The sequence below is a fragment of the Notolepis coatsorum genome, assembly GCF_963971535.1.
Source record: "Notolepis coatsorum genome assembly, chromosome: 1".
NCBI classification, from domain to species: Eukaryota; Metazoa; Chordata; class Actinopteri; order Aulopiformes; family Paralepididae; genus Notolepis; species Notolepis coatsorum.
In genome coordinates this window covers 233,692,410-233,836,588 of record NC_140165.1, presented here as the reverse complement: position 1 = coordinate 233,836,588, position 144,179 = coordinate 233,692,410, and the positions used below count along the sequence as shown (strand labels likewise).

The 144,179-nt window shown below is 44.6% G+C and overlaps 2 protein-coding genes across 4 annotated transcripts; both read left to right on the top strand.

Moving 5' to 3' along the window:
* Positions 1–2,397: 2,397 nt before the first annotated feature.
* On the top strand, positions 2,398–16,195 carry eif3k (eukaryotic translation initiation factor 3, subunit K). The gene is made up of 8 exons (XM_084314238.1): positions 2,398–2,557; positions 3,227–3,325; positions 5,826–5,946; positions 7,249–7,326; positions 7,575–7,641; positions 7,901–7,996; positions 15,021–15,146; positions 16,044–16,195. Exons 1-8 carry the CDS (start codon positions 2,496–2,498, stop codon positions 16,070–16,072), a joined length of 678 nt encoding a protein of 225 aa, XP_084170364.1. The 5' UTR covers positions 2,398–2,495; the 3' UTR covers positions 16,073–16,195.
* Positions 16,196–27,769: 11,574 nt separating this feature from the next.
* LOC311233551 (calpain-9) lies at positions 27,770–136,398 on the top strand. 3 transcript variants are annotated; one of them, XM_084320517.1, is made up of 21 exons: positions 27,770–28,062; positions 35,845–35,920; positions 36,415–36,533; positions 37,724–37,857; positions 55,016–55,187; positions 56,104–56,175; positions 64,030–64,121; positions 64,270–64,344; positions 78,400–78,560; positions 81,944–82,101; positions 88,579–88,787; positions 102,461–102,506; positions 106,977–107,015; positions 108,261–108,335; positions 110,383–110,443; positions 114,116–114,180; positions 115,001–115,069; positions 116,463–116,541; positions 128,705–128,821; positions 130,736–130,794; positions 133,948–136,398. In XM_084320517.1, exons 1-21 carry the CDS (start codon positions 27,841–27,843, stop codon positions 133,972–133,974), a joined length of 2,127 nt encoding a protein of 708 aa, XP_084176643.1. In that variant the 5' UTR covers positions 27,770–27,840; the 3' UTR covers positions 133,975–136,398. The 3 variants fall into 3 exon arrangements, with proteins under 3 accessions (XP_084176643.1, XP_084176644.1, XP_084176645.1); XM_084320518.1 differs by lacking the exon at positions 106,977–107,015; XM_084320519.1 differs by lacking the exons at positions 110,383–110,443; positions 130,736–130,794; positions 133,948–136,398 and having other exon boundaries at positions 128,705–128,825.
* Positions 136,399–144,179: the final 7,781 nt, after the last annotated feature.

The following is a 144,179-nucleotide window of genomic DNA, read 5'->3' as shown; positions in this document are numbered from 1 at the left end:
TTTCTGTATATTTTATTTCATTTCATCCTATTTTATTTTACTCTACTCTTATCCTAGGCAACTTGATTTGATTTGTGTTATCATTCTAAATTGTGACCTGTCCTGTCTAAATGTTTAAATGTTGAGCGATTTGCAGTGTCTAATTTCCCACGGGATAATAAAAGTATTTCTATTCTATTCTATGATAGTTTTAAGACCTGCCTGGTTCCGGAAGCACTTTTGCCTATGTTTTTTTTTATTATGGTAGACAGTTTATATGGTTCCACTTATTCAATTGGTCTGAGATTTGACGTGAGTTGAGCATAATTAAATGAGATTTGCGTTTTTACATTTGAGAAAAAGTCATGGTACAAGACTGTGTACCTAATTTTAAAATGTTTACACAGAAACTACAGAATTATACACTCACGAGTCACGACAACCTGACTTTTTGTTTTTAAACGCCGTATTTTTCATGTTTTCAATGTTTTATTGATGCCTAAAATGAAAACAAAGATGGCTGTGAATGCCGAATGACCAATGAGAATGTCAAGGGATGCATGTCAGAGTAGTTGTGCTCTTGATTGGTCAACGATTGGCAAGGCATATCTTTGCTTATGGGTACTGTAGTAGTTACCATGGAAACCAGTAGAGACTATGATATAAAATGTTCTCAAAGATTAAGTTCAAACATTTACCATTATTGGTTGTAACAATATTATAATTAAATAATCTATACCTCCGTCAAAGATTATGAACCTACACAATACGGTTTGGCTGTAATAGTAGTTTTGATCTTCAATGGGTGGCTACAATGTGGGGAAATCACAGTGGAAACTCACTCCCCAGTTCAATATCAATGACAACAGGTTCACTATGGCATTTCCATTGTTGTAAACAGGGGCCAGAGAGCTGATTCTCTGAGGCTCTGAGCAGTGAACCTGTGTAGTATCGCCCTCTTGTGTTCAAAAGGTGTAAGATTGGCTTCCCTATTATGAGCAGAAAGAGAGTCATTGAAGAGGCTTTCCTGTCTGTGTTGAACTACAGAGATGTCATTTATAGTACATGCGGCGGCTTCTACTCTTATATTTACATGTAGTCATTTAGCTGACACTTTTATCCAAAGTGACTTACAAGTTCTGTACAACAGGTCAGCAGGAAGGGTACAACTAAGAGTAAGTAACATTGTTCATCAAACAGTGTTGAACTGTTTTAAGCCCCCCCCCCCCCCCGCCCCCCCGCACTGCCATGATGGAGGAATAAAGTGGTAGAATAATTCACAACTTATTCACAACTAGCAATACAGTATGACACACAGACCTTAGATGATGGCGATGATGATGATGAAGATGATGATGATGCGGATGCTGATTAGCCTAGGTAACCTACCCTACCAACTGGAGCCAGCTGAGTGCAGTGCCTTCGATAGGAGCAGGAGGAGGCCAACTGGCCAAGGGAGCAGGTTGTGGGTTTGGATGAGCTGATGAGTTTAGAGATGAGGGAGGGGGCAGCTGGGGTGAACAGGGAGTTGGGGGGGGGGGGGGGGGGGGTAGGGAGGTCAAGAGGGATGGAGAAGAGAGGTGCAGGAATAGAGGCTGCTGGGTCAGGCACAGGGGACAGTGATTTATCAATAGTGGTGATTATGTCTGCAAAAAATGGGAGGAATGACTTGCATTGTTCAGGTGGATAGGGTATCATTCTGCACAAGGGGCTTGAGGAGCTTGTTCACAGTGAAGAGGGCTTGGTGGTTACAGCTGAAGTCATTGATGATGGTGGGGAAATATGGCGGCGGTGAGGGCATCTTTTTAAGGAGAGGTGGAGTTTGTAGGTTTCTAGTCTATGGTCTGGCTTAACTAATGTTAGGCTTACCTACTCTTGTTTTGTTTTCGTCACAGTTGTTGCCATGATTGTGTATATTTATTTCCAACAGATGAGGGCGGTAGATAAATGTATTTGAATGGGAACCAACTCGTGATAGGAACCAATTGAACTGCGTGCAGTTTCTATGGGGAGAGCGGAAGTGATATTTTATCAATTATTTTACTCAAAAGAGTGGGTGTTTGAAGAGTCTGTTAATCATGTTTATTTCCACACTAAATATCGAATGCAGGTTAGTGCACGATTGATATGATGGTGGTTCATAACAGCCAAATATATCTCTAGCGCTCAAGGCTTTCGAAATAGTGAAATTGTTGGCCTCAATATTTTCAAAACAAATTATATGAAAATGTTATGAAATGAACAAGAATGTGATCAAATATGTAATAAAAACGGAGCTCAACGCATACATTTGATGGTTGAAATCCGTTTGTTTCCCCAATACCAAGATGGCGGCGGTCTCGTGACGTCAGAGAGTCTTCGAGAATGTTGAGATTCTGGGTCCGTCAACTTTTACCGTCCGCCTCTCCGTCCTTTCCGGTCCCATCCCTCCGCCCGGTCCCTCGCCTGCTTCCAGATCCACGTGTGGGTTTTGTTCGGATATTCACTTAAAAAAACGGATAAAACGGTTGGACCCAATGGCGTCAGCTTTCGAGCAGATGAGAGCGAACGTAGGGAAGCTCCTACGTGGAATTGATAGGTAACGAATTGATCGAAATGTCATTCATTCTGGCTCGCGCTAGCTAGTAGCCTAAACAGCCTGCTTACTAGCATCAACGGCTAGCCTTGCGATTAGCAAACTGTCATGTCGTGATATTCTCGTCAACTGACGTATTTATCACGAGTGAGAGAAGAACGAAACCCGACAAATTCAGTGTAAACGCTAACAGTTAACGTTATGTTACCAACTTTGACTGGTTATTCGCTAACGTTTCTAAATAAGTTAGCTTGTTTGTTGTGGTGATGGGGATCCAGATGTCTGCTGGAACAACTTTCTCGACAGTTGCCATTTGCGCTGTGCTGCTGCTGCTTATTTGATGCCGCTCATCTTCTGCCATTGATCTTCCCCACAGCTAACGTAGATAATATTGTAGTCGCACAAGAGTAGGTTAGCCTATTTATTCCAAAGGATAATATGCAGAAACATGGAACTCTAACGTATATGGGCCTAACGTTAGTGGTTGCAATGCAAACCCAGAGAGAGAGGGGGGTATTTGTGATGGATAGATCGAGATGCAGCCGGTTACTACTTGGCAGAAATACTTGTATGCACGCTTTGTTAACTCGAGGTAGTTTTGTAAGTTCAACTACAGTTTTATGCCCATTCACCCACCACACATTATAATGAATGGTCTGTCTCTTTCCCCAGGTACAACCCAGAAAACCTGGCCACACTGGAAAGCTACGTGGGGACACAAGCCAAAGAGAATGCCTATGACTTGGAGGCCAACCTAGCTGTCCTCAAATTGTGAGTCTGTTTAGGCTTGGTTACAAGTTCATATCTGGCTGCCTGGCTGTGTCTTGATGCTTCTATCAACATTGCATGTACTATATAACTGCTGCGTGCAATTATGAGCTTTTCTGCAGGTTTAGCCTCTGATTAAATAGTTAATGTTAATGTACCTGATTGTCGACACCATGCAACAACAACAAAAATGGAAATAAACACCAGCGACTGGCAAAACATTGGTAGCATTTTGGCTGTGGCTGATGCGTTTGCGTTCTTTTCCAGGCACTTTGACAAGTAACCACCAGTCATTATTTGGAAGTTATGTTATTATTTCTTAACGTTTGGGAACTATCTTACTATTTCTTTCACTATTTGGGCAATTTTACACAATTCCTGTGAGTCTATGGAACACATCTGTAAGGTTTATAAAAAATAAAAAATTCTATTATTTCTAAACAAGTCCTCTAGAGCAGCATTTTCTCCCCTTACAAAAACCAAGCTGTTTTTGGCTGGGCTCCGCCCATACTCGCAATGCGATTTGAGTGACAGACACCCACCTGCACGATAGCAAATAGCTCCGCCCATACTACTCTAGTCTATGGCCAAACTAACGTCAAAGTGAAACTAATACACAAACGATATGGCTCAACCATACATTTACGATCCGGAGAGTGACCCCGAATACGAGGAAGAAGAGATCGATATTCCACAGCGAGGGCTTCAAGTTGTGTGGGAGTGTATGTGTGCGCTATGATATTTTGCAACAGGTTGACGACGTGACTCAAGTGCAGACAGAGAGAGAGCAAAGAACGAGAGATAGATAGAGAAGAGAGATGCTCCGAGAGCGTGCATGCGTTTCCCCACACACACGCAGTCGGGAGTGTGTAAATGCTCCGTATGAGAGCCTCTCTCGTCCGTCTCTCCCCACCCGCCCGCTCTCTCTCCCACTCCCTCTCCACCAGCACCCGCGCCACGTCAACCCGTTTGAGGAAGTGTCAGTGACGGGGAAACCGCTTTCGCATTATTTCGACTCGCTCCGTTGTTGAGTGAATTGTTGATTGTGGGCGGTGGCTACAACCACAGAGGGAGCTGAGATATGCAGATCAGCGTCTTGCTTCGTTACAACGTAGGATAGCGAGTCAATTCTGAATGGCTTGGTTCAGTGGGGGAGGTTCTTGTCTGAGCTGAATTGAAGAAACGTGAGTAGCTAGAGATTTCACATCCAAGTCAGTGTTGGTACAACCCCACATTGCTAGAAACCAATGCAAACCACAGGAAAAGGCCATTTATAAGATAGTTCCCATTTAAATCATTAGTGCTTGTAGCTGGATGGTTAACATTTCTATTTTTGGCGAGGCCAGTTCCTTTACAAGTTGTAGATGACATCAAGTCAAGTGTCATAGCAGCATGGAGGAGGGGAGGTAGAGGCAGAAGAGGTAATAATTAGGGATGCACCGAATGGGAAATTCTTGGCCGAAACCGATACCGAAAATAGAAAACAGTTGGCCGAAAGGCCGAAAATGATTCATGGAATAGATTTTTTTTTACCAATGTTGTGGAACATTATGATTATGGAAAAATATATGATTATGGCTAAACTTAACTTAAATAATAAATAATCACTATTATGGGTCCATAAAACATTTATTCAGCACTTCTGAATGCATACAGTACATTAATTCCATCTTTTCTCTGGCTGCCGCAGCTAGACATCTGTGCTCTACTGAGCGCACCTTTCTAGTTCCCAGCTGAATGTGCTCGCTTGACTCGGCACAGTAGACGCGCGACAGACAGACGGCGTCAATGTGAGAAACACAATCCCCCCCCCCTCTCGCTCTGAATAATATGCATATTAGATCACTCAGTGATTAACCGCAACGGGCATATAGTAAATAAGGATATAAAAGCATGTTAAAGACACATTTATTGGACACGTTGCGCGCAGAGTTTACATAGAAACAGCGCGACTCCCGACAGCACGACATCATCACAACAACACACGAATAATATGCATATTAGATCACTCCTACCGCGACGGGCATATAGTAAATAAGGATATAAAAGCATGTTAAAGATGCATTTATTGGACGCGTTGCGCGCAGAGTTTACATAGAAACAGCGCGACTCCCGACAGCGCGACATCATCACAACAACACGCAAGGTTGTTAGGTTGTTTCTGTTTCGGTGATATATTTTCGGTGAAAAAACTCTTTCGGCCGAAAGGCCATTTTTTGCCATTTTCGGCCGAAAACTTTCGTGCCGAAATTTCGGTGCATCCCTAGTAATAATCGCAATAGTAATGATGATGAACATACTAGTGATAATAGTAGTGCATGCATGGATTCCATCATCAGTCAGTAGTATACAAGTATATAATCGTGCTAATAGTATACACGGTCCATAACGTAGTAGCATGCTGCACCAGAGAGTCCTAGCAGTTCTCAAGTTCTGTTCTTCAGCGATGTATTTTGCTAAATAAAGTGCATTGGTCTCATTCTGATCATAATCTGTCCTGCAGGTACCAGTTCAATCCAGCCTACTTCCAGACCCAGGTGACATCCCAGATCCTGTTGAAAGCCCTGACTAACCTGCCCCACACTGACTTCACTCTGTGCAAGTGCATGATTGACAAGTTACACGTATCCTTTTGGTGCCAGTATGACTAGGTTCTATTATGTACTGCCAGTGAAAGCACATGTAAGTACTTCTGCCTGACTCTTGAGACGGTCCCCACTGTTTAATGACAGTCTTGTTTAAATCAGGTTTGAGAATCTGACGTCAAATATAGTGATGCAAAATTGGCATCTTTCGGTGAAAAGGTTTTCTATCCAATATTGGTCATTTGTGTAGATCTGTTTTTTTTTTTTTATCTGTCTAGACCCATGTGTATTAGCCCATTGCAAAATATTCTACAAGTCAAATTGTGGCTACTTGGTTTTAAAATTCAAGATTAAGGAAACAAAACAAATTCTCAGATCAAGATGTTTATTTGACATAAGAAGTCATGGATTGTACAACACAAAATATTGAAAATGTTGCTCAAGTATTCTTATTTCAGAAGCAATAATTAATCCACGCATTTGAATCTATCCAGAAATGTCCCTCTGATCAGCCAGTGGATCTGAAATAATAGCACAGCTAAAGAGAGCACACCTGACAACCACTTCCAAACTGAACAAAAATATTTGACAACAGGTCTCATGACACGTCGGATACAGGAGGACGAGTGCTAACATGTAGGTAGTGTTTTATCATGTCACACACTCTCCTCCATGAGACACATAAAAAACCATGCAACACACTTTGCAAATACATTTTTATGCCTACAAATGATCTGTCATGTCAAGCCACACACACACAGACACGCACAGAGGAACAAAGGACAGCAATCACTTATTAGACAATGATACGTCCGTTTCTATATATTTATTTTTAAACATGGTGGCGCTGGTGCGTTGTCATAGTGGCGCTTGTTTATGGAAAGCCTTGGAATTTCCATCACCTCCTTCATGCTCACGAATTATGAAAAAAAGATGCCCCTTCCCATGCTGTGTACATGGTAGGTCGATGTCTCTTGGCGTGTCGTCCTATATAGCCTACCCATTCGTAGTTATGGTTTCAAAGTCTGGTCATTTGCCAGGCTACACATCTGGCTGATGCGTCCCGGGGCTATTCGTGACACAATGTTAAGCATGCGAACCGGGGACCCAATGAAAGCCTGCAAAAAGAGAAGGACAGGGATTTGCTGATATTCAAGTTTAAACCAGCAAGCCTGTGTGTGATTGGATGACTGACAAAATGATAGATGTCTTGGTCTGGGAGATTCAGATATAGATATAGAATAGGTATATAGAAAAGACATGGCTGACATGCTGTGTTAGGTGGTAGAAGTGGGGTCTATCTTGGGGTTGGGGTGAATTTCCTTGACTACAGTGGAACAGACTACAGAGGAACGCCCCATCAGACAGATCCTGTACCTGGGGGACCTGCTGGAGACCTGCCACTTCCAGAGCTTCTGGGTACGACACATACACAAAGACACTCCTAAAAACACACATGCATTTCTTAACCTTAACCTTCAAACTGTTAACACTTAAGAAACATCAGACACCTTTTTCTTGCGCTCAAACGCGAGGTGCACAGGAGTGTCGCTTTTCCGTTCAAAAAGGTGTCCTATATGATCACAGCCTTACAGGCTTACACTATATCCACTTGTGTCTTTCTCCTCTTTAATTGTGTCTCTCTTATTTGTCAAACTCCTCGACAGACGAGTCTTGAAGAGAACAGGGAGCTCATTGACGGCATAACTGGCTTCGAGGACTCTGTGCGCAAGTGTGAGTACAGCCTTCTCCTGATGAACCTAACTGGACACTATAATCTCATTTACATTTTGAGCTTTCTTTAGTAGGCGTTTCAATAATCATTTCTTGGGATTATTTTACAAAGATCCATCAACCCGTTTCAGATTTTGTCCCCAATTTTAACCCCATCACACACCTTGTTCCAATTAGGTACAAGCCAAGGCTAATTAATTGATATTATCCCCAGATTTTCTGAACATTGATTGTAATTTATATCCATCATTCTCTCTAGTCATCTGCCATGTGGTGGGCATCACCTACCAGAACATTGAACTTCGGTTACTGGCTGAGATGCTGGGGGTCTGTGATCCTCTCCTGGATCCTCAGGGTAAGAACCATTCCAGAGAAACCATGCTGCTCGCTGTGCTGCTACATTGCAATGGACCGATCTCAAACCCCCCTCCAATCACAGCTGTTGCTGCCCTGTCCGAGGGAAGCAACTGTTGTGATTGGAGGATCATGAAAAGAGGGCTGGGTTTGAGATGGGTCAATTTTAACATCAGGGAAACCAGTACAGGGTTTGTGCACAAACTAGAACAGCATGTGACCTCTCTGTGACCCCTCCTGCACTGAGATGTAGGCTACTTTCAACAGGCAGCTTGATCTGAATCTAAAGTTACGACCCAGTGGTTGACCAGTTTGTAAACATATTTGCTTTTATTGAAAGTTATAAAAGTTATATGGAAGAGGGGAAATCCTTAGGTGGAAAATAATGCAATGGTCATACAACATAATTGCAATTATCTGACTTAATTGCAATTATCTCACATAATTGCGATTGCCTCATATTTGTAATAAGTTATGTTTTCAGATAGTGAAGCAGGGATAACTTTTTCCTGATGTGTTTCAAAGAAGACATGAACATCATGATCATGTGACCTTTCCACATTCCTCTGCTGCGTCCTCACCGTCTCTCCCTGCATCCTCACCGTCTCTCTCCTCACCTTCTGTCTCCATGTGTCCTCACTGTCTCTCTCCTCACCGTCTGTCTCCCTGCGTCCTCACCTTCTGTCTCCATGTGTCCTCACTGTCTCTCTCCTCACCTTCTGTCTCCCTGCTTCCTCACCTTCTGTCTCCATGTGTCCTCACTGTCTCTCTCCTCACCATCTGTCTCCATGTGTCCTCACCTTCTGTCTCCATGTGTCCTCACCTTCTGTCTCCATGTGTCCTCACCTTCTGTCTCCATGTGTCCTCACTGTCTCTCTCCTCACCATCTGTCTCCCTGCGTCCTCACCTTCTGTCTCCATGCGTCCTCACCTTCTGTCTCCATGCGTCCTCACCTTCTGTCTCCATGTGTCCTCACCTTCTGTCTCCATGTGTCCTCACCTTCTGTCTCCATGTGTCCTCACTGTCTCTCTCCTCACCATCTGTCTCCCTGCGTCCTCACCTTCTGTCTCCATGTGTCCTCACCTTCTGTCTCCATGTCTCCTCACTGTCTCTCCCTGCATCCTCACCGTCTGTCTCCCTGCGTCCTCAGTCACCGTCTGTCTCCCTGCGTCCTCACCGTCTGTCTCCATGTCTCCTCACCAGCTGTCTCCTCACCGTCTGTCTCCCTGTCTCCTCACTGTCTGTCTCCCTGTGTCCTCACCGTCTGTCTCCCTGTGTCCTCACCGTCTGTCTCCCTGCGTCCTCACCGTCTGTCTCCCTGCGTCCTCACCGTCTGTCTCCCTGCGTCCTCACCGTCTGTCTCCCTGCGTCCTCACCGTCTGTCTCCCTGTCTCCTCACCGTCTGTCTCCCTGTCTCCTCACCAGCTGTCTCCTCACCGTCTGTCTCCCTGTCTCCTCACAGTCTGTCTCCCTGCGTCCTCACCGTCTGTCTCCCTGCGTCCTCACCGTCTGTCTCCCTGCATCCTCACCGTCTGTCTCCCTGCGTCCTCACCGTCTGTCTCCCTGCGTCCTCACCGTCTGTCTCCCTGCGTCCTCACCGTCTGTCTCCCTGTGTCCTCACCGTCTGTCTCCCTGTCTCCTCACCGTCTGTCTCCGTGTCCTCACCGTCTGTGTCCTCACCGTCTGTCTCCCTGTCTCCTCACCGTCTGTCTCCGTGTCCTCACCGTCTGTGTCCTCACCGTCTGTCTCTCCGTCTCCTCACAGTCTGTCTCTCTGTCTCCTCACCGTCTCTCCCCCTGTCTCCTCACCGTCTGTCTCCCTGTGTCCTCACTGTCTGTCTCCCTGTGTCCTCACTGTCTCTCCCTGCGTCCTCACTGTCTGTCTCCCTGTCTCCTCACCGTCTGTCTCCCTGTGTCCTCACTGTCTGTCTCCTCACCGCAGCGTCCTCATTGTCTGTCTCCCTGCGTCCTCACTGTCTGTCTCCCTGTCTCCTCACCGTCTGTCTCCCTGTGTCCTCACTGTCTGTCTCCTCACCGCAGCGTCCTCACCGTCTGTCTCCCTGCGTCCTCACCGTCTGTCTCCATGTCTCCTCACCAGCTGTCTCCTCACCGTCTGTCTCCCTGTCTCCTCACCGTCTGTCTCCCTGCGTCCTCACCGTCTGTCTCCCTGTCTCCTCACCAGCTGTCTCCTCACCGTCTGTCTCCCTGTCTCCTCACCGTCTGTCTCCCTGCGTCCTCACCGTCTGTCTCCCTGCGTCCTCACCGTCTGTCTCCCTGCGTCCTCACCGTCTGTCTCTCTGTCTCCTCACCGTCTGTCTCCCTGCGTCCTCACCGTCTGTCTCCCTGCGTCCTCACCGTCTGTCTCCCTGCGTCCTCACCGTCTGTCTCCCTGCGTCCTCACCGTCTGTCTCCCTGTGTCCTCACCGTCTGTCTCCCTGTGTCCTCACCATCTGTCTCCCTGTCTCCTCACCGTCTGTCTCCGTGTCCTCACCGTCTGTGTCCTCACCGTCTGTCTCCCTGTCTCCTCACCGTCTGTCTCCGTGTCCTCACCGTCTGTGTCCTCACCGTCTGTCTCCCTGTCTCCTCACCGTCTGTCTCCGTGTCCTCACCGTCTGTGTCCTCACCGTCTGTCTCTCCGTCTCCTCACCGTCTGTCTCTCTGTCTCCTCACCGTCTCTCCCCCTGTCTCCTCACCGTCTGTCTCCCTGTGTCCTCACTGTCTGTCTCCCTGTGTCCTCACTGTCTCTCCCTGTGTCCTCACTGTCTCTCCCTGCGTCCTCACTGTCTGTCTCCCTGTCTCCTCACCGTCTGTCTCCCTGTGTCCTCACTGTCTGTCTCCTCACCGCAGCGTCCTCATTGTCTGTCTCCCTGCGTCCTCACTGTCTGTCTCCCTGTCTCCTCACCGTCTGTCTCCCTGTGTCCTCACTGTCTGTCTCCTCACCGCAGCGTCCTCACCGTCTGTCTCCCTGTCTCCTCACTGTCTGTCTCCCTGTCTCCTCACCAGCTGTCTCCTCACCGTCTGTCTCCCTGCGTCCTCACAGTCTGTCTCCCTGCGTCCTCACCGTCTGTCTCCCTGCGTCCTCACCGTCTGTCTCCCTGCGTCCTCACCGTCTGTCTCCCTGCGTCCTCACCGTCTGTCTCCCTGCGTCCTCACCGTCTGTCTCCCTGCGTCCTCACCGTCTGTCTCCCTGCGTCCTCACCGTCTGTCTCCCTGTGTCCTCACCGTCTGTCTCCCTGTGTCCTCACCGTCTGTCTTCCTGTGTCCTCACCGTCTGTCTCCCTGTGTCCTCACCGTCTGTCTCCCTGTGTCCTCACCTTCTGTCTCCCTGTGTCCTCACCGTCTGTCTCCCTGCGTCCTCATCGTCTGTCTCCCTGCGTCCTCACCGTCTGTCTCCCTGCGTCCTCACCGTCTGTCTCCCTGCGTCCTCACCGTCTGTCTCCCTGCGTCCTCACCGTCTGTCTCCCTGCGTCCTCACCGTCTGTCTCCCTGCGTCCTCACCGTCTGTCTCCCTGCGTCCTCACCGTCTGTCTCCCTGCGTCCTCACCGTCTGTCTCCCTGCGTCCTCACCGTCTGTCTCCCTGCGTCCTCACCGTCTGTCTCCCTGCGTCCTCACCGTCTGTCTCCCTGCGTCCTCACCGTCTGTCTCCCTGTCTTGATTGATCGTGTATTACTCAAAGGGAAGAAAACGTTTATTTTTGTTCATTCACGTATATATGTTTAACACATCCTGCACCAAAAACGTTGTACAACGTGTTTCGAGGTCATGCTAATTCTGCCATTCCACGGCGTACGACGTTATTGAGATCATATTTAATTTTTTCGCCATGGTATTCAGAATGCCCTCACCCAGCCTCGGCTGATACAGTGGGAGCCTGCATAACTCTGCAACGCTTCAATACTGCCGCCTGGTGGTGATCGGGCGAGTTACAACCGGAAATGGATCTCTGGTGATCTCCGTGTACCGGGGAAATGCGTCCGGCACTCGCATATTGTTGCGGGACTCTAGACACACGTCCGTACATATGGATCGCTGCCATAACTCAAGAATCGATATGATTTGGGCGTTTATTATACAAACCGGAAATGGATCTAGGCGATCCACGTCAAATAAGTGGGATCTTTTTCCTCCAGTCTCATCGGCGAACGGTAAGAGGACGCTGATGGCATTTTCAGCGTGATTGTTTATTATTATTATTATTAATGCAAACTGCTCTGATCAATATATCACCCATACTACATAAAGCATTTACTGACTATCACGGAATTATAAACTACCCCCCCCGTTCATCCGCGCATGATCAGTCATAACCAGGGACCGAAATTAGAGAGCGCCACCCGCCATTTGCGCTCAGTTTTTACGTTTGGCGCCTCCCACTGAGACGTCTGAGCGCCGTGTGGCGCTCAATCAAATAGTCATGTGAAAACCGAAAATCATGATCAAATTCTTTAGCGGAGTTCTCACTCGCTGTCTCAGCAGACATGAAGCGCGCACCGCGCACTGCTGCTGCTACCCCCTCCCCACCTGTTTCTGTATGCTGCATGTAAACAGAGGCTATTGCCTCAGAGTCACTGTGACGTTAGTTAGCACTTAGCACTGCTGCTCCTACCCCTGTATGCCTGCATGTAAACAGAGGCTATTGCCTCACCGTGACGTTAGTCTAGTCAGTGTGGGACCTTCGTGAGATAACGTTAGCTACCGTTACAAAATGACCCAGTCAACTATTCACTTAGTTTAATACACGAGGCATTGTGTAACGTTATCCAGCCGGCTAGCTACGGATAGCTCCCGACATCAACAAATCCTCCAGCAATAGTCCAGTGCATAATACCTCCGTTGGCTAGGTAACTAGTCACTACGAAATGTCGCAGTAAACTAAATAGTTCACTGAGGCGTTGTCCCAACGCCATCCAGCAGTAGCTACAGATAGCTCTTGGCATCAATGTCCTACAACATAACGACAACAACATGCGTATTCGAGTCCCTGGTTTACATCGCATGAGTGAGGGCTGCTGACTAGGGTCCAGGTGCAGCGCCGGAGAATTCTTTTGCATGCTGAATGTAGCGTTTAGGGTCCAGCTGCACCCCCGGAGAATCCTTGCTGGAGCTGGAGGCCACTCGAGTATACACACAGACAGTGGAGCTGTTTGCAGACAGCGAGGTGGCGATGTCTCGCAGATAACACAACCACAAGTATGATTATATAATATATATATTTTATTAAAAAAAAATATATATATAAAATAATAAGAAAAAAAAAATGTATCAAAAAAAAGTTGGCGGGTAAGAAATATGCTTGGCGGGTAGATTCTTCCCATCTACCCGCCACTGGCCGGTGAGTCAAAAAGTTAATTTCGCTCCCTGGTCATAACGTTTAGGATCATGTACAGTTGACATTTTTTATATAGCGTGTATTGGCAACAAAAGACAGTTGATAATCTATATATGCGTTTATGCCTATAACTCACGTTCTAGGAATTACCGCAGAAAACGATAAAAACATATTTATATTCTAGATCAGGGGTCTCAAACTCAATTTACCTGGGGGCCGCTGGAGGTAGAGTCTGGGTGAGGCTGGGCCGCATCAAATATTCCACAAAAAAAGGGTTTCAAGTATTCCAAAAATGTATTAATACATCAACAAACTACCCCTTTGCCTCATCATAAAACCTCACAAACACCAGCAACTGAGCATTCTCAGTGGTGTCAGTGGACTCATCCACAGCTATGGAAATGCACTGCATTTTTTTTATTCTATCACAAAGCTGTTTAATGAAATCATCAGCCAGTATTTCAGTTATTCTGGTTGCTGTGCTATCTGAGGAGGATTTGCTTTTGTTTGCTTTCAAACATGGTCTCCATCACTTCAGTCATACATTATTTTATTATGTATGCATCAGAGAATGGCCAACACCCATGCCACCGAGTGAGGACTTGGTTGCTTTTTATCGTTGTGACATAACTTTAACAATAATTCTGCTTGCAGCTTGATATGATGATTTCATTCCATTTATTTTTGTGGTTCTTAGTGCTGAAAGGTTGCATCAAAATAACTGTTTTGTTTTGTATTGGCGTTTCAAATTGCCACTCTTCACAAGAGCTACCGTTTCTTGGCACATTGTGCTCAGTACCTGCAGATTAGACTACTGTAGATGCGCTGTCAACTCTCGCTCTGACTCCGACCCGTTGAAAGAGATGACACGCATTCCGTGAAGACCCGCCCTACTCTGCCTCTGATTCGCAGACTGTGGGTGGGGGGGGGGGGGGGAAATGGTGACGGGACGCTGAATATGATTGGACCAAAGCAGTACTAGACAGACAGACAGTTGGAGCAGTGCAGCCGGACAGGAGCTTGCAGAGGAGATGGGGGAGAATTTCGAGGATACCTGCTATACGCACTGATGACAGGATATATTTCCTTCCACTTGGTATCACTCCGAATTACGTTTCAACCACTAACGTTGCTGCCATGAGCCTGCGCTATGGTAGCCTACAAGTGATAAAATAAATAAAACGCCCAACTTGCGCAACGGGTCGGCAAAAGGTTGCGCGTGGGCAGCACTAACACTAAACTTTGATGTCAAGTAGGGGGCCGCAAAATATCATCCTGCGGGCCGCAAATGGCCCGCGAGTTTGAGACCCCTGTTCTAGATGGTATTTTCGTATGAATCTATGAATGAAAAAGTATAACGTTCCTACATCCTGAACGATAGATAATCGATGTTGAATCGGCCATAGTAATGTCAATTTAGCAATACAATAAAAAAAGTTATAGCCCTGCAAAGAAGGTAAACATCTCCATAGGCTTAGAGTGGTGGTATGAGACGGGCAAACTCCGTTGCAGTTAATGTGTTAAGGAAACCAACAAACAGTTATAATCTTACACATACATGTGAAAAGATATGTAAAAAATTAAATTACAATTTTATTTTTTATTTTTTTCATAGCTACGAGTAATCGATTACTCACGCCCATCCCTACTCCTCACTGTCTCTCCCTGTCTCCTCACCGTCTCTCCCCCTCTTCAGACACACAAGTGAAGGTGTGGATGAGCAAGTATGGCTGGGCAGAGAATGCGGACGGACAGATCTTCATCTTCAACCAGGAGGAGAGTGTCAAACCCAAGAACATCGTGGAGAAGATTGATTTCGAGAGTGAGTAATGGTTCTCACTGATGAATGACATGTTTTTCCCAATGGAGCTCATGAAATTATTCGTTTTTATTTTGAAGAAATATTCCTTTAGAATTTACAAAGGGAAATATGGGGGGGGCGGGGTATATTTGAGCAATAATTTATAATAATTTTGAAGAAATAATCCTTTAAAATGTACAATGGGAAAACGTGAAAAATAGATGCATTATTTAAGCAATAATGTCTTCAAAGACATTAAAGTTTATTTACGGCCTCTGGATCACAGGTACATTTTGAAAAGATATCAGTTGTAGATTTGATGCCTATGACTAGATGAAACTTGGTTTGAGACATCTAGGTCACATGGCATAAGATAACACAAGAAGCATGGTTAATATTAAGGCTGATCAATTAATTGAAATTTGATCCAAATTGCAATATGGCCTTTTGTGCAATATCCAAATCGCAGGAGGTTGCAGTATTTGTTAAAGGCAAAATGTCTTAACTTCCCACAGCCGAAACCCACCCAATTTTCCGCTCTTACTGACCCTTAGCTGCCAGAGTTGTACCCTTCCTGCTGACTTTTTGTACAGTACTAAACGTAAATGTCTGTTTGTTTCCAGGCACAACCATGCATAGTATAACGAGTCTCGCTCTTTAGTGGATTAGCTTTCGGCGTTGATCTCGGGGCTCGTGCATCAGACTGAAGAGTGGCTCGGTTACTTGTCATTTGTTTTCTGGCTAATTTAGCCAGGATTGTGGGTATATCCAATATGGAGAGCAGATTGTGCTGAGAAAGAACCGCATCATTGGCGAGTGGGAAACGGGGCTAAGAGTACAAGATTCTGAACTTGTCCTTTAATTCTCTCACTGTTCTCTACCCTTCTCTCTTTACATCTCCTCCTTTCTTCTCTACAGGTGTATCCAGCATCATGGGCTCACAGTGACACTGATACACGCTCACTCACTCACTCTCACTCACACACCAACCGTCTTTTCAATCCAGGCCTTTTTTCCCCCTCTCCATTCAATCCACACTTTTCGAAATAAATATAATTTATCATTTCCAACTCAGACTCCTTGTTGTCCTTTTCCCCATCGTTGAATGTTTGTGGAAACATGTTGGTCAGTGGCTTTCATTTTCATTTTGTATAAACTTACGTACTCCCAGAAAGGATCTTCTTATAATAATAATAATTCATTTATTTTATAAAGCGCTTCTCAATAACCCGAAGTCGCTGACAGTAGGCAAAAAGAAAAACAAAGAACCATAGAGAACGATATCAATGCACAGGAACATAGAGCCACAGTAACGGATAGCAGAAATGCAGGAGCCAGTAGGAGAGGGGAAAAGGGGGGCGTCAGGTTGGAGGAGGGTGGTTATCGGTAGGGAAGGTTAAATCCTAGGGAGAACGGGGGCGGCTACGTGGCGTAGTGGGCAAGGCACTCGCCACGAAATCTGGAGACGCTGGGCTTGCCTGTTCGAGCCCAGCGCTCCACATTTGCTTTCAGTTTAGCTGGTCGTCCGTACTAATACACATTGGCCGTATTAGGGGGTGGGAAACTGATGGGTGGGGATCGGGCGTTGTGGACAGCGACTCCTACAGGTCGGTTGGTGCGCCTGCGCAGTAGAATCATGAAGTGTCGGGGGCAGCGTGAGCCTCCCACGCGTTACTCCTCGCCACTGAGAGATCGAGCTGCGCAGGTGAAAAGATGCGACTGCTGTTACCTCAAGTACCGGAGGGGACTTGTGCTATGTATGACTTAGTCCACATTGCAGCCGGCTTGTGGGAGGCAAGAAACAGCGTTCGTGACAGGGGAGGGTTGAATTGGATGATACGAAATTGGGATGGGAGAAAAAATATTGAAAATGGGAGAAAAAGTGGATAAAAAAAAATCCGAGGGAGAACAGGTAGGTTTTGAGACGGAATTTGAAGGTGGAGAGTGATGGTCAGAGGGAGGGTGTTCCAGAGTTGGGGTGCAGCATGTATATTGCAGCACGTGCAGCATTATTAAAGCATTATATCACGCGCAGGAGTGGGTTGTGAGAATTAGACCATGCCTAGGGGTGGTCGTTAGACCCCCCTAGGCATCGTCTAATTCTCACGACTGCACGTGTTGTAATGGCTTTTATACAACGGCATGCAAATTTCTCGATTCGGATTGGCTGAAACAGTCATTTTACACGTGTTTATTCTTCACAATTCTACGCTGCTGGCCCAGGACCCGCCCACAACCGAATCACATCACTCCGCCGGATCACAAGATGCCGGACAATAATTTAACAAATGGATATGTTGATAACGACTAAACGACTAAATATCAAGCGATTCTGTCACAGCGAATGTCTTAGTCCTTTAAACAATGTTGGATGATGTAATTGATGGGTCTTGAATCATTGTGTAACAAAAGAAAAATCGCGGATTGATTGATTGATTAATTTGCAATTTTCTTTTCAATTTCTTTTCCCTTCTCTCTGACTGCAGCCCTCACTCTCACACTGTCCGACGCTGGCTCAGTCTCCACCCACCCCAAGCACACGCACACACACACACACTCCTGTCTGCAACGCGGGGGATAGTCAGACTGAGAGAGAGCTGGGTGCTGCACTGTTCTAAGTGAGCATAATAATAATATAATAAATCAAATTTATATAGCGCCTTTCATAGAACCCAAGGTCGCTTTACAATCAGGACAAAAAATAGGGCAAGGAAAGTAGGGGGGGAGGGGGAAGAGGGGATGAGGGAAAGTAGGGGATAATGGACCTAATTTAATCTAAAACTAACTGATGGGGAAAGCCTTGGTGAAGAGGTGTGTTTTTAGAGCGGATTTGAAGGTGTCCAGGGTTGGGGCGTTGCGGATTTCGGGGGGGAGAGAGTTCCAGAGGGTAGGGGACGCCACGCTGAAGGCTCTGTCCCCAAAAGTCCGTAACCTGGTGCGAGGGATGGAGAGGAGACCTAGATCAGAGGATCGTAGGTTCCGGGATGGAGTGTACTGGTGGAGGAGATCAGACAGGTACCGGGGGGCGAGGATGGCCTATTGAGTTGATTGATTGATTGATTGCTAATTTTATTACTGTACGCTTGGTTTCCAACTGGTTAAGTTTAGGCCCTCTACAGTAGGTTTAAAAAAAAAAAATTTAAAATAGGGCGAAAACTTTTTTTATCCACTTTCTCCCATCTTTCTATATTTTCTCCCATCCCAATTTCGTATCATCCAATTCAACCCTCCCCTGTCACGAACGCTGTTTCCTGCCTCCCACAAGCCGGCTGCAATGTGGACTAAGTCATACATAGCACAAGTCCCCTCCGGTACTCCGGAGGTAACAGCAGTCGCATCTTTTCACCTGCGCAGCTCGATCTCTCAGTGGCGAGGAGTAACGCGTGGGAGGCTCACGCTGCCCCCGACACTTCCTGATTCTACTGCGCAGGCGCACCAACCGACCTGTAGGAGTCGCTGTCCACAACGCCCGATCCCCACCCATCAGTTTCCCACCCCCTAATACGGCCAATGTGTATTAGTATGAACGACCAGCTAAACTGAAAGCAATGTGGAGCGCTGGGCTCGAACAGGCGAGCCCAGGGTCTCCTCATTCGTGGCGAGCGCCTTGCCCACTACGCCACGTAGCCGCCGTTTGAGAACCTGGTTTTAAGTTTTTTTTTTTACTGCAGCCTAGTTGATTATTGAGTAATTTCCAAAGTTCACATGGTTTCTTTTTGTTTTCCTCAGTTTTGTCATTGATGGAATTTTTTTTTAGCAGTTTTGATCATGGAGTTTACGTCATTTCTTAGTCTGTTTCTTTCTAGTTTGAGTTCAGTCACGTTGGCTTGGAGTTCACTGCTCATGCTTTTGGTAAGCTTTGACTGACTTTTACGAAACTCTGAGCATTTTTTGTCTCTGGCTTTCATAGCGGTCAGTATTTCAGTGTGCATCCACGGCTCAGCGCGATTTTTTACCCTGGTAGTTCTTAGGGGGGCCATGTTGTTTAGTATTGTTGAAAATTTGGTTTTGAAGCCATGCCATGTTTCTTCAACCAGTGTACCATTGAGCTCATCTGACCAGTCCAGGCTCTCCAGTTCAAGGTTGTGATGTCTCTAGATGTGACTGTTTTGTGACAGCCAGCCTTTTGCTTTAGCTTTTTGCGGGTACAGAATATCATATAATGATCACTTAACCTGCATGCTATAACCCCTTTATTGGAGATCTTGGACTTGTCAGAGGTCAGGATGAGGTCAATGGTAGTCTGAGTTGATTCACATACCCTTGTGGGTTGAGTGATTAGCTGGCTGAGGCCATGTAGATCACAAAACCTACTGAAGGCCTTGAAGACGGGTGCTGCTTTACGTAGCATGTCCGTGTTCCAGTCCCCAATAAGAATTTTTTCTACGCCCTCCACCCCAGCTAAACACCCATCAAGTGTGTCATAGAAGCCACTGTGTTCTGGCGGTCTATAGATTGTGCCTACTAGTACTGATTTCGCCCTTTCAAATAAGATTTCAATCTAGTCATGGTTAAGGTCAGTACGGTTGATGAATTTGGTATCTTTGTGAATATACACACAGACGCCACCTCTGTATATACCTGTGTATATTGAGCTGTACTGTATTGTACCAATTCTGCAATCTGTTAATAAAATATTCAATCAATCAAAACTCTGCTCCACACCTAAAGTTCTGAGCGCACTCGGAGTTTCAGCCACGGACATTTTAGAGAGAGATGACAGGTGACGCTGGTCTCTGACGAGAACAAGTTGCAGGTTGAAAAAACCCTCCGCTCGGAACTAGGCAGAATCTGCATATGGCTCGCTGATAACAAACTATCATTACACATGGGCTGGATGCAATCCTACCTTGAGGGGAGGGAACAGATGGTGGAGGTAAACGGTACCCTATCCCCCCCCCTCACAGTGAGCTGTGGTGTTCCACAAGGAAGCATACTAGGACCGCTACTGTTCCTAATTTATGCAAATGACATGTCGTCAGCTTGTGACTGCAACTTGTTCCTGTTTGCGGACGACTCAGCCCTGCTGGTCTCTGACAAGAACAAGTTACAGGTTGAAAAAACCCTCAGCTCGGAACTAGGCAGAATCTGCATATGGCTCGCTGATAACAAACTATCATTACACATGGGCAAAACAGAGTCCATTCTCTTCGGTTCAAATAACAAACTCAGCAAGACCGACGGCTTCTCAGTTACAGTGGGTGACAATATTGTCACAAGGAAAGATGAAATTACCTACCTGGGTTCCATCCTAGAGGCTAATCTCTCCTGTGACAAAATGGCATCCAATGTAATAAAAAATGTCAACCAACAAACTCGATTCTTGTACCGGATCTCCTCTCTGGTAAACAAGAATACCCTGAAGACTCTGGCAGGAGCACTCATTCAGGGGTACTACGACTATGCTTGCACCTCATGGTACCAAAGCACCTCAAAGGCGCTAAAAACAAAATTACAAACATCTCAAAACAAACTGGTCAGACTACTGCTTGACCTTACTCCTAGAACCCACCTCACCCCTGCCCACTTTGACAACCTAGGATGGCTTAGAGTAGACGACAGAGTACAGCAACTTGCAATGGGCCTGGTCTACAAGATGCACTACACGACCAAGGTACCCATGTACATGTCAAAATACTTCCCAAAGGTCAGTGAATACCACGATCACAACACCAGAGGGAGCTCCACAAATCATGTTAAACCCAGATTCGGCTCAAATAAGGGACTAAACACGTTTCGCAATTATGCCACATCAATGTGGAACGCCCTACCCAAAGCTGTAAAGGAATGTGGATCACTACCCACTTTCAAAACCTCTCTCAAGGGCAGGGCTGTACGTTAACTTTTTTTGCACATAGCACTGGTGCTACAGAGGTTGATAGTTTTGTAGCACAGGCCAAAATCTTGTAGCACAAGTATAAAACATGTTATATTTGTAACAGTCACAAATGTGCCTATTGTATTTGTGTTATTTAGTTGCAGTGCCATGTTTGGCTGTCATTTAGTATATCGCCATGTGTTATTATTACTATAATAGTAATACTCTCATATGCTATTTTCAATTAATATCATAAACAACATAAGGAATATTAGCATAATTTTGAGTGGACTGAAGGAATGAGTCAGCGTTAATAGTTTTAAATGCAAATAATTTATTGAAACATAGAAGTGGGGTCGGTTGGGACACACACACACAATGGGGGACCCTGATGTAAACAAGACAAAAGTCTTTCTCTGGTCTGCATCCCCTTAACAATTGTGTGTATTGAGCCGTACTGTACTGTACCCATTCTGCAATCTGTTAAATAAAGTTTACATTCATTCATTCACACACACTGTTTCAACTCACCACCCCTGCATCATATTGTAGTCTAGTCTGTCTTCAAACTTCCACTCCTCTCGATTTTTTTATATTTGAATATCAACATTATCTGTCCATCCTCAGTTTACTATAATATACTCCTGTCCTGAGTCCTGACTAGTGACTTCATCGTCTTTCCAAACGCACGCACGCACACACACACACACAGGGAAGGGGAGAGAGTGCCCCCCCATTTCCCTTTCCACACTGTGTCTGCTGGCTCTGCCTGTGATCAGGATTAGCTTGTTAGCTTGCTAACGTTGTAGTGATTGTAATGGTACATAAACGTTAATTTCGGGCGATGTGCGCATAAAGGAATGGCGACGGTGCAAAGCATGTAGATGCATTTGACCCGTTGCGAGAAAGAAAAAAACACCACGGACTTATTTCGGGACGTGTAGGCGCACTGCTGTGCAGCAGCAGTGCGCACCAACACGCTGCTCTGCTTGCAAGCACGGATAGGGCGGATATGACTCGTCGAGTTGTCACGGAGTTTTTTCAAAATAAGAGTATCATATGCACCTGAATGTTGCTAGCTGTCGAGCCTAGTTATTATAGCTGGAGCTGCGAGTGGGCAGAAATGAGACCCGCTACAGGATTTTCAAAATAAGAGTATCTATATGAACCGAATCCCTATCGCACCAGTGCTAGTGAAGTAAATCCATTCATCGCACAGACCGCTGTTGCTGTAGCACGTGCCGCACTGTACAGGCCTGCTCAAGGGACACCTACGGGAGACTGCAATTCAACACTGGCCCCTGTAAATATCCTAACCCAACCCCCTCCAATGTACAGTCATTTACCTAGTATGGTTTTGTCAATAGTCCAATGTACAATTTTGTTTGATTGTACAGTGTCTCCCCCCCCCCCCCTCAATGTACAGTTTTGCTTGTTTATACAGTGTGCCCCCCCCCCCCAACCACCTCCAATGTAGATTACCCAGTATGGTTGTCAATATCCCAGTGTACCCAACCCCCCCCCACCCAACCTCCTCCAATGTACAGTTTCTACGTCAAATGTATATACTCCCTTTTCTTGACTCCTTCTGTATCACAAACAGTACTGTATTTGCAAATCTGGTATGTCATAAATGTATAGATGTAGCAGTACTGACTATCTGTATGTCATGTATGTCATATATGTCCTGATGAATTGAAAATGGGGGACCCTGATGTAAACAAGACGAAAGTCTTTCTCTGGTCTGCATCCCCTTAACAATTGTGTGTATTGAGCTGTACTGTATTGTACCCATTCTGCAATCTGTTAATAAAGTTTTCAATCAATCAATCAATCAAACCTACCTGGGTTCCATCCTAGAGGCTAATCTTTCCTGTGACAAAATGGCATCCAATGTAATAAAAAAAAGTCAACCAACGAACTAGATTCTTGTACCGGATCTCATGTGAAAATGTGAAAAATGGATACAATGTAAAAATGTATAGGAATAATGTCTACAAAGACATTAAAGTTAGTTTATGGCCTCCGGATCACATGTTTCAGAAACGACTAAGAAATATTAGTTTAAAATTCACAAAGGTAAATTTTGAAAAATAATCTGTTGTAAATGTTATGCATATGACCAGAAGAAAGTTGGTTTGAGACTTCTGGGTCGCATGACATGAAAGGTATTGAAAAAAAATTTAAGAAATATTACAGTTGCTTACTTTAATATCTACAAACTGACAACAGGAAAAATCATTGTCTAAATTTGAGAATGAATATCTCTCCAATGAATCCAGTGTTGGGCAGTAACGCGTTACAGTAATAACTACTTTCCCATTCCCAGTAACGAGTAGTGCAATGAATCAATTATATCACTGTTGATCTGTAATATACACAAACTGCGCTCAAGGCTGGTGCACATTGTAAGAAAATTTATCAAAAGTCTGGACTGTAGCACACACAGGATGAAACTGCCCTGATGCATCACTACTGGAGCCTATATGTATTCCATGGAGGCAGATAGAATACGGAGTAGAATTTCAGTGCTTACAGAGCTGGTGCTGGCTGAAGCATAATGTCTTTGTGTATGATGAAACTATTTGTGACCGCAACGTCTAGGAGGTGCTGGAACACGGTGATGGGCCACCTCCTGGTCTTTCTGTGGACCGAGCGGGTCCCCAGCATCTGATCGGAGGTGTCCACTCTACTACTTGTTGTAGTACATGTTGGGTCTGGGGACTTGGACCTTCTGGTGCCCGTCACCTAGATAGATATAGATAGATAGATAGACAGACAGACAGGTTAGTTGCAGCACAGCACACATAATGATCCACATGAAAAAAAATCATATTACAGTAGGCACAATATCAATACCTGTCTTCTTCCAGCGCTGCACGGTGTCACCACTGTAAACGGGGTAGATGTTGGTGCACATAGACACCTCCCTGGTGTCCATCCACTTGATGAACAAGAGGTCCCCGTCTCTGATCCACCGGATGGAACCTCTTGGGGACCTCTTGCTCAGAGCATTTTCCAGGGTGGCAGGCACTCCAATACGTCCCTGGCTGTAGGTACCACAGGCCCCAAATCCCTGCTGGCCCAGGTGACGATAGAGGAGGGGACTGGTGTAAAAATGATCGGTGTAGACAATATAGCCAGTCCCCAGGTAGGCCTTATTTATGAGTGTCGCCACAATGTCGTAGGACAGCCCCTTCCCTGTTGCATTGGTGGATTTGCCGGTGTAGAAGTCTATCGTGTAGCCGTTGACGTCCGCTAGCACCAAAAATGTTAGGCCCCACTTTGTGGGCTTAGCATTCATATACTGTTTGATGGCCAGCCTTGCCTTTGCCATCCTTTCATCCACAGCAATGTGCTGCTTCGGGTGATATACGGCCGACGGCCATGCAGCAGGTCCGTATAAGCTCCAGCAGAGGTCTGACCCGGGGGGGGGGGGGGGGGGGGGTCATATTCGTCTGTCCCCTTCTTTCTGTCATTTACAATGTCCTCATTGGGGTCACTCATGTGGACATTGGCTGAAATGGCCATGAAGCGGTCCCGGGACATAATGGTGGCAGGGAAGGCCATGCGGTGGAACATGCAGTTTTCCCGCCAGAAGTTTGAGATGGTGGGCAGGTTCAGCACATGCATGTATAACAACAGCCCTATGTTCTGCAGGAACTCCGCTGCTTTGATGTCCGTCCAGGCAAATAGTTTTCCCTTTTCAAGGTTTTTAACTGCATACATATTGGTGTTCTTACACAGCAGACGAAGAACCTCTGCATCAAAGAACTGAGCGAAGATCTCCGACGGTGTAGGTAGGGTTTCCCACATTCAACGGTGCTTGCACTCCGGGGCGTTTTGGGGTGAAGTGTGGGGGTTGAGTGGTGTGGTCATCAGGCTCTTCCTCTGATATCAGATGGCACACTGAAAGAAATGAAGCCATAAGGAAAACATCAACAAGTGAACTCTTTCCCTGTGAATACATCACATGCATGCTGCACTCTAAACTGGACACCTTCTATGAGATATGGGACCCATATCTGTCTCGTATCGGACCTGCACTGTCTGCCACTGTACTTGGTGGGTTTCCCCATTACCCATAACCTCCCTATAGAGACCAATGCTGCCTTGTTTTTGTCTGATTGTGCTGGTATCGTTGCCGAGGGAACCGTAATTAATGTAAAGGTGCTTACATATACACACACACATACACACGCTCACACCACACATATACACATGCACACACATAGAACACACATCACTCTCACACATGCAACATGCACACGTAAATTACACAGGCATATCAAACATTCACACATAAAACACGCACATAGGTAATGCACACGCACACATGGGTAGGTAGAACACACATATATATAGCATACATAGGTAATACACACACATAAGAGCCACATTTATTTTAAATTTTATTTTTATTATTTAACTTTTTCTTGTTTGCCTGTCTCTTGTACTGTTATTATTGTAGCTGTCGCTGTTGTCATTGTTATTATTATTGTTAATGTTATTGTATTGTGATGTCTTGTTCTGTGTATGAAAGAAAAAGAAAATAAAAACATTTATATAAAAAAAAAATGTGAACTCTTCTCTGTGTTCTTTCATTGAGTTCTGATCCCAATCACAGTATTTTGTATTTGGTGATGTGAAAATGTACCTTGGTTGGTGGTCTGGTATCTGCACGGCCTCGGCCTCTCCCTCCACGGTCCGTCTTGTGCTGTTTTCTCACACACACACACATCTGTCTATTCTTTCTAATGATTTATAGCTGGTCAACTTACCTATAGTTTCACCAGAAACTGCATCGTCATTGTCGTCACAGTCGCTGTCATCGCCATGCAAATATCTTGCCGGTGTCTTCACTAGTCGTGAAGATTTTCTTGAAGACATCTCTGCCCCTCTCTCTCCCTCTCACTTGTTCTCTCACACTCTCACTCTCTCTATCTCACTGTCTCTCACACAAACCCTCTCCATCTATATCTCCACAATATATCTGTATCTATCTATCTCTATCCCTCCCTCCACTCACTTCCTCTGTCTCTCTATCTCACTGTCTCTCACACAAACCCTCTCCATCTATATCTCCACAATATATCTGTATCTATCTATCTCTATCCCTCCCTCTGTATATATATATCTGTCTATCTCTCTATATATCTATCTATCTATTGAGCTGTATTGTATTGTACCCATTCTGCTTTGACATTGTAAAACGAAGGAACACCCACACGATATATGCTGCCTGTATCCAGAGCAGCATTAGGTGCTGCTGTGTATGCTTTTCATTCATTTAAGACACATTTATTGCAAGGGATTTGTATACACATAAACTCAACAAATAACCTCTGTTCTCCTTGCAATGCGTTTTTAATTCTTTCTTATACAGTAGGAAGGGGGAAGAACACTATATCGTGGGTGTTCCTATGACTTGTATTCTGCTTACAGCTTCGAAACGCCACTTACTTCTTTTACAATGTTAAATATAATCAAAACGTTCCTGTATTTCTGTCCGCTTTATCGTTTTATGACAGCAATCTATGCGCCAATAATAACGAATTGAGTTCTAACAAAGTATGTATTACATGCTGGGTAGGCTGATACTCTGATAGAGTATGCGCGTTCATCCGAGGGGGGGTCGGATTCTGGCAGGGAGTCCGAATTCAGCACAACACCTGGTTCCAAAGTCAGTCACTGAAAGCGCCAGTACCGTAATTGAATATATTATATTATTATATATATAATTATATTGTACCGGATCTCCTCTCTGGTAAACAAGAATACCCTGAAGACTCTAGCAGGAGCACTCATTCAAGGGTACTACGACTATGCTTGCACCTCATGGTACCAAAGCACCTCAAAGGCACTAAAAAACAAGCTGGTCAGACTACTGCTTGACCTGACTCCTAGAACCCACCTCACCCCTGCCCACTTTGACAACCTAGGATGGCTTAGAGTAGACGACAGAGTACAGCAACTTGCAATGGGCCTGGTCTACAAGATACACTACGCGACCAAGGTACCCATGTACATGTCAAAATACTTCCCAAAGGTCAGTGAATACCACGATAACAACACCAGGGGGAGCTCCACAAATCATGTTAAACCCAGATTCGGCTCAAACAAGGGACTAAACACGTTTAGCAATTATGCCACATCAATGTGGAACGCCCTACCCAAAGCTGTAAAGGAATGTGAATCACTACCCACTTTCAAAAACACTCTCAAAAAACACCTACGGGAGACTGCAATTCGAAACTGGCCCCTACAAATGTCCTAACCTAGTTGTACAGTAAATGACCAAGTATGGCTTTGTCAGTATTCCAATGTACAGTGTACAATGTTTGTCCCCCCCCCCTATCCAACCCCCCCCCCCCCCACCGCCAACGTGCGTAATGTAATGAACTACAGTTGCCAGTGAGTGGGCATAATAAAGTAAAACAATAAAAAAAAAAAATTAGTAACTAAGAATCTATTACTTTTTTTGTAACAAGCCTAAACACTGTCTAAAATCACATGGTAAGAGAGTTAGTGAAATTTTTGTGTTTTTAATAAACATATAAAATAAATGTTTTCTAATATGAATAAAAGCATCTTTGGATATATTTTTTTTTATTAAATGTATTAAAGTTAGAAAAACGAATATCTGCTGAATATCCAACATAAAACCATCTTCACTAAGATCAATAGCAGGGGTTGGTTAACTACAGTTGAGGCAGTGGCTCATCTTTCCAGGTGGTTTCCAGGGGGAGTGGTTTGTCGTGAAGGTAGTAGGTACTGGGCTTGCGGCTTTGCAGATATACCCTACTCTACTCAACCTCAACGAGGAACAACTTCAGCCACACGCTGTTTGTAAACACCGTATTAAACATAGACTCATTATTACACTGTACGCGGATCATGTCGTCTGCAAACCGGACTTGTCCCACCGAGGATGGCGTGGCCCCTGAACCCCAGGAGGAACTTGGAGGGTCCCACTCCGGACGGTGGCTGTCTGACGCTTACTCAAGGGTTGATCTTTCTAATAACTTCGGCAACAACGACGACAAGCTGTTTGTAGACCTTCACTTTCCTCTGGACGACATAGCGCTGAAGTCCACAGTGGAATGGAAACGTCCCAAGGTAAAGCAATACAATATGATATGATTTTATTTCGGAGCTATTTTGGAACTGACCCCTGTTTAACAAAACAAAACTGAATACATTTTCTATAAACATATTATAAACAATTATAGGATATTATAATAAGCCATACGTGCACGTTTACTTAGACTAGTCTACTATTTTATACACCATCATCAGCACACTATCCTAATTTGAGCGTATATCTAGAATAATAACAAATTAATCTCTTCCACGTTCACGTTCAATGAATCAAACAATAGTACTAGTAGGTTATTTGAAGGGAACATCGCACTCACGAGTCACGACAAATTAATACGCTTAAGGTGCCAGAAGACCGAAAAGCAGGGTTAATTAAACAAATGCCTTCACCAAGGTTAGGCTTTTGTTTCATTAAATCAACTATGCTAGGTGTTGTAAGAGGTATTCTTTTGTTTATTAAAATAAATAGTCTGCATGTTAAAATAATAGCTCTTTCTCTTACATTCCAACAGCAGTGATGGCACTGATATTGTTTGGTCAGTAACTCTCAGTCCCTCGCTCTCCAGGAAACACAAGATATATTATTTTCTGGTATCCCGTTCCCACTATCCAATCAGGAGAGAGAACATTTCAAATCTGTCATTGAAACAAGTAAAATAATCTACCAGTGCAGTAAGCAAATTTGGCTTGGCAAGATTTCTTGAAATAAGTAAAAATATCTAGGGTTCTCTCTCTCCTGATTGATTGGATAAAGTGGGAACGGGATAACAGGACATTTATTTTGTGTTTACTGCAGAGTGGAGGGAGTGAGGACTGGGAGACCCATGTTACTGACCAAACACACTATATCAGTGATGCCTTACTGCACAGTGGAGGGAGTGAGGACTGGGAGACCCATGTTACTGACCAAACACTCTATATCAGTGATGGCTGACAAAATGTAGAGCTATTTGACACTTATTTTAGAAATACCACTTACAGCACTTTCAAGTCTGCAGAACCTTCTTTCCTAATGAATCAAACATATACATCACTGACTCGGATATGACATGTTCTTTATAATTACCACTAGGCCCATGCATGTGTATGTGAGATATATGGCATTGGCTTCATAAGGACGTGTGGCCTTGGGACAGTTATTTCCAATAGATGTCAAACGAGGCGTCACAGATGGTTGTGTCATAGTCTGAAAGAGTCCGATGGCACAAGAAACCCTGTCATGTTATTTCATTTACTGTAAGCAGTTGCATGTGATTCTATGGTGGACACAGACACTACGTCCCTATGGTGACAGTCACACACACACACACAGACACACACACACGCGCGGTAACAGTCACACGCACGCACACACACAAACACACAAGGTAACAGTTACACGCACAGTCACACACACTCACACGGTAACAGTCACACACATACACGCGCACACACACACACAAGGTAACAGTTACAGTCACACACACACATTATTAACCCATTCTGCGCCAATAACGGGTTAAGGCGGGTTTCTCCGCCATGCGTCGTCTGCCAATAACTCCGTAAGGCGTTTTTGAGATCAATATTTCATATTTTCGTCATGGTATTCATATTTCACCCACGGAGTCATGGGTGATGCTGTCTGATCCATCACAACTCTGCAACGCTTCAATACCGCCACCTGGTGGCCGATCGGCGAGTTGCCAAACCGGAAGTGCCCAAACCGGAAGTGCCCGTCCTAGGGCTGGGCGATAAAACGATAACGATAACTATCGCGATAAATTATTTCCTCGAAATAAACATGAAACGTGGTCGCAAAGTTTCGATATATCGATTTTCCAAGCTTGGCTCCGTTCAGCCTCGGCTCAGCACACTCACTAACAACAACCAACGTTACGTGATGACGTGATTACGCACAACAGCTAACAACCAATCAGTGAAGGAGATGGCCGAGAGCGAAGTAGACCCGGAAGGAGGTAGGACTCACTCAACAACAAGGCTTGCTAGGCTAATTAGCTTGCACGGCGGTTTTATATATTTACGTGCCGAGTATGTGTGTGGCGTGAATTCTGAGGCCACGTTTATAATAGTGGGGGTATACAGTGGACGTAGTTTCAATATATTGTGGCGGAAGAGAGTATTTTAGTGTCATATTTAGCACATTGTCATGGAATACACCGCTTAGAAGCAACAGGCTTGCTAGGCTAATTAGCTTGCACGGCGATGTTTTATATATTTACGTGGCGAGTATGTGTGTGTTTTGAATTCTGAGGCCACGTTTATAGTAGTGTGGGGTATACAGTTCGTTTCAATATATTGTGGCGGAAGAGAGTATTTTAGTGTCATATTTATTGTCATGAGATACTCCGCTTGTCGGCTAACTGCTAACGTGCGCGGACTGATGACGACATCAACTCGACTTGAGACATTCGCAGCAGCATAAGAAGTTAATTAAACTTGACAGACATTATATCGACGATAATTATCGATATCGAATTATATGAAAATAATTTTATAATTTTATCGCGATAACGTTTTTGGTCATATCGCCCAGCCCTAGCCCGTCCCCTATTTTCGTCCGGCCACTCTGTGATCGTCCCGGGGCTCAATACAGACACCGTCGATATGAATCTTTGCCATAACTCAATAATCAACATGATTTGGACGTGTATTAGTAATATACAAACCGGAAATGGATCGCATCGATCAACATCCCATAATAGCGATCTTTTTGCTCCAGTGTGATCGCCCAACGCTACAAGGAGACTGGGGTGAGTTTCAGCGTTTTTCTTTACCATTTTCGATACAAACTGCTCTGATCAATATATCACCCATACTACATGAATCATTTAACGTCGGTCATTGAATTATAAACGACCCCCCCCTCTGTTCACCCGCAGATGACCAGTCATGACGTTTAGGACCATGTACAGTTGAAATTTTTAATATAACGTTGATCGGTATCAAACTGCGGAGGCAACCATGCAAGGTGACAACCTGCTCATCGGGAGCAATTAGGGGTTAAGTGTCTTGCTCAAGGACACATCGACACGCTGCCCGGGAGGAGCGGGAATCGAACCGGGAACCTCCGGATTGCCAGACGACTGCTCTACCTCCCGAGGCACTGTCGCCCCCTTCTGTTACTACTTGTCTAGTAGAAGTAGTAAAACAACCATTACTTTACGTACACAACAAGTACAGCAAATACACAGATCAGACACCTCTATTTCCCCTGCTTTGTAAAACGGTACTACAGTCTAAAGTCTCTCATGTTGCCGCCATCAAAGATATGGTAGGTCTACAAGGTTTCAGGCAGGGCTGCTGTGATACACATACAGTATCATCCCTATGACCTCAGCCTATTGTCATTTGGGTGGGGGGGCTAGGCTGTCATCATTCTGTCACAGAGTATTATTACATGCACCAATTGTCCAGCTCTCTGATCCTGCTCAACTGGTCCTGTGCATTCATTTACAAACAAACACCATAGACAAACGCATGCATATGCACACAGATACACATACACGCACATACACACACTCACTCACACACTCACACACATACATCTCTCCCAATAACTCATCAACACCTGCAGCATTATCTACAAACTATAACTTCACTCACACACCTCGACCTTCCAGACGGGGTGGAGGCACTGCCCTCATGACATCTCCTTCATGGGCTACAAACGTAACACCACTCCCAGAACTGTCACTCTCCTCTCTCGAATATCATGCAGTATCTGTCTCTAATCCTTTCAATCTCACCATTGTTACACTCTACCGCCCTCCAGGTACACTCGATCACTTCACAGATGAGCTGGACATGCTTCTTAGCTCCTTACCGGAAGATGGTACCCCTCTCCTTCTACTGGGCGACTTCAACCTGCCTGACTCATCTCAGTCAGTCATAGTAGTCTCCCTCCTACAATCGTTTGACCTGACTCCCACTGCCATGCCTCCCACCCACAAAGCAGGCAACTCCTTGGATCTCATATTTTCCCGTAACTCCAGCATCATTAACACCACGGTAACTCCCCTACATGTATCTGACCATTCCTTCATATCCTTCTCACTAACTCTCATGCTTAACCGAAAGGTCTTCACCCCAACTCAAACAGTCTCACTCAGACGCAACCTGCCCTCCCTATCCCCCTCCACCCTCTCCTCTGACATACTATCCGCTCTACCTTTGAGTGACACCTTCTCTGCTCTCTCCACAGAGATGGCAACCTCCACCCTCCTTTCAGCCCTTGCAACCTCCTTCGACAAGCTCTGTCCCCTCGTTGAGAAACCTGCCCGCCGCTCCCCACCCAGTCCATGGCTGACAGATCCAGTGAGAGAACAAAGACAGGTCCTGAGAGCAGCTGAAAGGAAGTATAGAAAGTCACGCCTCACTGCTGACATCGACACATATCACAACCTCTTGTTAACATTCTCCAAAACCATCACTAATGCCAAAGCTTCTTTCTTCCACCATAGGATCGAGGCCTCTGCCAAGAATCTTCGCAAACTGCATGCTACCATGTCCTCCCTCCTCACTCCCCCCCCACCCCCCCCTCCCTCATCTTTCTCTGCCGAAGACTTTGCGATCTTCTTTGAGGAAAAAGTGGAGAACATCCGCAGCTCCTTCTCCCAACCCCCACCCATTCCAAATGCTGAATCGAGAACCTCATCCTTCACTCTGTCATCTTTCTCTCCCATTACAGAAGCAGAGACCCTGACACTGGTAACGTCAAACCGTCCGACTACTTGCCAGCTGGACCAGCTACCCTCCCCACTCCTCCAGACCATAGCACCAGACATCCTCCCATTCCTAACTGCAACCATCAACTCCTCACTCAACTCGGGGGTGGTCCCCACCTCCCTAAAACAAGCCAGAGTCACGCCGCTCATAAAAAAACCAACCCTGAACCCTACTGTCATAGGCAACTACCGTCCTGTCTCTCTTCTCTCCTTCCTTTCTAAAACACTTGAACGTGCTGTATCCAACCAACTTACTACTTATCTCTTACAGAATGACCTCCTAGACCCTAATCAGTCAGGCTTCAGGACTGGTCACTCCACAGAGACAGCCCTCATTGCGGTCACAGAGGCACTTCACTTAGCAAAAGCGAAAGGCCTCTCCTCTGTCCTGATTCTCCTAGATCTATCTGCAGCCTTCGACACAGTCAACCACCAGATCCTCCTTGCGGCCCTCGCAGGAATGGGAGTGGCTGGCTCTGCGCTGACATGGCTGTCATCATACCTCAATGACCGCTCCTACCAAGTGTCATGGAGAGGGACCCTGTCGGCCACCCGCCCCCTGCGGACGGGTGTCCCCCAGGGCTCGGTTTTAGGACCCCTTCTCTTCTCCCTCTACACTAAATCACTGGGTAACATTATCACGTCTCATGGCTTCTCCTACCATTGTTATGCCGACGATACTCAACTCTTCCTCTCCTTCCCTCCCTCAGATATCCACGTCTCTGTGCGGATCTCGGCCTGTCTGTCCGACATCTCAGCCTGGATGACGTCCAACCACCTCAAACTGAACCTAAGCAAAACAGAATTGCTCCACCTGCCGGCCAAATCCTCCCCCCTAACCGACCTTTCAATCACAGTCGAGAATGCAGCTGTGACTGCGTCCCCGACCGCCAAGAACCTTGGTGTTGTCCTCGACGACCAATTGAACTTCTCTGCTCACATCGCAGCGACGACCAGAACCTGCCGATTCCTCCTGAGCAATGTCAGAAGGATACGCCCCTTCCTGACAAAAGAAGCCACCCAACTCCTCGTCCAATCAACAGTCATCTCCCGCCTCGACTACTGCAATGCACTGCTCGCTGGCCTCCCGGCCACTGCCACTAAGCCTCTTCAACTCATTCAGAACGCAGCGGCCCGCCTGATCTCAAACCTACCGAAGTCGGCCCATGTCACCCCACTTCTTAGGGACCTGCACTGGCTCCCCATTGCTGCACGAATCCGCTTCAAGGCCCTCGACCTAGCATACCGTGCGGCAAAGGGAACCGCTCCCGCCTACCTCCGGTCAATGGTCTCTAACTACACACCCTCAAGACCCCTACGCTCTGCATCTTCTGGCCGCCTCAGACCTACTCCTATCCAAGCTCCGGGAGGGTCATCAAAGAGAAGTCGCCTATTCTCAGTCCTTGCCCCACAATGGTGGAATGAACTACCCACCCCAGTTAGGACAGCCGAATCACGTCCAATCTTTCGCCGTCGACTAAAGACGCACTTCTTCAACCATTATCTGAATTAAAAAAAAAAAAAAAAAAAAAAAAAAAAAAAAAAAACCCTAACTAACCGTACTGTCATGCACTTGTCCTAATAAACTAACCTACACTGTAGCACTCAACACTTTGATGAACATTGTTGCTCAGCTGATAGAGTTGTGCCCTTCCTGATGGCTTGTCGTACAGAACTTGTAAGTCGCTTTGGATAAAAGCGTCAGCTAAATGACTAAATGTAAAAATGTAAATGTAAATACACAATATACATTCACACATGCTCGTGCACGTACACACACACACACACACACACACACACACACACACACACACACACACACACACACACACACACACACACACACACACACACACACACACACACACACACACACACACACACCTGTCACTATGTGTTACATTAACACACCCTTCCTGGACTATATATTTGCATATACTACCTACACTCAAAACTGTGAGCATCTGAACGTGACACTGTTCAGTGTTCATATGTTTTGCACAATACTGCACAATTGCACAGCTCTGTTACGTATTCTATTCCACTGTATTTTCTATTCTAATTAATGTATGTATTCCTGCACAATTGTACAGCCCTGTCTTATATTCTATTCTATTCTATTTTATTTTATTCTATTTCAATTGTCTGTTAATGTTGATGCACCAAGACCAAGACAAGACTTTTCTGATTCTGACATACAAACATGCACACACGTGCACGCACACACACACACACACACACACACACACACACACACACACACACACACACACACACATGCACACACACACACACAGCGGTAACTGAAGATATGAAACTTGTCATTCGAGTCTGTTTACAGTAATGTGCTGTGGGCCAGTGTTCCACAGCTGAAATCAGGGCGACGAAACAAGATGCGTCTAACTTTATCTATCCTCTTACATAGACCTTTGTATAGGAGAGTAGAATATGACTGGGATAGAATAGAATAGAATAGAATAGAACAAAACATAATGGATAATGAAAGTACAAAGTAGAACGTTTTGTGCGCCAAAGCAGGGATCACATGACTGCTGTGCTTCATGGTGATCATTGTAAAGGTTATCTTATCAGACATGCCACGTCTTGTTCTCTCCATTTGTCTGACATCTCTCTCCCCCTCCCTCTCCTCCGCTCTCCCCTCCCTCTTATCCTCTCCCCTCCCTCTCCTCCCCCTCTCTTCCTATCTCTCCCCCTTCCTCTCTCTCCCCTCCCTCGTCTCCTCTCCCCTCCCTCTCCTCCCCTCTCTCTTCCTATCTCTACCCTTCCTCTTCTCCCCTCTCTCTCTCTCCCTCACTCTCCTCTCTCCCCCCTCCCTCTTCTCTCCTCTCTCTTCTCCTCTCTCTCCCCCTCCCTCTCCTTCCTCTCTCCCCCTCCCTCTCTTCCTATCTCTCCCCCTTCCTCTTCTCCCCCCTCTTCCTATCTCTCCCCCTTCCTCTTCTCCCCTCTCTCCCTCCCTCTTCTCCTCTCTCCCCCTCCCTCTACTCCCCTCTTTTCTCCGCTCTCTCTCTCCCTCTTCTCTCTCCCCCTCCCTCCTCTTAATCTCCCCCTACATTAGGAAATCTGCAATGGGAGACCACCCCAGTTTATAATGGATGGAGCCACACGTATGGACGTGCGCCAAGGGGATCTCAGTAAGTGGACGTCTACAGAAGTATTATATAGCCGCTTCTCTGCTGATCTCTGCTGACAAGTACGCTTTTATTGGACATTTGTCTCTGAGGAGGTTATTGGTGTCTGGTAAGGGTCAGGGTTACCTTGCCAGCCTGCCAGGTACTTTGTCAGAGAAGGGCCTGATAAAGTAAAGCAAAGCAAAGCAAAGCGGGGGAAAGCAGGATGGTAATTTTATTATTATTACATTTCATATAATGCAAAGGTGTATGCTAGTATGCTAGCTAAGCTGGACCATTTTATTTATTATTAACTATTTCTACCTCTCTACCTACAGTTTCAGTCCCCAATGTGGGGCCAGGGTACCTCAAAGCACTTCAGTCTAGTCTAGTCAAACCGGTCTGGAACAAAAATGGTTCAGCGTAATTAGTAAAAAATGTGTTCTTTAAGTGCATGCTCTCCTGTGATCTCCTGTTGTCCTCTCTCTCTCCTGACCTACTCACCTCCTTCACCTTAGATGACTGCTGGTTCCTGTCTGCACTAGCGTCCCTCTCCCTGCATCGCCCCCTGCTGGAGAGAGTGGTCCCTACAGGACAGAACTTTCAGGAAGGATACGATGGCAGCTTCTATTTCCGAGTCAGTATTTCTGTGCCAAACTAACCAGCCAGGCAGTGGACCTACTCTTAAAGTTAGTATCACAGTGCCAAACTAACCGGCCAGGCAGTGGACCTACTCTTAAAGTTAGTATCACAGTGCCAAACTAACCGGCCAGGCAGTGGACCTACTCTTAAAGTTAGTATCACAGTGCCAAACTAATCGACCAGGCAATAGACCTACTCTTAAAGTTAGTATCACAGTGCCAAACTTATCGACCAGGCTATAGACCTACTCTTAAAGTTAGTATCACAGTGCCAAACTAATCGACCAGGCAATAGACCTACTCTTAAAGTTAGTATCACAGTGCCAAACTTATCGACCAGGCTATAGACCTACTCTTAAAGTTAGTATCACAGTGCCAAACTAATCGACCAGGCAATAGACCTACTCTTAAAGTTAGTATCACAGTGCCAAACTAATCGACCAGGCAATAGACCTACTCTTAAAGTTAGTATCACAGTGCCAAACTAATCGACCAGGCTATAGACCTACTCTTAAAAACGTCACTTGTGAACCGGTGAGGATTGCTTTGTTTTTGATGTCGTCAGAGCTCGGGGGCCATATTCACAAACATTCTGAGAGACCTCCTAACTTAGCACGAATAACTTGTATCTTTCTGTAGTGGGAATTAATCCTATATTGAAGGGGAAATTCTGAGAAATCATCATGAATCAGAGAATTACACCACAAGGCCAAACTTATAGTGTTGTGAGGCTGTGTGAATACAGGCCCAGATTACCCTACTGAATCTTTGTCTCTTTTTTCTTCATCTCTCTCCTCCTCTCCCTCTCTCTCCCCTCCCTCTCTCTCTCTCACCCCCCCTATCTCACTCTCACCCCCCCTCTCTCTCCCTCTCCCCCCCCTCTATCTCTCTCTCACTCCCCCCCCCCCTCTCTCTCTCTCTCTCTCTCCCTCCCCCCTCTCACCCCCCCTCTCTCACTCTCACCCCACTCTCTCTCCCTCTCCCCCCCTCTCTCTCTCCCCCCTCTATCTCTCTCTCTCTCACTCCCTCTATCTCTCTCACTCCCCCCTCTCTCTCTCTCACTCTCTCTATCTCTCTCACTCCCCCCTCTCTCTCTCTCACTCTCTTCTCCCTCTCACCCCCCCTCTCTCCCTCCCCCGCTCTCTCCCCCCCACTCTCTCTCTCTCCCCCCCCTCCCCCCCTGTAGTTCTGGCAGTATGGGGAATGGGAGGAGGTGAGGGTAGATGACCTGCTGCCCACTAGGAATGATAAGCTGATCTATCTGAGCTCTGCACAGACCTGCGAGTTCTGGAGCTCCCTACTGGAGAAGGCCTACGCCAAGTAAGTCTCTCTCAATCTGTTTGTGCGAGTGTGTGTGCGTGTGTGAGTGTCTATCTATCTATCTATCCATCCATCCATCCATCCATCCATCCATCCATCCATCCATCCATCCATCCATCCATCCATCCATCCATCCATCCATCCATTGATTGATTGATTGATTGATTGATTGATTGATTGATTGATTGAAAAGTTTATTAACAGATTGCAGAATGGGTACAGTACAGTACAGCTCAATACATACAATTGTTAAGGGGATGCAGACCAGAGAAAGACTTTCGTCTTGTTTACATCAGGGTCCCCCATTTTCAATTCATCATAACATATATGACATACATGACATACAGATAGACAGTACTGCTACATCTATACATTTATGACATATCAGATTTGCAAATACAGTACTGTTTGTGATACAAAAGTGTCCAGAAAAGGAGTGTATATACATTTGGCGTAGAAACTGTACATTGGAGGAGGTTGGATGTGTGGGGTGGGGTTGGGTGGGTTGGGTGAGGGCTGTACTTTGGAGGTGGGGGGGGGGGGGGGGTTGGGTAGGGGACACACACACATTTTACACTGTACATTGGAATATTGACAGAGCCTTACTTGGTCATTTACTGTACAACTAGGTTAGGACATTTGTAGGGGCCAGTTTCGAATTGCAGTCTCACGTAGGTGTTTTTTGAGAGTGTTTTTGAAAGTGGGTAGTGATTCACATTCCTTTACAGCTTTAGGTAGGGCGTTCCACATTGATGTGGCATAATTGCGAAACGTGTTTAGTCCCTTGTTTGAGCCGAATCTGGGTTTTACATGATTTGTGGAGCTCCCTCTGGTGTTGTGATCGTGGTATTCACTGACCTTTGGGAAGTATTTTGACATGTACATGGGTACCTTGGTCGCGTAGTGTATCTTGTAGACCAGGCCCATTGCAAGTTGCTGTACTCGGTCGTCTACTCTAAGCCATCCTAGGTTGTCAAAGTGGGCAGGGGTGAGGTGGGTTCTAGGAGTCAGGTCAAGTAGTAGTCTGACTAGCTTGTTTTGAGATGTTTGTAATTTGTTTTTTAGTGCCTTTGAGGTGCTTTGGTACCATGAGGTGCAAGCATAGTCGTAGTACCCTTGAATGAGTGCTCCTGCTAGAGTCTTCAGGGTATTCTTGTTTACCAGAGAGGAGATCCGGTACAAGAATCGCGTTCGTTGGTTGACTTTTTTTATTACATTGGATGCCATTTTGTCACAGGAAAGATTAGCCTCTAGGATGGAACCCAGGTAGGTAATTTCATCTTTCCTTGTGATAATATTGTCACCCACTGTAACCGAGAAGCCGTCGGTCTTGCTGAGTTTGTTATTTGAACCGAAGAGAATGGACTCTGTTTTGCCCATGTGTAATGATAGTTTGTTGTCGGCGAGCCATATGCAGATTTTGCCTAGTTCCGAGCTGAGGGCTTTTTCAACCTGTAACTTGTTCTTGTCAGAGACCAGCAGGGCTGAGTCGTCCGCAAACAGGAACAAGTTGCAGTCACAAGCTGACGACATGTCATTTGCATAAATTAGGAATAGTAGCGGTCCTAGTATGCTTCCTTGTGGAACACCACAGCTCACTGTGAGGGGGGGGGATAGGGTACCGTTTACTTCCACCATCTGTTCCCTCCCCTCCAGGTAGGATTGTATCCAGCTCACTGATAAACTATCAAAACCAATTGCTTTTAGCTTGTCAATCAGAATGGTGTGATTGACAGTGTCGATCCATCCATCCATCCATCCATCCATCCATCCATCCATCCATCCATCCATCCATCCATCCATCCATCCATCCAGCCATCACCCCCCTCTCTCCCTCTCTTCCTATCTCCCCCCTCCCTTCCTGTCTCTCTCCTCCCCCCATCTCACCCCTCTCTCTCACCCCCCCTCTCTCTCACTCTCACCCCCTCATTCTCACCCTCTCTCTCTCTTTATTATATATGTTATAATATATTGATTGATGTATATTTCCTCAGAGAGCTTGTATATTTTTTATTTGAATACAGGCTTCAATAGAACTGCTTCTCTTTCCTTCTTTTATAGTTTCCTTGGTAACTACTATCTAATAATACACTAGCGCTTGCCATGTAGTCTCGACCTCTCTGTCACAAACCACACTCCAAATCAGAAAGTGATTAGTGCAATTCTCAGACCTAATGGGCAGTTACAAACTGTGAATAGGTGAACAGTGGCAATGTATTAAATCTTTAACTGGTTGAGAGATGTATCTATCTAATACCTAAGTAAAGCCATGGCACTGTGAAGAGACTGGTAGGTGAGACAGTTTAAGGTTTATACCTGTGTTGTATGTAAGATATAATACACAACGAGGTGTGCAGTAGGCTTATATTATTTTAATGGAGATTTAGGAGATCACAGATACTGTATGCGCTGCATACAGTACACATCTTTAAGGCCAAATGATAGTTTCCGCATCCACGGGTGCGCGTGGGTATGCGTGACGTAAATTTCATCACTGTTCTTGTCGGCGCAGACCCCCATGGATATGCGCACCGACTGCGCACATGCACGGACTGTGAGCCTATATATGCGCGCTGACGGAGTGTGGAGCTTGGAGTGTGATCCTAGTGCGCATGTGTGGATCATGTACGCTTACAGACACCATAAATTTACTATAAACAGAGCCGTGTGCGCGTACGTGTCAGTTTTTGAATATATCAGCGCCTTAAGGCTGCCACAGAGTCGGGCATACTGTGAGCGGACCGGACTCCGCTTTCCTAGTCAAGCATACCACCGCGTACCAATTTCCTACATTTCTCATGCCAGTTTACTACACTTAATGCAGGTCGATGTCAACCAACTCGCCGAGCAGCCTTTTGTTTGACACCGGTGAGCGACGCGGAGTCCGGTGTGCGACGCGGAGTCCGGTGTGCGACGCAGAGTCAAGTGCGCGACGCGGAGTCCGGTCCGCTCACAGTACACGCGAAATTATAGTTTCCACGTTTTGCACACGCTCGCGCCTTATAAGGAGCTGGTGGGGCGTGTCTGTATGCAAATTCAGGTGTACAAGAACGCGCTTCCAGTCTGTGAACGAGTGACGTACTTGATTCAGGGGTTCCCAGCTGCGATCATTTTGGCAACTTAAGAAAAACCTCTCCACGTGTTGATGAATCCGGGGGTAACTGTCGTAGGCTTTCACTTATGAACTTCCAAGGAGGTTGTCGTGAGAGAAAACTTAAGACAATGTTGGTGAATGAGGTCCAATATCATTGATATAAATAGTGAAGAGGATGGGACCTTCTTGACTTCACACACTGTCGCCTTATTCTGAAACCAATCACAAGGCTTTCTATCAAAACCAATACTAGGGTTATGCAGGAACCCTGAGGTGGGCCTTGTCATGCCCAGAAATGCAGATGAAGTTCTAAGAACGAGAGTTCTAATTAGATATAATTACAGTCCTATACAGAAGGAACCGAACACGCTCTAAAACAGGTTATTTTAAACTGGCATCCTCCAACGATAACAAAACCATTGCCAACTTTCTTGGATTAAGTGCCTTGCTCAAGGGCACAAACTAGACCTTTTAGGAATTAGTGAGTCACGATGGATGCAATCTGGACAACAAAAACTGCAGACAGGAGAGCTGCTACTCTACTCTGGGCACGAAGAAGACAAAGCCCCTCACACAGAGGGGGTTGGCCTTTTGCTATCAACAGCAAAGAAAGCACTGATTGGATGGGCTGCACATGGATCAAGAATTATAACAGCCACCTTCAGAACCAAGAAGAGGAAAATCAAGTTGAACGTGATACAATGCTATGCACCAACCAATGACAGCGACGATGGAAAAAAGGATGATTTCTACAACAGACTGCAGAGCATCTTGGAACAACAAAAAGGAAAAGACATTGGCATTCTCATGGGGGACTTCAATGCAAAGATTGGCGGAGACAACACAGGCTTCGAAATAGTGATGGGAAAGCATGGCCTAGGAGAAATGAATGAGAATGGAGAGAGATTTGTGGACACCTGTGCCCTGAACAACCTGGTTATCGGAGGAAGCGTCTTCCCACATAAGAGGATCCACAAGGCAACCTGGGTATCACCGGATGGAGTGACCGAGAACCAGATAGACCACTTCTGCATAACCAGCAAGTTCAGGAGATCACTACAGGACCTGCGAGTAAGGCGAGGAACAGACATAGCATCAGACCACCACCTACTAAGCGCTACGCTCAAGTTGAAACTGAAGAAACACTGGATGGAAACAACATCAAAGAAACAGATATTCAATGTCCACCTCTTAAAAGACACACAGATAAGAGAAGTGTTCACACTGAAGCTGAAGAACAGATATCAAGCCTTGCAAGATCTAAGCAGTGATGAAGGAGACCAGCAAGACCAATGGGAAAGGATAAGGGAAACTCTCACAACAACATGTAAGGAAGTGATTGGAATAAAGAAGAGACACCATAAAGAGTGGATATCAGCAGAAACACTACGCAACATAGAAGAAAGGAGACAGAAAAAGGCAGAGGTTAACAACGGCCGAACAAGGGCAACCAAGGCAAAAGCACAAAGAGAGTACACTCAGGCAAACAGAAAGGTCAAAAGAAATGCCAAGAAGGACAAGCGAAACTACATCGACAACCTGGCTAAAGAAGCAGAAGAGGCAGCAGCAAAAGGAAACATGAAGGAACTGTATGACACCACCAAGAAACTGTCTGGAAAGTTCAGCAGACCAGAACGACCAATAAAGGACAAGGAAGGAAAGACCATCACAAGACTGGACCAACAGCAAGAGGGATGGGCAGAGTATTTTGAAGAACTCCTGAATAGACCGACACCACCTAACCCCCCGGACATTCAACCTGCAGAGACTGACATAGTCATCAACTGTGGAAAGCCCAGCAAGCAGGACCAGACAACAGGCCATTGCACAACTAAAGAATAGTAAGGCAGCAGGACCATACATCCCTGCAGAGGCACTGAAGGCAGACATAGACACCTCGGTAGAGATGCTACACCCTCTGTTTGAGAAGATCTGGGAGAAAGAGGAAGGGCTAACAGATTGGAAAGAAGGCTACTTGGTCAAAATACCTAAGAAAGGAGACCTCAGCCAATGCCACAACTACAGAGGAATCATGCTTTTATCAGTGCCAGGAAAAATCTTTTTTTTATCCACCTTTTCTCCACTTTTTCTATTTTTCTCCCATCCCAATTTGTCGTGCCAATTCTCCCCTCCCCTGTCTTGAACGTTGCTCGCATATGCCCCCCACTGGCCAGTTGTAGGGAGGATAGAAGCCTTGCATCACATGTCCCCTCTGATACATGTGGAGGCAGCCTGTCACATCTTTTCACCTGCCAGCACGGACTCTCATTGGCGAGGTGTAACGTGTGGGAGGCTCACACTACCCCCGCCATTTCCTGTCTCTGCTGTGCAGGCGTCCCCCAACCGACCTGTAGGAGTCGCTATCCACAACGTCCAGATGACCACCCATCGACTTCCACCCGCTAACTCTGCCAATTGAGTTAGTATGACGGCCGGCCCAAGCCGGAGGCAACGCCGACAGCCGGAGTCGAACCCGGTGTCTCTTGCGTTGGTGACGAGCGCAATGTCCGCTGCGCCACCCAGCCGCCTGGCAGGAAAAATCTTCAACAGAATCCTCCTTGAACGAATAAAGAAAGTGGTGGATCCCCAGCTAAGAGACCAGCAGGCAGGCTTCCGGCCCAATAGATCATGTGTAGACCAGATTGCAACCCTCCGAATCATAGTCGAGCAATCATTGGACTCTCCACTATATCTATCACTATCAACTTCGTAGACTATGAGAAGGCATTTGACAGCCTCCACAGAAACATCCTCTGGAAACTGCTTCGATACTACAGCATACCAGAAAAGCTTGTCAACATCCTATGAAGGAATGACCTGCAGAGTCATACACAGCGAACAGCTCACACAAAGCTTCCAAGTGAAGACTAGAGTAAGGCAAGGCGGTATACTGTCCCCTTTCCTCTTCCTCCTGGCCATCGACTGGATATTGAAGATCACAACAGCACAGAGGAGAAACGGGATCCAGTGGACACTCACAACACAACTGGACGACCTAGACTTTGCAGACGACCTTGCCCTACTATCCCACAGTTGACAACAAGACTAACATACTGGCAGACACCTCAACACAACTAGGCCTCAACATCCACCAAGCAAAGACCAAAATACTCAAGATCAACACAAACAACGAAGACCCAGTAAACCTGGAGGGAACAGCACTTGAGGAAGTAGAATCCTTCACCTACCTAGGTAGCATCATAGACAAGAAGGGTGGCATGGCGGCAGATGTCAGAGCTAGAATCAGCAAGGCAAGGGCCTCATACATCCAACTAAAGAACATCTGGAGCTCCAAGGTAATCAGTCAGCAGACAAAGATTAGACTCTTCAAATCCAACATCAAGCCAGTACTCGTGGAGGACAACCAAGATCACAATGACTAGAGTGCAGTCATTCATCAAAAGATACCTGAGGCGGATCCTGAACATCCACTGGCCAGATACCATCAGTAACAATGATCTCTGGCAGAGAACGGGCGAACAACCAGTGGAAGAACAAATCAAGAGAAGAAAGTGGGGATGGATCAGCCACATACTACGCAAACCAAACACCAGCACCACCAGACAGGCTCTTAGATGGAACCCCCAAGGCAAAAGTAAGAGAGGCCGGCCCAAGAACACCTGGTGCAGGGACTTGGAGACAGACATCACACAGAGCGGACTGACATGGAAACAGCTGGAAGCAAAGCACAGGACAGAGGACCCTGACGAACTGTTGTCGACTGCCTATGCTCCCCCAAAAGGAGCGATAGGCATAAGTAAGTAAGTCAAGGGCACTTCAGCGGTTGGTATTGAGGGAGAAGTTCATTCACTTCTCCACCCAGATTTTTCCCGCCAATCCGGGGGATCGAACTAGCGACCTTATGGTGACAAGACAAGCCTGCTTCTCTAACCTCTAGGCCACCGCTGTCTTACGCTATAGTCAGTGTCATTAACCTCTAACTTATTGATAGCATGTGGTGGCATTCGCTGGCCCTGGAGTTATGGTGTTTCACTTTCTCACTAATGACCTGAAGAAGCATCAGCAGCAACTAGGGCTGTACCGAATGTCATTTTTTAACATTCGAAGCTTCGATTGAAGTATTCGAACAAAGCTTTGAATGTCTATAAAAAAAAAAATCACAAATTTTTTAAATGTTTACATTTTTTTAAATTAAATTATTCATTTTTTTAACTGAATCCCAATTTGAATAAAGTGATTAATCTGATTAAATTAGTCTTTTTCTTTTATTAAATCAACTTTCTTTAATGAATATAACTCATCAGTTTCGTCAACATAAATAATCCAATAAGGGCACGGTTGGTATGAAAGTGATGGTGACGTCTTATAGTATAATATTATAATATTAGTGTAGCCTAATCTTTAACTGCAACTGTGAAGAAAACCCCCATTGGTTTAAACAGATTGAATAGACATAAAAAAAAAGATATATATATATATATATATATATATATATATATATATATATATATATATATATATATATATATATATATATATATATATATATATATATATATATATATATTATATATATTTTTTTATAAAAAATTCTAATGTTGATTTAGAATTCGAATGTCAACATTATGATCGAAGCTTCGAAGCATTCGGTACAGCCCTAGCAGCAACCCAACCTGGATCAGAGACTAAATGCTGATAATGAAACACACAACATAGATGTAAAACACACACTAAAGACACAGAGTTTGCAACACACAGTGGAGCTGCTCAGTGGTCAACAGTGTCAGACTGTGGTTGTACTGGGCAGCTCTTAGTGTGTAACGGTTCCCCCGGTCCTGCTCCACAACCCCCATTTGTCCATGGACATTTTCCCCCCGGTCCTGCTCCACAACCCCCATCTGTCCATGGACATTTCCCATACCTGAACTACGGCTCTCAACCACCAGGTGGCCTAGTTCAGTGTATTCATCTTTGTTGTCTTGTACTTATTAATGTCCTGTCTGTCATCACTAATCTGTTGTGTGTTCATCTGTTGTCGGTGCTGTGCACCATTGTCTAATTTAGTTTTGTCTTCCTTGTGTTGTATCTATGTGCGTTTGGTCTTGTCATGTTTTGTATATTTACCTTGTTATGTTTTCTGTTTAGTCATCTCCCCAGCTGTGTGTCATTCACTAATCATCCTCTTGTCTCTAATTAGTCCTTGTACTTAAGTGTTGTTGGCCCAGCACTGTTTGCTGGGTCATTACTTTTGTTTGCTGTTCATCGTCGTGAGTACTCTGTTAGTGTTGTGATTATATTGTTTTTTGAGACCACAGTCTCTCTTTTCTTTTCCTTTTCAAAGTGTTCTTTTCATATTATGCTCTGTGTGTCAATAAAGTGCACGTTATTTTGAAAGAAGCAACCAACGCCTTCGGTCTCCTATCTATCCTCTCCTCTGCCTATACTGCAATTGGGTTCCACACCACATCATGCCATCAAAACGTTCCATTCGTAACACTAGTGCTCAACAGTGTCAGACTGTGGTTGTACTGGGCAGTTCCTAGTGGTCAACACTGTTGCTGTCTCCTTCCTTCTGTCGCTTCCTGTTCTTTCGCTTGTCTTCACAGCCTAGAATATGACACGCCCACTGATGATGTCACGGTTTGCAAGGACATTTTCTTTTGTGGTTGAAAACCAACTCAGGTTCTGGACCAATGAATTTTCGGTCTGAACGTGCCGGCCGGTTAAAAATGTGGTTCGGGAACCGGAACCGGCATGGAGCCCGGTGAAAGGGCTATGAGTGTCATGGTTTTTACTTTATTTCGTCTTCCTGTGAGGGACAGCTGTCTATTTCGTCTTCCTGTGAGGGACAGCTGTCAATCACTGGCCTCTGTGGTTAATTGCCTCATGGTAGGGCAGGTGTGTGGGCTTGATTGCACCGGATTCAGTGCAGCTGTGCCTAATGGTAGCTGAGTCTATTTGAGTTTGAAGCAGCATTAGCTGCACTCCGTGGTGGTGAACGCAGAATGGACATTGTAGGAGGTAAAGGGTTCCAGAAGATGGCGGTGTTGCAACGTTAAGCCTACATCAAGCTAGAGTAGGTGGCGGTAATGCACCAAGAAGGCTGTGCCAACCGCTAAATAAAAATCAAAAGAAGAAGAAGAAGAAGCTGCTTTCTCATTCCCTTTTGTGTTGGTTATTATTCTGTTCAGGCTTCCTTATACTATATTAAAGTGTAGTGCTGTTCTCTGCCCTGTTCAGCATTTAGCCTTTCTTTGTAGCCAGTCTTGTTTTAGGCTACTGGCTTTATTTTACACTTTATTTTCTAGAAGCTGATCCCTTAATTGTAGTGTTTCTTTTCATGATAGTTTTCTTTTGTTTCTTTTGAACTGTCATTTGTCCACTACTGTACATAAACTCCCTTAGTGGAGGTTTATTGTTATTTAAGTTCTTTATATACACTCTGTTATTAGGAGGTGCCTTTGTGGCTTATTTAGTTTTTTCTACAATACCTCTTTATTGAGTGTTGTCCTGTTTTTTGGACTTTGTTACCTACTCAATCTGAGGCTTCCACCTGTAAAGGTTTCACCGAAGGATTTTATGTTTTGTTAACGTTCTAATTTTTTAAGCCAAATTGCTAACCCTAAATGACCGGATGTTGCAGAGAATGCACTGACGCTGGTGACATCGGGTGACCAGGGCCCCGTTCCCCGTACCTGGATAACTGAGTTAGCCGGATAACTTTCGGTGAAGTCTGACTTAAGCCGGACTTTCCGGTTCCCCGAATCTGGATTGTCCAAATCACCATGACAACAGATCCAAAAGTTTGAGCCTGGTCAAAAGCAGGGTTTAAGTTCAAGTTAGCCGGATGAACCATCGCCACGCCCCCGCAAAGAAGTGACAGCCCGTTTCCTGAAATTATTCCCACAGTCTACGATCTGCATTATACCATTCTGAATTACGTTTTTGTGCTCCATTCTTCCAGAGGGGGCTTTTGAAATGTAAAATAGACCCAAAATGCTGATACTAAATTCACTTTGTCCTAAATAATGCACGTTATATATACTGTGGCGCTCGCTCAGTGCGATGTACACATTATGTGGTTATTTTAATTGTAACTGGGATTAAGATGTCTGATGAGATGCGCTGTTTGACGGATTTGAGAAATTGAATGAGCCGTTGACGTCACATTAATGAATGAGGATAAAGAGATAAAACTTCATTCAAAATAAAGAATATTCTAAACACGGGTCTCTCGTTCATTAATGTATAAACAATGAATTTATCCCATCTGGCACAGTGGCGCAGCGGTAGTGCTCAATCCTGGCAACCCAGCGACCGGTGTTCGAAACCCCGTGTTTCCAATATAATTTTTTGGAATATAATATTAATGATTATACGCCAAAGTAGCCTAGTTTTAAGTTAAAATATTATAAATCTACATGCATTGAGGATGTCATTCTTTATATAGCTCTCAACGTGCACCAAATTGAATTATTCCTACATCGCAAAAAGAAGGAAAAGACTAGGTTTCGAACCCCGGTCGTCTGCGTGAAAGTCAAAAGAAGAACCCGTTACACCACAGTGGAGATAAGTAAAAGATCGACCATACATCAATCAATGGGAAGAGAGCCGTATCGTTATTCTGTATAACAGTTTAACTAATTATTTTCGCTAGCAAGATCTCATTTGATTATTCAATCCAGCAGGCAAGTTTAAAGAAATATAATCTGATTGATTGAGGTAATGAGGGACTTAAAATTAGCCTATAGATAACGCATTTAACTTGTCGGCGAGGCGATTGAGCCGTACCGCAATATGTTAATAAAGTTTTAAATCAATTAATCAATCAATGCCGCTAGAGAATCAGGATCTCTGCTATCGATACGTGCTGGCTTTTCAACTGGAGCGGCCGCGCGCACTTATCCTGGGTCTCAAGTCTGGCTTGAGTTAACGAGACTGAATCCACCTTCGAGGAACAGGAAAATCCCGGCTTCAAACATCGGGTTAACTGAATCTGGATAATGACATCTTGATCGACTTAGTTGAACCAGGTACGGGGAACGGGGCCCTGACCTGCAATGTTAAGCTAGTTTTGGCTAGCGATTTAAACTTTTTTAAAACTGCCTCTTAAAATTCTGAATCCACTGCCTTATCAGAGAGAGAAATGTAAAGGCTTTGTTCATGGGACCAGAGCGAAGGTTATCCTATAACCCTAGTTTTTTTTTAAACAATATATTTATTGGGTTTTAGTTTGCAAATTACAACATGTATATCAGCAGAGCAGTATTCAGCAAACATTTTCACCCCGTTCTCCCTCCCCTAACCCCACCCCACACAAAATAATAATTAACTTCAAAAACAGGTTCACATAGGAAGGATACAGATTTAAATAAAAAATAAACATAAATAAATAATAATACAACCAAAATGTTTTACACATTAAGTAAAGGGTGTTTCTTGTCGTTTTTACACAATAATAAGAGTTGTCCCACAGTACTCCCCCTAATCCCGTTCTTGTTGAAGCAAGTTCCCAACATTCGTACTATGCTTTAAGAAGTACACAAATGGTCCCCAGGCATTATCAAAAATGTTTTGTTTACGTCTAACAATATACACCATCTTTTCCATTGACATATTTGAAGCCATTTCTTTAATCCACATACCAATTCTTGGTCCATCAACATTTTTCCAATTAAGAGCTATTACACGTTTTGCTTGTAATATGCACATATCTATAAATCTAAACTCTTTGCGTTGTAGATGTGGGGTGGTAGGATATAAACCAAGAATAAAAAGCTTGGGATTCAATGGCAACTTCTTTGATAAAATTTGATCGATCAGATCAATAACATCTTGCCAGAAGGTTTTCACTTTCACACATTCCCATATGCAGTGGAACAGTGTCCCCCTTTCCTCACTACACTTAATACAAGTATCTGGAATATTATCATTAAACTTATGCAATTTAACAGGAGTTATATATGTACGCATCAGCCATTTATATTGTATAAGTTTTAGGTTGCTACTGACTGTCTGACTCTGTGCCTCTTTACATGCCACGCTCCATTCTTCTAAAGATATTTCCTCCTCTATGTCTTCGTTCCATTGATTCAGTTTTGATTCAGATGATTCATCTGAACCAGATACAAATAAGTCGTATAGCATTGAAATTATACCTTTACCATAACAGTGTCTAGTGACTGCTACCTCTAAGATGGAAATGTTCGGTATATCCCCTATAACCCTAGTTACATGAGTACTTGCAAGCGTTCTGCTCTGCTATGGGAAATATACCTAGGTATACCACGTTACTTGAAAGATTCCGCTACATGCACTTGCACTTGCCCGGCCACGCCCCTGTCCGCCTACATGTATATATGCGAGGGGTGTGACCATACATCCGCCTTCCCGAGTCTTGACCTTCATTAGGAAGACAGTCAGGGCCAGGGGTCCTCAGTGAGTTGAGAGCAGAACGTTCGCAAGTACTCATGTAACTAGGGTTATAGGATAACCTTCGTTACATTTCGGTACTTCGTCCCGTTCTGCTCTGCTATGGGACATAGGCCGGAGCAGGACGCGGAGAGCCTGACAAATGCACCCGCTGAGGTCCCCTACAACCATCAGAACACCGGGGAGGGTCCGGGCCCCCCCACCCCCCTAGTGAGGGGTGGGGGGGGGGACAGGACACCGACAAAGAGGGGACAGCACCCAACAAACGCGACTACCCGACCGCTCGCCTGCTCGCTACCAGGGAACGTACGTGAAGCATAAGCCTGTGTTACCGCTTCCACACCTCGTGGGATCGGGGTTGTTAAACCCTGACTGCCCGCGAGGCGTCCCGTGGGTTCGGGGTTCCAAACCCAGACCCCGTGGGCGAAGCTTTAGCAGCGGGACGCGAAGGAGGTCCCAGCCCCATGGACCACTCAAGGCAGGCTCACCGCCGAGTCCAGGGGCCAGGACCTGACAAAGGGACCTGGTGAGGACAACGAGGCAGTGGCATCGAGACCTCTCCAGGCATTTACTCGTGACACCACCTTTTACACAGCCAGCGCATCGGACAAGGCACAACAGGTGAAGGCCCTTCTCCGCCTCCGAGGAAGAGGTTCTGCCTGAGGAGGCTCGGGGGCTCGGGGAAGAGAGCAAGCAGTTCCCTCTGCTGCTCTCCTCCGCCGTGCTCGCATCTCTAGCGGTCGGGGGGCCGAACCCACTTGGTAGGCGGGGGCTGCCCTGACGGTGCGAAGAGCTCATCAGACCACCCACCACAGCCACTCACCACCGAATGGCGGAAGCGAGCAGAGGCGGGGAGCTTGTGCCGCAACCGGGCGACGCGCACCCAGCTCTGCATGCCGCTGGGGCTCACCGGGCTCAACGGTGAACCGCTGGTGGGGCCCAGAAAAGCGTTTCCCAGGTCTCGGTGGTGATGCCATTTTGACAAAAAATAGCCACACAAAAAACTAATCTAATACTCGAAACAACACTTGTTGACACGTGTGCCTGTAGCAAAAACACTTCCTGAAGTGAAAGAGACGGGAAGGCGGATGTACGGTCACACCCCTTGCATATATACATGTAGGCGGACAGGGGCGTGGCCGGGCAAGTGCATGTAGCGGAATCTTTCAAGTAATGTGGTATACCTAGGTATATTTCCCATAGCAGAGCAGAACAGGAGCAAGTACCGAAATGTAACTGTATAAACCACAGACGAAGCTAGGAGCGTTCCATTAATAGTTCATTCATTCATTTTCCTATAGCTGGAGCAAAGACTGGAGGCTTGGGAGCAGCATTCAAATGTGACGTGCTCGATCAGTCAATATTATGGGAGGGGCAGCTCTGATGAGCAATGGATTCGACTGATCATCAAATACTTCTTGACAGTACCGGTTGAGGTTGGCCCACAATCCATGATGAGCTCGTGAATGGGTGCGGGCACGCATGTAGATATGGGCGTGGACATGTACATGCACATAAGCATGTGCTCAAACATGACCAAATTATATGCACAAGTTAAACCTTTCAGTATAAACACATGTATGTGAGTGCTTTTATTCCATGGATTGATGTGTGCAAGTGACAAAGGGAGAACAGTATAGTGTGTGTATGTGTTTGTGCAAACATGTCTAGATTAATTTGTTTTATGGTTCTTATTCATTTGAATAAATGCCTCAAAATGTACTGTAAACTTTGCAGGCTTTTTTCTCAAAATTGTGGTTCGGTGACAATCATTATATAATGAGCCATATTAATATTTGGAGTAGAAAGACAATATTGATATAATTAGAAAGCCAATAATCTCCTCTTTCCAACAGTGTGTGACACTCAAAATATGTTTTGGGGTCAATGTGGCTAAATGTGAGCAAGTCACAAAGACATCACCTGTGAGAGTTCCATTGTGATGGGAGACATGGCATGGTTTTCCCTAACTGCCTGGGCTACTGGTTCCAGTGAAAAAGCAAAAAGACCCGGGGAGAGCGGGCAGCCCTTCCTAGTCCTTCAGACTAAGACAAAATCGGATGAACCAGGGTGACCAGTTTGGACACGTGAACCATATGTATTAAGGAAGGTCCAAAACCAAAGCATCGGAAAAATTGCGGTTGACGCGCGAGGCCCAGCATCTCTCCTGTTTTTGCAAATTAGATATCTATATCTGTACATATCCCTTACCCACCTTACTAGTTACACTGCTGGCCAGTATGACTAATACCATACTGTCTTTAGATTCAGATTTTATTTGTCATATGCAACAAGTACAATGGGAATTCTTACTCTCTATTTGCTCCACAGCATAAAGGATTAAAGAAGCAAGGTATTTATATACAATAAACTGTCTGCGGTATGTGCAATAACATAAGTACAACTAAGTATAAGTAAATACAAATAAAAACAAGTACACATTCGACAAGTTAAAAATAATTGCACATTATATTGATGCACGAGGGAGCAGTAAAGTGGCTGAGCATGTAGCAGCATTTGAGTCCAGTAATGAGCGGATTAACTTCTTCAGGTGTACTGCCTGTGGGTAGAAACTGTTGTTGTACCGGTTTGTGTTTGATCGTATGCTGCGGTACCGGCGACCGGATCGCAGGGGGGAGAACAGCTGGTGGGTCTAGGGAGTCTGGGATGATGCTGTTTATGTGAGTCATGACCAGCTTCTCCATGCACTTCATGGTGTTACGGCCACCGGGCGATAGTCATTGAGGCCTGTAACCCTGGTCTTCTTGGGTCGTGGCACAATGGTCGTCTCTTTGAAGCTCACTGGAACGACGGCCTGCTGCAGTGATGCATTGAATATGTTGGTGAACACAGGAGCCAGCTGATCCGCACAGGTCTTAAAGGAACATGCCAACATTTTGGGAAATTAGCTTATCATCTTCTCCAGAGAGAGACAAGAAGATAGATACCAGTTTCCTCTCTGTGCATATATATCTTCTTGTCTCTCTCTGGAGAAGAGGATAAGCTAATTTCCCAACATGTTGGCGTGTTCCTTTAAAGACACAGGGTGAAATTCCATCTGGGTCAGCTGTCTTTCCTGCTTTCACTTTCTTGAAAGTTCTGCGGACCTCATACTCCGACAGTTGTAGTATACGTTCCTCTGGTTGGGTGGTCAGTTTGTTGGTTTGTGCAGTGTTCGCTTCCTCAAAGTGAGCAAAAAACGTGTGGAGCTCATCTGATAGGGCAGAGTCGGTGTTGGTGACCCCCCCTGAGCCCCCCTTGTGGCCGGTTATGGTTCTCAGTCCTTGCTATAGATATAGATATAGTATCTACAGATATGTAAAAAGGATTATATGCAGGACATCTACAGACAGATGTGTGTGTACTGTGTATATATATATATATATATATATATATATATATATATATATATATATATATATATATATATATATATATATATATATATATATATATATATATATATATATATATATATATATATATATATATATATATATATATATATATATATATATAGTATATACGGTAATAAAAATACACCTGTATCACACATACTCTGTCCCACTGTAGATTTGTCTTTATATCAGCTTCACAAAAGGATTTATATGATCCTTGAAACAAAATCCTTGGCCCAGCCTTCAGTACTTTAATCTTCCTTACAATTGACACTATATTATGGTCACTAAAACCATTGAAGTAATATAAGAACCATGACGGTATCATTGAATCCATGCTCCTTGAGAGCACTTTGATGTACAACTTTAAAATGACCGTTGCCAAAATTGATTGAGGGCGGTAACTGGAGAAGTCCACTGGGTCCTTTTTAAAATGAGAGGGAAAAAAATTATACCTGTGAGAACAACCCACCTTGAGTGAAAAGTTAATAGTCAAGGAGGATTGAACATACCTAATTTACATTTACATTTAGTAATTTAGCTGACTTTTTTCCAAAGCGACTTACAGATTGTGAACAACAAGTCAGCAGGAAGGGTACATCTCTGGCAGCTAAAGGTCAGTGGCATTGTTTGTCAAATAGTGTCGAACTTGAGTGTTATGATAGGTAGTAGTACAAGTATAGTAGTAGGGTACATAATAGTAAAAATACATTAAGGTGGTTAGTTTTGGCCAGGTTTCAGCTGTCCTGACTGTGGTGAGGAGCTCCACCATTGTGGAGCGAGGACCGAGAATAGCCTGCTTCGCTTTGATGAACCCCCCAGGAGCTCAGATAGGAGTGGGTCTCAGGCGGCCACAAGATGCAGAGCGTAGGGGTCTTGAGGGTGTGTAGTTAGAGACCATTGACGAGGTAGGAGGGATTGTATGCTACAACACAGGGAGCAATTCAGGAGGGATTCTGTCAAGACCGGGAGATTTAGATTTTGGCATCGAGTCAAGAGTATCGTTCTTTTAAATTAATAGGGGCATCTAATTTGGAAGACTGCGAGAGTGGTTTGGTTCAAAGAGCTTATAAACAGCAGCATATCGTGTCTGTCTGTCTGTCTGTCTGTCTGTCTGTCTGTCTGTCTGTCTGTCTGTCTGTCTGTCTGTCTGTCTGTCTGTCTGTCTGTCTGTCTGTCTGTCTGTCTGTCTGTCTGTCTGTCTGTCTACAAACCAGTCCATCTGTTTATCCACTCTTCTCCTCAACCCTCCCTCTCTCTGTCTGTGTCCCAGGCTGAAAGGTGGCTACCGGGCTCTGAACATGGGTTATCCTCACGAGGCCATGGTTGACATGACGGGAGGTGTGACTGAGGTCCTGATTATCTCCTCTCTACCCAGAGACCCACATCACTTCCTGAAGCATCTACTGGCTAAAGGAGCCCTGATCAATTGTGCAAACTGCCAGGTAGAGAAACATCAGATAGATGTTGTAGATAGATGATGTAGTGATGTTGTAGATAGATATATAGATAGATGTTTTATCTAAGAGTAAATTGTGGCATTGTCGACAGCACTCACTTGACAATGAAAACTTGCTGTGTACATTCATGAACCAAGAGGAAGAAATCTATTGTTTAGGTGACCCCATGGCCTTTCCTCTGTGGCCACCATCAGGCCAAACCTTCCATATTCAAATGAGTATCTCCTGACCCTTTTGTCATAGTCACAACATTTGCTATGAATATTCATGATCCCTAGAGGGAGAAACCTGTTGACTTTGGTGACCTTTCCTCTAGCGCCACCATGTGTTATATGTATAGCCTGGGTCTGATGAGACTGGCAACATCGGAAACTCTTGTTTCTGTCATCTACCTGGTGAAATGTTGCATGTGAAAGTAAGGGCAACATGGGGAGGTTGTTGGGCCTTCGAGGAGCTCTGCTCTGTACCAAGTGCATTCTTCTAGCTATTAATGAATTACGTCGTCAGTACTGTATACGTTGTGTTTGGCATTCCAGTCAGTTGCCGATCTGAAGAAACGCACATAATTCCCTTTCATCATCATTGTTGTGGTCCCATCATAACTGAAAGAAATGGATGCATAACAAAATAATTGTATACAGGTCATGTCATAATGTCCTTTCATTTCATCCCCCCCTCTCCTCATTGTATCTTTTGTTTCACCTCTCTCCTCACTATCTTTTGGTTCACCTCCTCTCTCCTCACAATATATATTTTATTTCACCTCCTCTCTTCTCACTATCTTTCATTTCACCCCCTCTCTCCTCCTCACTATATATTTCATTTCACCTCCTCTCTTCTCACTGTATCTTTCATTTCACCTCCCCTCTCCTCGCTGTGTGTGGGTGGATGGTTCTCACAGGGCCCTCTAGAGCAGGCGAATGACCTGGGCATCCTGTTCAGACATGCCTACTCTGTGACCGGGGTAGAGAAGGTAAGTCTACCACACTACTGCACTCACTATTCCAGGATCCAAATACTAACCCATATCCCTGTTGAAGCAGGGCTGGGCCATATTGTCAAAATATAATATCACAATATATATTTCTTGACAGTATAATGATAATTCACCATATTCGTTTCTTCCAGTTAAAATTACAGTGAGTTGTGAGGGTATCCAATTTCAAATCCAAAATCGTTCTAATACTGCTGCAAGGAATTTTACGTTTTCTATACATCTTGGATGAGAGTGTAGTAAAAATCCCTGCCTTTGCGTATACCTTTATATTCAGTATACTCTACCTCTCAGCCCTAAGGTGAATGGGGAAGTTTCACACATTCCAACTATCCCTGACACATGGGGCCCCTCCGGTGCTCTCAGAATGAACGTCTTGAATACAGGACAAACGAGGGAGTTGGTCCACAATAGAACACCGTAGCACACGGATATGGTACAGCATGGTCCTGCATCCCTGTTAAAGGACCATACCGCTCTAAAGAGTTTTAGCTTTACTTATCAGAACACATATTTTACATTACTTCTTTTCCTGAGCAGAATAAAAAAATTTAAAAAAAAAAATATATATATACTAACCTTCTTTACCATCATGTACTTTGCTAAATAAGGAATCTGCCTTGCCTATATTACTACCTACTACGCTAATGTGTCTATATTACTATATGCACTCAAGACTGTAGCACCCAAGTTCAACACTGTTGGTGAACAACGTTACTTACCCTTAGCTGCCACCCTTCCTGCTGACTTGTACGTTTCTTTGGATAAAATTGTCAGACTAAATGTAAATGTAAGCAGAGTTTACTCTTTTAGATATTAAAGTTTTAATAGACTAACTAAACACACAGCCATGTTGCTGTCATTTTGCTGCCCTGGTGGTTGATATTTTCACCATGTGCTGATGTCAGAGTACCTATTTGCCTGGTCTGGTTGTCGTAAGGTTGTAAATATCCGAGTTTACCAACAGGAAATTGTACTGGAATGGCCGACTATCAGCAATGTACCTGAACGCGTTCAATGAACTCATTCATATTTTGGGAGAACGTGAGCTGAACATACTGTATTGCCACTAGATGAACGTAATTGTGAACGCGTTCATTCTCGGCGCTCTATCACAGTATAACTTTGTTCAAAAGTGTGCCAGATTTGCGTGTGTGCGCGTGTTGCACGTGGAGAGAGAGAGACTTGTTACGCGCAACGTGGGCCGCCCCTTCAAGGCAATGGTAGGGGAAACACTGATAAATAATCACAGTGCGACGGAAATGCCAGTATTCTGATTGCTGTCTGGTTCTATAAGAGTTGTGGCAATAATTTTTACAAATAGCTTGCAGCAACGTATTGAAAAAACAACTATAAACATGAAACCATGAACTTTAGTTCAAATTTTATTATTATGAACTATGAACTGAACTAGTTCCATTTAAAAAATTGTGAACTGTGAACTGAACTAGTTCATGTAGAAAGTGAACTTTCCCAACACTGCCGACTATGTGAATACCAGTGGTACTCAGGTTTACAAGTTGTGACTCATCAGTGACCTTTCACCTTTTGTGGTGCAACCACTTACATTTTAAACATGGAGCATCACAAGACATCAGAAAGATGTTGACATGCTGGGATTCATCAGAAATATGATGTTGAGATGCTGGGATTCAGAAATATGATGTTGACATGCTGGGATTCATCAGAAATATGATGTTGACATGCTGAGATTCCTAGAAATTGTCCAAATCACCTGCATCAAGAAAGAAAGGTTGAATTATCTGGATTCTGCTGCCTTGGATCTTGTTGCTCCCGATTTACGCGTCAATGTGGACAGACCTTACGCACCAAGAGTCCGTCTAGATAAAAGAAACAAGGTTCTCTGACATCACAGATTGGGGTGGGGCAGAGTGTAATATAATACCAACCACTAGGGCAGCAAAATGACCATGCGTTTAGTTACTCTTTAGAAATGTGAACATTACAGTGATTCATCTCCTGGTCGTGCTAAGAAAGCTCCTTAGAAAACATGCGTTTCTCTCTGCACATGTACTTATATATTCACCAGTAAGTCACCCAATGGGAGATGGGGGTACGGGACATGCTCAGATTGCGCTGGTGGAGTGTTAGTAGACACATGCGTTATACCCCAGTTCTTTCACAGGATATGATGCAATACGACGGTGGAGTGACATCTCCTCCGTTTACCCTCCTCTGTTTACGTTCTGTAGAGTGTTTCTGGTCCAATGCACACACCGATTTCTTCCATAAGAGACTACTAATTTGCAGTGTTGGCGAAAGTGTAGTATACCAAACTTCAATTAATAGGTTCAACTAAATGTTAACTATTCTCAAAACGTGTCGTTCAGTAGCTCACCAGTAGCTCACCGCGTACCTCGAACGCTATTTCGGCGTCGGGGACAACCGTGCTCGTCACGGATCTGGGGTAGCAAGTTCGACTCCCGGACAAAGCCGTAACTTTCTCAGAGTGTCTTTCCCCCCATCTGTACCCCCATTCAACCTGTTTCTGTCAGTCACACTTGACCAGAGAAAAAAGAGATAAACGCAAAAAGAACCAGCGGAATGGTCAAAGTAAAAAAAAAAAAAAAAAAAAAAAAAAATAGTTTAGGTTTACTTTATTTGTTCAAGTGGGACAGTGTACATTAATAAATATTTTAACAACGTAAATGCACCAAATGTTTGCCAAAAAGGCACATTTCCTTGGTAGTCCTCCTGAAGGTACAGGCTAAAATCCTATGTAAAAAAGAGCAATACAAACAGAATACAAGCAAGATAAATAACATTGCACATATACGACATCCGAACTAAGTTGCAGAAAAGTATCACAATCTGATCTGGAAATATCACACACAGTAGTTAAGTGGAGCAACAAGTGAGTTTAGCTAAAGTGTGGGTGTGTTTGATTTAGGGATTAGGCAGGCAAAGCCTTGCATGGCCTGAGGGTGTGTTTGGAGTGGAGAGGGAGCAGTTGTTGAAGTGGAATCAGGGTTGAAGATATAATTTAACTAGTTTAATAAAAATATTGAAAATATGACGTTGGTCGTATTATCGAAGGCACTAATCATTCCTAGGACATGTTCCATTCCTGCGGTGGAACCGGAGAGGTTAATCATGTGCGTGGTCAAATCTTCATGGTTGATAACAGATTTATTGTTAAAACATTGCTAATCAAATATAATTTAGATTCAGGAGTTCAGTAGAGGTCTTGAGATCAAACACACTTGAGAAGTTATTCTCAACAGATACTTAGTTTAGGGAGTTTAGTGTCATCCATAGCAAATGTCCTGGCTCTGCCTCTGGCCTTGCCTACAGTTCTGGTTGTCTCACTCCAAATCTAAACTAAAGTTCCGTCTCAGTTTTATAGACGTTCCCATCTAAAATGTCCATATTGCCCCACCTTCTGCCATATACCCCACAGCTGACCTTGGTCAGATAAGATGAGTCACGTTGACCTAAGACCCCTGCTTGTATGGTTTCTCTACTGCTCTTGTCACAAGGTGGGGGTGTAATAGGACCCAATAGCAGACAAGTGGAGGCACGCAGCAAGTCCAAGGGTTTTTAATGAAACAAGACTAATAACAGAACAAGGGAACAAAAACTAACAAAAAAAACTCTCAGTGACAACTGGAAGAGGGGAAAAAGGTAAACACAATCACAAACTCTAACTACTAACATCTAACACAGGGAACGTGCAACATTGACAGAGACAATGGACCGACACAGAGAACAGGCAACAAGGAAATACACAGGAACAAACGAGAAACACCTGGGATGATTACAACTGGAGACACCTGGGAGGGGAAACAGACTGACAAAGAACTACAAGAAACAACACAATGAACTACAACTATGGACGACAAGACAAACACCATACACTGGGACAAAAGAAGCAGACTACAGACACTAAACGGAGAACCTAATAACAGACAACTACAAAGACTAAGGGCTAGATCCACAAAGAATGGATTGCACGGAGCAAGTTGCACCCTTACTTACAATTCATTATGAATTGAAAATGGGGGACCCTGATGTAAACAAGACGAAAGTCTTTCTCTGGTCTGCATCCCCTTAACAATTGTGTGTATTGAGCTGTACTGTATTGTACCCATTCTGCAATCTGTTAATAAAACGTTCATTCAATCAATCTGCACGGTGATTGATTGAATGAAAAATTTATTAACAGATTGCAGAATGGGTACAATACAGTACGGTTCAATACACACAATTGTTAAGGGGATGCAGACCAGGGAAAGACTTTCGTCTTGTTTACATCAGGGTCCCCCATTTTCAATTCATAATGAATTGTAAGTAAGGGTGCAACTTGCTCCGTGCAATCCATTCTTTGTGGATCTAGCCCTAAGACTAAACAGATAACCTAATACAAGACACTAGACTAACAGGGGGACATGAAGAGCAAGAGAGAGAAGGGGAGAGAGAGAGAGCAAGAGAGAGAGAAGGGAAAGAACACTAAAGGACAGAAATACAAGGAACAAACATACAGGGACCGGGAGAGGTAGAGCAGGGGAGAACAGTCCATGAACCGGTGGGACGTTACAGCTCTGAAATGCCTCAGAGGAATGCAGAGTTGTAAAATATAACTTGACCCAACAAGCTCACCTTGTCTATGTTATATTAGGTAAATGTATTGTTGTGTTACTACAAGGTTATTTGACAGGGTTTGTCTTGCCTCCAGTGTTCAGGTTTATGCAATTTATCTAAAACATCTTCATCTACCGAAAACATCTTTATTTTTTAGGTTTATCTTTTTTTTATTGGAAGAATTAGTACATTTATACATTTCAGTTATCCAAATTATACAACTTCCATTTCCTTCCCCATTCCTATCCCCTAATCCCACCCATCCCACCCAGTGAGGGCGACGACAAACATACATGTAAAAAAATAAGAAATAAAATAAAAATAAAAATAAAAAATATAGAAATTTAAATAATTAAACAAAAGTACAGATGTGGCAGACAAAGCTACGCAAAGAAAAATAAAATAAAAAAATATATATAATAATATATAATATAAATGATACTCTCCATTTTGGTAGCGTGATTTCCAGATGGTAAAACAAATAAAATGGAAAGTAAATTTAACACCCTTAGCAGACCACCACAATGCCATCTCCCCAGCCATGCGTGGGCTAGCAGTGTCATGAAGGTAGATAGGGGGAGGAGGGGGGTCATGGGGTCCCAAGTTTGGATAGAGTCATTTGGGTGTTGAAATGAGATAGGAAGGGCTGCCATGTTTTGTGGAAGATATCTGTGTGGCCTTGTGTTGTAAATCTGATTTTCTCTATATGTATAAGAGACATGACATCCCTCATCCAGTGTAAGTGTGAAGGGGGAGTGGCTGCCTTCCAGTTGAATAGGATGAGGCGTCTGGCAATGAGTGAGGCAAAGGCCATGGCATTGGATTGCCCAATAGATATTGCAGCGTTTTCCGGTGTCAAACCAAATAGTGCAATAAGAGGGCATGGGTCAATATTCATAAAAAATATGTCTGAGTAAGATTTAAAAATTGAAGTCCAGAAAGGGGCCAGTACTGGACAATGCCAAAACATATGAATAAGTGAGCCAGGGGCTTGGTGGCACCGGTCGCATGTGGGATCCATGCCAGGATTTATCTTCGCCAGTCTAGTCTTTGACCAATATAGACGGTGGAGGAGCTTGAACTGTATCAGTGAATGGCGGGCACATATTGAAGAAGAGTGTATTCGGGCAAGAGCGTTTTCCCATTCTTTGTCTGTAAATTGATGATTTAGATCGGACTCCCAGTTTTGTCTTATAGCCAATACTGAGGAGGGTAGGGATAGGGATATGATGTTATATAGTTTAGATATTGAGCCTTTGATTACAACCTTCACCTCCAAGATGCGATCGATCAAAGTTTTTGGAGGTGTATGGGGGAACTGGTCAAATTTGCTCTTAACAAAATCACGTATCTGTAGATATCTGAAAAAATTTGTTTTTGGTAAGTTAAACTTTAGGGACAGTTGTGTGAAAGACATAAATGAACTGTCTTGGTACAAATCATAAATGTTCAGAATGCCATTCTTAAACCAGTTGCTGAAGGTTTCATCCACCATAGAGGGAGGGAAAAGGAAGTTTTTGTGGACAGGTGACGATGGTGACATGGCGTGGAGACCAAAGTGTTTTCTGAACTGGGACCAGATCCGGAGGGAGTGTTGTACTAAGAGGTTGTTGGTGTACTGGGCGGTTGTGACTGGGAGCGGAGAGCAAACTAAGGATTGCAAGGATGTTCTAGAACAAGATGCCATTTCCATGTCCACCCATGCCGGTACCCACTGACAGAGTCCGTAATGGGAATGACTCCAATAGAGAATGCTGTGAATATTTGCAGCGCAATAGTAGACCAAGAAATTGGGTAGTGCGAAGCCTCCCTGCGATTTAGGCTTCTAGAGGGCCATTTTATTTATTCGGACTGGGCGTTTATTCCAAATAAAATCTGATATTGCCTTGTCGAGGGCTTTGAAAAATGACTTTGGAATGAAGGTTGGAATATTTTGAAATAAGTACAGAAATTTCGGTAATGTGTTCATTTTCACAGTGTTCACTCTGCCAACAAGTGATAAAGGAAGTGATGACCATCTGATAAAATCCTGCTTGGTGCGCTCCAGTAGAGGGGTGAAGTTGGACGCTATGAGATTAGAATGTTTATGTGTTATCGTTATGCCAAGGTAACGGAAGCTGCTTGGGGAAAGCTTGAAGGGGAACCTAGAGGGGGGGATATTTCTAGCTAAAGAGTTTATGGGGAAAAGTACACTCTTGTTTAAGTTTAATTTATAACCCCGAAAACATCTTTATGTCATGAAAACAACTTTGTCATGAAAACACCTTTATGTCATGAAAACATCTTTATGTCATGAAAACATTATCATGAAAACATCTTTATGTCATGAAAACATCTTTATGTCATGAAAACATTATCATGAAAACATCTTTATGTCATGAAAACATCTTTATGTCATGAAAACATTATCATGAAAACATCTTTATCTCATGAAAACATCTTTATATCATGAAAACATCTTTATCTCATGAAAACATCTTTATGTCATGAAAACATCTTTATGTCATGAAAAGATCCTTATCTCATGAAAAAAATTTTACCTCATGAAAACATTATCTCATGAAAACATCTTTATCTCCTCATGAAAACATCGTTATCTCATGAAAACATTATCTCATGAAAACATCTTTATCTCATAAAAACATCTTTATGTCATGAAAAGATCCTTATCTCATGAAAACATTTTTACCTCATGAAAACATTATCTCATGAAAACATCTTTATCTCCTGGGCAGATCCATTGAATCTGCAGATAACACCTAGTTATATATACAAGAGAATCCACAATTAATTAATTCATTAATTAATTCAATCTATCTTTATTTATACACTGAGTAGTTAAACTGATTTACAGTGTCGTCGAGATGTTACATTCACAAGTGTCTGTGTGTTAATAAACACAGAAACATCAGACAATCAGAACAATTAAGAGCACATAAAAAATAAAAAAAAAACAGAGGTAACTATTTTAAAACAATTGCATATTGTGGTGGCCTGATTCATTCATATTATGAATATTACCAAGGAGCAGAACTTACACAGTGATTGGATTTATCCCGCCTAATATCGCTATATCCCAGTGACTCAAAAACAGAATACTAGTATCCTGAATGATGCTGGAATAGGGTATTATGAAAGCCGGCCCTTTAGAACAAGAGAGTTGATTGACAAGTTAATTGCGATGTTTTCTCTCTCTTCCTCCCCTCTCCTCTACCCATCCCTCTCTCCCAGGTGAATTCCAAGTATGGGACAGCGGTTTTGGTGCGTGTACACAACCCCTGGGGTAGGAACGAGTGGAGGGGCCCCTGGAGTGACATGAATGGGTCAGCGCCACCTGCTGCTTACAATGGAAAACAACTGCTCTGAAGTGGAAATGCCTGTACATAGCTTACTCTGTTTGTGTGTTTCTTCCATTTATTAATTATACAATTATACAACCCCCCCTCTCTCGCTCTCTCTCACATTCTCCAGGCCAGAGTGGCATACAGTTAGTGCTGAGGAACAGAAGAGATTGGACAGAGTGAATAAGGAGGATGGGGAGTTCTGGTGAGTACATGTCTAACATGCCCAGACCACATGTTTCACATGACGCATGCACACCAATGGGGATTAAGACTTAGGTTTACGTAGGGATGAACATGATGTAACAGTATGTAAGGAAGTGAAAGGCCCACTCAACCATAATATTACAGTATGTAAGGAAGTGAAAGGCCCACTCAACCATAATATAACAGTATGTAAGGTGTAATAATGTAATGTAAGGCCTAATGTAAGGCCTACATAATGTAATGTAAGGCCTACTCAACCATAACAGTATGTAAGGAAGTGAAAGGCCTACTCAACCATAATATAACAGTATGTAAGGAAGTTAAAGGCCTACTCAACCATAATATAACAGTATGTAAGAAAGTGAAAGGCCTACTCAACCATAATATAACAGTATGTAAGAAAGTGAAAGGCCTACTCAACTAGCAACTCTCGCCCCTTCCGTACCTGCCCCTTGACCCCGAGTATGGTGGCCTGTACACTCTGTCGTATAACGCACACACATTAACTTTTTTTTTTGATCAAATTTTTTTATTATTACTTAACATGAAAACAAGACAACACAATACAATAACCATAATAACAATAGACAGAACTTCACAGGGAGATAACAGAACAATAATAATAAAATAAATAACAATTTATAAAAACAGAGTACAACATTTTAAATTTTAAAGGGGTACTATCTTACAATTGGCCTTTCCCAGTATTCAGTACCGTTTCCCGGCCGTGTGGATTTATGTCTCTAATTCTCATGTTGGCGCACTCTTCCAATTCCCCTCACAACCCTCACCAAACTGAGTCATCTCAAAATGTGCATATCAGTGATGTCAGAGATTTCCAGCTGCATAACAATGTGGCAATTGTCACCAGGCCACACAGTGGTTGGAGCCCAGCCTCAAAACGGCTTAAGATCCTGAGAAAAAAAAAACGCTGCCCCTGAGTACCCGACCAGAAATACAAAACAATGAACCTTTTCGAAAAACAAAAACCTACAGAGTGTTCCATGACTCACAGGAACCGTGCAAAAGTGCCCAAACAGTGAAGAAATAGCAAAATAGCAAAATAGCTCCCCCCAATAAAATTCCCCCAGTTAAGGGCGGCTACATGGCGTATTGGGCAAGGCGCTCGCCACGAATGCGGAGACGCTGGGCTCGCCTGTTCGAGCCCAGCGCTCCACATTGTTTTCAGTTTAGCTGGTCGTCCGTACTAATACACATTGGCCGTATTAGGGGGTGGGAAACTGATGGGTGGGGATCGGGCGTTGTGGACAGCGACTCCTACAGGTCGGTTGGTGCGCCTGCGCAGTAGAATCAGGAAGTGTCGGGGGCAGCGTGAGCCTCCCACGCGTTACTCCTCGCCACTGAGAGATCGAGCTGCGCAGGTGAAAAGATGCGACTGCTGTTACCTCAAGTACCGGAGGGGACTTGTGCTATGTATGACTTAGTCCACATTGCAGCCGGCTTGTGGGAGGCAAGAAACAGCGTTCGTGACAGGGGAGGGTTGAATTGGATGATATGAAATTGGGATGGGAGAAAATATAGAAAATGGGAGAAAAAGTGGACCAAAAAAAAATTCCCCCAGTTAAAGTTAAGAAGGACAAGACAAAAGACAAGACAGACAAGACATTTCCTCCTCCCCCTCCCACGAGACCGCCGGACTCCCCCGAACAAGCACCTCAACCCCGCTCAGCCGCACACGGCGGTCCTGACCTTCTCAGTTAATCACTGTGAGCTTCTCAGGCTCCTTCCATCTCAATGCTATTAGCTTCTTCGCTGCTGTGACGCCCGCTAGGACAACCCTTTTTAGTTGTACGGACGCGGGTAGTGTCGTTATATCGTTCAGGAGTAGCGTAACAGCTGTGAATGGGATAGTTAAGCCACACAAATCTGAAAGTTTGTCCGTTATTGACCTCCAGAAGCGGGCCACTGGTGGGCAATCCCAATACATATGCATATAAGTGCCAGCGGCCCTTTGAGAGCACAAAGTGCACCGAGAGTCGGTTACCAGTCCCATAGCAAATAGCTTCCTAGGTGTAAGATAGGTCCTATGAATATAATTAAAATTAATTTGCTGGTGATTGGGGTTGCGGGAAGACAATGCCACATTTGCCCAAACATCATCCCAGTCAAACTCGGGGTCCAACTCCGGGATATCCACACGCCAGATTGTATCCAATGACAAATTTTTATACGTGGATTGAATTAAGAGCGTATAAAAGTCTGAGACAAACCCTCTGGATGTCGTCCTGTCCACTATGAGCCTGAGGAAGGGGTGTGGTTGCAAAGCTTGAGCCCATGGCACGCCATGCGCCCTCAGCGCTGACCTTAGTTGAAGGTAAAGAAAGAAGGACTCGCCGGGAAGATCATAAAATTCTCTTAAGTCCTGAAACGCCCGAAGGCCGTTCTTATCATAAATATCCTCCAGAGTATGAACTCGCCTCCTTTGCCATTGAGGAATACTAACCGGCTTGTGCCCAACAAGTAGTTGCTGATTATTAAAAATTGGAGAGTCCAGGTGCCATGGGCATTTAACCCCACACGACTTCTGTACATTACGCCACGTTTGGATCACGTGAGTTATGATCGGTCCATACCTCAGTCGGCATTTCGAAATAGGGACAGTGGAGTACACTACATCCTGCAATCTTAGCGGTGAAACCGCCGCCGCTTCTAAGGAGCGCCAAGATACAGCCTCTACAGGGTCTAGCCAGCACATCAGAGGTCTCAGTGAAAAGGACCAGAAATAAAGCTTAAAATCAGGGATTGCGAGGCCCCCATCTTGGCACACACATTAACGTAACACCACAGTCATCGGTAGTAAATCAATGAGATTGTGGACTCTGATGAGGACATGATCGAGGAGGTTTAAGTTAGGTTTACAAAACCTTCACATTTTATTATGTTCTGTTAAATCCTGCAAAGAGGCTAGAGTGAGGAGTCTGATGATGTTTAACATTAGGTTACAATTTAAGCACATTGACTGCCAGCAGCAGGGGGCGCTGATCCCCCTTCAGGTCTTTATTCAATGGATATAGTCTTAGAATGCCAGATTTGCGAGTGCTTAAAATATATCTTATATATTATAGCTATGGGTCAAATCCACCCGGCGATTGTCAATGAGTTGCTTCCAGTCAACATGCACAAAACAGATTGTTTTTTCATCCGTACATTTCCGTTTTATACTGTTTTGAATATGAGTATAGTTTTGGTGATTCTTAGTAATCCCAGGAAAAGACACGATAATAGCGTTTTAGTGGAATACACTTATCCCGTTGTAATTTTTCGCCTGATTATCGAATCTTCCTGAAATCAACGCTAGATTATCATTATTATATCTCCTCGTGCATACATGAAAGCACAACACGGTCCACACAGATAGCTTTGATCGCGGGAGAAAGAAATATCAGATCAACGCAAGGTTTTATATATAGTGTTCTTACCTTTTTTTTTTTATCAAATCTTTTTTTATTTTCAATTTCAAACACGAAACAAACACAACTCACAACACAATAATACATAAAAGACATCCAAGAACATAAACTAACACAACAATGATTAGACAATAAAGTTGTCACAAAGTAAAAGGATAATAAAATAAAATATATACTATAAAAAAGTGCTTACCGAGCCCCCTCCACCTCCAGGCCTGGCAACCGCAAGCCACAACCCCGGAGGACCCACAGCCCGGCCCCCCCGCGAGCCAAAGCACCACGCCTCTTTAGTGCCTCGACCCGCAGAGACCCCGAACCGCGCCCCCCCCCCCCCCCCAACCAGAGCCCACGATCACCAGACCCAGATCAGAAGGGGGTCAGGAAATATACATAGGATCAACATTGAATGAAAAATAATAATTAAAACAAAAATACAAAAAACACCATAACCACCAACATACATGAATATTCGCTCGTTCTCCCCCCCATCCCCCCACCCCCCCCTCTCGCCCCAGGACCCCAACGTGAGACATCCACATAATACCTCATTCAGTACTCAATTTCCAGAGTCATATGCGTTCTTTTAGTTTTTCCACCACAGCCAACCAGACCGCGATATTGGCTTCATTAACACCTATGACACGTGCAGTGGAAATCTCCAAATAAATAACATCAAGATAGGTGAGAATCCATACCTTCGGACATAGCTTATCTGGTTGTATCCAGCGTGAGGCAATCAGCTTTTTGGCAGCCATCAGACCAGCCAAAATGAGTCTCTTTACATGTACAGAGGCCGGCAATTGAGAAACATCATTTAACAATAAAACAGAAGGCAAGGCCAGTATGGAGAGAGAAAATCTCTGATAACTGAGTGGTAACATTTACCCAGAAGATCTCAACCGGAGGGCACTCCCAGTACATATGCATATATGTTCCAATGGCACCGTCTGGACACAAGGTACATCGAGAGTCAGGCCTGAGACCCATTAGGTTAAATCGCCTGGGGGTCAAATAAGTCCTATGAACAAAATTTAGATGAATCTGTTGGTGATCTGGGTTGTGTGATGATAGCCTAATATTTTCCCAGACTGCATCCCAATCAAAATCTATATCCAACTCAGGGATATCCTTTCTCCAAATCGTATCTAAGGCTAGGTCTTTATATGAGGACGTAAGTAAGTGCCGATAAAAGTCAGAGACGAAGCCTCTCGATGTCTCTCTGACATAAAATAATTTGTGAAACCGGTGTCGCTCTAGTGGAGCGTCCCATGGGACTCCATGAGCCTTCAGAGCTGCCCTCATTTGTAAATAAAAGAAAAAGGAGTTTCTGGTGAGATCAAATCCGTTGGATATGTCCTGAAAAGACCGGATACCCGAGTCATTGAAAATATCCCCCAATGTATGTATGCCTTTCCCTTCCCATCTAGGATATCTAATGGGTTGTTGTCCAATAAGGAGCAAATTGTTATTGAATAGTGGGGAATGCGTGTGCCATTTATGGCGGTTAGTGCGTGCTTTCTGGGTGTCACGCCAAATCTGGATCACATGTGTGATCAGAGGGCCAAATCGTAATTTGCATTGCTTAATTGAAATGTTGGTATACACGACATCTTGAAGTCTATGTGGGGACACCATCTCCTCCTCCAATGGACGCCAGGACACAGCCGCTTGAGCGTCAAACCAAGTGATAAGAGGTCTCAGAGAGTAAGCTTGAAAATATCACTTGAAGTCTGGAAATGCTAAACCCCCGTCTAGTTTACTCCTCTGTGCAGTGGATCTCTTTAAGCGTGGGCGTTTGTTATTCCAGATTAATTTATATGCAGCAGAGTGCAGTTTTTGCCAGTAACCAACAGGGGGAGACAACGGTAGCATGGAGCTGATAAAATTTATTCTGGGTAAAACATTCATCTTAATTATTGAGGCGCGGGCCTGTAGTGAGTTCTTTAATTTGGACCATCTGTCAAAATCCTTCGTAATCCTGTCACCCAAGCTGGAGTAGTTATACTTTACTGTCTGGTTAACAGTTGGGAATATTTCAATCCCAAGGCATTTAAAGTGCTCTACCATGAGTATGTTTGCTGGAAGGATGGTTGCCTTCACAGTCTCGTTGAGTGGAAGGAAAGCTGATTTTGGCCAGTTGATCTTAAATCCAGATAGACTACCAAAGTAATCTATTACTTGGAGAAGATAGGGCAGAGAAACGGCTGGGTTCTGCATAAATAGGAGTACATCATCCGCGTATAAGCTGATATGGTGATGTGTGCCCTTAATTGACACAGGGGATATAGCCCGGGATTGTCTTATGTACTGAGCTAGAGGTTCGAGTGAAAGAACAAAGAGTCCTGGGCTAAGAGGACAACCCTTTCTAGAAGAGCGCGAAACAGCGAATAGTGGTGAGCAAAGCTTCCCTGTCAAGATCATGGCAGAGGGATCTGTGTAGAGGACTTTTATCATGTGAATGAAACCCTCGCCCAATCCCATCCTTCCTAGTACTTCCCATAAATATGACCACTCCAATCTGTCAAAGGCCTTCATCGCGTCTAAGGACATGACAGCCGTAGGGGCTGCAACATCCTTACTGGCATCAATCACGTGCAGTAACCGTCTGATATTATCCGTGACCAGTCGGCCTCTTATAAAGCCGGTCTGATCGGGGTTAAACAGAAATGTCATATGCCTTTGAAGTCGGATGGCCAGCACCTTAGCATATAGCTTGAGATCGGCTCAGAGGAGACTTAAGGGTCTATAGCTGCCACATTCGGTGGGGTCCTTATCTTTCTTGAGTAGAACAGATATAGGTGCCATATTGACATCCCTGGAAAAATTGCCCTCCTCGACTGAGTGTAAAATCATTGAAAGTAATAAGGGACCAAGTATATCCCAATACACAGTATAGAGTTCCGGTGGAATGCCGTCCCAACCAGGAGCCTTGCCCCGCTGCATATCAGCAATTGCTTCCCTGAGCTCATCTAGTGTGATAGGTTTGTGGTAGGTTAATTTGACTAAGATAGTCCTCCAGCTTGGCGTGATCAAAGACCACTTCCGACTCGTACAGGTTGGAATAAAACGAGCGAAATGTATCGTTGATTTTGTTGGGGTTGGTGGTTATCTCACCCTGTTGGTTCTTAATGGCAGGGATATCTGCAAATTGATCGCTGCCCCGTATCTTCATAGCCAGTAGGTGACTGGGTCTAGATCCATGAAAGTAGTAGTGTTGTCTTGTTCTGTGCATTTGAAATTCAGATTGTTGTCTTAAAATGTAGTTAATCTCCTTTTTCACCACTTTAATTTGGAGTTCCAGTCGGCTAGAGTATCTTTGCTGCATAGAAGACATCATTGTTTTATGCAGCTCTTCCAATTCTACTAACTTGGAGAGACTTCCCTTGTGGAGATTGGAAGCGAATAGAGTGGTATTACTCCTAATAAACCCCTTAACCGCATTCCACAAAGTTCTGGGGTCCTGTACCGATCCAGCATTAAACTGCAAGAATTCAATGAGCTTCTCCTTAAATTGTAGGTTAAATTCCTCGTTCTTCAGCAGCGTTGAGTTAAAGCGCCATCTAGGGGCACGAGACGTCATTTTGCTGAGTGAACCCTTAAGGAGGATGTATTTGTGGTCTGACAGTGCAATGGGCTTCAAGTCAACGTCAAAGCTATCGAATAGCCTAGGGGAGGAGAAAACATAATCAATTCTGGAGAAAGTTTTATGTCTCGCGGAGAAAAAAGAGTAGTCTTGCGAGGTTGGGTTTAGTAACCGCCACATATCAATAACCCCTGTGTCTTTAGACCAGCCACGTAGGGCCGCGGCAGCTTGCTTTTGATCGTGGGTTACAGCATCTCCGGATTTATCAATCAATGCATCCCACATGGGGTTGAAATCAGCACCCACTATGAATGAGTACTCAGGTAGTTTCAGCATCTCTGTAGTGAGTGCAGTATAAAATTGCGCGTCATACACATTAGGGGCATATGCAGCTATAAGAGCAATTTTCCTGTTAGTGTATTCCATCTTCGCTATAGTGATTCGTCCTTCCGCATCAGACCACACGTCTAATAGTTTAATATTCAACTTCCGCTTAGCCACTATGGCTACTCCCCGGGATTTAGTGCTAAAAGAGGAGGAGCTTATATTATGATAATTATTTTTTGCAAGTTTAGCACTGTCAGCCTTCAAAATATGCGTTTAACTCAGCAAAGCCACATCAACCTCCTGTCTTTTCAACCATGTTAGTACACTTGTGCGTTTATGTTGAAGATTAAGCCCCCCTGAATTCCAGATCAAGATGTTTAAATTAGCCATAGTCCAACCAGGTTGCAGTATGACTGAACGTGATTCCCCCGAAGTAGAGCACCACAACATATACACATCCCCATGCTACGGTCCTGTTGGGCGAGAGCAGACATACAGTAGAACGAGCCAAAAGAAATAAAAAAACTAAAATCCCTGTATCCCCCCCACCCCCCCCTCAAATATCTTGTCCGATGTCGATCAAACATCATTTGGCACTGTGACCGGGTCACAGCAACCAAAACCACATTACATAACTTAACCATTCTAACCAGAATTGTATATTGTAACAAATTAGGAATAGGGGAACCCCCCATCTCTCAACAGAGAGAGTCAATCTATATCTATATAGAGCTCAGTGCATAGAACATTATGCAGACGATAAAGGCACATGAAACATAGTTTGTCCAAACTGAACTTGATTAAAGTGAGGTACTCTTAACACATGTCGAAATAATACCACTGTTTTATCAGTTCGTCCTCCTCCGTTTCATTCGGTAACCCGTATATCCTAACATTACATCTTCTACCACGGTCCTCCAGGTCCGCCGACTTCATCTCACAATCACGTAGTTTGTCCTCCAAGTATAATATTCCCGCAACGTTGGTCTCAGCTACCTCCACGACCGCGGACATACCTCCCTCCGCCATGGCTAATCGTGCGTCTATGGCGGTCACCGTCTCCTGTAGTGCATCTATCCTGCCGGCTAGCTTAGCCATGATAGCATCTGTTTCCTCACGGAATATCGCCCTGATGAGTTCCTTATCCACGTCGTTCAGGGTTCCCATCTTGTTCTGCGTCTGTTTAGACATAATTATAACTTCAAGAAAATCAAATGGTATAAAAAATAAAACGTAATCAGGGTTCATGTGGTTTGGTTGCCGAGCTCCGTAAAATCAGCCAGCCATGCGCTGCGGATCGGAACCGGAAGTCCTTAGTGTTCTTACCTTGTCTCTGATGTAATGCCTAAAGAATCCAATTATCTGATCACCATTCCAGTTATCCACAGCAATCCTGTCCCCGACATTACCGAGCGTTACACATGAACGGGCGGACGGGGTTAGTGTTCCATGCCATCGTTGTAAAGGCCTGCCTTGCCTGAGTATTTAAACCCCGCCCCCACGGCTCAGATCGGCTCAGAAAACACACCAGACCGTTTCCAATGAAGTGCAATAGCTCAGCAAGGCAGTAGAGGGCGGTGTTGACCGTCTGCCAGCTCAGACAGGGTCTGAAGGGTCTGCAGAGGCTGCAGCCATGAATTATGAATGGATATAGCGAATAAACGAAATAACTATCATAAAAACGAGTTTACTCGTTGTTGGCGCTCCACGGTTGGGCGGCAATAACGAGTATACTCGTCTTTGGCGCAGAATGGGTTAAGATTGACTTGTATTGATTAATCAATCATCAATCAATATATTAAAATAATTTGCTTAAAATGTTACTCTGGCCTCTTATTTAACTCTTTATCTACTTGAACGTAATACCTTATCTACTTGAAATGTACTGTAAAAAATGTATATATATATGTGACACAAAAATGCGTTTTTGAATTTTTGGCTGGTAAAAAATCTGCCTGGCTGGTAGTTTTTTAAATCTACCAGCCACATTGGCTGGTAAGCCAACAAGTTAATTTTGTTCCCTGAATAACAGTATGTAAGGAAGTGAATGGCTGATTGGTTTTCTGGCAGATTGGTTCATTTAAATCCTTCCTATCTTGTTCCTCTTGAATATACAACAGTATAATAGTTCAGCCTCTATCCTGTTAGGAATTGTGCATCATAAAATATACAACACTTCTCTGTGTATAATGGCGAAAATATTTGACATCAGTAAGCAAGAATGTCTCTAGTGTGCAACAAGGATGCACTTCCTGCATGCTAGACTCAAGCACTTTGGGGTGGAACAGGCCTTCCATTCTAGCAGGCTGTGGTAAAGACTATGATCAGCTAGGCCTGCCCATTTTGACATTCAACTGGTACAAATGAAGATGATTGGCCTCATTCAATATCCCTCCTACACATCCCCCCATTACAGACTACAGATAATTAGCCTGAAGTTAACTATTGTATAATTTAAAATTGTACATGGTCCCTGTTAAATAAACAATACATTATTATAAATTATTTTATTATTATTATTGTTATTATTGTTATTATTATTATTATTATTAATAATAATAATAATAATAATAATAATAATAATAATAATAATAATAATAATAATAATAATAATAATAATAATAATAATAATAATAATAATAACAATAATAACAATAACAATAATAATAATCATATTTTAGACATATTGGTGAGCTGATCGACTGGTGTACAGACAGCACACTGGTCATGAATACTAGTCAAATCAAAGAGCTGACTATAAGCTGCAACAATCAATCACAATAAATGGTCAGTCTGTAGAAGTGGTAGAATTTTCTTTTATATTTAGGTACTTTCTTGGGTAACACTATGAGCTTCATAGCTAATACATTATATCTTCAAGAAGACTGTGCAATGTTTATATCTCTTAACTGTTTCAGCGCCAAGCACGGAAAAAGTCGGGTTAAGTCGCCATCGCTTGAGTGCCAATCACGAGAAACGAGGGTTTTAATCGTTATTTCTTTTATTCGCTATATCCATTAATTTTTCATCCATCCAGCCTGACGTTATCATTGGGAATGGGTCTGAGCTTGCAAAAGGCCAATACCGACGCCTAACGCTTTGCGGCCGGTATTGCACATAATTGGAAACCCTCTGGCTGGGGCTGTGCATCGATCTAAGAAGTCCGGTCCAGGTTTTCCTTCTCGGGCAAGAGTAACGTTATAACACACGGATTGGGGGACACTGGAGCAGCGTGGATTCATGTGTTTTGGTTGAGAAACGTTGGATCAATAAACGCGATCAATATTTGGAATGGCGATCAGGAATTGGATTAATCTTTTTGCAGTACATCAGATGTGAGGTAAGGACTCTATGTTACCAATCTTGGGTTAATCCGATGTTTCTTTCGTAACGATCACAAGTGTGTGTGTGTGTGTGTGTGTGTGTGTGCGTGCGTGCGTGCGTGCTGTTGGCGCCGACCAAAGCACGGAGGGGCGACTTTTCAGCCCCCGCTTCCGTGCGCGCATGATGAAACATATAATACCGATAATCTAGCGTTTATTTCAGAACCATTCATAAATCAAGCGACAAATGGCACAATTTCTAAGAAAATACATTGAAGCGCCGTTTGCTGGGATTATTGGGATTCGACAGGACAACTATATTTAGATTAGATTAGATTCACTTTATTGTCATTACACAGTACAAGACAGTGCAGCGAGATTTTGTACGTCTAACCAGGATGTGACAATCAACAGTCATTTGCAATATAAAACACATATAAATAAAAACTGTACAGTAAAGTGCAATGGTTAGCACAATGTGAAATGGTGAAAAATATACAATACAAAATACAATACAAAATATAATAAAAAATAATCATTAAAATAAAGTCTACATAAGCTATGGCTATATACACAGGTATACAGTGAGGTGCAGTGGGCTATGTAGAGTTTTGATTCAGAAGTCTGACAGCTGAGGGGAAGAAACTATACGTGGTTCTGTTGGTTCTGCCTGGGAGGCTGCGGTAGCGTGCCCCAGAGCGAGTACCCCGCAGGCGGGTGAACAGTCCATGGTTGGGGTGAGAAGCGTCTTTGATGATATTCCGTGCTCTCCGTGAGCACCGCGTCTCATAGATTGATGAGATGGGGGTGAAGGATTTGGGGTGCTTTTTCAATGTATGTGATGTATAGATTGGGGGGAGATGACCACAGCTAAAACGGTGAGATCGAAATGTGCATGGAAGACGGTGATAGAACAGTGGTCCAGTAGCCAGCAGAATGTTTAGCAGCCAGCCGAATGTTGACATTCCTTGTAAGAACACTGATAGCGAGTGTACTGTAGGCCCAGAGCAGGAGGGAGAGAGGTTCATCTTAATGAAACGTGAAATGTGTGTAAAGGTTAAACGCGGTTGTCATGACAGCGCGGCACATGACAACCAGAAGGCGGGGCCGTCGTTGTTACGACGAAGATCTATAAGTCGAACGGTGTTTCCGGGTGTAAGGCAGACCAAGAGCGAGTAGGACTGAGATCACACAGAAGACACTCTCTCCTCTCATCGAGAGGGGGGGGGGGGGGGGGGGGGAGAATGCCACATCATCATTAGCTTCGGCTACCACGAGGATGGTCTTGGCTAACGACTAGGCCTGACCACTATTGGACTGAAAGGACAATCTGAACATACCGAGATATCATTAGAATAGACTCTTTAAGGACAATACAATCTGTTAACATCTGAGCTGAGGTTTATGTCTATCAAATAAACCACGCTTTTTCTTGTAAGGTATTTCACGTTGTCGAAGTGTCGAATTCTTACGGAGGTGGAGAATTATTATGGTTTGCGGATTGTACTAACGGGGAGAGATAAGGATCTTATCAGCCAGTGTCAGAGACGTCAGGACCATTAAAATGACACAACACAGAGGAATTGGATGGAGAGCCAAACAGACGAAGACGTGATACTGGCCAGTTTGATCAGGATCTAACAGGGGGGAGTGGGGTCTTGGTGATGCGTTGGGCTATTTTCACTACCCTCTGCAGTGATTTCCAGTCCTTAACGGTGCAGTTGCCGTACCAGACTGAGATGCAGGTGGTAAGGATGCTCTCAATCGTACAGCGATAAAAGTTCACTAGCATGCGAGGGGATAGGTGGAGTTTGGCCAACTTCCTCAGGAAAAAGAGGCGCTTGTGGGCCTTCTTGACCAGGGTCGAGGTGTTGGTGGTCCAGGACAGGTCCTCAGAGATGTGGACTCCCAGGAATTTGAAACTACAGACACGCTCAACCTCCTCTCCATTGATGTGGATGGGGCTGTGCGTGCCTGTTTTATTTTTCCTGAAGTCCACCACTATCTCCTTCGTTTTTTTGGTGTTGAGGGCCAGGTTGTTGTTAGCACACCATAGAGCTAGGTACTGGACCTCCTCTCTGTACGCCGACTCATCATTGTTGCTGACTAGTCCCACCACGGTGGTGTCGTCTGCAAACTTGACAATGGTGTTTGAGCCATGCACCGGTTTGCAGTCGTGGGTGAAGAGGGAGTAGAGAAGAGGGCTCAGCACGCAGCCCTGCGGTACACCAGTGCTCAGGATGAGAGTGGAGGACTTGAGGCTGTCCAGTCTGACATGCTGAGGTCTGTCGGTCAAGAAGTCCAGTATCCAGTTGTAGAGGGACGGGTCGATGCCAAGGTCATGGAGCTTGGAGATCAGCTTGGAGGGGATGATGGTGTTAAACGTCGAGCTGAAATCAATGAACAGAAGTTGCACGTACGTGTCCTTCTGGTCCAGATGGAGGAGGGCAGGGTGTAGTGCTGCGGAGATGGTGTCGTCCGTACTCCCGTTCTGGCGGTAGGCAAACTGGTAGGGGTCAAGTGAGGGTGGTAGGCAGGATTTAAGGTGAGCCAGGACTAGCCTCTCGAAGCACTTCATGATGATGGAGGTGAGTGCTACGAGTCGGTAGTCATTGAGGCTCTTTGGGGAGGCGTGTTTAGGGACAGGAATGATGGAGGTGACTTTGAAGCATGTGGGAACTTTTGCCTGGGCCAGGGACAGATTGAAAATCTCAGTCAGGATACGGTATAAAACGGAAAAGTATGTATGAAAAAAGTATCTGTTTTTTGCATGTTGACCGGAAGAAACTCACTGACAATCGACGTGTTTATTAGATCCATAGCTATAATATTTAATGTAGTTTTAGCACTCGCAAACACCGGCATTATCCCATTGAACAGAGCGCTGGCCTTCTTACCACAAGGTAAACAGCGACCTCTAGGCGCGGAATGAGTTAAGAAAGTTGAATACCTTTGCTGTAAATATATTCTATAGTTGGTATACAAAAGTATTGTTGAAAGTGTTATAACGTTTGATTCATTGAAAGAATAATAACAAACTGGCTATCTATCTATCTATCTATCTATCTATCTATCTATCTATCTATCTATCTATCTATCTATCTATCTATCTATCTATCTATCTATCTATCTATCTATCTATCTATCTATCTATCTATCTATCTATCTATCTATCTGATACAACAGCACTGCAGACACAATAAAGTTAATTCATCTCATGAAGTGCCTCTTATTTTCTATTGTCGTTTACTTTTCTCTTTTTTCTAATACTCTCTCTTCTTTTCTCTCTTGCCCCCTCTCTCTCCCCCCCTTCTCTCTCCCTCTGCCTTTCTCTCTCTCTTCATCCCTCCCTCACTCTCTCACTCTGTCTCTTTTCCTCTGTCCATCAGGATGGCGATGCAAGACTTCCGTCAGAACTTTGAGATGATGGAGGTGTGTCACTTCAGTGACACTCTCAGCCCCCCCGGCTCGGGCGTGCGGCCGTGGCACTGCATCACTCACCATGGGACCTGGTCGACCCGCATGTCAGCCGTGGGCGCTCCCAGCGGGGGTGAGAGGAAGCACGCTGATGATGAGACGTGTGGACAGACTTACACTGAGACCAATATTTGTGTGTTATTGTGTGTTCATTGTTGTCTACAGGTGTGTGTGTGTGTGTGTGTGTGTTTTGAATGCTACAATAAGCCATTTCTAACCACCAGAGGGCAGCAAGGACACATAAACGACACAAAGCACCCCCTCCTCCCTGATTGATTGATTGAAAACTTTATTAACAGATTGCAGAATGGGTACAATACAGTACGGCTCAATGCACACAATTGTTAAGAAGGGGATGCAGACCAGAGAAAGACTTTCGTCTTGTTTACATCAGGTCCCCCATTTTCAATTAATCATAACATTTATGACATACACGACATACCGATAAACAGTACTGTTACATCCAGACATTTATGACATACAAGATATACAAATATACAGTACTGTTTAAGAGACTGAGTTTCTAAAAGAGAGTATATACATTTGAGGGGGAGGAAACGGTACATTGGAGGGGGTTGGGGGGGGGGGGGGGGGGGGGGGGGGGGGTTGGACATCTACAGGGGCCAAAATCTGTAAATTCATGGTGTTCTCTCGGGCCAGAAATATTGATCACAACAATTTACTTATATCGACTAGAAATGGGTCTGACATTGAAAGGGTAACTGAATATAAATATCTTGGAATCTGGCTCGATGATACATTTTTGTTTTAACACTTTGAGTGCCACGCCGGGTTTTCCTTTTTACCCCCTGAATGCCACCATCGGCGCCAATGTTAACGTTAATATCGCCTAATATATGTTTTAAATTATGGCTATGTGTCTAATCTGCCCATCGCATTATCAAAGACTATTTTCCAGTCAGTGCTGTCGAGGCAGATTGGTTTTTTATCGCGTCATTTCCGTTTCAGAGCATTTAGAAAAGCCCCCGTTTTCAGATAAAAAACAGCCCATTCTGGACCATTCTATGAAAATCGTCTTTTACTGGAATATTCCACAACGTTGATATTCGTCGGCCTTTTTATGAATCGTTTTCAAATAAACGCTAGATGATCAATATTATACGTGCACGCAAGCACATTCGGGCCGCGCACGGATAATCGCCGCATTGATTTCCTCTCTGACTTTTACAGTGAAACCGAAAGAGCCCATTTCACAAAACAGCTTATAACTTCATCAAAATTTGTCTGATTATCCTAACACTGATAACATAGAGTCCTTACCTGACATCAGATGGTATCCAACTGGTATATTCCAATTCCTGATCACCATTCGAAAAAATCGATAAGTGTATAGATCCAACGCGATACAGTAGAACTCCATGATCAGCGGGGCTCAGAGGATCCAGAATGAACTCTGGTAACCCCGGCTGGATCAGTGGACTGGAAAATGTGGAGTACCGGATTTTTTTCCCCATCCATTTTCATTGAGTCCATTCCAAAATCCCTTATGTCATCTGAAAGACGATAGGGGGCGCTTTTTTCCACATAGAATCTCCGGCGGTGCTCGTGTATACTCGGGTAGGCTCGCGTGATGCAATATGATTTCAGATCGCTAAAAAAAAAAATAATAATAATTCCGAGAAATCTCGTGAGTGGCTTTCAACCACATAAAAATAAACCCGAGATATCTTGTGTGTGGCAGTTAAAGTGTTAATATCATTATAGACAACCTTGCCAGTAAATTGAGGAAAACAATTGGTTTCCTGTACAGGAATAGATCTAGTTTCCCAATGATGTGTAGAAAGAGGGTTATTGAAGCAGTCTTTCTATCTGTCTTGGATTATGGAGACGTGATTTACAGAAATGCTGCCCCTTCGACTCTTAAACCACTAGATTCTGCTCATCATTCTGCTCTTAGATGTATACTGTGACTGGTGACATATGATACACAGACACCACTGCATCTTATATGAGAAAGTGGGTTGGTCTTCTCTGGCAGATATCAACACTGGTATTATTTATTTATCCATAAGGCCATTAACAGGAAATTACCTCCTTATCTCACATCACTACTAGTTTAGAACTCTAGACCCTATGACACCCTCAAAGAATTGGCTTACACTGGAGGTTCCCCATATACAGACCCAACTTGGGAAATGGGGGCTGGCTGGGGTCCATCGGGGCGCATGCGGGAGGCTGGTGTTCGACTCTGGGGGAGGTCTCGGGGGAGGGGGGGGGGGGGGGGGGGGTTTGGTTGGAGCCTATGGCGCCTATGGCAGTTGGGTGCTGGTCTCTTGCGTGTGCTTTTTGGTTGGTTTTCATCGTTTGGGCTCCCTCGGTTCGCTGTCATTTTGGGGGTTCCTTGGGGGGCTCGCTGTGGCTTCTGCAGTGTTTCGGGGTGTCCTGGGGGTCCCGGTGTCGTCTCGGACCGTCCCGGTGCTGCGTGTCTTCTCATTTGACCGCTGTTGTGTCTGTCTGCTTGGGTGTTTGGAATTGTGGCTTCTTTGGCATGTCATTCCTCCATGGAGTTTGGTGGTGGGGGCGTGGGATTTGCTCGTTTCCTCGTGGTGGCGGGGTCGCCGGGACCGGGGGAGATGGGGCGGCCCGCGGGGTGGCATTCCCGTTGCCGTGCATGGCGGTGTGAGTGGCACATGGGCTGTTTATCGGGGGGTGTGTCTTGGATGGGGATTGATGTGTAGGATGTTTGGGGGACTGGCTGTTCCGGGGGGGGGTTCACATGCCTTCGAGCAACATTGTACTTATTGTACTTATTTTATGCCTATTCTTATGTCTGCACGTTTATGTTGGACTACTTTTATTGTCTTTTATACCTATTCTTATGTCTGCAATTTATGCATTGTTTTTATTTTAACTGTGTGCTGATTCTGTTCATTTTATACTAATTAGTAATTGCTGCAGGGCTCTCTTGACTGCAGTCCATGTGTGAAAAGTGCTATATTTATTATTATTATTATTATTATTATTATTATTATTATTATTATTATTATTATTATTATTATTATTATTATTATTATTATTATTATAATAAATATTATTATTATTATTATTATTATTATTATTATTATTATTATTATTATTATTATTATTATTATTATTATTATTATATTGTAAAAAATGTATGCATTGAAATGTTTGTAAAGTCTTGACGACATTGAAAATGAGGGTGAGGGGCGTGGGTTTGCGAAAGGTGAATTGTCCTTTCGAGAATAAATAAAGGTTTGAATTCACCCTGCATGCCAGACAATGAACCAGACAGTGGGGGTTGTTCAGCCCGTATATCTGCGTTTACTGGTAGATAAGAGTCTGTCTATGTCTGTGTAGATTGTTATCATTTAATTTTGTCTCGCCGTGTGTGTTGTGTGTGTGTGTGTGTGTGTGTGTGTGTGTGTGTGTGTGTGTGTGTGTGTGTGTGTGCGCGTGCGTGTGTGTGTGCAGCTCTGGTCTGGCCTAACCCTCAGTTCTTCCTGGACCTGTTGGAGGTGGACGACGACCCATCAGACCCCGAGAAGACGTGCTCCTTTCTGGTGGCTTTGATGCAGAAGCACCAGAGACGCAAGGGGTCCCCCCTGGCTATAGCCGTGCATGTCTTCCAGGTGTGTTTCCTGGTGCTGGACTACTGTACTAGTGAGGTACCGGTGACTACTGTACTGGTGACTGCTGTACTAGTGAGGTACTGGTGACTACTGTACTAGTGAGGTACTGGTGACTGCTGTACTAGTGAGGTACTGGTGACTGCTGTACTAGTGAGGTACTGGTGACTGCTGTACTAGTGAGGTACTGGTGACTGCTGTACTAGTGAGGTACTGGTGACTGCTGTACTAGTGAGGTACTGTTGACTGCTGTACTAGTGAGGTACTGGTGACTGCTGTACTAGTGAGGTACTGGTGACTGCTGTACTAGTGAGGTACTGGCGACTGCTGTACTAGTGATGTACTGTTGACTGCTGTACTAGTGAGGTACTGGTGACTGCTGTACTAGTGAGGTACTGGTGACTGCTGTACTAGTGAGGTACTGGTGACTGCTGTACTAGTGAGGTACTGGTGACTGCTGTACTAGTGAGGTACTGGTGACTGCTGTACTAGTGAGGTACTGGTGACTGCTGTACTAGTGAGGTACTGTTGACTGCTGTACTAGTGAGGTACCGGTGACTACTGTACTAGTGAGGTACTGTTGACTGCTGTACTAGTGAGGTACCGGTGACTGCTGTACTAGTGAGGTACTGGTGACTACTAGGGATGTCCCGATCACGTTTTTTTGCTCCCGATCCGATCCCGATCATGTAATTTTGAGTATCTACCGATACCGATCTTTCCCGATCCGATAAAAAAAATTATTTTTAATTATTATAATTTTTTTAACTTTTTTTTTATTCAACAAACAAGACCATGTTCACATCTTAAACTCATACTGAGGCCTTAGTTTTGGTTTTAAATTGCATATCATCATTCATTTATTTATTGTCACACAGAGCAGAAGAATTTTGCCAAAACAAACCAATAGTATCCAGCTGCAGAACGGCACCAGCCACACTCTCAGACCCAAACGCATTTCCTTTGATTTAATTATACATCAAATGATTTATGTCAAGGATTGCAATGCCTCGCTTGAATGAAGTTAACTTTTCACCTGGATAACGTCAACATTCAGGGTGAATGTAATGTGAGAAATTGGGATAAATTATTATTATTATTATTTTTTTTTTGGGTCTGAGAGAGTGGCTGGTTGCCGTTCTGCAGCTGGGTACTATTTGTTTGTTTGGGCAAAATTCTTCTGCTCTGTGTGACAATAAATAAATGAATGATGATATGCAATTTAAAACCAAAACTAAGGCCTCACTATGAGTTTAAGACGTGAACATGGTCATGTTTGTTGAATAAAAAAAAAAAGTAAAAAAAAAGAAAATCCCGATTATTATTATTATTTTTTTGTCGATCCCGATCTTCGGAAAATCACGTGATCGACCCCGATCACATGATCGGATCGGGACATCCCTACTGGTGACTACTGTACTAGTGAGGTACCAGTGACTACTGTACTAGTGAGGTACTGGTGACTGCTGTACTAGTGAGGTACCGGTGACTGCCGGTAGTGTTCCTACTTCCAGAGAGAAAACATCTCTTGAACTTGAAATCTTCCTTATTTAAATATTTTATTATCCCAAAAGGCATGTGATTCCATTAACTATGCTGTTATTGCTGTAGAATTGCTCAATGGAGGAATGAATGATGACCCCCACCCCCGCTGGGAACACAATCACTAAGGCTACGTTCACACTGCAGGCAAAAGTGACCAAGATCACATTTTATTTTGCTGTGACTCAGATCTGTTTTTTTCATAATAGTGAAACAAATCACATGGAATCTGATCTTTTCAATTCTGATTTGGGCCACTTTCATATGTCTTTCATAGATCAGATACAGGTCTGCTTTCTTTTAATTAGCCGGCCTCCACTGCATTCAACTTATAAATCAAACCATAAAATGTGACTTTAGTGTCATCCAAGTTCACGCCCATCATCATTATTGTTCATTTGTGTATGCAGGTCACACTGGGATCTGATATTGGTCATATTTAAAAAAAGAAGATCTGAGCAATAATTCATCATTGAGCACTAAAGCTTGTGCGTGTGAATGCAGCCTAGGGTTGAAGCTTTCCCTCTCTATGCCTTGTCTACATGCTTTTGCCATTCAGCAGCGGCCCAGTGTCATATTAAATATGGATCGGCATGAAATATGGATCGTTTCCATATATAAAACTTTCTTTCCCATTTTCAAACAACCAGAATACGGAGCAATCACATAAAACCAAATTGCTGTATTGGCCGCAATATAAATCGATGTATTTTCCCACAAATTACACCCAAAAAAGTGAGTTTGTCTTTGCGCTCTAGAGTTTTGATCCAGGTTCAACTTTCAACGGATCCCTCTCGATGTCTGAGCCCACTACGACCTTCAAAAGACAGTCATGTTAATGACGATCCAGCATCATTTTCAGAGAGCTTAAAGTTGGCCCAGATAACCAAGGACTGATGGAGAATAATTCAATGTTTAGGCCTATCTTAACTAAGCCTTAAGATTAAATGGGTTTGAATGAGGTCACCAGTGATGTCATCAGGGACATTGAATCCTTTACGTTGTGTTAATTACAGCTCAATGAAATGATAAGGTAGCAGTCCCTATAAGACAAGGTATTGCTATTTTTTACCCCTACATCATTTCATGGAGCTGTAATTCACACAACACAGTTAAACTAAATTAACATGTGCAGAACTATTTAGAGTTTCTGGATGTGTGTGAGATGATGTGCAGCATTGTTTTTTGGTGAAGAGCCCCTTTAACACTTTCAGAGCCAGCCGTGTTTTCCTTTTTACCCCCTTGAATGCCCAGCACCACTTCAATGTTAACGTTAATATCGCCTAATCTATGTTTTAAATTATGGCCTGTGTGTCTAATCTGCCCGTCGCATTATCAATGACCCATTTCCAGTCAACATTGTCGAAGCGGATTGTTTTTTTATCGGTTCATTTCCGTTTTATATCATTTTGAAAAGCCCTCGTTTTCACGGAAAAAATAAGAGATTCCATGATAATCGCCCTGTACTGGAATATTCTAAAACGTTGTAATTTTTTGGCCTATTTATGAATAGTTTTCAAATAGACGCTAGATTATCGATAGTATATGTGTACGTGTGCACGCTGGTGCCGCGCGCTGAAAATCGATTCTCTCAGTTCCTGATCGCTTTTACAGTCAAACAGCCATATCACATTATAGGGGGAAAGCTTATATCTCCGTGAAAACGGGTCTGATTATCCTAAGACTGGTAAAATAGATTCCTTACCTGAGATCAGATGGTATCCAAATGGATTATTCCAATTCCTGATCGCCATTCCGAAAATCGATCCTTTTATTGATCCACCACGTATACTGTAAAACACATAATCCCCGCTGCTCTGAGGGTCCAGAATGAAGCTGATCGACTCCGGTCACATGCGTGAGAAGTAAAATATGGAGTCCGGGTTTTTTTTTCTCATGCCTTTTCATTGAGTCCAATCCAAAAGGGTAAATTACCATCTGGGAGACAATAGGGGTCGCTTTTTTCACATCTGAGCGCCTGGGGTGGCTGATTTACCAACGGTAGACTCGGTTGATGAAATATGAATTCAGATCGCTAATAAAAAAAAATAACGATTTCTCGTTATGGGCATTCAACCCGCGGGGGGTAAACCCGAGAACACTCGGGTTGGGCAATCAAAGTGTTAAGGCCTATTCAAGTTCAGTGATTACTATAATGGATCACGGTTTATGTGGGTTTTATTTCATTCTAGTGTGCTTTGGATGTATTTTTGGTTTTCTCTGGTGAGCTGTCAATCACCAGACACCACTTAATTGCCATGCAGCATGGCAGGTGTGTGGGCTTGATTGCCACCTGATTGGTGTCTTCTTCTTCTTCTTCTTCTTCTTCTTCTTCTTCTTCTTCTTCTTCTTCTTCTTCTTCTTGTAAATTTCCGGCAGTGTAGTGGCGTATTACTGCCCTCCTCAGTTCGTATACTACGCTAGTAGTACGGTTACAAGTTCTCTTCTTCTTCTTCTTCTTTACCGCCATCTACTGGAATCCTTTATCCCCTACATTGTCCATTTCCCCCCTTCCCCACCCTGAATGACAGCTACTGCTGCTCCTCCCTGACTGATAAACAAAACAATACACAGCCCTACCCTCACGACCCTATCCAACCTAATAATAAATCTAAACCTAAAACCTAACCACAACAAAGCACCATCATGAGTTCTGACTCTGGCCTTCTTGGTTACCTACAATCCCCTTATTTAACTCACCAATCACTTCCTCCCACCTCAGACCCTCCATACCCAAGTGCAAAATTGCCACTTTAACTACCAACTTGATCCTTTCCGTTCTACTCTTAACCAAAGCTGTCGCGGCAACCACTCCTGCCACAAAGGCCACAATATAAAATGTCTCCTCCCACACCCCCTTTTTTATTTTTTTTATATATTTTATTTTTTATCTTTCCCCCCCCCCCCCTTTTTCCTCAGATTTTCTCCCATCCCAATGTTAGTCATTATGCCAATCCCCAATCCCCTTCCTGGTCGCTGCGCACTTACCCCCCACAGTCGGTCTGGGAGAGTGGAGGCTACCACGTGCTTCCTCCGACACACGTCCAGCCAATCAACCGCTTCTTTTCACCTGGCAGCGCGGATTCTCACTGAGAGGGCGTAGCGTGTGGAAGGATCACACTATCCCACTTAGATCCTATCTGCGCTTAGCAGGCGCCCCGACCGAACTGTAGGAGTCGCTGTTTACAACGACCCGGACCCACCCCGCCAGCTTCTCCCACCCTCTAATACTGCCAATTGTATTAGTGTGAACGGCCAGCCAAGCTGGTGACAATCCCACAACCTCTTTTTAACCTCCTGCACCACCCTCTCCGCCAAATGCCCTTCCCCAACCCCCTGTCCCTTACCTTGATCTCCCTGACCTACCACCCTAGCCGCCTCCGCATACGACATCTTTCCTTCCCTTCTCACTCTGAACCACTACCTCCCTCTTCATCACCTCACAACCCCTAAACGCTACACTATGCCCCCCACCACAGCTACAACACTTCGGCCCCACTCCCTCTCCACACTTCCCATAATCATGTTCCCCGCCACACCTCGCACACCTCAGCTTCCTCCTACACGCAATGGCTATATGGCCAAACTCCTGGCACCTATAGCATCTCAGCGGATTCTGAACAAACTCCCTAACCCTGATCGCCATATACCCTACAAACACCTCTTTAGGAACAACCTCACCCTCAAACTGAATAACTACCGTCTCCGACTCTATCCTATCTGCTCCCCTCTTCATCCTTTCTGCACTCCTAACGTTCCTATTACGCCCGTTACTCTTCAAATCCCCTACCAGCTGCTCTACACTAACCTTGATTGGAATCCCAGTAATTACCCCCTTGCAACCACCATCCCTTTTCTCCCCTACTCTCACTACTCTATAGACCTTCACTTTGCCAATGCTCCTCACTGTCCTTGCCTTCTCTACCTGCTCTAAACTCACACACCCTATAAACAAGTTCCCATCCCCCAACACCCTTCCGTACCTCACCTCTCCTAACTGCGCTTTAATGAGTTTCGACAGCTGACCCGGCTCTATATTCCTAACTCCCTCTTCTCCCTCAAATCGCACCACTACATTCAACCCTTCTACAAAACCCTTTCCTCTACCCTCATCCTCTGACCCACTCAAGCTATCTCCCCTCTCTTTCTTCCTCTTACTCCCCTTCCCCTCACTTTCCCTACTCTTCTTCTCCACCTTTGTCCACCCTTCTCCCCCACTCTCCTCCCCACTACACTCCATACTGTCCCCACCCGTCCCCTTCCCTTTGTCATGGCCATTCTCATCCCTATCGCTGTCGATCTCGCCCAACTCACACCATTTACTACCATCATGATCCTCCCAATACCCTGGACAGCCGCTCACAGGCCGGGGCCACCAATCGCGAGGGCTGTTCCCGATCTTCCATAACTACACTGTTTGCCTTCCACCACCGCTTACTACTCCCCAACCTGTCCTCGATGCACAGTTCCGACGGAGGCAGACGCCGCCACATGGCGCACCTCTTCAAATCCTCCCTCCCACATGAACATGCCATACTTTCCAAACATTCAACCACTGCACGAGCTCTCCCCGCAGCACAGTCTGTCGCTCCCTTTCTGCCTGCGTCCCTGATTGGTGTCAGGTGTGCAGTGCCTTTAAGTAGGCTTGGTTGACTGTGTTCGGAATCGGATGCTTGTCCATTTCATGTTTCTCCCAAGCTCATGCTTCTAGGGTGTTCTAGCTTTTATTTTTTATTTATTTTATTCTTGTGTTTTCCCCCACCCTCTCTCATCGCTCAGAGATTCCAGTGGTTACCCCTCTGGGGTAACTTTAAGATTCCCCTTTTTGTGTGTCTGCGTGTGTGTCCTACACCCCCCCCCAATCCTGACAGATTACAGTATGTGTATGTATGCTACGTGTGTATATTAAGTGTGGGCTCTGTGTGTGTTTCTCCCCAGGCCCCCAGGAAGGGCAAATCCCTGACCTCCCTGGACCTGAGTCTGCTCCGGCCTGTCCTCTGCACTCCTGGTTACGCCCAACGGCGGGAGGTCGTGCTTCGCGGTCACCTGGCGCCTGGTCATTATGTCATAATTGCCTCAAAAGCCCAGACCAATGAGGAGGGAGAGTTCATCCTGAGGGTGTTGACAGAGAAGGGCAACGCCGCCAGGTGAGCGGTGGATCAGCCTCAAGGCTGTTAGCAAATAATATGTTGACGGGTTCAGGTTCAAGCCTCTTAGCAAATAACATGTTGACGGGTTCAGGTTCAAGCCTCTTAGAAATAACATGTTGACAGGTTCAGGCTCAAGCCTCTTAGAAATAACATGTTGACAGGTTCAGGCTCAAGCCTCTTAGAAATAACATGTTGACAAGTTCAGCCTCAAGCCTGTTAGCAAATAACATGTTGACAGGTTCAGGCTCAAGCCTGTTAGCAAATAACATGTTGACAGGTTCAGGCTCAAGCCTGTTAGCAAATAACATGTTGACAGGTTCAGGTTCAAGCCTCTTAGCAAATAACATGTTGACAGGTTCAGGTTCAAGCCTGTTAGCAAATAACATGTTGACAGGTTCAGGCTCAAGCCTGTTAGCAAATAACATGTTGACAGGTTCAGGCTCAAGCCTGTTAGCAAATAACATGTTGACAGGTTCAGGCTCAAGCCTGTTAGCAAATAACATGTTGACAGGTTCAGGCTCAAGCCAAGACGACAGACTTTAAAAGAAGGAAGGGTCACAGTGCCAAGTGTGGATTGACATTGAGTTGAATGGGATCAGCCAACTCCTCTTTTAAACGGGTTATTACCTCGGATGTCAGAATCATCTGCGATTTGTTGCATTGATAACTAGCTAACATTTGATATATTGGTTGATTGGTTCCTCAGATAGCTTGAATGTTAATACAGGCTTCAATATAACTGGAACCAAAGTCTGACACCAAGCAGAGCATAGAACGCTGGTATTCTGACATGATGACCCTTCCTTCTTTTATAGTTTCCTTGCCAGACACCAGGATATAGTGAAGTGTATTTATTAGGAAGGCAAGAGTTAGAGAGTGGTACAGGTGCCTGGAGATATCAGTACAGGTGCCTTGAGACTGGCTGTCTGGTGTGGACGCACTAGGAGAGAACATCCGTTGCCTGTGTGGGCAAGCAAGGCCGTGGTTGATCTCCAGAGCCCCGGGAGTCCGAGGCCATGAGCGGGGGAAGCTCACTCGCCATAGAGGGCCAACACACTCTCAGCCTGATGCTGACGAGCAGGAGGCCAGGGGGAAAGGTGCGAGTTTAGGTGGTAAGAGTCAGACACACTCCGGCTGCTGGCAGCGGTCCCTGCCCACAGTTGTGGAGCCTGATGGCCACTGGCACGAAGGACTGGCCGGATGGAGTCAGGCTCCTTGATGTTTCGACGAAGACTAGTGGGAAAGGCAGGGCTTTTAACAAGATGATGCAGGCGTGTAGAAATAGAATGGAGCTTCGTAGATATGATGTTTAGTGAGTGGGAATGGGGGAGAACTTGTCTATGAATGAATGATCATTGCATCTATATAGTGCTTTTCTAGACACTCAAAGTGCTTTACAATGTAGGGTGGAAATGGCCTCCTTTGCCACCACTGTGTAGCACCAAACCTTGAGCTATGCAGGCTCAATGGCCGCCATACACTGGCACCAGGCACACATCACACTACACAGTGGCTGAAAGGCTCAGGAGACAGGGATTGATATCAGCCAATTGCGGGAGGAGGCATAATTAGGTGGCCTTGATGTCAGACCGGATTGGGAACTTGGCCAGGAATGTGGGGGACTAGCATTCTATGTTAAGAGGGGCACGGTGTGATCGAGTGGTGTTTCAGGTTTGTGCACCCTCGGGTGCGGGAACACGATTGACAGGAGAGACGCAGAGCGCATTTAAAGCGGCCAGTGTGTCGTGCATAGAAGGGCTGCATAATGATGTCTTTAGTTACGCCCCTCCTCCCGAAACTATGTTCATCTAACTCCTGTTGCCTCTGCGGGAGGAGTCACTTATCAATATTCATGTAGTTTCATGGCTTCCAGTCGTATTTAAAGAAAAGCAGTTTGGATATTATGTACATAGCTGGAGGATAGAGAAACATGCATGGCTAGTGAGAGGGCTTAGGACATAAAGCTTCACTCGGGCTAAAGCTTCACTACGCCGTTTTGGAAAGGACATTTTAACCGTGAAAGTTGAAGTTGAAAATATCTATGATAATGTGTATGAAAATGTTCCAAGAAGAAGCATAAAGTTGGAATTCTTTGCCTTAGCCTCCCGCCTTAACATTTGTGTTGTGAAGGGCCAGATTAAACCGAATATATATATTTATTTATATATATATATTTAATTGTATTTGTATATTCTCTAATATTCCCTGATATCCCTTGTATATTCCTTGTACAATATGCATTGAATATCCATTCTAGCCTACTGAACATCCCATAATAGTCTCCATTCTACTATTGGTCGAGACCTTGGTGCCAGGCTGCCATACCCCCAGACCCAGTTCAAACGTACCGCTCAACATGTACGAACAAGTCCTAGTTCCGCGTAGGAATCTGGCTACCGCACCACTAATGGGACTATTTGTTCATAGTGCGTATATATACTGCGCTACTAAAGTAGGACTTCCTTTTCAGTCCAGTTTCTTACCCTCCAATAGAGTTACAGACGTAAAGCCTCCCCGCGACGCCACGTGTGGGAGTAAGGCCAAGTTCGCCTACCATCGGTATTGAGACATCGTGTATATTAATATTTGAATAGTCATATTTGGCACTATATCGTCGAGTTGGACGTAGTCTATTAAGCTAATAATAGTCTGTTAATATATAGTGCTTCGTGCGGTGAGAATACTACCGTAGTCAGTACCCCATCGTTTCGGGCAGAGAACTGGCTGCTTATCCAGGGTGGTTGACCCCACGTGAAGCTGCACCCGAGGAGCCCCAGAGCCGACGAGCGAGTGGACCTGTATACCGGATTATTCTACCGACGACAGCCCGCCTTCCCAGGCACGGATTATGCTTTGTATACGTTGATTATTCCATGGATAAAGACCCCCGACACTGCCGTGTGTTGGAACCCCCCCCCCTGGAGAGGACGCAAGGTGAGGAGACGCTCTGCAAGACGAGGTCGCTTCACGTCTCTCCTCCGTGGACCGGAGGACGCCGGCCCACAAAGAGTCCATCTGCTTTCATCTGTGGTCCAAGGATCGCCGGCGCATTGAACGGCACTACAGTGGGTTCACCTGGGATACCCTTGGCCGGATGAGGCAGCCGGATTCTACCCCCCCCCCCCTTCCTACTCCTGTCGGCTTACAAGCGACCGGATTAACCCCCCTAGTGTATCCAGTATATAATCATTAAAGTATCATTGCTGTTATTCCTTAAACTATTCCAGGTCGTATATGTACCACCTGCGCCTTCAGAGATTGGACATTCTCTATTGATATACCGACGAATACTCTTGCCATAAAAGTGCATACTAATTCCCATTCATAAATGTGATTGATTTGATTAAGTGCTTGCTCTACACACCATCGCTGTGTAGAAATAAAGACCTATTTCTAATTCGTACATTTGTGTTGGATCCGTTTCATCTACGTGACAGTGTTCATCATAATATATTTATGCCGAGTACTGGGTGGCCGAATATTAAGTACAAAGGTAGTGGTAGTAAGTATCATATCTAGTAATACAGTCAGGGAATTGTACCCCTCAGTTACAATTGGTCCTTCGAGCCGGAGGGTAATTAGTGTAATATTAATATAGTGTTATTAATATTGAAATGGCCTATGATGAACACTCCACGAAACGATCCTCCTAACCAACGCCCGCAGCGCGAACGACGGCTCCCTCAGTACTTAGAGGCTTACGCTGTCAGTCAACAACCTAGTCTTCTACTAACAGTAAACGCGGTAAAACTAGAAAGTAAAAGTATGTCTAACCCCAACGCCCAGACTACCCCGACCATAGAGGCCCCTACGGGTTCTAATGTAACTGACCAAGTTCACGGTGGGGACCAGTGGGAACCAGACATGACTTCACACCCCGCCAGTACTGAAGAAGTAGTCCCCGATGAGTCCCGGGAGGAATACAACGCTACCGAGAGAGAACTCGGCACGGAAGAAGACGGGGAGAGCACCGTGGAGATAGAGCTCCAAGGCTCCGCAAGGAGTACCCCGAGGGAAGGCTCCCCTATACAACCGCCTTCTCCCAGCGAGGCAGAGAGGACCCTACAGCAGGCCTTCCTCATCAGCCTGAACGCCGCTGCTGAACGCGACCGACTGCAGATCCAGCAGCGGAGCGAAGAAGAGCATATACGTCTAGAAATAAGACGCATTCAGAGGGAAGAGAATGTGGCCCGAGACCGAGCAGACAGCCAGCGAGCAGCTGCTGGTGCTCTACGGGACGCAGAGCGCGACAGACAGCAAGCGCAACTAATAGAACAGCTGATCAGATGGACAACACCCTCTCCCTCCGCCAGAGGCTCCAGGAACTCGTCTAGACACACCTCCAGGGCGGCATCCCCTAGCCGAGTAAACAACCCTGAACTTGACCAACAGACGAGGTCTATACCCCCCACAGACCACCTCCCCCCACCGGTCCAAGCGAGACCTAGCAACCGGGAAGGAGCAGCATATCCTGTGGAGAGGCTAAACCAGAGACTACAAGCACTGGATGACCTAACTGAAGACGAAGAGGAAGAGGAGGAGAACCACGCCCGACGACAGCACAGTACTCTACGGTACAGCCCAGGCTATACTCCCGCGGAGCTGCGCTACAGACCCCCGACTCTATACACGGGTGAGCACGACGCACGACCCGCACCGAGGAACAGCACCTGGACAAGCGGGCCATGGTACACTGCCGGTACCAGCCCATACCAAGGAGCGGGAGGAGACTCGCCTAGGAGGCCTCTCCCCCAACGCTCGCCGATGTATCCACAGTCAGCGTCATACATTGGCACGCCTATGGTACCCGACTTCACCCAAGAGAACCGGGCCCAGTATACAGAACTCCGCATGTGTCTGGAGACCATGTTGGTGGATGTATTGGATGAACGCCACAAATACGCCATCCTACTGAAGCACTTAAAGGTACCCCGCGCACATAATATAGCGCTCGCCTACGCGACTTCCACCACCCCATACACAGCAGCGCTGGTAGCATTGGACCAGAGGTATGGGCGCATATGGGATTACGTGATCCAGGAGATCCGACACATCGACCGCTTACTAGGGATGGGAATTGATAGGATTTTATCGATACGATTCCATTATCGATTCTGCTTATCGATTCGATTCTTTATCGATTCTCTTATCGATACCTGATCAATTTATAATTTAAATAAATAAATTGGAAATGCAACAGAACTAAGCTGGTTAGAATAACAACATGCAACTTGACATTTCTGATTGTCATTTATTGTTGAGCCCCCATGTCAGGGGCGACAGTGGCTCGGGAGGTAGAGCAGTCGTCTGGCAATCCGGAGGTTCCCGGTTCGATTCCCGCTCCTCCCGGGCAGCGTGTCGATGTGTCCTTGAGCAAGACACTTAACCCCTAACTGCTCCCGATGAGCAGGTTGGCACCTTGCATGGTTGCCTGCGCCGTCGTTGTTTCAAGTTTCAAGTTTCTTTAATAGTTGTCATACAGAAGTACAGAATACTTTTATACAAAATACTTCTTACTGTTGCGCTCCAGAGACTGTGCAAGACAAGATAAGTATGAAATAAAATAACATAGTAAAATTAGAAGTAAAAAAATGAGGTCACAGTGTTCAGTTTAGACATATGTACAATGTTTGATGCAGAATAGACATAGTTACCATACAATATACAATACTGTGCAGTGTACTAATATACAATACTATATAGTGCAAGGCAGAAATGGAGAAATGGGACGAGGTGCAATTTAGGTACAATTCACAGTAGGTGTACGAGTTGTAGTGCAAATCCTTTATCAATAAATATAAAGTGTAGTTGTGAGAATGTGTGAGTGATTGGGTAAAATGTAAGGAACAAATTGTAAAGCGCTTTGGATAAAAGCGCTATATAAAAAAGCAGCCATTTACCATGTCAGAAAAATACAATAAATAAAACATTAACTATAGCCTACACTTAAATAAAATAATGTATTTGAGATTCTCTTAAAATGTATTTATTTTTTTATTCTTAAACTAATTTAATCTATTGAATAACAGTCGTTATTCCTCTTGACTTCTGTCTCACACACACACACACAGACACACAGAGCTCCCTCCCCGGGCCCCTGTCCTGTAGGTATTGGCTTGTGTTGCTACACGGACACATTTGTATGTTGCACCATGGTACTTCCTGTCTGACGGACTCAGAGTAGAGACTTAGTAAATAAACAATCCGGCTCTTATTATATGTGAACTAAAGAGTACAATGTTTACACAACAGTCCCCACCCGCTGTTTTATTGTATTTGTACCTGTACTATCCGCTGTCAGCTGTTTATCTCTCTTTGTGAGCTTGATTAAATAGCGTTAGCTCACGTTAGCTAGCGATAGCTCCGCGGCTAATTTTAGCTCACCCTAAACTAAATCAATGACCATGTTCTAAAGCATTCAAGTAGTTTTCACTGCACATAGAAGTAGCCAAACAGCGGGAGCATTTCGGGAGCATATGACCAAAAGCCAGGCAATTTCGAGCCCTTAAGGAATCAAATAGAGTCTGCCATGGCTACATGCTAACGCGCGCAACTGTAGGAAAAACCTGGCAGCGATAAGGGAATCGAAAGTCACAGGAGCCACACGGTTCCAGGCATCGGCCAATTAGGAACCGGTTCCCAACGGGAACCGGTTTTCGATTCCCATCCCTACCGCTTACCCCCAGCAATAGACAATCGAGCACTGGACGACCTGTCCATCAGAGTGCAGTCCCTGGTAGGGATGTTGGGAGCGCAGAGAGAGAAGGGGAGGCATGAACTTTACGCCAACTCAAATGTGGAAAGGATCTTGGAGAAGCTGCCGCCCGCTCGACAGGAGCGTTTTAGGCGGCAGAGAGATCACCGAGACCCGAATGGCCCCGAACCGAACCTCCTCGATCTAGTAGACTTCCTGGCGAGAGAAGTCAGCAGCCTACGGCTAGATACATTCGGACGGAGCACCCCTGGCTCCAGAGAAGGAACCAGACGACTAAATGATGGAAGAAGATCGGTGACTGTGATGCACCAATCGGAGTCAGTACCGAGCAGCAGGAGCCACAGTACCCCCTCCAGAACGGAGAAGTGGAAGATAGTGTGCCCCTACTGTGAGAAAGAACACTGGCTAGCGCAATGTGACTCCTTCCCCAAGCTGAACGCGGAGGAAGCAAGTCAATGGATAAAGTCCAACAAGCGCTGTTTTCGCTGTGCGCGCTCACACATGGCAGCCGAATGCCGCTTAAAGAAAAGGTGCACCAAGTGCGATGGAGCCCATCTGGACATACTTCACGACAGTAACAGACGGCGCCCTTCACCCGCACCATCCAGCAGCAAAGCGAGCGTCATGTACATCGATCCCGCCAGCAGCAGTGGAGCCCGAGTACTCCTAAAAGTAGTGCGTGTGACACTAAGCTACCAGAATAAAGTCCTGGACACTTACGCCGTCCTCGATGACGGGTCCGAGAAGACCCTTCTGCTCGCCTCCGCTGCGGCCCAGCTAGGGCTGCGGGGAAGCGAAACCCAAATGACAATTCGGACAATAAGACGAGATTTGAAGACGATAAAGGGCGAGAATGTCTCATTCTCTATCGCAGCAAGCGGCCAGCCTGAGCGACGGTACCAGATTACAGACGCTTTCACCAGCCAAGAAATAGGACTGTCGCGGTACACATACCCCGTCGCCAAGCTGATGGAGAAATATGTACATCTGCGCAAGTTACCGATCCCGCTCATAGACAATGCTATGCCGACCCTGTTGATAGGCTCCGACCATGCAGACCTCATTGTCCCGATAGACCGGGTTCATACCGGACCCCGAGGCTGTCCTGCAGCAGTCGAGACCCGTTTGGGATGGACTCTCCAAGGCCCGCTCGCCAAATCTCTCAACCGAAGTACAGCCACTAGATGTCTCCACTCCCGAGTCACGGAGGGAGAAACCGCACTCCTGCAACACGTAGAGCGGCTATGGACCTTGGAACAAATGCCCTTTAAGAACGGAAGGAAAGACATTCGCTCTAAAGATGACATTTACGCCATTCACCTCCTCGAGACAGGGACCAAGAGAGTCCCGGTCAACGGCGTGTTGAGATACGCCACGCCACTCCTGCGGCGAGAAGGAATGCCTACTTTCCACGCCAAGACAGACGCCACAGAACGGTACCTGCTGAACACGGAGCGGCGCTTAGCCAAGAACCCCGCCCAAGAGAGTGTATACCGCGCTGAGATTGAGAAGCTCATCACAGCGGGACACGTCACAAAGATGGACATTAAAGAGGCTGACCAGACCACTGAATCGTGGTACGTGCCTCACCACAAGGTCCATCACAACGGTAAAGACCGCATAGTATTTAACTGCAGCTACCAGATCGGATCCCAAAATCTGAATAAAGAGTTACTGCCCGGTCCCACACTCGGCCCCTCCCTACTCGGCGTTCTACTCCGCTTCCGCCAGGAAAAGGTGGCCATCAGCGGGGACATTAAAGGAATGTTCCTGCAGGTGAGATTAGTAGAGGAGGACAAGCCCCTGTTACGGTTCCTATGGAGAGAGAAGCCAGGAGATGAGCACCCAGCCATCTACCAATGGGAAGTCCTCCCCTTCGGAACGACGTGCAGCCCCTGCTGTGCTACATTTGCACTACAGAAACATGTAGCAGAGGACCCAGCAGCGGACGAAGAGGTCCGACACAGCGTAAAGAACAGCTTCTACGTAGACAACTGTCTACAAAGCCTTTCAACCCAGGAAGAAGCCGAGGCTCTCCTGATTAAACTCCGCGCCTCATTGATCAAAGGCGGCTTTGATCTCAGGCAGTGGGCCAGCAGCGATCCGCAAGTACTGCGCAGCCTCTCCTCCGAGGACAAGGCAGCCAGCAGCGAGACCTGGATGGCTACAATCCCGGGAGAAGCCCAGGAGATGACCCTGGGATTGGTGTGGCGATTCAAAACAGATTCGCTTCACTACAGACACAAGCCCCTGACTACGGAGCAGGGAAGGCCGGCGGCGGCGCCGACCACCAGACGGAGTGTGTACACAACACTCGCCCGACAATATGACCCGCTAGGATGTATTCTACCGTACACCACCAGGGCAAAAATGATTGTACGAGCATTGTGGGACAAGGACCAGGGCTGGGACGACCCCATTCCCGCACACCTTGCATCCACCTGGAGAGAGTGGGAGATGGAGCTCCACTCACTCCCAGGCGTTAATATGCGCCGAAGCTACTTCCCACCCACGGTGAGGCCAGAGACATGTAAAATGGACTTACACGTCTTCAGTGACGCCTCAGAGGTCGCATACGGATCAGTAGCCTACTTGCGGGCCCAAGAAAAGGGGGGAGAGATCTACACAGCATTTGTCCTCGCCCGCTCGAGAATAGCCCCACGCAAGCAACAATCTATCCCACGCCTAGAGCTCTGCGCAGCCCTAGCCGGAGCGCACCTAGCCACGCTCATCCAACGTGAGCTCACCATACCGGTGTCTAGAACAATCCTGTGGTCAGATTCCACGACAGTACTCGCCTGGATCAAATCGGACTCATGCAAGTACAAAGTCTTCGTGGGAGTCAGAGTCACCGAGATTCAAGACTTAACCGAAGAGTTAACCGGAGAAACAGAGTGGCGCTACGTTGATACAAAACAGAACCCAGCTGACGTCATCACCCGGGGGATGCCCCTGGATGACCTCACCCCAGGGTTCGAAATTAACGGGGGCTCGGGGCAAAATGCCCTTGAAAATGGACAAAATGCCCCCGAATATCAGTTAAGGGGGGCAGAAAATGCCCCCGACAGTTTACTAATTATATATATAATTATATATATGATCTACAGTGCGAGCATTTCCCTTGTATTTGGCCCTAATAATATGTGTGTGTGCGCCACCCGGAAAAATCATTTACTCGAGACGAGTGACGATTACAAAACAGCTCCGCTGTTATAATAGTCCCACATTACACAAGGCGCATAAACGTCCAATCACAGTAGCGCCCGAAAACAAAGTCACGGTACCGGCTTAGGCAAGTTATACATTCAGAATCAGACAACGCAAAAAAATCAGCCAGCCATGAAGCCCATTCATTTTTATTTTGAGCAAAAGAGAGACGAGGAGAAAGAGAGGAATCCGGCTGACATGGCTTTTGAAGTGATATTCGCACGTGTTTTTGCGGGTCCAGTCCCCACGGTATGTTGACAGAATTCGCAAAACACCTTATCGACTGAAGCATAAAAGTCATTAGGATACTGCTCTGCTCTGAATTTAGGGCTTAGTGGGGAATTTCTTCCGACGTTAACGTTAACGACGCACCGAAGCAGCTAGACCATTTCTCCGTGTTGTGTGTAACACGCAGCGGTCCCCGCCTCCTCCCACCTTGCAACAAACGTTCCACCCAAAAACGGAATTTCTATTTCATAATGAATTAAATAATTGTATAAAGAATTTTCAATGTTCTGTCATCTAATAATATATTCCATTACCTTTCCTATCTGTATCAAAGTCAAAATGTTGGTATCATAACAACACTACAACATACAAAAGCAGCTTGACAACCGATATCCTTTGCGTTTGATTGATTGAAAACTTTATTAACAGATTGCAGAATGGGTACAATACAGTACAGCTCAATACACACAAGTTAAGGGGATGCAGACCAGAGAAAGACTTTCGTCTTGTTTACATCAGGGTCCCCCATTTTCAATTCATAGTGTGCACACGCACAGTATAATAATGCATGAGATAAATAGTTAATAAACTCTGTGTTACTTGAACAATTTTCACTGTGCTCCTAAATTTCTTTGTGTGCTCCTAAATTTTTATTTAGATTTTATTTATTAACATTTTATTTAGGAGCACATGTGCTCCTTGGGAAAAAGGTTAGCGTAGAGCCCTATATATGGAGACATTAACATTACATTATCAAACATAGGGACGAAGACTGTAAAAAAAAGTGTCAACAATGTTTTATAATCCTTATGTTAATTTTCATCATAAAAATTCAGTGCCCCCGAAATACAAAAAAAAGCCCCCGAAAATCAATTAAGGGGGGCAAAAAAAGCCCTTGAAAAAAAATGTTAATTTCTAACCCTGCCTCACCCGTCGCAATGTCTACAGTGACGGCCCAGCATTCCTAAAGCTCCCGGAAGGAGAGTGGCCCACGCCTATCCCGAGGGAAGCCAGTCAGGAGGAGGCTGAGAATAAGAAGCCTGTGTTCTGTGGATTGAGCACTGTTATCTCCGCAGACCCCAACACACTCCTGATGGGGCGGCTAGATCCTGCATTACCCCAGACAATGTACCGGCCTGAAGAAGCGAACGGCCGACGAATGTGGAGGTACAGTCAAGTATTAGCCGACAAGTTTTGGAGCAGTTTCCTACTGCACTACCTACCGTCTCTACAGACCCGCCAGAAGTGGGTAAAGGAGAGAGACAATTTGACAGAAGGAACAGTCGTCATGATTATTGATCAATCACTGCCCAGAGCTATGTGGCCGGCCGGCCGCGTAAGCAAAGTGATCACCGGTGCCGACGGCAAGGTCCGAGCAGCTGAAGTGCTCGTCCAGGGTCGCACTTACACCCGTCCCGTGGCGAGGCTCATAGAACTGCCCCGACTCCCAGACACAATCGATGATGACCATGACCCTATAACCCTATGACTTTGTGAAGTTGACTGACCCCTACAGCAAACCCTTATTGATTAAATAGACAACGCGATTAATCTGTCTCTGTTTAACTGATTAGGTCTGGGACCAATCAGGGGGTGGCTGTTGTGAAGGGCCAGATTAAACCGAATATATATATTTATTTATATATATATATTTAATTGTATTTGTATATTCTCTAATATTCCCTGATATCCCTTGTATATTCCTTGTACAATATGCATTGAATATCCATTCTAGCCTACTGAACATCCCATAATAGTCTCCATTCTACTATTGGTCGAGACCTTGGTGCCAGGCTGCCATACCCCCAGACCCAGTTCAAACGTACCGCTCAACATGTACGAACAAGTCCTAGTTCCGCGTAGGAATCTGGCTACCGCACCACTAATGGGACTATTTGTTCATAGTGCGTATATATACTGCGCTACTAAAGTAGGACTTCCTTTTCAGTCCAGTTTCTTACCCTCCAATAGAGTTACAGACGTAAAGCCTCCCCGCGACGCCACGTGTGGGAGTAAGGCCAAGTTCGCCTACCATCGGTATTGAGACATCGTGTATATTAATATTTGAATAGTCATATTTGGCACTATATCGTCGAGTTGGACGTAGTCTATTAAGCTAATAATAGTCTGTTAATATATAGTGCTTCGTGCGGTGAGAATACTACCGTAGTCAGTACCCCATCGTTTCGGGCAGAGAACTGGCTGCTTATCCAGGGTGGTTGACCCCACGTGAAGCTGCACCCGAGGAGCCCCAGAGCCGACGAGCGAGTGGACCTGTATACCGGATTATTCTACCGACGACAGCCCGCCTTCCCAGGCACGGATTATGCTTTGTATACGTTGATTATTCCATGGATAAAGACCCCCGACACTGCCGTGTGATGGAACCCCCCCCCCCCTGGAGAGGACGCAAGGTGAGGAGACGCTCTGCAAGACGAGGTCGCTTCACGTCTCTCCTCCGTGGACCGGAGGACGCCGGCCCACAAAGAGTCCATCTGCTTTCATCTGTGGTCCAAGGATCGCCGGCGCATTGCACGGCACTACAGTGGGTTCACCTGGGATACCCTTGGCCGGATGAGGCAGCCGGATTCTACCCCCCCCCCCTTCCTACTCCTGTCGGCTTACAAGCGACCGGATTAACCCCCCTAGTGTATCCAGTATATAATCATTAAAGTATCATTGCTGTTATTCCTTAAACTATTCCAGGTCGTATATGTACCACCTGCGCCTTCAGAGATTGGACATTCTCTATTGATATACCGACGAATACTCTTGCCATAAAAGTGCATACTAATTCCCATTCATAAATGTGATTGATTTGATTAAGTGCTTGCTCTACACACCATCGCTGTGTAGAAATAAAGACCTATTTCTAATTCGTACATTTGTGTTGGATCCGTTTCATCTACGTGACAGTGTTCATCATAATATATTTATGCCGAGTACTGGGTGGCCGAATATTAAGTACAAAGGTAGTGGTAGTAAGTATCATATCTAGTAATACAGTCAGGGAATTGTACCCCTCAGTTACAATTTGTAATACAAAGACGCATTTCTACGACTGTTTTTTCACGTTAAACTGTACGTCTTTAAATGTTTCCCTCTTTTTAAATTGCGACTAAAAGGAAATTCTAAACACCCTCCGACCCACAACGACATGTGCAGGTTTAACCCTCTCACTACCACACTACAAAGGGTTAACCATTTCACTACCACACTACAACGGGTTAACGCTTTCACTACCATACTACAGAAGGTTAACCTTTCACTACCACACCACAAAGGGTTAACCCTTTCACTACCACACTACAAAGGGTTAATCCTTTCACTACCACACTACAGAAGGTTAACCTTTCACTACCACACTACAGATGGTTAACCGGAAATGGTTAACCTTCTATAGTGTGGTAGCGAAAGGGTTAAGTAACGTTGGGTGTATTGCCAACGAGCCATTGCAATTACGAAGTGTAAAACGTGCATGTGATCATCTGACCGTGCTTTCATGCTGTCTTCCTTCCAGTCCAGCTGAGCAGCCTGCGAGCGATGACCCCGCCATGGTAGCAGAGGTATGGAACGCGGCCTAGTTGGGGAAATTCACTTGTGTATTTCTGAAGTTCCTGAGAAATCACTGGGTGTGTAGGGCTAGGGAATATATCGGTAAGGGATTCGGTAGGTGGCCCAAGTGCAGGACAAAGGCAGGAGGCAGATGAACTTGGCTGTATTTAATGATGCAGTAGGCAGGCTGGTCGCAAGATAACAGAAGGGAAGACTTAACTAACTACACTGATGGTTCAGACGGGTAACGGAGCTATAAACACTAACAGGAGGAAAATCTTAGGGACGAGAGTATATGACCAGATAAAGACTGACTGGGGGAGTTGACATGAATACAGTGTGCAAGGGGCAATAAGGAAAAAGGGGCAACAGCTGGGGTTGAAGACAGACACAGCTGTGGGATCTACTGGACCTGCAGGAGAGGAGAGAAACACTAAGAGGAGACAGAGGCAGAGAGACACTAGGAGGAGACAGAGAAACACTAGGAGGAGACAGAGACAGAGAAACACTAGGAGGAGACAGAGACAGAGAAACACTAGGAGGAGACAGAGAGACACTAGGAGGAGACAGAGACAGAGAGACACTAGGAGGAGACAGAGACAGAGAAACACTAGGAGGAGACAGAGACAGAGAGACACTAGGAGGAGACAGAGACAGAGAAACACTAGGAGGAGACAGAGACAGAGAGACACTAGGAGGAGACAGAGAGACACTAGAAGGAGACAGAGAGACACTAGGGGGAGATGGAGACAGATAAACACTAGGAAGAGACAGAGAAACACTAGGAAGAGACAGAGAAACACTAGGAAGAGACAGAGAAACACTAGGGGGAGACAGAGACAGAGAAACACTAGGAAGAGACAGAGAAACACTAGGAAGAGACAGAGAAACACTAGGAAGAGACAGAGAAACACTAGGAGGAGACGGAGACGCAAGGAGGAGACAGACAGAGAAACACTAGGGGGAGACGGAGACAGAGAGACACTAGGAGGAGACAGAGAAACACTAGGAGGAGACGGAGACGCAAGGAGGAGACAGACAGAGAAACACTAGGAGGAGACAGAGACACTAGGAGGAGACAGAGAAACACTAGGAGGAGACAGAGAAACACTAGGAGGAGACAGAGACGCAAGGAGGAGACAGAGACACACTAGGAGGAGACAGAGAAACACTAGGAGGAGACGGAGAAACACTAGGAGGAGACGGAGAAACACTAGGAAGAGACAGAGAAACACTAGGAAGAGACAGAGAAACACTAGGAAGAGACAGAGAAACACTAGGAAGAGACAGAGAAACACTAGGAGGAGACAGACACACTAGGAGGAGACAGAGAAACACTAGGAGGAGACGGAGAAACACTAGGAGGAGACAGAGACACACTAGGAGGAAATGGAGAGACACTAGGAGGAGACAGAGAGACACTAGGAGGAGACAGAGAGACACTAGGAGGAGACAGAGACACACTAGGAGGAAACGGAGAGACACTAGGAGGAGACAGAGAGACACTAGGAGGAGACAGAGACACACTAGGAGGAAACGGAGAGACACTAGGAGGAGACAGAGAGACACTAGGAGGAGACAGAGACACACTAGGAGGAGACAGAGAAACACTAGGAGGAGACAGAGAGACACTAGGAGGAGACAGAGAAACACTAGGAGGAGACAGAGACACACTAGGAGGAGACAGAGAAACACTAGGAGGAGACAGAGACACACTAGGAGGAGACAGAGAAACACTAGGAGGAGACAGAGAAACACTAGGAGGAGACAGAGAAACACTAGGAGGAGACAGAGAAACACTAGGAGGAGACAGACAGAGAAACAGGCTGGAACACTTATCGGTTATTGTTTTTCTTTGTTGTCGAATTGTGAGATTTTCTTATGTTGTGAATAGTAATACACAATTAAAATAATATATATTTTAAAGTGAATATAAAATCAGATATCAGATAACATTTCAAAATTCTAAATATTTGAGAAGATGAATTGAAATGTATTTATTTTATTTTGATACTGTGTCACACTTCCCACATCATCCTCCAATATGATGAACATCAATTGGAATGTCTAACATGATTTTCCATACCCAAGCAGTTGTGATATTGTCCATATCGTTATCAAGAAGGGTCCATCTGAATATTAACAGGTCGATTTTCAGAAGAATTTAGAGCGGAACATGGGTGTAGACGGACCGACACGCCCTCTGTGAGGCACAAATGCACCCCAATGACCCATTCACGTTTGTAGTTTACCCATTATTGTAGTTTACTGCGTGCGCCATTCAACAGGTAGACCTTGTTAACTCAACTAAACATGCTATGGTTATAACAGAAGGTTGTGTGTGCACGGCCAAAACATGTATTGATTGAACACGTTTTCAACCCTTATCCCGTCAACAATTGTTAGAAAAAATATATATACAACATTTTCTCTAATAAGATAACATGTTCAGTCTGTTCACCTCACTCCAATATTTTTTTTATTGCAGCAAAATGGGATTGTCAAACTAAATTATAAAAAAAGGAATAGATTATAAAATTATTTTAATGTTTTTTTATATGGATACTTGGCGTCAGTGTATCGATATAATAAATTATGCTGTGTGAATTCCCCCCCACCCCTAATAGACAGTAAGAAGGTTATGTCGTTTCATTGGTTGGCTACAGGGCACACACTCGATAGGTTACGTTCTTTTGAAAATAGATTCACAAAACCTAGTGTCGGTTGGACACAGCTTTATGCTACACCCGCGTTCGGTTGAAAATCTACCTGTTAATTGTTTTCCGTATCACCCAGCCCTATGGGTCACATGACCATGTGAGGTGCTGTTTGACCAATCAGGTAAACTGGACTCTGCAGTCGCTTTAGCTACCTTCTGAATATGGGCCATAATAGCAATGCTTCTCAAAGTGGGAGTACTGATCTGGCGTCAGCTTCAGTCTGTTAGATCACAAAGGTCATGGAGACAAGTGGTCCTGGTGGTCACTGACTCCAGATCAGCACTCTTACCACTAGGGAGCAGAGTCCCTTAATTTTACACCGTAATAGACCCTTAAAATAACCATATTATTAAATCAGAATCCAGGTTAACCCTTTCACTACCACACTACCAAAGGGTTAACCCTTTCACTGCGACAATACAGAAGGTTAACCCTTTCACTGCCATGCGACAAAGGGTTAACCCTTTCACAACCACACTACAGAAGGTTAACCTTTCACTACCACACTACAGACCACACTACAGACGGTTAGCCGTCTGTAGTGTGGTAGTGAAAGGGTTAAGAAAGAAATTAAATCAAAATTAAAGCTGCACTATGCAGTTTCTGGGATTTGTTTGCAGAGCTTGCAAAAAACATTTACTGTAATTCTTAGCATTTCTTAGAATAATCTTATATTATCATAAAGAAAATAATTTTGAGGCACTGTGAACCAAACGTAAGCCCAGAATATGCTTGTTAACAATATGTATCACTGTACATATTCATATTACAACTCTGTACATACATCTGATTAGCACTACACTCGGTAGTACTAATCTATATATTTTATACCCAGTTCAATCACCTGTACATTGTATATTACTATTGCACTTTACTGTTACATTTACACTCTGGTTGGATGCCAAACTTATTTACGTTGTACTGTATTTGTGCTGTGTAATGACAATACATTTGAATCTAATCGTAATTTAGAATATACCTTAAAAATATTAGTGCACTTTTTTTTTTTATCCACTTTTTCTCCCATTTTCTATATTTTCTCCCATCCCAATTTCGTATCACCCAATTCAACCCTCCCCTGTCACGAATGCTGTTTCTTGCCTCCCACAAGCCGGCTGCAATGTGGACTAAGTCATACATAGCACAATTCCCTCCGGTACTTGAGGTAACAGCAGTCGCATCTTTTCACCTGCGCAGCTCGATCTCTCAGTGTCGAGGAGTAACGCGTGGGAGGCTCACGCTGCCCCCGACACTTCCTGATTCTACTGCGCAGGCGCACCAACCGACCTGTAGGAGTCGCTGTCCACAACGCCCGATCCCCACCCATCAGTTTCCCACCCCCTAATACTGCCAATGTGTATTAGTATGAACGACCAGCTAAACTGAAAGCAATGTGGAGCGCTGGGCTCGAACAGGCAAGCCCGGCGTCTCCGTCATTCGTGGCGAGCGCCTTGCCCACTACACCACGTAGCCGCCCTATATTAGTGCACCTTTACGTAGAATTGTGCATGGTCCAAGTCAAATGAAGGGGAAAAACCCATGGATTTTACCCATAAATTAAACACCTTAATTTACCCTGACATTGCTGATTATGGTGTTTAACCCCTGACTGAAATTAAGGCATGTTTAATGGGTCTGCAATGTTTTAGGTACCCCTTGATTTCTATAACGGGCGGGGTGTGTGCATTGTGTGCTTTTAAATTGCTGAACTGAACTTGACCAATACACAGGATGTGACTCTGCCTTTTGCTATTAAACCAGGGTGAGGGACCACATAGAAGCCAGGTTTGGAGGGTAGAGGTAAGGGGAGAGAGGCCATATTAATGTGGGCCCCTCCCATCACTGTTACATTTTTCTTGAATTAAACTAAATCTATACTAAAAGATCAACTCTCAATTGAACTCAATCTGTAGACGTAGAGCATGTCACTAACGCCATCAGGGTTAGCGGTTTAGGGTGTTTGTCCTGGTCGTTGCATTAGCGACTCCTACGGGTTGGTTGATAGTGCGAACCTCAGCGTGTTTAGTTTAGTTTAGTTTATTAGGATCCCCAATTAGCAACAGCATTGCAGTAGCTATTCTTCCTGGGGTCCACAAAAAAAAACATTGTGTAATAACTGTACATAATACTTAGATCATAACATGACATTACAAATAAACAGGACAAAGGACTACACGCACAAGACGATATACAATAATCCAATATACAATAATCAATTATGTGAAATAGCTAACTTAACTGTACACAACTATACAGTATGCCCACACATTTGTTCATACATGCCTAATTTAACAGCTAACTAAATTAATGTTGATACATAATGATGTTGTTGCAATACATAGTCCCAATACAGTATTTGAGTATTTTACTTCATAATTGTAACTCACATTTTAAAAGCTTAAAAAATAAAACATGTATTTCAATAGTTTCTACATCTGTTCAAATATCCAACATGCTGTTTTAATACAATTTTAAATAGTATTTTACTGTTTTCTTGTGTGATGCGTCTAGTGATATGTGTTACATGTGGTATAGTCTACACACCCTCCCTAGACTGACAGAGGGTAGCGCAACGACCAGGACCGTGACACATAAGGGGAATTGGCATAACAATTTATCTAGAAAAATCTATAAAAAAAGATTTTTCATGCATTTAAAAATGCATGCAAGCATGCTACTGTCAGTCAGGTGCTTTGATTAAACGCGTCTACCAAATGGCATGATTGTTAAACTAAACTAAATCAAACTAAACTACAATTAGCCCATCTATCGATGTTTGTGTTCAAACTGGCTCAGGAGGTAGAGCGGTCGTCTGGTAATCAGAAGGTTCCAGGTTCGATTCCGGCTCCTCCCAGTAGCGTGTCAAAATGTCCTTGAACAGGACACTTGACCCCTAACTGCTCCCGATGAGCAGGTTGGCACCTTGCATGGTCGCCTCCGCCGTCGGTGTGTGAATGTGTGAGTGAATGGGTGAATGTGAGGCATACTGTATGAATGCAGTCCATTAACATTCCTGGATAACAGGTGAATGTGTTCCTCTCACAGCCTTCTTTTCCACATCTGGCTGCCCTCCCTTCTCCAGAATCTGCCAAACGCCTGTTCAAGAAACACTGCAACAAGGTGAGATTTACCTACACAGAACTGTGGAGAAGCACTGAGACTTCGCAGACGGAGACGTTTTGACTATTCTTCTTTTCGTGTCCATATACAAAGCTTAATGGGTCTGCAATGTTTTAGGTACCCCTTGATTTCTATAACGGGCGGGGTGTGTGCATTGTGTGCTTTTAAATTGCTGAACTGAACTTGACCAATACACAGGATGTGACTCTGCCTTTTGCTATTAAACCAGGGTGAGGGACCACATAGAAGCCAGGTTTGGAGGGTAGAGGTAAGGGGAGAGAGGCCATATTAATGTGGGCCCCTCCCATCACTGTTACATTTTTCTTGAATTAAACTAAATCTATACTAAGCTTATACAAAGTCCAGCCAGTGCTTGGTACATTGCTGTCCCTTGATGTTGTAGAGTGCTAGGTCCTTTGCTGTGCAGAGTCCACCTAACAGGACATCGAAGGAAGTGATCCATGGTCTGGGGTTCTGTGCCACAGTCTCATGTGGTTGGGCCACTAAGATAACCCCATCGTTTAAGGTGGACTATGCAGTTTCGGGGGAGGGGATTTGTTCATATTTGCATAAACTGCAATTAGTGTACAAAACATATTTACTACACATGTAATCCTTAGAATGATTGTATTTGAGGTCATCATACATCAAAGCAAAACCATTTTGAGACACCATGAACCAAACGTAAGCCTTCTTTGAATGTTTGTGAAACAAAATTTTGTAAAATCCCTGCCATTGTAAACAAATGTAGCAGCAACTTTTCTGGCAGATTTCTATCTTCAGTGTTCCAGGGAAAACACACCATATCGTTTTTCTTTTCAATTTGTTGAGTTTCACATTTCTCTCCCCTTTAACTCATTCAGCACCAGAGGGCGCTGTTTACTGTGTAGTTGAAAGGCCAACGCTTTAAAGTATAGGAATACGTGGCGGTGTTTGCAGGGCTAAAACTGTATTATATATTATAGCTATGGATATAATAATATTGCCCATTTGACATCACCTATCTATCGTTCAATATGAGGAAAAGAAAAAAAATGTCATCCATACATTCCCGTTTTATACCGTGGTGAATATGACTATAGTTTTAGAATAATCCTGTCTAATCCCAGAAAACGACGCTATGCAGCAATACGTGCAATTCATTAAAAACGTTGTCATTTGTCGCCTGTACACGCTACTATTTTGAAATCACATCTATATTATCGGTATTATGTTTCATCATGAATGCATGAAATGGGGGGGGGGGGTAGTTTTTTTATGCTTTGATCGTCACCAACGGAATACGTTACACAGTACATTACACACACGCGATCGCAATGAAGGAATTATTGGATCAACGCAAGATTGATACCATATAGCCCTTACCTTGACTAGGATGAACCCCAAAAAGAATATTCCAATTATCTGATCGCCATTCCAAGTATTGATGTCGATCGTGTCGCCATCATAATCCACCAAAGAACATGAATCGGGAGTGTTTGATTCATATCAATCCATGCGTTATAACCGCTCGCCATGCCCGACTAGGAAAAGTCCGCCCGGACCTATATAATCGACGCACACCCAAATACACACAGTTTCAAATGATGTGCAATACCGGCCGCAACACACCAGGCGGCGGTATTGGACTTTTGCGATCTCAGACCCATTCCCAATGATAACACCAGGCTCCCTGGATGGATAATGAATGGAAATATTGAATAAAAGAAATAACAACCAAAATCCAAGAAATCTCGGGTCTGGCGCCCAACCGCGGGTGAGTTAACCCGACTTATCTCGGGTTTGGCCTCCATTGTGTTAAAGGACACAAATAAGCTGTCTAAAAATAATTTGATAATTATTACATTTAAATAATAATTATTATTATTATTATACGCTTCAAAAATGAATGTTGTTGCATGCAATGTATCCCCTCTCTACTTCCAATTTCCCCATGTGGAATGCACCTGATTGGATAAATAACATGCTGGTGCTCTAGTGCGACACCTAGTGGCTGAATGTTATCTATAGCACCTTTAACTTGTGTGTGTCTCTCGCCCCCCACCAGAGTGGGAACTGCAGGCCGTTGGAACTCCACAGGCTGCTGTCAGAAGCCATACAAGGAGGAGGTCAGTGGTAGGACTGGTCTCGATCATAGAGAGGCGTAGAGTCCCCAGGTTTCTGTCCCTCGTGGCCAGACACCATTTGAGTCCGATGATAAGATAAGATAAGATATTCCTTTATTGATCCCCTTGGGGAAATTCGCATATGAGCAAGTAGGCAGTGTGAAAAGGTCAAGGTGCAAGATGAGGGTATGTATGCCCTCTCAGTTATATTTGCCCTACAATAAATATAGTTACAATATATATATAATCTAATAACTAATATATAATCTAATATATATAATCTAAAAGTGCTAAATGCTAAATATATGCTCTAATGAAGTAAGTATACAGTATACACATAAGGATGCTGGGCCAGGCCGCGTACGTGTTCCTCTGACGTACTTCCATATTTTCCATTTATCATCTCGGGAGCATTCCATTATCATTGTGATTAACTACATTACAAACACGGACCAAAACGACTGGCCTAGGAAGTCCGAAAATATAGCCATTTGTACAACGCAATGCAGCACAGCCACCTAGAGGCTCTGCTTTATTTATTACGTAATGAGGTTACGGATCCCATCGCTCTTTCCACTAAGTGGCAGTAATGTGGAGAAACTTTGTATTCCAACCACCACTGAATCTCAAATGAGGAAGAAGCAGTGTTGTCTTCTTGGTAGAAAACAAGTGGGAGTTTTGGGAATGTGCCTGACTTTAACCCTTTCACTGCCGCACTACCAAAACGGTTAACCCTTTCACTGTGACAATACACAGAAGGTTAACCCTTTCACTGCCACACAACATCCGGTTAACCCTTTCACTGCCACACGACAGAAGGTTAACCCTTTACTATCACACAACCGCCTGTCGCCGGTAAAGGGTTAACCTTCTGTCGTGTGGCACTGCAACGGCTTTGCCTGAAGAATTTACTACATGACCGGGACGTTCTAGCTTGTTTGCCGACAGGATTCGGGAAAAGTTTGGTCCGTTCGGAGGCTGGGCCAGGCCGTGTACGTGTTCCTCTGACATACTTCCATATTTTCCATTTATCATCTCGGGAGCATTCCATTATCATTGTGATTAACTACATTACAAACACGGACCAAATCGAAGAACGACTGGCAGAGGAAGTCCGAAAAATATAGCCATTTGTACAACGCAATGCAGCACAGCCACCTAGTGGCTAGCGGCACGGTCGTGTAGTGGTTAACACTGTCTCCTCACAACTAGAAGGTCCTGGGTTTAATTCCCACTTGGGGAACAGGTTGCCGCATTACCAGGTGCCTTGCTGTGTGGAGTTTGCATGTTCTCCCTGTGCTCGCAAAGGTTTCCCCTCCCAATAAGATAAACCCAATGGAAAAACATGCAGAACAGATCAATAACGCTGTCGCATCCCTGACAAAGATGGCCAGGAGCACTTGGATTGGTCTCCACAGCTCATGTCTGCTCCTGGCTGCCCTTGGGGGGAAGGAAGACTGGGTGGGAAAAGTGCAGAGAGACATTTCATCAGCGACTCAGTGCATGTTCCTGTGGGGCGCCCATCTCGCATGTGTGTGTTACAGTTTTTCTCAATTGCTTTGGTGCATTTCTCTGATCAGAATTAAAGTTCTCATAACTGTTAGTTCAACCTCCACAACATTTTGTAATTTGTGCACATCATAGTAGCAGTTTCTCATTCCTCCGAACAAATTGCAAATGCTTTTGGACATGCATCAATTGCTTTCATACAATTCTCTGCTGTTTTATAACATTATCATTTGCTTAGGTCATGTCAGTCAAAATGAACTATACTTATGACTGCTGAATAGTCATTCCCTATAAAACTAATAGTCCTCATTTCATTGCTTGAGTCATTACATACAAATATGTTGAACTAGTTGTCAAAATCTGTCAAGCAAATTTTATACATTTCTTTATAATTTTTCCCCTGAATGGAGCTGGATGCCAGGGAATCGCTGCACACATTCATATTATGTTGATGAGGCGGGTTTCAATCTGGCAAAAGGTAGAAGGCGTGGAAGGAATCGCATTGGACAGAGAGCAACCACTGATGTCCCAGGCCAACGAGGAGGGAATATTACAATGTGTGCAGCCATCTCAGAAAACGGCGTCCTCATCCATATGCCCCGCATTGGTCCATACAACACACAACATCTGCTGACTTTTTTAGACACTCTTTACAGGGACATAGTCCCTGAGAATGAGAGGGGTCTAAATGGCGACCATCTGACCAAGTACGTTGTTGTATGGGATAATGTGCGTTTTCACCACGCAATTCTTGTCACACAGTGGTTTGCAGCACATGAAAGGATGCTGGTGGAATATCTCCCTCCCTACTCCCCATTCCTGAATCCAATAGCCAGACAGACAGGAACGTCTGGATGTGAATGAATGATTTACAGTACTGTGTATGTTGTATGTTCCAATTCAGTTCCAATATGTACTGCAATATTGTTTACAGTTGTGCACAGCTCTACCCAAAGGCCAAAGGGTGTTTCTTATGTTTGTTGTAAATTAGTTTGTATTTTTCTTTTGCACAATGCTGTGAACAAATTAAAATTGCAAAGAGCATATGCAGTAAAAATGTGAAACATACGTGTCTTGTACTCATTTACCTCACTAAATACAGCAATGTGTAACTGTAGATTTCAAATGGCTGTGCAAATAGTGTATAGTGCTGTCTTGAGCATTTTCAGAAAGTGTCACCAAGATCTGACTTTTTTGCATTGGAAAACACTTACAGAGTGAACTGTCATAACGAAAACATGGCAAAGCCATTTGACTATCTTGTTCATAAACAATGGTGTCAGGACTTTTCATTTTGATGACAGTGACACTTTCATTGACATGAATACTTGCTTTTGAGGAATGAATTATCCATTTTGAGCAAGTGACACGCTTCTGCAGGTTATCACCTAGGTTTTGCAGTTTGTACTAATTGTTTTGAGAAATGCACTAACAGTTATGAGAACTTTAATTCTGATCAGAGAAATGCACCAAAGCAATTGAGAAAAACTGTAATCTGCATGACAATTAAATACTTCTTCTTCTTCTAGTGGTTTGGCGGTGTACTGCAGCGGGAACACCTTGGCTGCACTGTGTAGACAGGAAGTGCTCACTGGCTCTAATCTCTCTGGTCTCCATAGTCGTTCTTCTCGTTTCCTCCTCTCCTTGTGACTCGCTCAAATCTAAAGACACCAAAAGAAAAGATTGCCTGTACAGACGGATATTGATCCAGAGTAGGCGGCAAAAAAAAGAGAGCACAGCAGGAACTGAGTTGGTGTCCACCTCTCAAAGTGAATCGTTTCTCTTCCAACAGCAACCCCTAATCCACTAATACACCAATATTTTGTACTTCCCATGCAGTAGCTCCTGTGGAAGATGATAATAGAGATCGGTCAGTGTGTCTTTACTGCAGGAAGCTGGCATGATGTCAGAGCAGGCAGGAAGGTGTATAGAGCATTCCCCCTTCCTTAGCACACATCCCACCCAACCCATTCTTTGTGTGTGTGTGTGTGTGTGTGTGTGTGTGTGTGTGTGTGTGTGTGTGTGTGTGTGTGTGTGTGTGTGTGTGTGTGTGTGTGTGTGTGTGTGTGTGTGTGTGTGTGTGTGTGTGTGTGTGTGTGTGTGTGTGTGTGTGTGTGTGTGTGTGTGCGTGCGTGCGTGCGTGCGTGCGTGCGTGCGTGTGTGCAGTACTGGCAGGCAGTGAGAAGAAGTTGGAGTTGGAACACTGCAAGAGTCTGGTGGTCCTCATGGATGTATCCTTCTTTATATATATAATATACTGTCTTCATGTAACCTTTATATACTTATATATAGTCTGTATGTATCCTTCTTTATATACTTATATATAATATACTGTCTGTATGTATCCTTCTTATATACTTATATAATAATATACTGTCTTCAAGTAACCTTTATATACTTATATATAATATACTGTCTGTATGTATCCTTCTTTATATACTTATATATAATATACTGTCTTCATGTAACCTTTATATATTTATATATAATATACTGTCTGTATGTATCCTTCTTTATATACTTATATATAATATACTGTCTTCATGTAACCTTTATATATTTATATATAATATACTGTCTGTATGTATCCTTCTTTATATACTTATATATAATATACTGTCTTCATGTAACCTTTATATACTTATCATCATCATCAAACCTTTATTTGAATAAAGGTTTGATGATGATGATAAGTATATAAAGGTATACTTATATATAATACTGTCTTCATGTAACCTTTATATACTTATATATAATATACTGTCTGGATAGAATATATATATATATATATATATATATATATATATATATATATATATATATATATATATATATATATATATATATATATATATACACATTGTTTGGCTGTAATGTTAACAGCTGCATTCCTGTAGATGTTGCATCAAGCCACAGTACTTCTGTTTCATTATCTGTCTCACTTTCTTGCACACAAGGGTCAATAATCTCTTATGCTTGTTTGGTTTCTGTTTGACTATTTCTTGATGTACTTGTCTGGTCCCTTTGCCTTGACTCCGGTGCCTATTGCAGAGCCAGGGCATGGCCCAGTTGGACTGGCAGACGTTCAGAACGCTTTGGGACAAGATCAGGTCATGGACGGTAAGGTCATTACAGAAATCTGAATGATAAAAGACAAGAACTAACCATTCTTACAGTCTATACCGCGATGTACTATGCTACTACAGTTTGTCTATGTCTCCATGCACTCCAAGTGAAGCACTCAAATCTGCAGTAGGAGTTGAATCATTTTGTGTTCCTGTACTGTGTAATTATAGTCCTGTGCCACTAGGGTGAATGCAGGACGGTGGTAAAATAGCAGCAAGACAGTGGTTACAAATGGTAGGAAAACGCGGTTAGGTGGCCGAGCGGAGATTGCGTTCGTCACCAGCCCCGGAGCTGTGAGCTGGATTCGCCTGTTCGAATCCAGCTCACAGCTCCGGGGTTGTCACCAGCTTGGCTGGCCGTCTGCACTAATACAATTGGCTGTATTAGAGGGTGGGAGAAGCTGGCGGGGTGGGTCCGGGTCGTTGTAAACAGCGACTCCTACAGTTCGGTCGGGGCGCCTGCTAAGCGCGGATAGGACTCGAGGGGGATAGTGTGGTCCTCCCACACGCTACGCCCTCTCGATGAGAATCCGCACTGCCAGGTGAAAAGAAGCGGTGATTGGCTGGACGTGTGTCGGAGGAAGCACGTGGTAGCCTCCACTCTCCCAGATGATCTGACTTTCTAACTAAATGCCCCTAGTTCTGGGGTTAAGTTAGTTAGAAAGGGGGCTTAACCATATATATAAAGACAGCCTTCCCATAGTGCCGCAGGAAAGTTCAGTAAAAAAAGATGGCTGCTATCCTGGAGAGTGGAGACAGCCTAGTGAATGAGAACGAACAGCCTGCCCCTAGTTGAGCAGGACAGTCCCTACACAATTACAACAGTACAGTACACAAAATGGTTTAACTCCCTCTCAAATCTGGCACTGCTAGATGACCAAAACCACTTATCTTTGACCGTCAGAGATGTACCCCTCTTGCTTGCTTGTTGGGGGCGACAGTCGCTTGGGAGGTAGAGCAGTCGTCTGGTAATCCGGAGGTTCCTGGTTCGATTCCCGCTCATCCCGGACAGTGTGTGGAAGTGTCCTTGAGCAAGACACTTAATAACCCCTAATTTCTTCTGATGAGCAGGTCGGCACCTGGCATGGTTGCCTCCGGCGTCAGTGTGTGAATGTGTGAGTGAATGGGTAAAATGTGAGGAACAAATTGTAAAGCACTTTGGACAAAAGCGCTATATAAATGCAGCCATTTACCATTTACACAATTTGTAAGTCGTTGTGGATAAAAGCGTCAGCTAAATGACTGACTATACATCATGTAAATGTAGATGGGTGAAACACACAGGGGAGCTCAAACACTAAAACGTTCTATATTTTATTTGCCTGTTTAGAGTTGATTGTTCAGGTTTGCATGAACTATAAATTCTTCTGTCTTAATTTTGTCCTCAGGACGTCTTCCTGTCATTTGACGAGGATAACTCCCACCGCCTGGAGTACGCAGAGGTTTCGCCTGCCTTGAAGGCTGCAGGTGAGATAGAGGACGTATGGACAATGTAACCTGCAACACTTTTTTTTATTGTATAGGAGGATAATATACCAGGCAGCTTGGTGTGTATCGGTATTTGGGCCCAAGGTTTCAACTGTAATCTTAGAGTCAAATATACTGTACACTATGATATTTGTTGAGGAAAATATGGAGAGCATATGAAAAAGTACAGTATCTTAAAGTGGTAATGTGTAATTGTGGGGCCCGCTGGCCATGAGCGGTACTGCCTCTGTGTTTTCAATACATTTCCCATGAGCCGCTGTACTACTTTTTTTTTTTGCAATTCTTGGTTTCTTGGTGGTCCCAGGCGCCTGTGTATTTATTTTACATTTGCAGTAAATACCCTGCATTCAGTGCACAAAGAACCTATCACGTCTTGTTCATTCTAGGCATTGTCACACCAGACCAAGCCGGTCACACCAGACCATTTGAAAGAGGAAGTGAAGTTCCGGTGGTCTCATTGTGTTCTGTACATGCTCCAGAACATAATTATTTAATATAAAGATTACCCATTGTCGCTTTAACAGAGAATAGTTTCCAGTAATTGAAACAAAGTGGCATTAAAAAGGAATGATGAGGGCAAAATGGAGAGTGATGTTAGCCTTCACTGCGTCATTGAGGACTCTATGATCAGAGGTGTGTAGCTGGAAGGGTCCTCTGACCTTTGTCAGTAAATCCACGATAATAAGTTGACTATTCTATGGATACTTTTCAACTTTCAACATCAAATCGCCTTGTGCTACTGAGGCTTCTCACTAATACATGTGGGCTGCTACTAGTGCTACTATCAGCGTCACAAAAACAACTGGTGTTTTAGAATTCCTTGCGAGTGGTAGCCAATCGCAATCCTCGCCCAGCTTTTGGGGTGAACATTCAATACCTTACCAGAGTAGTCAGCCAAGGGGCAGAACATTCCTTGTCACCATACCAAGCCATGGAAGTATGAAGTGGGATTATTTAAGTTCCAACTGGAAAAATATTTTTTTTCCACTTTCCAGGAATAGAGAAGAATGGCATTTAGATATAAATATAAGTGAAAATGGAACTTTTTATAATTTATTTTGTCATGCATTGGTACATACTGTAGCTGTAGGCCTACAGTAACGCCCAGAGAGTAATGATGAAAAACAGGCTTTGGCACATCCAGACAGACACGGTAACAAGACAAAAATGTTGTTTTTCCCTTCGTGGGCAGTGAGTTTGAGACACAGCAACTGCCACTTTTCTCCTGGACTAGACATACTTTTGAATGAGCCGTTTTTGTTTATTTGTTTGTTTTATTAAGATCCCCATTAGCTTTTGCATAGCAGCAGCTATTCTTCCTGGGATCCAACGATTTACATGGTGACAAGACAAAATATATACTCATCACGATTGACCAAACACATTAGAAAAACAATAGATAACACTTAAACAAAACAAACACTGCAATTTGACGGAGTAAATAGACAGGCTCCGACTGAATCCATCATGATGTAATAAATATATAAATATAATTTAACATAGATAGCCCATATAACCTTACTCCCCAATGATGACGTCACAGCAAACACTTGAACACCCGTGGAAAACCTCAACAGAACATTCAAATGCAAAAGAATATATATTCGGCACAGCCTTATTAATTACCAATATTCATTTTAAAATGATAATCGTTAAGATTTTTCTTAAAACCATATATATTATTATTCCCCATTGTTGTGAAGGATCAGATTAAACCGAATATATATATTTATTTATGGATATATATTTAATAGTATTTGTATATCGTTTGATATCCCTTGTATATTCCTTGTACATATACACTGAATATCCCTTTAGTCTACTAACAGCCCATAATAGTTTCATTCTCTCATTGGACAAGAACCTGGCGCCAGCAGCCAAGCCCCTTGGTTCAAGTTCAATCGTGCCGACGAACATGTCGTTACTAGCCCGGTTCCGCGTAGGAATACGTCTGCCGAAATACGAATGGTACTATTTGTTCACAGCGCATATATATATGGCGCAAGTAAAGTAGAACTTTCTTTTAGTCCCTTAGCCCTTAGTTCTTTACCCTCCAACCTAGTGGCAAGACGTTAAGCCTCACCCACGACACACGTGTGGTGCAGTATGGTCAATTTGGCCTCAGAATGGCATTGAGACATCGTGTGGATTAATAGTTGAATTGTCATAGTTTGGCACTATACCGTCGAGTGAGACGTATTTCTATTAAGTTAATAATAGTCTATTATGTATGGTGCATCGTTCGGTTAGAGTTATAAAGTGAGCAGTACCCCCATCGTTCCTCGCGTTATCTAGAGTCTTAACCAGGCTGGGCAGACCACGTGTGGTGCTTTCATCCGAGGAGTTCTGGGCCAGGACGAGTGGACCTGCACATTGGATTACCTTACCCGGACGACGGCGAGCCCTACACGGCTTGGATTATCTACTTGCTTTGGGTGCTTTGATTTATGCCATGGATAACAGCCAACACTGGTAAGTGTTGGAACTACCCCCCGAGAGGAGTCCAGGTGAGACGGCGCTCTACCCCGAGTGAGGTCGCCTCACGTCTCTTCGTTGTGGACCGGCAGCTACCGTCTACAAGAGGGCCCAGCTGTGTTCATCTGTGGACCAAGGTTCTGTGGGCACCGTGTTCAGCACTCTGAATTCTCCCAAGAAATCGTTGGCCAGATGGGATATCGCCAGCGGCTCTCCTAACCCCCCCCCCCCTACTGACTTACAACCAGCGGGACCCCCTTTTAGTATATCCAGCTATAATCATTTAAGTACCATCGCTATAGTTCCCTAAAGAACCAGGTTGTATACTTGCTTCCTGCGTAACCAAAGATTGGACATTCAATGTTGATTTGCCTACGAATACTCATTTGCCTTACAAGTGCATTCAAATCATAAATGTCATTAAGTGAACGTTGTATATACCCTTTGCTATATAAAATATTCGATTTATACATTTGTGTGGACTTGGTTTCATCAGGTGGGAAAGTGTTCATCATATCTATATCATGTACTGTGTGGCCAGTAGTTAAAGTACATAATCGGTAGTGGTTTAATGATACCATACTTATCAATACAGTCAGGGAATTGTACCCCTCAGTTACAATTGGTCCTTCGAGCCGGATGGTAACTAGTGTAATATTAATATAGTGTTATTAATATTGAAATGGCCTATGATGAACATTCCACGAAACGGTCCTCCTAACGTAGAACGCCCGCGGCGCAGACGACAGACACCTCAGTACTTAGAGGATTACGCTGTCAGTCAACTACCTAGCCTTCGACAAACGGTAAACGCGGTAAAAGTAGAAAGTTAAATTATGTCTGACCTTAACGACCAGGTTACCCCGACCACAGAGGCCCTAGTGGGTTCTAATGTAACTGACCAAGCTCACGGTGGGGACCAGGAGGGAGCTGACATACCTTTACCCCCCGCCAATACCGAAGAAGTAGTCCCCGACCAGCCCCGGGAGGAAGACAACCCTACAGAGAGAGAACTCTGCACGGAAGAAGAGGAGGAGAGCGCCGAGGAAATAGAGCTCCGGGACTCCCCAACGAGTACCGCCAGGAGCGGCTCACCTCTACAACCGTCTTCCCCCAGCGAAGCGGAGAGGATGCTATCACAGGCGTTCCTCGCCAGCCTGACAGCCTCTACCGAACGCGATCGACTTCAGGGTGAACGCGATCGACTTCAGGGTGAACGCGATCGACTCCAGACACAGCAACGGAGCGAAGAAGAGCGCATACGCCTGGAGATGAGACGCCTTCAGACGGAAGAGAATATGGCAAGAGACCGGGCCGACGCCCAGCGCGCCGCTACCGGTGCCCAAAGAGAAGCAGATCTCACCAAGCGCGAAGCCGAGCGCGACAGACTACAAGCGCAGCTAATGGAGCAGCTGATCCTCAAGGCAACACCCTCTCCCTCCGCCAGGGGTTCAAGGAACTCGTCGAGACAACAGTCAAGGGCAGCGTCTCCTAACCGAGCAAGCGACCCTGAACTTGACCAACAGACCAAGCCTATACCCCCCGCAGACCCCCTTCCCCGACCGGTCCAAGCGAGACCCAGCTACAAGGAAGGAGCGGCATACACCGCGGAGAAGCTAAATAAACGACTACAGGATCTAGAGGACCTGATAGAAGAAGAAGAGGGAGAGGAGGAGAACCAAGCCCGACGACAGCACAGTACTCCACCGGACCAGGAGGTCCAGTACAGCCCAGGCTATACCCCCGCGGCGCTGCGCTACAGACCCCCGACTCTATTCACGGGTGAGCATGACGCACGACCAGCCCCGAGGAATAGCACCTGGACCAGCGGGCCATGGTACCCTGCCGGTACCAGCCCACAGAGAGGCGCAAGAGGAGACTCGCCTAGGAGGCCTCTCCCCCAACGCTCGCCGATGTATCAGCCATCCACGGCGTCATACATTGCCACACCGACGTTTCCAGACTTCACCTATGAGAATCGAGCACAGTACACGGAGCTCCGGATGTGCTTAGAGACAATGATGGTGGATGTCGCTGATGAACGCCACAAGTATGCAATATTACTGAAGCACCTGAAAGTACCTCGAGCGCACAATATAGCGCTAGCCTATGCCACCTCTACGACCCCATACACCGCGGCTCTAGCAGCGCTGGACCAGAGATATGGACGTATATGGGATTACGTAATCCAAGAGATAAGGCATATTGACCGCCTACCCCCAGCAACAGACAATCGCTCATTAGACGACCTGTCTATAAAAGTGCAGTCCCTGGTAGGGATGCTGGGAGCGCAACGGGAAAAGGGTATGCACGAGCTATACGCCAACTCTAACGTCGAGAGGATTTTAGAGAAGCTGCCACCCGCCAGACAAGAGCGCTTCAGGCGGCAGAGAGACCACCGTGATCCTAACGGTCCCGAACCATCCCTCCTCGATCTAGCCGACTTCCTGGCGAGAGAAGTCAGCAGCCTACGACTGGATACGTTCGGGCGGAGCACACCAAGCTCCAGAGAGGGACCCAGGAGAATAAACGATGGAAGAAGATCGGTGACTGTCATGCACCAATCAGAATCAGTACCGAGCAGTAAGAACCACAGTACCCCCTCGAGAAAAGATAAGTGGAAGATGGTGTGCCCGTACTGCGAGAAGGAACACTGGCTGTCACAATGTGACCTGTTCACAAAGATGAATGCAGAAGAAGTGAGTCAATGGATAAAGTCCAACAGGCGCTGTTACCGATGTGCGCGCAATCACATGGCAGCCGAGTGCCGCCTAAAGAAGAGGTGCAGTCGGTGTGACGGAGCCCACCTAGATGTCCTACACGACAGTAACAGAAGAAAGCCTGCACCTGCACCATCGAGCAGCACCAAGGCAAGTGTCATGTACATTGACCCCGCCAGCAGCAGCGGCGCCCAAGTGCTCTTAAAGGTAGTCCGTGTAACATTGAGCTACCAAGATAAAGTCATGGACACTTACGCCGTCCTTGATGACGGGTCAGAGAAGACCCTTCTGCTCGCGTCCGCTGCGGCCCAGCTGGGACTGCGGGGGAGCGAGAACCAAATGACGATTCGGACAATAAGAAGAGATTTAAAGACGATAAAAGGCGAGAATGTCTCCTTCACTATCGCAGCAAGCGGGCAGCCAGAGCGACGGTATAGGATTACAAATGCTTTCACCAGCCAAGAAATAGGACTATCACAGTACACCTACCCCATCGCCAAGCTGATGGATAAATATGTGCACCTGCGTCAACTACCTATCCCGCTCATAGACGGCGCCACCCCGACCCTGCTGATAGGCTCCGACCATGCAGACCTCATAGTCCCGATAGACCGGGTCCATACAGGACCCCGAGGCTGTCCTGCAGCAGTCGAGACCCGCCTAGGATGGACACTACAAGGCCCCCTCGCTAAATCTCTCAACCGAACAGCAGCCACTAGCTGCCTCCACTCCAGAGTGACAGAAGAAGACACCACTCTCCTGCAGCATGTCGAGAGGCTATGGACACTAGAGACAATGCCCTTTAAGAACGAAAAGAAAGACATTCGTTCTAAAGAAGACATTTACGCCATAAACCTCCTCGAGCAAGGGACAAAGAGAGTCACAGTCGGCGGAGTGATGAGATACGCAACTCCACTCCTGAGGCGAGAGGGAATGCCCACCTTTCACGCAAAGAAAGACGCTACGGAGCGGTATCTATTGAACACAGAGCGGCGCCTAGCCAAAGACCCCGCTCAAGAGAGTGTGTACCGCGCTGAGATTGAGAAGCTAATCACAGCGGGACACGTGACAAAGATTGACATTAAAGAGGCCGATCAGACGACCGAATCATGGTACGTGCCGCACCACAAGGTCCACCACAACGGCAAGGATCGCATTGTGTTTAACTGCAGCTACCAGATCGGATCCCAAAATCTGAATAAAGAGCTCTTGCCCGGCCCCACACTCGGCCCCTCTCTACTAGGCGTGCTACTACGCTTCCGCCAGGACAAGGTGGCTATCAGCGGGGATATCAAAGGGATGTTCCTGCAGGTGAGACTAGTGGAGGAGGACAAGCCCCTGCTGCGGTTCCTATGGAGAGAGAGGATCGGAGATGAGCACCCAGCCATCTACCAGTGGGAAGTCCTCCCCTTCGGAACCACATGCAGCCCGTGCTGTGCTACATTTGCACTACAGAAACACGTCGCAGAGGACCCAGCAGCAGATGAAGAGGTCCGACACAGTGTGAAGAACAGTTTCTACGTGGACAACTGTTTACAAAGCGTTTCGACTCAAGAAGAAGCCGAGGTTCTCCTACTCAAGCTACGCGCCTCCCTGATCAAAGGTGGCTTTGATCTCAGGCAGTGGGCCAGCAGCGACCCGCACGTATTGCGCAGCCTCTCCCCCGCGGACAAGGCTGCCAGCAGCGAGACCTGGATGGCGACAATCCCAGGAGAAGCCCAAGAAATGACACTAGGACTAGTCTGGCGCTTCAAAACAGACTCGCTCCACTATAGACACAAACCCCTGACCACGGAGCAGGGAAGGTCGACGGCGATACCGACCACCAGACGGAGTGTGTACAGAACACTCGCCAGACAATATGACCCGTTGGGATGTATTCTACCTTACACCACCAGGGCAAAGATGATTGTACGAGCACTATGGGACAAGGACCAGGGCTGGGACGACCCAATACCCGCACACCTTGCCTCCACATGGAGAGAGTGGGAGACGGAACTCCGCTCACTCCCAGGCGTCAATATACGCCGCAGCTACTTCCCACCCACAGTGAGGCCAGAGACATGCAAGATGGATCTACACGTCTTCAGTGACGCCTCCGAAGTAGCCTATGGATCGGTGGCCTACTTGCGTGCCCAAGAGAAGGGAGGAGAGATACACACTGCTTTCATCCTGGCTCGCTCAAGAATAGCCCCACGAAAGCAACAATCTATCCCGCGTCTAGAGCTCTGCGCAGCCCTAGCAGGAGCGCATCTAGCCACGTTAATCCAACGTGAACTCACCATTCCGGTGCACAGAACAATCTTGTGGTCAGATTCCACGACAGTACTCACATGGATCAAGTCTGATTCATGCAGATACAAGGTCTTCGTGGGAGTCAGAGTCACCGAGATTCAAGAGTTAACAGAAGCAGCGAGCTGGCGGTATGTGGACACCAAACACAACCCAGCTGACGTCATCACCCGGGGAATGTCCCTAGATGACCTCACCCGTCGCAACATCTACAGTGACGGACCCGAGTTCCTCAAGCTCCCGGAAGAAGAGTGGCCTACGCCCACCCCACGGGAAGCGAGTAAAGAGGAGGCTGAGAACAAGAAACCTATGTTCTGTGGACTGAGCACAGTCGCCTCCACAGACCCCAACATAGATGATTGCATTACCCTACAGAGTGCGCAGCTAAAGACATTTCTGCGGCACCACCCAGAGATTCAGCCCACTGCCGACATTTCAGCAGCTGACTACGAAGAAGCAGAACTTCTTCTACTACAACGAGCCCAGAGAGACTCGTTCCCCGATGAGCTAGACTGTCTACAGGGAGGAAAGCCCGTCCCATCAGACAGCAGACTGCTCCACCTGGCACCCGAGAGTGACGCCCATAATCTCATCAGAGTGGGTGGTCGTCTGCGGAGAGCCCCCAATCTACCGGATGACGTTAAGTACCCGATAGTCTTGAACAGCCGACACAAGGTCACAGAGCTGATCATAAAGAAATACGACGAGGATGTACACCACGCAGGAGCAGAGAGAGTCTTCGCGGAGATCAGACGTCGCTATTGGATACTTCAAGGAAGAGAAGCAGTGCGACGCTTCCAGCGAACCTGTCTAGACTGCCGAAAGTGGCGCACGCAGCCCAGCATACCCCGGATGGCTGACCTACCTCCCTGTCGCCTCCGACTCGGCGACAAGCCATTCCACTCCACAGGCATGGACTGTTTTGGCCCGTTGTATATAAAGAAAGGAAGAGGAACCGAGAAGCGGTGGGGTATTGTATTCAAATGCATGACCACCAGAGCGATACATATCGAACTCCTTTCAACCATGAGCACAGACTCATTCCTTATGGCCTTCCGAAGATTCACATCACGGAAAGGAAAACCGTCTACATTGTTGTCTGATCACGGGACAAACTTCAAAGGCGGAGAAAGAGAGCTGAGAGAGAGCTTCCAAGCTATGGGCCCAGAACTTAAGACCCACCTCGCTCCATCCCAGATTGACTTCCAGTTTAATCCCCCGAACGCACCCCACTTCGGTGGAACCTGGGAACGAGAAGTACGTTCAATAAAGACAGCCCTGTACGCCGTGCTTGGGGCCCAGACCGTGGCGGAAGAAGTCCTAATGACAGTCCTCACGGAGATCGAGGGAGTATTGAACTCAAAGCCCCTCGGCTACGTCTCCAGTGATATAGCAGATGTCGACCCAGTCACCCCCAACACACTCTTGATGGGGCGGCTGGACCCCGCGCTACCCCAGACCATGTACAGGCCTGAAGAAGCGAACGGCCGAAGAATGTGGAGGTACAGTCAAGTACTAGCTGACAAGTTTTGGAACAGCTTTCTACTCCACTACCTACCGTCTCTACAGACCCGCCAGAAGTGGGTAAAAGAGAGAGACAATTTGACAGAAGGAACAGTCGTCATGATTATCGACCAGTCACTACCCAGAGCTATGTGGCCGGCTGGCCGCGTAAGCAAAGTGATCACCGGTGCCGATGGCAAGGTCCGAGCAGCTGAAGTGCTCGTCCAAGGGCGAACTTACACACGACCCGTGGCGAGGCTAATAGAACTGCCCAGACTCCCAGACACTATCGATGACGACCATGACCCCACGACTTTGTGAGTTGACTGACCCTTACAGCGGACCTTGAGTGGTGGACAGTGCGGTTAATCTGTCCCTGCTTAGCTAATTAGGTGGGACTAATTAGGGGGCGGCTGTTGTGAAGGATCAGATTAAACCGAATATATATATTTATTTATGGATATATATTTAATAGTATTTGTATATCGTTTGATATCCCTTGTATATTCCTTGTACATATACACTGAATATCCCTTTAGTCTACTAACAGCCCATAATAGTTTCATTCTCTCATTGGACAAGAACCTGGCGCCAGCAGCCAAGCCCCTTGGTTCAAGTTCAATCGTGCCGACGAACATGTCGTTACTAGCCCGGTTCCGCGTAGGAATACGTCTGCCGAAATACGAATGGTACTATTTGTTCACAGCGCATATATATATGGCGCAAGTAAAGTAGAACTTTCTTTTAGTCCCTTAGCCCTTAGTTCTTTACCCTCCAACCTAGTGGCAAGACGTTAAGCCTCACCCACGATACACGTGTGGTGCAGTATGGTCAATTTGGCCTCAGAATGGCATTGAGACATCGTGTGGATTAATAGTTGAATTGTCATAGTTTGGCACTATACCGTCGAGTGGGACGTATTTCTATTAAGTTAATAATAGTCTATTATGTATGGTGCATCGTTCGGTTAGAGTTATAAAGTGAGCAGTACCCCCATCGTTCCTCGCGTTATCTAGAGTCTTAACCAGGCTGGGCAGACCACGTGTGGTGCTTTCATCCGAGGAGTTCTGGGCCAGGACGAGTGGACCTGCACATTGGATTACCTTACCCGGACGACGGCGAGCCCTACACGGCTTGGATTATCTACTTGCTTTGGGTGCTTTGATTTATGCCATGGATAACAGCCAACACTGGTAAGTGTTGGAACTACCCCCCGAGAGGAGTCCAGGTGAGACGGCGCTCTACCCCGAGTGAGGTCGCCTCACGTCTCTTCGTTGTGGACCGGCAGCTACCGTCTACAAGAGGGCCCAGCTGTGTTCATCTGTGGACCAAGGTTCTGTGGGCACCGTGTTCAGCACTCTGAATTCTCCCAAGAAATCGTTGGCCAGATGGGATATCGCCAGCGGCTCTCCTAACCCCCCCCCCTACTGACTTACAACCAGCGGGACCCCCTTTTAGTATATCCAGCTATAATCATTTAAGTACCATCGCTATAGTTCCCTAAAGAACCAGGTTGTATACTTGCTTCCTGCGTAACCAAAGATTGGACATTCAATGTTGATTTGCCTACGAATACTCATTTGCCTTACAAGTGCATTCAAATCATAAATGTCATTAAGTGAACGTTGTATATACCCTTTGCTATATAAAATATTCGATTTATACATTTGTGTGGACTTGGTTTCATCAGGTGGGAAAGTGTTCATCATATCTATATCATGTACTGTGTGGCCAGTAGTTAAAGTACATAATCGGTAGTGGTTTAATGATACCATACTTATCAATACAGTCAGGGAATTGTACCCCTCAGTTACACCCATTGCCCATTCCCCATTGCTTTAACGGGGTAAATCAACGTTAATCAAAGGCACTGAAAGTGTTAAGCTGTAAGGTCCCCCTAAACCCTGCTTTTTTGTATCATAAATCGATCAATAGAGACCGTATTAGATCCCCAATTATCATATCATGGGGTATCATTGGAAAGCCACACTCATTGGCTACAACCCTGTGCAAAGATTTTCGAGATCGCCAAATGATTGACGGAGCTAGAGCCCCGGGAGTCCGGGGTGGTAATGTGTACTTTTGCATACTTTGGGGCACGCCTCACATATCGGCACGTAACTCGAGAACCGCTGAGCGGATTTTGTCACCTGAAAGGGCAATCACAGGCAACAAATAGGGCTTTGATTCTATCTATATATTGTATTAAAATAAATGCACACCCAAGCCACTAGAGGTCGGCAAAGTGGCATCGCAAATCGTCCTCATGAGGCCCCACATGTGTTAAGAGGTTAATGTTTTTTTTATTTTATTTTTTGTAGCCAAGAGTAAAGACCATAACCCTATCAAAACAGTAGTCAAAGTGTATATTTTCATGTTGTTCATTTTATACGATTTATCTGAAATACGAATTTATCGAAAAAATGCTAATTATATCTCTTTTATCGTAAAACCGCAAGGAAATGACTAAATCCAGATTCAACCCAGCCATTGGAAAGAAGAGCCTTTTCCCTATCCATAGCTGTATGATTTTTCCATAATAAGGTCAAGGTCAAGTTCAAGGTCAAATGTGAATTCATAATTAAAATCGATTATCATTTATTACTGTATCTACAAATCCTTCTGTTTAATCATCTTCCCTTTTTTTACACTTGATCTCAATAAGGTGGTGAATGAGCTCAGTGAGCGAAATTTCTTACCCTGCAGATTTAACATGGTGTTATTCACCGTCAAAGATGCAAAAATAAATCATAATTTATATTCTCCTTTTCTTCATTACAATTTACTCAAGCCTAGTAACAGACACAATATTTCTGACACTGGAAATACATACCCCCAGGTCCCTAGATGTTCCTAGATACCAAGAACATGCAAATTGACCTTGCAGAAGTGGATTTAAAGGCATGTACCTTTAGGCGAAATTTCTGAAAATAGGGCTACCACTTAACAGGTTAAATCTATGGGGCACACATCTGGCATGAAAATCTTTTTCAACTGTAGGGGGCGCCAAACTTTAAACAAATCTACTGGCCCATACGCTGAACACAGGTGCCAGAAGCATATACCACACTGCAACAGCAGGGGATGTTGTTGGAATGTGATCTGTGTTTGTTTGCTCTGATCTATCTCCCATCCGTCTGTCTCCCATCCAGGCATGACTGTGGATGACTTTGTGCTGCAGCTGATCGGCCTGAGATACACTGAGCCAGACATGACCATCAGTTACCCCGGGTTCCTGTACCTGATGATGAAACTGGACAGCATGATCCGTAATGGAGGGAGATGGGGGGAGGGGGAGGCTGGGTTTGAAGAGAGATTGGATCAGAAAGAGAGAAAAGAGGGCCAAAGGAGGAGGGAGAGGGTGTGAAGAGGGAGGAGGAAGATGAAGATGTAGCAGGGGAGATGTGGGGGTGAAGTGGCGTTAGACAAGGAAACTATAAAAGAAGGAAGGGTCATCACGTCACTGTGTAGCGTGTGAATGCACATTGGTGCCAAGTGTGGAAACCTTCAATTCGCCCTTTTATAGTTTCCTTGGCGTTGGAGAGGAAGTGGTGACCAGAGGAGAGACAGAGAGAGAGAACAGAAGAGAGGTTTGAACAGGGCAGAACATATGGGACATATGGTTGAAGGTTGATAAGGAGATTTGGAATAACGTGAGGGAAAAGCCTACGCGGAATACTAAAGAGGGAAGTGATCTTGTTGGTGGCTTGTCCATCTAAAGACAGGAGAGCGTTGCCTTAGAGATGTCATAGTGTACCAGGCCAGAACGAACAGACTTCTAATACTGCCAAAAGACGTCATACAGTTCAAAATGTATTACAAAAGAGTGATTCTAGAAAGGTACAGTAAAGAGGAGGCAGGTTGTAACTCATTAATACAACAGAGTGATTTTAGAAAGGTACAGTAAAGAGGAGGGAGGTTATACATCTCATTAATACAACAGTGATTCTAGAAAGGTACAGTAAAGAGGAGGGAGGTTGTAACTCTCATTAATACAACAGAGTGATTCTAGAAAGGTACAGTAAAGAGGAGGGAGGTTATAACTCTCATTAATACAACAGAGTGATTCTAGAAAGGTACAGTAAAGAGGAGGGAGGTTATACATCTCATTAATACAACAGTGATTCTAGAAAGGTACAGTAAAGAGGAGGGAGGTTATAACTCTCATTAATACAACAGAGTGATTTTAGAAAGGTACAGTAAAGAGGAGGGAGGTTATACATCTCATTAATACAACAGAGTGATTCTAGAAAGGTACAGTAAAGAGGAGGGAGGTTGTAACTCTCATTAATACAACAGAGTGATTCTAGAAAGGTACAGTACAGAGGAGGGAGGTTATAACTCTCATTAATACAACAGAGTGATTTTAGAAAGGTACAGTAAAGAGGAGGGAGGTTATACATCTCATTAATACAACAGTGATTCTAGAAAGGTACAGTAAAGAGGAGGGAGGTTGTAACTCTCATTAATACAACAGTGATTCTAGAAAGGTACAGTAAAGAGGAGGGAGGTTGTAACTCTCATTAATACAACAGAGTGATTCTAGAAAGGTACAGTAAAGAGGAGGGAGGTTATAACTCTCATTAATACAACAGAGTGATTTTAGAAAGGTACAGTAAAGAGGAGGGAGGTTATACATCTCATTAATACAACAGTGATTCTAGAAAGGTACAGTAAAGAGGAGGGAGGTTGTAACTCTCATTAATACAACAGTGATTCTAGAAAGGTACAGTAAAGAGGAGGGAGGTTGTAACTCTCATTAATACAACAGAGTGATTCTAGAAAGGTACAGTAAAGAGGAGGGAGGTTATAACTCATTAATGGAGATGTCGAAATTATTGACTTGTCTTGTTTTTGTAGGTTGCAGTTTTTGTTCTGATCTAGTCTGCATATACATTTTGCTTTCTAAAAATACTGGATGGACAGTAGCCTGTTGTTTGTAAAATAAGTTATTTATTAACGGTAATGATTATATATGAAATGTATTTCAATAAGGGGTAGGATAAGCATATTGCTTCTTCCTATTCCTTTTAGGATAAAAGTCTGTTTTGTTTATTATTATTCATACTTTTCTTTTTCAACTAATTCTCTTTGTATTATTATAATTTACATTGTTATTTTTGTATATCATGATAAACTATTCGTTCATTCATTCATGCCTTGTGCCTCTCCTCCTCTCACAGGTAAATTTCAAGCGTACGACATGGTGGGAATGGGCTCCATATCCCTCAACTACAGACAGGTATTACCACAGGGACGTCTTCTTACCACAATGTTGACACCCGCTACTCAGTGCTGAGACACTGCATGTGGAACCGCCTCTTCAAGTTTGGCTCACAATGGGCCTGGGTATTTCTGTAGGGCCCCCCATCCTTATAATACCTGTTGATGAGACTAATTCCATTACCGTTTTATGTCATGTGTGGAGACTGTTCTTTTTTTTAGGAGGGGCCTCTCTTTTGACCCCCAAAATCCATGGGCGTGGGAGGATTTGCACTCTCTGTATTTACGTACCTGGCCATATAATTAGCCTTTTTGCCAGGGCTATCTGAAAGTCTGTAACACAAGTTCAAAGTTTTGCTTAGCAAAACACAAATACAGCTAATAAATAACCTTCATATAAACAAGAAACAAACGGTTATATGAATCCTGTTTCAGGGAATACCAAGTGACATACTGTAGATAATGTACAGTAAAAACAAAGTTAAAACAAGAATTTTAAAATGGACACGATAATTTATGGGGAGCCAATGTAGAGTGGATAAAATGGACCTCTAGGTCAGTGTGTCAATCCTCATGTGAGGTGTAATTCTTTATGACTGTCTTTTAACAGCCATGTCAACCAGCTCACGTCATGTTTTTATCAGCTCAGAAACATTGCCAAATTAAGATTTGTTGTTTCTAGAGCTGAAATGGAAATGATCATCCATGCTTTTATTTCATCACGCCTGGACTATTGTGCATTTTACCTGTCTGGATTAATCTGTGCTAAACCGCTTGCAAATCATTCAAAATGCAGTGGCAAGGCTTTTAACTGGGACAAGTAGGCGTGCCCACATCACCCCCATTTTATCCACTCTACATTGGCTCCCCATTAATGATTGTGTCCATTTAAAAATTCTTGTTTTAACTTTTAAAGCCCTCCAAGGTAAATCCCCTGTGTACATTTTTTATTTACTGCGCCCCTACTCCCCCAGTCGTGCACTTAGGTCCTCCCACCAAAATCTCCTGGTTGTCCCACGGACCCGGTTAATAACCAAAGGTGACCGGTCCTTCCAATTTATGGCCCCTACCCTTTGGAACACCCTCCCCCTTTCTATGCGTTCACTTGACTCCCTATATCCACTTTTAACTTAAGCTGCAACGTCCCTCATATGGGATGTTTTTCTGACTTTTTGCAACCGGCACTTTGGCGACCCCTAGTGGCTCGGGTGTGCATATTTTGTAATACAATATATATATCAAATTGAAGGCTTATTTGTTGCCTGTCAATAACCACAAAATCCGACAAAATCCGTTCAGCGGTTCTCGAGTTACATGCCGGTATTTGAGGCTTGTGCAAAGTACACGGTATTGTGCAAAATACCACTCCCGACTCAGGCTACAGTAGTTCCGTCAATCTAGATCCGATCTGGAAAATGATTGTGGATCGTTGTAGCCAATGAGTGGGGTTTCCAATGATACCCCATGTGGGGATGTGTGAATCAGGGATCTAGGTGAACAACTCAATTCTTTAACAGGAAGCCAAATTAATTGAAGTCTATGAGAAAACTGAGTTTTTCTTTGTACACAGTTTACCAAAATCACTCCTAATCACTCATTTCTGAATGGATCTTTATGAAATTTGGATATGTACTACATAAGGCTTCAGGCTATGGCTGATTTGTACCTCTGGACTACTAACTACTACAGAAAAACTTGAGTAACAAGTTTTTTTTACAACTCAAGTTCAGACCTATGTTACTCTATTACGTTAGCACTAAAAGTGAATTCTTTTTCTGGAATCAGAAACTTCAGAATGTCATCTTTCAAAAGAGACCAGGCTCATGCATGTGCTATAAGTATAAAGTATGTTGTTTTGGTTTGCAAAAAAAGTATGCAGTCCTCAAAAACGAAAACGAAAATGGCCAATTTTGGGGGCGCCTGTTAATCCTTTCTCCGCCGATGGCGTGTTTACACGTCTTTCCTCGCCATGCGTAATCTGCCAATGACGGGTTACGGCGTCTTTGAGATCAATATTTCATATTTTTGTCATGGTATTCACATTTCACCCACGGAGTCTTTGCTGGTGTTGTAGGACTCCGCTCAACTCTGCAACGCTTCAATACCGCCACCTGGTGGCCGATCGGCGAGTTGCCAAAACCGGAAGTGGCCGGAAGTGCTTAGTCCGTCCCCTATTCTGTCCGGCCACTCGCTGTCGCTCGTGGGACTCTATCCAGACACCGTGCATATCGATCCGTTGCCATAACTCAATAAACAACATGATTGGACGTGTATTAGTATTATACAAACCGGAACTGGATCACCTAGATCAACATCCCATAATAGCGATCTTTTTGCTCCACGCTCATCACCCAATGGTAAGAGGAGATTGGAGTGAGTTTCAGCGTTTTTCTTTACCATTTTCGATACAAACTGCTCTGATCTATATATCACCCATACTACATAAATCATTTAACGTCGGTCATTGAATTATAAACGACCCCCCCCCCCCCCCCCTCCGGTCAACCGCAGATGATAAGTCAACACGTCTAGGACCGTGTACAGTTGACATTTTTTATCTGGCGTCGATCAGTATCAAACTGCATTTGATCATCTAATATATGCATTTATGGCTATATCTCACGTTCTATGAAATACTGCAGAAAACGATAAAAACATATTTATACTCTAGACCGTATTATTGTATGAATGTGTGAATGAAAAGTAAAACGTTCCTACATCCTGAACGATAGATAATTGATGTTGAATGGGCCATAGTAATGTCAATTTAGCAATACAATTTAAAAACGTTTTATTCAGACAGGCTTTTAATTCATTTGAATTAATTCCTGGTTGTATACTTTGTTTACTTATTTATAATTGTTGTTTTTACGACTGACATTTATGTTGCACTCATAGTTATTTAATCTACTTATGTTATGCCTATGCTTACGTTGTGTCAGAATTGTTTTATGTGTAGTGCGTTCATCTCTATGTAACTGCTATGTTTTACTTCTGCGAAGCACTTTGTGATTTTATCTGTGAAAGGTGCAAATAAAGTTTACTTACTTACTTACTTACTTACTTACTTACTTACTTACTTACTTACTTACTTACTTACAGTAGGTCCTGGTTAGCTGGTTGGCACTGTACAGGAAGGTTAATGTAACTGAATGTTTTCCTCTGGTTCCAGTGGCTTCACATGACCTTGTACAACTGACCTGCCCTGCTGATGGCCCACCTGCTGCGTTGGGGTGTAAACCTGCTGCATTGGGATGTGACCCTGCTGCGTTGGGATGTGACCCTGCTGCGTTGGGATGTGACCCTGCAGCATTGGGATGTAAACCTGCTGCGTTGGGATGTGAACCTGCAGCATTGGGGTGTAAATATCCTGCCTTTTTTGGGTGTTGTAGTTTCTCAGCTGTTTAAGTTTATTTGAGTTGTTTACCGATTCACTCGTGGTTTTAATATCTTTAATGGCATGTAATTGTTTTTACTTTGTGTATTTTAGTTCAACAGAGAAAATAACCTAGTATTGGGCCGTACTGTGGCACAGTGGTTAGCACTGCTGCCTCACAGCAAGAAGGTCCTGGGTTCGAACCCCAGCAGGGGGCCTTTCTGTGTGGAGTTTGCAGGTTCTCCCTGTGTTTGCGTGCGTTTCCTCTGGGTAGTCCGGTTTCCTCCCACACCATAAAGACATGCATGTTAGGCAGAGACTACAGATGAAAACTAGCTCATTAGCTAATTCTGGCACATTTACATTGATGTGGAAACTGAAGATGTTGATTAATGTGCACTGTCCCTGGGTAAAGAAAACAAAAATATATATGAAATGCTCCGGGGGCGAAGGAGTCATATATGACTCCAAAGCACTCTAATTACATTTTTTTTTTTTTTTATCCACTTTTTCTCCCATTTTTCCATATTTTCTCCCATCCCAATTTCGTATCATCCAATTCAACCCTCCCCTGTCACGAACGCTGTTTCTTGCCTCCCACAAGCCGGCTGCAATGTGGACTAAGTCATACATAGCACAAGTCCCCTCCGGTACTTGAGGTAACAGCAGTCGCATCTTTTCACCTGCGCAGCTCGATCTCTCAGTGTCGAGGAGTAACGCGTGGGAGGCTCACGCTGCCCCCGACACTTCCTGATTCTACTGCGCAGGCGCACCAACCGACTTGTAGGAGTCGCTTGTTCACAACGTTCGATCCCCACCCTTCAGTTTTCCCTCCCCGTAATACGGCCAATGTGTATTACTGCGGACGACCAGCCAAACTGAAAAACAATGTGGAGAGCTGGATTCGAACACGCAAATCCTAGCGTCTCCACACTGGTGGCGAGTGCCTTGCCCACTACACCACCTAGCCGCCACTCTAATTACAATTTTTAGGATATATAAATAATGATAGGTGCTCACTTTTCTTTGGTCACTAGCTTACTGTTGTTTGTACTGCAGCTTTCCAACGAGGGGTTTAGTTTAGTTTATTTGACAATTATTTAAATACATTACATGTTACAACAAGTCATGTATCCTAAAATGATCAAGGATAGCACAAAAAATACATATTTCCATTGTGGTCCTTGGTCTCAGCAGCACATAGTATTTACATAAACATGTATTACACATATTATCATCAGCCTACAGTATATTGCTAAAAAATAAAATTAAAAAGTGAAATGCAACATTATAAATAAAATATGTACAAAATGTACAGACACACTAAAACTACACTACACTAAAACAGGAAGCTTCCTGGGTTACTCTGGGACATTTTCTAGGAGCCATTTCCTAACGTTCACCTTGAAACTACACAGGTTCAAGCCCTGTTTGGTGATCAAAGGCAACACATTCTACTCCTGTGTTCCTCTGTGAGCAAATGAGCACTGTCCCATCTTTGTTCTACACCTTGGAGGATGCAGGTTTGCTAAGCTAGATCTCGTTATGTGGCTGTGTGATTCCCTAACACTAGGAAAATAGGTAATAAAATATTTGGGGGCCCTGTTATTGATTATTTTGTGTACCATGTTGAGCCTAAACTGGGCTACTCTGGCCTCAACTGGTAGCCAGTTGAGCTCCTGAAAATGACTCCTCCCAACATGATCATGAGGGCCTAGGCCCATCAGAACCCTGATCAGCTTATTCTGTGACACCTGTAGTTTCTTCTTTAATGAAGCTGACAGTCCCTCAAACCAGGCTACACTAGCATAATCAAAATGACACTGCACCAGGCTGTTGGCTAGTAGTCTAAGGCTTTCCCTGTCAAGCAGATTGGCCTTTCTAGCCAAACACCTGGTGCAGGCATTTACTTTACCCAGCACCTGTAAGGCCATCCTCCCCCAGACTGTCATCCAGCATACAGCCCAGGTACTTCACTGCTGTTCTTGCTGCTATAACCTCTGACCCTAATTCTACCTTGAGTTCAGGAGCCTTTTTTAATCTGGGCTTAGATCCGAACAAAATAGACTCTGTTTTGCCTAAGTGAGGTGAGAGCCTATTGTCAGACAGCCAATTGCTAACCTTAGAGTTCCTCTCCTAGCATTCTTTGGAGTGTACTTATCCTTATGGGTCAGGTGCGATTGTATTCCTTTCAGAAGCTCTGTAATGCAGCATGGAAAAGTGTCCCTTTGGAGACTTAATAAAACAAATAAATCCAACTGTGTGTCTTCTGTGATCAGTTGTCGATAATGTCCATGTAGAAACCAGTTGCTGTTGTTGATCAGAACATTGAACACTGATCTTTCCACACACAAGCACACACACAACACACATTCTGCACTCGCTCACACACAAACGCACCACAGGTCACTTTAAACCAGTTGCTGTTGATGGTAGCCGTTAGCTGAAGCCTTACGTATTTATTTATTAACAGAGTTAAACAAAAGTAAATAAAAAATACATAATAACCATATTGTGTAGGAGAAGTTTAGAAGCCTAGAGGCTTATCGAGAACTTCCCCTGCTTTGTAAAATCAAACATACAAAAATATACATATTATTTAAAAAATACCAGTAATGCATTCAAGAGATATGTGTTAATACAAACATACATATACACATACATGCATATATATATATACTGCGTACATAATACATAACCACCCACCCACCTGCCTACAAACCTACCCACCCACATAACCAAATGCATACCTACATGTATGACCTATTTATCTATCTACTACTTTTTGGATATGAGCATTTCTTTGTAGTTTGCTTTAAAAATAAGCAGAGATGGAGATTTCCTCAGCATTCTGTGTTGCTCAGTTTGCAAAAGGGCTCATCCAAAAGCATGCATCCAAAGCAATAACCAAAATAATGAGTAGAATAATGTGAGCATAATATATGATGTGTAGATTCTACTTTGTGCATGTGGTTTGTATTGTAACATGATATGTAATGTGGGTATATAGTTGTTATTCCATTTGTACCATAGAATTTGATTTGATTTGGGTTTTTGACCAAGGAGGGTAAAATTGAGGAGATCAGTTAGCCATCCAATGGGAGATGGGGGTATGGTACTAAGATTGTGCTAGTGGAGTGTTTGGCGTCCACATTTAATGGAAATGCAGCCAAATTGTAACACTGCAATACGCCAATGAAATGACACAATATGTCGCCGTGACCTCTCCTCAATTTCACCCTTCTTGTTTTTGACAAGGAAATGGAAAGGAAGTGAATTTATATTGTTGGATTGTGATTCATCAGGATCCTTCATCTCAGCTTTCTCTAACCCCTCTCCCCTCCTATACTCGCTCCCCTTCCTCCCTCCCTCTCCCCCCCCCCCCCATCTTTCCTTCAATTTACAAATCAACCCAAGACAAGCAGGAGGGCCTTCCTCTCTCTCTCCCACAATACTCATGGTTTGTATCAAATAGTGTTTGTCAATTTCAATTGAAACACATTGTGATCCTAATTAAAGCAACCAGACTTAAAGCAATCTTTGACACTTGAGCAGATGTAAACCTCGTCCACATGTTCCCTAAGTTGTGCCCTACAACAACCCATTCCTGCTGCATGAACACACATTTTGATTTGCTTAAACCTCATGCATCATCATGTAGACTGTTGCATGTCCAACGTTGCTTAGTCTCCCACTTGGGATGTTTTAGAAATGACGCTCTGTTCTTTGTGGAATGTGTAAATATCCGTTTTCAAGCATGTTCTGAAGTATTAAGAGTTGGAGATATGCATACCACTGGTTGGGGGTAGGGCATGGCAGACATTCAGGCAATTTCCTGTTGCTCCAGTATAGCATTGGTTCAAGAGACTACAGCACATGGACTCTACAGTGGAGAGGTACAGCTGCTCCTTAGATTTTTCTTTGTACATACAAGGCAGTTCTCGAACCTCTTGTACAGGGCCCTCAAGAATTCTTGGCACCCTAGAGTAATGTGAACAGAAAAAGCTGTGAAAAAACATCATTGGCTACATTCACACTGCAGGCAAAAGTGACTCAGATCCGACAGTGTGGACAGCACAAATCACATCAAATATTTTTAATTCTGATTTGAGCCACTTTCATATGTGGTCCTCATTCTGAACAGTTGTGCGACTTTTACATCACTCTAAATTTGTCACAATTTTGTTCATTTGTGCATGCGCATCAGTTCAGGAGCGTGACCGGTTCACACTGGAGTCTGATCTTGGCCACATTAAAAAAATAATGTGAACAGCCAAACAAAAAAATATGATCTGAGCAATGAATCCGAATTGAGCACTAAGGCTTGACAGACTCTTATCAATAATATCACTATGTGCAGCCCACCCTGCTATAATATACAGACTATCAATAATATCACTATGTACTGCCCATAATATACAGACTATCAATAATATCACTATGTACTGCCCACCCTGGTATAATATACAGACTATCAATAATATCACTATGTACTGCCCACCCTGGTATAATATATAGACTATCAATAATATCACTATGTACTGCCCACCCTGGTATAATATACAGACTATCAATAATATCACTATGTACTGCCCACCCTGGTATAATATACAGACTATCAATAATATCAGTATGTACTGCCCACCCTGGTATAATATATAGACTCTATTAATAATATCACTATATGTACAGCCTACCCTGGTATAATATACAGATATTATAAAAATATAATATATAACTATAACCTAAGTCCAAACACCCAGTACTCCATACTATATCTTAGTCTATACCTGGTATAAATAAACAGATTAGCAATAAATATAAATATGAAATCATTATTTTACCTTGCAATCATTAGCGCCCCAACAAATATGAACAAAATCTCATAAATGTGCACTTCTTATGTTCATAAATGTTACTTTTTAAAGTTCATCTGAGTCTTTGTCAGCTCTTAAGTGGTTGTGTGTGACTTATTTAGTCTTTCCTGCTATAAAGCAGAGAACAACACCTCTATGTTATTCAAATCCAGTCCCAAGGTTTCAAAGAAAATATAGAGTATCACATTCCTGTCACTATATAAGTGAGAGTACAGACACGTCCAATTTCGCTATAGAAGTCAACGGAGAAATCGGACTGGAAAAAGTCCTGAAATTGCACCTATCTGTACTTTTGTTTAAAGACCCCCTCCACTGAAAAACTTGTTTTCTTCACGGTTAACTCGTCTTGGAGGCGTGACTTGTCACCAGAGTGCCTTTTTCACATTCTTCCCCTGGAGAGGGAGAGCTTGTACTTCCCTGATCTAAGTTGCATGTGTGATGTCACTAATACTATTGGATACACATTTCATGGGCCAATAGTGGTAACTTGACCCCTTTTTAGCTTCAGAAAACACAGAAAGCTGAGTAGATATTGACACGACTTGAAAGAATATAAGCTGCTGACTTGGAATAAAAGCAACAAAAAAAGATCTTCACTACTATGCACTCAACACTGCAGCACCCAAGTTTCAGCACTGTTTGTAAGAGTTGTACCCTTCCTGCTGACTTGTCGTACAGAACTTGTAAGTCGCTTTGGATAAAAGCGTCAGCTAAATTACAAAATGTACATTTAAATGATTGTTGTCAATGTGCATATACATTTACAGTAGTTTATTGAACAATTTGGTGGAATATTCAGTCAATTTGTTATTCAATATAGAACATTTTCTAGGGGTTTACAATTACATCTGGAGGGGATCGTTAAGTAACAGGAGGGTGATTATTTCTATTTTCTCTGAACCCTCTGGACAACATAACATCCAGAAGTCAAGTTATCCCTGTCTGAGTGTTCTGATGGGGACTGCACACCTAAAATCACATTAAGTTCCATTAAAATATATTGGTGGGCGTGGGTGTCTGCTTATTCAGCAGAAAATGCACATTTTGACTTAAATGTGTGAGTAAGTGTTCACAATAAGTGTTCCCAAAGACTCAGATTCACTTTTAGAAACTAAAATCTCCAGAATAAAGCTCTATTTTAAATGCTCTCATATAGAGTGTAAGATAAAGCAGATAAACAACAGGGGCATTTTTTTCCACAGCATTTTTGTACACATGTACCTAGGATGCCAAGAATTCTTGAGGGAGATTACTTTTCTGAGGCCACACCCTGAATAACCATCACCACCAGTTATATTCAGAAAACAAGACTAGGCAGGCCTGGCGAAGCCGATCGACCAGTCAGTCCAGCGAAAAAAGAAGAAAAAAAGCTGGAAAAACTTTACTTTCTTCTTATAGCAATAAATGCAAATGCATTTTTTTTTACATATACATTTTTCTCACATTTGGGGTAAATGTGATAACATTTGATTACTTGTTTTATCATAATGTGATGGCTAAATGTTAATGAAACATTTAATTACATATTTAATTTAGGAAATTCCTAAATAATTATTTAGCTAAATGTTAAATGTGTAGATGGTCAAAGTAAATATTTAGCTAAATGTAAATATAGATTGCCAAGCTAAATATTTAGCTAAATGTAAATGTAGATTGCTAAGCTAAATGTACATCACCAAACAAGAATGTAGCTAAATGTTAAATGTAGACATTCCCAAACTAAATAATTAAACGCACCAGAGATTGATTGATTGATTGATTGAACATTTTATTAACAGATTGCAGAATGGGTACAATACAGTACAGCTCAATACACACAATTGTTAAGGGGTGTTATGGTTTGTAACCGACCCCAATCGCACAACACAAGACAGGTATGAGAGTAAGCCAAAACAGGGCAAATATTTATTATAGAACAAAAAGCGGCACAGTCCCTTTAAGGGAGAACACAAAAACACTAGAGTCAAAGACATATGGAAAATGCGGCACTGTGCCTTTAAGAGGCGAACAGGCTAAGGGACTAAGGCTAAGGGCCAGGGCTAAGGACCAGGGCTAAGTGTCAGGGCCAGGACCAGGGGCACTGGAGAGGGGGGCAGGGACAGAGGCCCGGAGAGGCGGGCTGGAGACAGGGACAGAGAACAGGGTTAAGGCCTTGGACAGGGCGAGGGCCAGAGCTGCTTACAGGGATGAGGACAGGGTTCCGACGGCGGAGGCCTGGCACGGGGACAGGGGCCCGACGGCGGAGGCCTGGCACGGGAACCCGACGGCGGAGGCCTGGCACGGGGACAGGGGCCCGACGGCGGGGGCCTGGCACGGAGATCCTCCTCCTCCTCTTCGGATGCTGCAGACGGGCAGCGCAGAACAAAGGGGGTCCCAGGGGACCGGGATGGGAACACGCCGTCCTCCCGTGGAATACTAGGGAGAGACGACGAGCCTGGGTCCAAGGGGAACGGGATGGGCACACGCCGTCCTCCCGTGGAATACTAGGGAGAGACGACGAGCCTCACCTCCAGGAACGAGGATCACGAAGAGACGCCTTCCTCCCGTGGAATCGGGAGCGATGACGAGCCGGCTTGACGTCTGGAGTGGGAACACTGGAAAACCTCCCGTAGAGAATTAGCGAGCGAAGACGGTGTCCCACTCCAGGCAAACGGCGACAGGTGGTGATGGCTCGCACGTCGTCTCACGCCGGAGACGCGGCAGGTGATGGTAACGTACAGAACTCCATGAACACAGAGTGTACACAGAATCCAGAACACAGAACGACCCGACAAGGACTGGAGGGGAGTCTGCAACCTATGTACTCTCCCGAGGTGATTGCAAACTCCCAACAGGTGCGTGAAGGTAGAGGATCAAGGATGTCCAAGGGTGGGGGCTGGTGAAGAGTAGAGGAGAGTAAATCATCGCAAGGGTGGGGGCTGTTGAGGAGAGTAGACAGGGAAAACACAGGAAAAAGGTCCAGGGACAGGCGAATCCTCACAAGGGGATGCAGACCAGAGAAAGACTTTCGTCTTGTTTACATCAGGGTCCCCCATTTTCAATTCATCATAACATATATGATAATGACATACATGACCAAGAGTTCGTTTCTTCGGATAGTCCGCTTGGTTTGGGCCTTTGGTGTGAAAGCTCATTCAAACTCTGGTGCGGACCAAAAAAGCTAACTCTGGTCTGCCTGAAAACGTAGGTCTCGGTTTGCTTCCAAGTGAACCCTGGTGCGTACTAACCTCGTTCCCAGCTTTATCTCGAGCGATAAAGCTGCATACTTTTGTGGTGTGAATGCTCATCGGACCAAACGCAAGACCAAATATAGGAAGTGACCCGATAAATGTGCATCTTGAGTAGAAGGAAACAAAACAAACACAGCGGTGCGCACTGCAAAACAAGCACGCGTGGAACATGTCTCGTGGACAGACGTGGGCGAATGGGGAGGTAAAAGCCCTGATAGAAATATGGTCAGACGAGCTCATTAAACAGCTGCTTGTGGCCACTCACAAAAACAACGAGGTGTACAAGTTGTTTAGCGAGAGAATGATGAGCTTCAATCGAACAATCGACCAATGTAATGTCACATCAAAGTTAAAAAACTGCATCAGCATTTCAGCAATATATGAGAATAATGTGTGTGCACTGGGCTGCTCCGGGGAATAATGTGGTGTGTGTGTGCGCTGGGCTGGGCTGCTTCGCAGAATAATGTGGTGTGTGTGTGCGCTGGGCTGCTTCGCAGAATAATGTGGTGTGTGTGTGTATGTGCACTGGGCTGCTTTGCAGAATAATGTGGTGTATGTGTGCGCTGGGCTGCTTCGCAGAATAATGTGGTGTGTGTGTTGTGCGCTGTAGAGCTGTCCCCGAAGCCTGTTTTTGGGATTCTATATATCCAATAGAGCGCCCTTTTCGATCATGTGACATTGTCCACCAAACAATTATGTATCTTATTATATATTATATGTGTGAAAGCGACCTAAATGTTAATAGACTTGATGAAGACATTAGCTAGCACAGCTAGTTAGCACCTGACTGTCTTCTTGATATTGTTTGTGAATGTCTACTTTTAACAAACTAATTTAACATTTAGCTAAATATAGTTTAGCAACATCTACATTTCACATTTAGCTAAATATTTAGCATAGCAATCTCTACATTTACTTAATATTTCGTTTTGCGGGTTATGCGTTTAACATTTAGCTAACTATTATAGCCATTGCCTAAATTAAATATTTAGTTAAATGTTTCATCACATTATGATAAAATAAGCCAAATGTTAATGTCATCCCATGTCAGTCATCACTTTTTTTTTTAGCCCCTACCCTAAACGTGAGAAGATGTGACTTGCAAAAGTCGCACAGCTTTGTAAAAGACTCACCAGCAGCTGGAAATGTGGTTGGAAATGTGCCGTTATTTTCGACATGTACAATTCCGCTTTCGGCACGCTATAATAACCATTTAAGCTATTCAACTGTGTCACACAACCCCACTAAAGAGACCCAACCTATAATTATGAGTCAGCGGGGTCGAGTGGCCACCATGGGACCGTTGTGACAACTCACAGAGCTATTAAAAGAGCTGTGTGGCTCTGCAACACATGACAATGTTGTCACAGAACTTCAAAGTTGCGCCATGGCCTGCCACCATCTAAGGCACGCCGGGCACTGGGTGATCCACCAGGACAGAGTCTAAGCATGACCTACTTCTCGAGGTGCTTTGCACTACATCCCTATACTTCATTTTAGCATTTTTGCTGCATTCTGTACTTCATTGTTTGTATTTTGTACTTCATTTTGTATTTTAGTTTTTTTTTTGTTTTGTTTACTGTATGAAGCACAATCTCAGGGGGCGCATACAGAACCAAGCATTTCACTGTGTAATGTACATGTGATGTACCTTATATATCTGTGACAAATAAAACAAAACTTGAAAACTTGAGGTGGCTGTTCCGAGTATGACAGCGTCAGCCAGTCAAAAAAAACAGCCGACATTTTATTTGAATGGTAAATATAATAAACCGCCTTGCGGGATGCGGGCTGACTGACGCTGAGGCGTGTGAAACCCGAAGTATAGGTTATATATCTGGGATAAAGAAGGTTTGGTCGGCTTGATGCACCTGCAGGGCGGGCTGTGACCGCGGGAGATAGAGGGCTCGACGAGGCAGAG

Coding starts and splice junctions, on each gene's coding strand:
- LOC311233551 (XM_084320517.1), top strand. CDS start 27,841: ATGTCGTCTGCAAACCGGACTTGTCCCACCGAGGATGGCGTGGCCCCT. Junction 28,063..35,844: donor TGGAATGGAAACGTCCCAAG/GTAAAGCAATAC, acceptor CCCCTACATTAG/GAAATCTGCAATGGGAGACC. Junction 114,181..115,000: donor GTCTGGTGGTCCTCATGGAT/GTATCCTTCTTT, acceptor TGCCTATTGCAG/AGCCAGGGCATGGCCCAGTT.
- eif3k (XM_084314238.1), top strand. CDS start 2,496: ATGGCGTCAGCTTTCGAGCAGATGAGAGCGAACGTAGGGAAGCTCCTA. Junction 7,642..7,900: donor CGAGGACTCTGTGCGCAAGT/GTGAGTACAGCC, acceptor CATTCTCTCTAG/TCATCTGCCATGTGGTGGGC. Junction 15,147..16,043: donor GGAGAAGATTGATTTCGAGA/GTGAGTAATGGT, acceptor TCTTCTCTACAG/GTGTATCCAGCATCATGGGC.